We start from the raw sequence: 144,179 nt of genomic DNA, 5'->3' as shown, positions 1-144,179 counted from the left end.
TCTGCAGCTGCCACCACAACCTTTCTGATCCCCAGCCCCATGGGCACCCCTACAATTAACACATTCCACTACTATCCCCAATGCTACACATTTCTTTGTCTCATGGCCTTCTGCACACATCTCACACCTAGGAACCTCCCTCCTACACACTGCTGCCACATGCCCATAAGCTTGACACCTGTAACAACGTAATGTATTCGGCACAAAAGCTCGTACAGGATAACTTATTTATCCTAACATCACTTTGTCAGGCAAAGACTCAACATCAAAACTCAAAAGAACAGACAATTACTTTTCTGTTTCACCACTCTCGCCACCTTGTCTGCATCGCACCAAATGACGAGCATCACAAACACCGGGAATCTTACCCTTCAGTTGGTCAACTTGAACATTTACTGCTACTCCAGTAATCACTCCATTCAATGGCGGCCGTTTCTTGAGAGCGAAACAATTCACATTTCTTGCCCCCATTAGTTTAACGCCGAGCGCCTTCTCCCTCTGACCAGCAGAAACACAAACAATTATCACCAGACTACTTCTGGTTACCCTCACCGATTCCATCGTACCCAACTCTGTTTTCACCCACCCTGAAACCAGAAATGGACCAGCCAAAAGGCAAGGGTCCACTTTTTCCACAGACTCATCTTTATCCTGACACTCGGTGCAATCCTCGTGCTCCGAGAATTTAGCCCTCATTCACTTCCATTTCTCCTCCTGTCTTCAGCTCACTCTGCTTACACTTTCTACCTTTCTTCTTTAACAAACCATCTCCCTTTTTCCTCCATTTTTAACTGACTCAAGCTCACCATCTTCCTCCCTCTCTCTCGTAGACCTCCTCTGTCTCTCTTTTTCCCTTTATTCCTCTTCTGTATTCCAAATATACGTCTCCTTATGATAATCCTGCACTTCTCTTGACACATCTTGTTCTTGATTTCTCAAGGGACGCCATTTAACCGGCTGTCACACTTTCCGTACAATCAGCACGAACCCCTCGGGATGTAGTGCTCAACAGTGCATCCCACTTATAATGCAGCTTATTCGTCTTGATGTTATTCTTTATCAAAAGCTTTTCAATTTCAAACAAGCGCTCAATCCCCTTCCGACCCGTTTCCTGGTGACATCATCAGGCGCTAAGTTAGTTAAAAGACCAATAAGAAAGAGTTCCAAACCTCTCTGCCAATAACAGCTAGTTTAAAGTTGTTCCTTCCCCCTCAGACCACTCGCAGACAGTCCTAGCAAAATTCATGCCTGAGAAATTGCTCTTTGATAAGCTCTTTTTTTAAATATTTTTTTTTTAACCATTTTAATTTAAAACAATCACAGTAAGGTACTTAAAGATGCACTATGCAGAAATCCCTCTGTCATTTCCTGGTTGCAAAAATTCTAATAGTTCACCTAATTTCAGTTTATGTAACAAAATAAGCAAGTATAGTGTAGAGAACCATTGTACTATCTAAACCGCAGTGAAATATATTTTCCATAAACAAAAATATTGTACAAAACTGAAAGTAAAAGACGTAAAAACAAAACTTAAGAACAGGAAGCATCAAAATAGCACACACAAAACAGATCTACCGCTTCTTAGATTTGATTTCAATGAGAATGACATATCTATAAATCAATATTTCAATGTGAATTTATTGGGGTCATCCAAAAAGTTACATATTTCAGATTTAATTGTTACCCAGAAATGATTTGATATTGAGAAAAAAATGACTGCATTGGACCTTTAAGTCCTGGACATTGACCTGGTGTGTATTCATTACGCTGATTCTGTTGCAAAACATTTTGCTCTGTTTGCTCCTGTTTGGCTCTTAAACGGTAGACAGTTTCCATTGCAAGAAGTAATCAATATACCCCTGGTCTGTGTTCAATAGGCACAAAATGGGGGAAAGTGTTGCGAAACCTGGGTTGCATTTAGTATGAAAAAAAACAGTGTGCAACGTTGAATTCAATAGAAACGGTACTGTACTGAACGACCAGTTGAAAAACGTGATTATGGTGGCCCAGACGGTAATTACCATATGGTGTTTTGCCCGAGTTTTGCGATTTCAGATGGTCATACCCATATTGATCCAGACCATGTGTCAGGGGATATTAATATCCAGTGTCAGTATCCTGTTGGTCTCATCACTGTCTGTCTCATCACTCCTCAGGTTGAATTCCTCTATGTCAGCATACCCCGACAAGGAAGAACTGATCTTGTTTGGGGGCGAATTCTTCAACCTCAAAAAGGTAAGATTGATATACCTTGAACATGTTTATATCCTTAAAAAATGTTGGGGGACAAATCCTTGTCGACTTTGGATGAATAGGTTTTTAGTTGACAGTGGGTTTATTTTATTTCTTTTAGACTTACCTTTACAATGACCTGTTCTTCTATAACATAAAGAAGAACACCTGGGTGAAGTCAGACATCCCCAACCCTCCTCCACGACACTGTGCTCATCGGGTAACTATGTACCTCCTATAAACCTCAGTGCTTCCACTACATTCATTAGCCGCGGCGCGCCACCGCTGATAAATCGGTGCCGAATATACAGTGCCTTCGGAAAGTATTCAGACTCCTTGACTTTTTCCACATTTTGTTAGGTTACAGCCTTATTCTAAAATTTATTTTTTTAAATCCCTCATCAATCTACACACAATACCCCATAATGACAAAGCAAAAACAGGTTTGTAGACAGTTTTGAAAATGTATACAAAAAAATAAAAAATGAAATATTACATTTACCTACAGTACCAGTCAAAAGTATGGACACACCTACTCATTCAAGGGTTTTTCTTTATTTTTTATTATTTTCTACATTGTAGAATAATGGCGAAGACAACAAAACTATAAAATAACACATATGGAATCATGTAGTAACCAAAAAAGTGTTAAACAAATCAAAATATATTTTATATTTGAGATTCTTCAAAGTAGCCACCCTTTGCCTTGATGACAGCTTTGCACACTCTTGGAATTCCCTCAACCAGCTTGATGAGGTAGTCACCTGGAATGCATTTCAATTAACAGGTGTGCCTTGTTAAAAGTTAATTTGTGGAATTTTTTCCCTTCTTAATGCATTGAGCCAATTAGTTATGTTGTGACAAGGTAGGGTTATTATACAACAGATAGCCCAATTTGGTTAACCTCTCTAGGGTATGTGGGACACTAGCGTGCTCAGCCATCAAAGCAAGCTATACAGTTACCCGCCAAGTTCTGGAGTCAACGAAACTCAGAAATAGTATTATAAATCTTCACTTACCTTTGCTGATCTTCGTCGGAATGCACTCCCAGGACTCCCACTTCCACAAGAAATGTTTGTTTTGTTCGATAAACTCCATATTTATGTCCAAATACCTCCGTTTTGTTCGCGCGTTCAGATCACTATTCCAAAGGCACAAAGCACGAGCGCAAAACCCTAGACGAAAAGTCAAAAAGTTCCATTACCATTCGTAGGAACATATCAAACGATGTTTACAATCAATCCTTAGGGTCTTTTTATCATAAATATTCGATAATATTCGAACCGGACAATAGCGTATTCATTACAGAGGAAAAAGAAGGAACGGCACGCCTGTGTGACTGCAGAGTAAACAACTCATTGGCCTCAGGCAGTCCACTTGTTGAGTCAGCTCTTATTCTCTCCCCAGTAACAGTAGAAGCATGAAACAAGGTTCTAAAGACTGTTGACATCTAGTGGAAGCCTTAGGAAGTGCAAAATGAACCCTAAGTCACTGTATACTGTATAGGCAATCACTTGAAAAACTACAAACCTCAGATTTCCACACTTCCTGGTTGGATATTTCTCAGGTTTTTGCCTGCCATATTAGTTCTGTTATACTCACAGACATCATTCAAACAGTTTTAGAAACTTCAGAGTGTTTTCTATCCAAATCTACTAATATGCATATCCTACCTTCTGAGCAGGCAGTAGCAGGCAGTTTACTACGGGCACGCCTTTCATCCGGACGTCAAAATACTGCCCCCTACCCTAGAGAAGTTAAAGACCAAGTACATATTATGGCAAGAACAGCTCAAATAAGCAAAGAGAAACAACAGTCCATAATACTTTAAGACATGAAGGTCAGTCAATCCGGAAAATTTCAAGAGATCCAATTTTTTTCAAGTACTTTGTGGCGACAAAGCTCTAGGCACATCTCTCTCCATGCGCACCGACTCCCACACATTTGTGTGCATTCATTGTTTTCATGGTTTTAATTGTTTGCCAATGTTTATGAATTCCCCACTATATAGCAAAAGTATCACCAGTAGTATATGTAGGCTACTGTTAATCATTGCCGTTTCCTCATGAATCTAGAATGTTTGGTTAAGGTAATTTCTGTTCATTAAATGTATTAATACTGCATACCATTCTCATTCTCTTAGTGGACCTTGTTTGGAGAGCTCACAAACGGCGCAATACTTGTGATAATGAAGTTGTGGTTTATTTAATTACCAGTTGTATTTACATTTCTTCATTGTCTTTCGTTTGGAGCACAGGTCTGGTTTCTCTGTCTTGTCACTGGTGTGTGAACGCTTGAGTGCGCAGAAATGTAGGCTGCCTGACCTGCGCACCAGGATTATGCTAAATATGTTCCCTATCACTATTAAGCTCTCCTATCACAGTACATCTAGCTTCTTGACAAATCATATGCTTATCGCAAAGAAACGTTATTGGAATGGAACAAGCAGCAATCTCGCATCACATCTGTTTCAATGAAGGGTTCTCAAATGGATCTTGTTTTTATTGACTGAATATATACTCAGGTGCCAGTTTATAAGGTACACCCATCTAGTACCAGGTCAGACCCCCCTTTGCCTCCAGAACAACCTGAATTCTTTGCTGCATGGATTCTATAAGGTGTGGCGTTCAAACGTTGCTCAATTGGTATCAAGGGACTTAATGTCTGCCATGAAAACATTCCCCACATCATTACACCACCTTCACCAGCCTGTACCGTTTGACACCAGGCCGGATGGGGCCATGGACTCATGCTGCTTACGCCAAATCCTGACTCTGCCTTCAGAATGATGCAACAGCAACCGGGATTCATCTGATCAGGCAACGTTTTTCCACTCCTCAATTGTCCAATGTTGGTGATCGCGTGCCCACTGGAGCCACTTCTTCTTTTTTTTAGCTGGAAGGAGTGGAACCAGGTGTGGTCTTCTGCTGCAATAACCCATGCTTGACAAGGATGGACGAGTTGTGCGTTCCGAGATGCCGTTCTGCACACCACTGTTGTACTGCGCCCTTATTGGTCTGTTTGCAACCCGCCTGTTAGCTTGTGCAATTCTTGCCATTTTCGACCTCTCTCATCAACGAGCTGTTTTTGCCCACAGGTCAGGCCAAAATGAATGAATTGCCAAAATCTCGCACTATCCCTTTAAAATCAGAGTGACAATTTACAATGTATATTTGTAGCATTGTCGCAAACTTGCTCCTCATTTCTCTACAGTGCAGTGGCGCGAATTAGTTGTATTTCAGATTGTGTCAACATAATAACATTTTCATGCATGAAAGAAATGCATCTACAGAGCTCACCATATCCCCCCACCTCCCGCCTTATGCCAGGAGCCTATCTATACCCTCTATAGTTACTTAGACAGCTCAGAACGTTGTTGGGGAGCTCACCATTTTTTCACACCTTTGTTCTACTTTTCTCTATTGTTGTGGACTGTTGGTGCAATGATTCCTCTCACTGCGGGTCTCTGTTGGCAGCCTGCCATTGTTCTGTCATTCTCCCATTTGGACACCAAGGGGCAGACTATGCTCTGATACAACTATGAAGAGATTTGAGAGATAGCCAGGGTAGATGGTATCGATCTGATAACTATCTCGCCCTCTAACTCTGCATTTCTCTCTCTCTCCCTCCTGCAGGCTGTGGTAGTTCCCCAGGCAGGGGCAGCTGTCGGTGTTTGGGAGGGGAGGCTTGCTTCTCTGAAGTGGAGCAGTTCTAAGACCTCTGGGTGCTTCATCTTTCCACAAACACCTGTGAACAGATCAAGTGAGTGGCCAGGTGTCTTTGGGTGCCATGCTGTTACTGTAGTAGTAGACTGGATTTGTGTTTGAGGTGCTACTACAGTAGGTGAACCTTGTCTGTGTCAGTGTGTGTCTGTAACCAAGGGTTCCAGGTGCCCCCTCTGGTAGGAGTGGCCATCGTATGGTCCTGAGTAAGAGACAGCTGCTAGTGTTTGGAGGTGTCCACAAAAGTGCCAGGTAAGGAGAGATGATGGGAGGAGCTATTGTTTCAGGTAATGACAGGTGATAGGAGGACTAATTGTAATTGTAGGAAATAAGAGGAGAGAAAATAGTTCTGGAGAGTTTATGGCTGAGGCAAAAATACCATTTCACAATATTTTTTAGAAGCTTTCGGCCTGCCGCTGTTATTGAAATATGGAAAATGTATGATAATCTGCTGGTATGAAATCTAGATTACTAGATTACACTTCTGTTTGTCAATTTATTTTCCTGCAGGGGTTTTATCTACTACAACGACATGCACAGCTTCCTTCTGGACTCCTTCACCTTTAGTTGCCTCTTCCCCTCTGGCACCCCCCTCTCCCCTCACTCTGCCTGCCAGATTACCTCTGCCCCTGATGGCTCCGGGGTCATCATCTACGGCGGTTACTCCAAAGTGGTGTGTGTGTGTTTGTGCATGTGTGTGTGTGTGTGTGTGTGTGCGCAAGAGGGTCTTAAGTGTTAATTTAAGCAATATGATATTGAGAGATATGCAACGTGTCTTTGAATGGCTTCCGTCTGGACACTACTATAAAGGCCTGATTGGTGGAGTGCTGCAGAGATGGTTGTCCTTCGGGAAGGTTCTCCCATCTCCCAGAGGAACTCTGGAGCTCTGTCAGAGTGACCATCTGACCTCCCTGACCAAAGCCCTTCTCCCATGATGGCTCAGTTTGGCCGGGCAGCCAGCTCTAGGAAGAGTCTTGGTGGTTCCAAACTTCTTCCATTTAAGAATGATGGAGGCCACTGTGTTCTTGGGGACCTTCAATGCTGCAGACATTTTTCAGTACCCTTCCCCAGATCTGTGCCTCGACACAATCCTGTCTCAGAGCTCCACGGACAACTCCTTCGACTTCATTGCTTGGTTTTTGCTCTGACATGCACTGTCACTTGTGGGACCTTATATAGACATGTGTGTGCCTTTCCAAATCATGTCCAATCACTTGAATTTACCACAGGTGGACTCAGCTCAAGTTGTAGAAACATTTCAAGGATGATCAATGGAAACAGGATGCACCTGAGTCAGTGGTGATTATAGCATGTAAATCTTGGTGGGGCAAACTCCCCCAATTTTTTTTTTAGATGCATGCCAGCAAAGCCACTACACAACATAACACTAAACAATACATTAATTGCATATACATTAAACAATGTATATGCACTAAACAATACATTATAACGACGACAAGCGGTGCCCACAAACTGTTAGGGCCTACATAAAGCTGTCCCAACAGCAGAGCTTTCTTTCCAGCACCATGGAGTGAATCCTTACCACCGTACACCTGGCTATCAGCGGATCTTTGTCTGGTAGCGAAACAATTCATTCAGCCTCATTTACTGCCTTTTTAAAAACATAGCTGATGTGGCTGGCATAACATACCATATCTCCCTGGCATATTACATAATTTATGCAACAGCATATAACACATTTTTGGACTCAACTTGTTGTGTGTGGCGGTCCTTCGTTAGCAAATTTTGTCATCAAAGAAAAATATTTACAATTCTGAGTTGGTTGACCTTTCAAAACATATTTTCCCAGTCTGACTTCCCAGTTGCAATGCTAGCGGTTAGTCACTGTCACGATTCTTTCCAAACAACTCATTGTTGAATTTGCGATTTCCAACTTGTGTTTATGTCCAACAGCCGATGAGCACCGATACGTTTTATCTATAATTAATCTTCATTATTTCTCTTCATATGACAAGGATTAAAAAGGATTTACCAGTAGATTGTCTACTTGATTTATGATGATGACTGCTAGCTAAGATTTTGAAAGTAAGTCCAATCAAAGCTACTGTAGATATAACGTGATTTGACGTAATTTTATGTGTGGCCAATGACCTTGAGCCTTATTGGATGGGCACTTCTAATGTAACTCTATGGCAGCACCCAAAGGGCTCAGATTCTTGATGTCTACCCTTACTAAAGGCGAGTGACGTAGTGTACCCATAAGTGACACAACACTGAAACAATCATGGTGCAATGCTGAGCCAATCACGGTGCAATGCTTCTATTTCTGCTGGCCTGCCCCACCACCACAGAAAGCACTGAGCTAGGCTGAAACACCTGCATTTTGGAGCTGCCTGTTTGTATGCGGCTTTATTAACTTAATGACATATTTTTTTTTTTACATTGTTTGCAAACTGATATGTGACACGTATTAATTCCAAAATAACATGCAAAACAGGCAAGCCCCACCTGCCCTGAATGATGGGTCGCCACTGACCTGAGCTCAATTTCCAGTCTCATAGCAAAGGGTCTGAATACTTATGTAAATAAGGTATTTCTGTTTTTTATTTGTAATATATTTCTAAAAACCCTGTTTTCACTTTGTTATGTAACGTAACAAAATGTGGAAAACATCTACAGGTCTGAATACTTTCCAAATGCACTGTATGAGTTAACCCTATACTATTGACTACAGACTAGCTTGGACATATAAAACGCAGGACAGAGAGGCAATGTGAAAATGAGACTCAGGAGGGGGAATTCTTCAACGACCTCTACCAGTATGATAAATGTAATCAAAAATCTAATCAAACACTTCATGAGAGCCCATGAGCTCATGTTGCACACCATTTCTATAGGCTATGCAATTGCGTGAGAAAACAGAGTGATGGCCTCTATTAAAAATATGAGGATCCTATCAGCTTTCTATAGGCTAGGCCTAATATATTTATTTCTCAACTTTCCTAATATTAAGCACATTACTTCTCTTTATAGCAGGAGTTACAACCAGACGGGCTAAATGCCTTTTATGCTCGCTTCGAGGCAAGTAACACTGAAGCATGCATGAGAGCACCAGCTGTTCCGGACAACTGTGTGATCACGCTCTCCATAGTCGATGTGAGCAAGACCTTTAAACAGGTCAACATTCACAAGGCAGATTACCAGGACGTGTACTCAGAGCATGCCCGGACCAACTGGCAAGTGTCTTCACTGACACAGACCTGCAAACATGCACACATTTTGCGTACCAGCTACGCAATGCTCTGTCCATGTACGCAGGTATGAGATCCAAGATAAAAGTATGCAGAAATGATTAGGGGCTGATTTATTTTTTTAAACATTTTAATAAAAATAAATCCACTGAGTTAGTCTAACATCCTGATTCTCAATTGTACATTTTAGTCATTTAGCAGACACTCTTATCCAGAGCGACTTACAGTAGTGAATGCATGTATTTCATAAATGTTTTTCTCCGTACTGTTCCCCGTGGGAATCGAACCCACAACCCTGGCATTGCAAACACCATGCTCTACCAACTGAGCCACACGGGACCTCAAATCAAATGTTATTGGTCACATTCGCATGGTTAGCAAATGTTAATGCGAGTGTAGCCTAATGATTGTGCTTCTAGTTCCAACAGTGCAGTAAAATCTAACAAATAATCTAACAATTCCCAACAACTACCTAATACACATAAATCTAAAGGGGTGAATGAGAATATGTACATATAAATATATGGATGAGCGATGGTCGAGTGGCATAGGCAAGATGCAGTAGATGGTATACAATACAGTATATACATGTGATATGAGTAATGTAAGATATGTAAACATTATTAAAGTGCTATTATTATAAGTGGCATTGTTTAAAGTGACTAGTGATCCATTTATTAAAGTGTCCAGTGATCGGGTCTCAATGTGGGCAGTAGCCTCTCTGAGTTAGTGATTGCTGTTTAGCAGTCTGATGGCCTTGAGATAGAAACTGTTTCTCAATCTCTTGGTCCCTGCTTTGATGCACCTGGACTGACCTCGCCTTCTGGATGGTAGCGGTGTGAACAGGCAGTGGCTCGGGTGGTTGTTGTCCTTGATGATCTTTTTGGCCTTCCTGTGACATTGGGTGCTGTAGGTGTCATGGAGGGCAAGTAGTTTGCCCCCGGTGATGCATTGTGCAGACCGCACCACCCTCTGGAGAGCCTTGCGGTTGAGGGCGGTGCAGTTGCCGTACCAGGCTGTGATACAGCCCGACAGGATGCTCTCGATTGTGCATCTGTAAAGGTTTGTCAGGGTTTTGGGTGACAAGACAAATTTCTTCAGCCTCCTGAGGTTGAAGAGGCGCTGTTGCGCCTTCTTCACCACACTGTCTGTGTGGGTGGACCATTTCAGTTTGTCAGTGATGTGTACGCCCAGGAACTTAAAACTTTCCACCTTCTCCACTGCTGACCCTTCGATGTGGATAGGGGGGTGCTCCCTCTGCTGTTTCCTGAAGTCCACGATCATCTCCTTTGTTTTGTTGACGTTGAGTGAGAGGTTGTTTTCCTGACACCACACTCCGAGTGCCCTTACCTCCTCCCTGTAGGCTGTCTCGTCGTTGTTGGCGATCAAGCCCACTACTGTTGTGTCGTCTGCAAACTTGATGATTGAGTTGGAGGCGTGCATTGCCACACAGCCGTGGGTGAACAGGGAGTACAGGAGAGGGCTGAGCACACACCCTTGTGGGGCTCCAGTGTTGAGGGACAGTGAAGTGGAGATGTTGTTTCCTACCTTCACCACCTGGGGGCGCTTATATTTATGTTTGATTATACTTTTGTAATGGTTTTTGTGACATGGATCATAATTACAGTTGCAGTCTATCAGGTTGCGTGATCCTCTTTGTGTGATCCTCGTCATGCCTGATTTTATTTTTTTTACATTTTAATAAAAAATAAATCCACTAAGTAAATCTAACATCCCGATTCTCGTGCGGGGGAAAGAAAACCCCAATTCATTGCATGCTATGCACGCAAGTTGAATCTCCAATTTTCCTTGTGCGTCTGGTACACTCACGTCGGTAGCCATAAAGTGCTTTGAAAGGCTGGTCATGGCTCACATCAACACCATCATCCCGGAAACCCTAGACCCACTCCAATTTGTATACCACCCCAACAGATCCACAGATGACGCAATCTCAATCGTACTCCACACTGCCCTTTCCCACCTGGGCAATAGGAACACCTATGTGAGAATGCTGTTCATTGACTACAGCTCAGCGTTCAACACCATAGTGCCCACGAAGCTCATCACTAAGCTAAGGACCCTGGGACTAAACACCTCCCTCTGCAACTGGATCCTGGACTTCCTGATGGGCTGCCCTTGGGTGGTCAGGGTAGGCAACAACACATCTGCCATGCTGATCCTCAACATGGGGGCCCCACGGGAGTGCATGCTTAGTCTCCTCCTGTACTCCCTGTTCACCCATGACTGCGTGGCCAAGCACGACTCCAACACCATCATTAAATTTGCTGACGACACAACGGTAGTAGGCCTGATCACCGACAATGATGAGACAGCCTATAGGGAGGAGGTCAGAGACCTGGCAGTGTGGTGCCAGGACATCAACCTCTCCCTCAGTGTGAGCAAGACAAAGGAGATGATCGTGGACTACAGAAAAAGGAGGACCGAACACGCCCCCATTCACATCGACGGGGCTGTAGTGGAGCGGGTCGAAAGTTTCAAGTTCCTTGGTTTCCACATCACCAACAAACTATCACGGTCGAAACACACCAAGAAAGTCATGAAGAGGGCACGAAAATGCCTTTTCCTCTTCAGGAGACGGAAAAGATTTGGCATCCTCAAAAAGTTGTACAGCTGCACCATCAAGAGCATCCTGACCAGTTGCATCACCGCTTGGTATGGCAACTGCTCGGCATCCAACCGTAAGGCGCTACAGAGGGTAGTGCGTACAGCCCAGTACATCACTGGGGCCAAGCTTCCTGCCATCCAGGACCTATATAACTAGGCATGTCAGAGGAAGGCCCAAAACATTGTCAAAAATTCCAGTCACCCAAATCATAGTCTGTTCTCTCTGCTACCGCACGGCAAGTGATACCGGAGCGCCAAGTCTAGGTCCCAAAGCTCCTAAGCCATAAGACTGCTGAATAATTAATCAAATGGCCACCTAGACTATTTGCATTGACAAGCCCTCACCCCTCAATTTTGTTTTTACACGGCTGCTACTCACTGTTTATTATCTATGCATAGTCACTTTACCCCTACCTACAGTTGAAGTTTGAATATACCTTAGCCAAATACATTTAAACTCAGTTTTTTACAACTACTGACATTTGATCCTAGTAAAAATTCCCTGTCTTAGGTCAGTTAGGATCACCAAGTTATTTTAAGAATGTGAAATGATTTATTTCAGCTTTTATTTCTTTCATCACATTCCCAGTGGGTCAGAAGTTTACATACACTCAATTAGTATTTGGTAGCATTGCCTTTAAATTGTTTAACTTGGGTCAAACTTCCACAAGCTTCCCACAATAAGTTGCGTGAATTTTGGCCCATTCCTCCTGACAGAGCTGGTGTAACGGAGTCAGGTTTGCAGGCCTCCTTGCTCGCACACACTTTTTAAATTCTGCCCACAAATGTTCTATAGGATTGAGGTCAGGGCTTTGTGATGGCCACCCCAATACCTTGACTTTGTTGTCCTTAAGCCATTTTGCCACAACTTTGGAAGTATGCTTGGGGTCATTGTCCATTTGGAAGACCCGTTTGCAACCAAGCTTTAACTTCCTGACTGATGTCTTGAGATGTTGCTTCAATATATCCACATAATTTTCCTCCCTCATGATGCCATCTATTTTGTGAAGTGCACCAGTCCCTCCTGCAGCAAAGCACCCCCACAACATGATGCTGCCACCCCTGTGCTTCACGGTTGGGATGGCGTTCTTCGGCTTGCAAGCCTCCCCCTTTTTCCTCCAAACATAACGATGGTGATTATGGCCAAACAGTTCTATTTTTGTTTCATCAGACCAGAGGACATTTCTCCAAAAAGTACAAGCTTTGTCCCTATGTGCAGTTGCAAACCGTAGGCTGGCTTTTTTATGGCGGTTTTGGAGCAGTGGCTTCTTCCTTGCTGAGCGACCTTTCAGGTTATGTCGATATAGGACTTGTTTTACTGTGGAAATAGATAATTTTGTACCTGTTTCCGCCAGCATCTTCATAAGTTCCTTTGCTGTTGTTCTGGGATTGCACTTTTCGCACTAAAGTACGTTCATATCTAGGAGACAGAATGCATCTCCTTCCTGAGCGGTATGTTTGTTGCGTGGTCCCATGGTGTTTATGCTTGCGTACTATTGTTTGTACAGATGAACGGTTACCTTCAGGCATTTTGAAATTTCTCCCAAGGATGAACCAGACTTGTGGAGGTCTACAATTTTTTTTCTGAGGTCTTGGCTGATTTCCTTAGATTTTCCCATGATGTCAAGCAAAGAGGCACTGCGTTTGAAGGTAGGCCTTGAAATACATCCACAGGTACACCTCCAATTGACTCAAATGATGTCAATTAGCCTAACAGAAGCTTCTAAAGCCATGACATCATTTTCTGGAATTTTCCAAGCTGTTTAAAGGCACAGTCAACTTAGTGTATGTAAACTTCTGACCCACTGGAATTGTGATACAGTGAAAGTGAAATAAGTGAAATAATCTGTCTGTAAACAATTGTTGGAAAAATTACTTGTGTCGTGCAGAAAGTAGATGTCCTAACCAACTTGCCAAAACGATAGTTTGTTAACAAGAAATTTGTGGATTGGTTGAAAAACAAGTTTTATTGACTCCAACCTAAGTGTATGTAAACTTTCGACTTCAACTGTACATGTACAAATTACTTTGACTAACCTGTACCCCCGCACATTGACTTGATACCGGTCCCACCTCTATATAGCTTCATTATTTATATTTTATTGTATTACTTTTTTATATATATTTTTTTTACTTTAGTTTATTTAGTAAATATTTTCTTAACTCTATTTTCTTAAAACTGCATTGTTGGTTAACGGCTTGTAAGAAGCATTTCACGGTAAGGTCTACACCTGTTGTTTTCGGCGCATGTGACAAATAAAATTTGATTTGATTTGAGTATAGCCTACCTGGCTGGCAAGAAAATGAACCACGGAAAAAGCATCCTCCTGTAATGGTCGTCGTACATCATGGACCAAGGCGCAGCGGGTTGAGTGCTCATCTTAACTTCAATAGAACACGTAACAAACAAAACAAGCCTATCGCTTGTGAATGAAGCCCAGCGTATGGCAAGAAACAATGCCTTTTTTTGTGACTTGTTTTAATCATAGTCTTACATCTTATGTAGCCTAGCCCATAGGCCAAATGTTTTGATTAGGTTTGTATCACAACTGAAGTGTTTTTTTTTATGCTAGTGGTTGAATTAATTTGAGATCTATCGCATCCCACAACTGTCCCAGACTATGTTTGGAATATTTATTTCTCGCACAGAATAGATTAGGTCGGGCCTCCTGTGTTGCGCAGCGATCTAAGGCACTGCATTGCGGTGTTTGAGGCATCACTACAGATCCAGATTTGATCCCTTGGCTGTGTTGCAGCTGGCCGCAACCGGGAGATCCATGAGGCGGCGCCGTCTGGGTTAGGGGAGGGTTTTGGCCGGCCGGGATGTCCTTGCCCCATCGCGCTCTATTAACTCCTGTGGCGGGCCGGTCACATGCATGCTGACAGGTCACCAGTTGTACAGTGTTTCATCCGACACATTGGTGCGGCTGGCTTTCGGGTTAAGTGAACTGTGTGTCAAGAAGCAGTGCGGCTTGGCAGGGTTGTGTTTCGGAGGACACATGGCTCTCGACCTTCGCTTCTCCCGAGTCAGTACGGGAGTTGCAGCAATGGGACAAGACTGTAACTATCAATTGGGTATCACGAAAAGGGGTAAAAAGCAGTAAAAAAAGAATAGAATAGGTCAACTTTTGTTCTATTGGGGATAGTAGATTGACATAGTCTACACATTCTAGTTATCAGATTCACATGGAATTGTTGTGCAATTTAAATGTTTAAATATGAAACCATTTGTGAAAAGATTAAATTTAATTTTAGCTTCTTAATGAGAGAACGGTTTGTCATAAGAGTAAACTCTTCTCACTCAGAGGCCCCGCCCAAGTGAGCAGACATTGGTTGTAAACTATGAAACACGCCCTTCTTTCACCACTATATAAACCCGTTGATGAAAATGAAACTTTCTGTTCCGAGGACGTGAGGACGACTGTCCTACGTTAAAAGGGCTCAGATAAAAACCTAACGAAATTAGCATCGTGTTCAATGTGAAGGTGACGATCGACACGCCGAAAGGATGAATTTCGACTATACCAGCCAGAATATAGCACGATCTTAAAAGTATGGCAACTTGATATGAACTTTGAACTCTTATTCACTCCAGAAGTGATACCTCCTAGCCGTTGAGTTAGCAGCAGCCACTGTAAACGTGGGCTAGGAAAGGACGGACGGCGTATCCAGTCTAACACACACAACGATACTACAACGTATCCAGTTTACCACCAGAGACATTCTTCAGAGGACAAGAGATCCTTGCTGGGCAACCTGGCCTTCTATCTATGACCAATCTACCGAAGCACAGCTCAGAGTAAATATTTATTGCATTTTCCTTTTCCAAATAGGCGGTTATTTAGAATGCATAAGATACTGTATTTACGATAGCATAGCTGCCTACGGCCCGATACAGACACAAAAACTTTTTGTTCCGCTCTTTCATTCAAAACCCAACCCCCTTTCCTTGTGTAACCAGCAGTCATATCTGTTCCGTCCGCTAGGGACGTTTTCCTTTATGACATCATTTGTAATCAATGTATGATCCATTCTGTGTGATTATTTAGGTATTTTGTAAATAAATAATCAAACCACATTTTGTATTGCTGATTCAACTTGTTAGCCAGGGTTCGTGAAGATAACCAATAATTTACAACTTTCAGATGAGACTGAATAAGGTGACGATTAAATATTGACTGCTATTGAGGTAAAAGATTACCAGGTCTTTAAGAGTTTATTCGGAAGATAACAGCTCTATAAACTTTCTTTCGTGGTGCCTCGACTTTCTAGTTAATTACATTTACATGATTAGTTTCATCAGGTAATATTAACTACAGAGAAATTATTTTATATAATAGCATGTCAAATCACTTAATCCGGCATAGCCAAAGACACGACACTGTGAAAAAGACCCGATCATGTGATGGAGAGCCATGTGAGTGAGAGGTGCTTCGGAGCACACAGCATTCAGGGAGAAGGGTATTATAATTATTAAATGTAGCCCAAGGGCACAACGGCCACTGGCCGCAAAATGCATGGATTTTTTTAGGGTGCATTACGGCCACACAAAGGGAATGCCGCCGGGAAATTCGAGGCATTACCAAGCGCTTGTCAAATTGTGAATGAGAGACTGATGAAGTGTGTACAGCCTGCACAAAAAAACGAAGCAGAGCTCATGCCTTTCAAGCAACTTTTTTTCAAATCATCATTAGAGTCGCATCATGCAGCCTTACAATGTATTAAAAATCACAACTATAGCCCAACATTTGGAGAACAACTAAAGTTACATTAATAACTTAGGGGCCTCCCGATTTGTGCAGCGGTCTAAGGCGCTACATTGCAGTGCTAGAGGTGTCACTACAGACCCAGGTTGTATCACAACGGGCCGTGATATGGAGTCCCATAGGGTGGCGCACAATTAACCCAGTGTCGTCCAGGTTAGGCAAGGGTTTGGCTGAGGGGGCTTTACTTGGCTCATCGCGCTCTAGTGACTCCTTGCGGTGAGCCAGGCGACCTCCAGACTGACCTCGGTCGTCAAGTAAATGGTGTTTCCTCTGACACATTGGTGCGGCTGACTTCCGGGTTAAGCGGGCGAGTGTTAAGAAGCGCGGTTTGGGGGGTTATGTTTCGGAGGATGCATGAGTCAACCTTTGCCTCCAACCCCGATGGGGAGTTGCAGCAATGAGACAAGATCAAATTTGGGGAGAAAAAGGTGCTAAAATACAACAACAAAAATAAATAAATATTATAATAATAATACATTTACATAAATTAAGCATATAGGAGCACCTATTTCTTTGTCAACCACTCAACACAGAATAGCCGCATGTGTACACTCCCTTAAATCGTTTGTAGAAAATATTTTTTCTATTTTATTCAGCTTTGTTCAATTGTATTCTTCATACTATAAAATAATATAAAATAATGCCATGGAATTTTAAGCAAATCTTGTCTGCTAAATGAACTAGGGTAGCCCACAGCCATATGGCATAGCCAGATCAGGACCTAACATAAGGACAACTCAGAGTATGCTATTCTGTTCTTCTGAAATAGACTACATTTTCTTCATATCATGTTTCCTTAGACCTGCCTAAAATAAATAATGAATTTATGTGAAGGTGTCGGCTATATTACATGGATGAATTAGACTTTTTAAAATGTACATGTTCCAAAGGTCTGCATCATTGGTTTGTAGGCTGTATGTGGAAGCCAGGAGATGCTAAACGGGTTTATGTTAATTAACATTCAGTTAACCTGAGACTGGCAGTTATTTGCTTGACAATCACCGGCTGACGAAATTTTCTGGCCGCCACACCCCTAGTCTAAACACAATGTCAGTTGCAGTAGTGTTGGCACCAGCAGGAACACTCTTTTCTCTCATCTGTGTGTGCGTGCATGCATGTTTGTGCGTGCGTGTGTCTGTGTGTTTACAGATGAGGAGGAGCACCCCCCCAGTGCAGCCAGGTGAAGCGCTGGTGTTCCATGAAAACCAGCAGTGAGCCAGGGTGTGTGTGTGCATGTGTATCTGCCTTCTTTAGGTGTGTGTGTGTGTGCGTGTGTGTGTCTGTCCGTCCGTGTCCAGAAAGTAGTGTGTGCCATAGGGAGGGATGAGGGTGCTGTAAACTGAAGACTTGTGAACATTATTTGCCTTCATAACCCCCCTGCATTTGTACAATAAGCCTAACTGCGCAATAAAATACACTTTTGTTTTGTCAGTTGGACTACACTACAGTATGTTTACTGTATTGTATCTGGAATTAGTTTGTAGTTTCCTATCTTCAAAGAAGATAGTAAGAAACTCATTGTCATTGCTCACCCCCTTGGATTATTGTTTTCTAAACCAATTTGACATTAAACATCCAACCATATTACTTCTGTAGTATCTGTAATCTTTTTGATGGTGAAGGCCTCCATGTTAAGTGTTGAAAAGGTTCTTGATAAGAACTGGTTGGTCTTTCCCAGGGTTTGTGTTGTATTGAAGATATAAAGTGAAGTTTTAGCCTTTAAAATAGTCTTGTTGACTCAACTCTTGAAATGTTTCAACCACTCTACCAGTGGTTTCCATAACTGCATGGAGTAGTCAGCCAAATACAAAAAGCCAGCCAGAGAGTTCCAGGTTGGGGTAGTCCAAGGGGAGAAGGGGATGCCCCCCAGAATATTATTTTGCGGAACAAGCTTTATTTTGGTGGCCTCTGGTACATTCTAATGCATTGTTTCCATCCAAAATACACAGCTAAATTATTGAATACTTGAATGACTTAGTTATGTTACTGAGTAGAAAGACATTACTTTACAATGAAAATGACCCAAAAAATAGGAATTCAGTGTGTAAATTGTTTTGGATATCATCTAGGCCTATATGATCAGGACTATTTTCTAAGTAAAATAACATTTTTTTCACATTGAACCTGTCCTTTTCTTGAGATTAAAGTAGTATTTACAGTTTTACTGCAAGATTTGAATTGCCACAATAATGTTTGTTCTTCGAATTATGTATTTTATTGGCTCTGCTGCTGTGGACACTTAGGGTAAGATAACCAATGTAGTTTAAGAAGTCTGTGGATAGTGCTCAAACGATCCATATCTGAATTCCTCCATCTTTATGCACCTTCGCCATTTGGGTGAACTATCTCTTTAACAGTTTTGCCTTTCAATCAATAACACTGTGTGGGATTGTCAGGGGAGGGGGCAGAATGTCTGTGAGTCACAGAGTTGGTAGGGTTTCAGACCTGTCAATCCATCACTGTTGGTGGGACTTTAAGGAAATGTGGTTGATTACTAATCTAGTCAGAACAACTAGTCTAGTTTACTCTTTCAATTTAGTTTATTGTTGCAAAAACCTAAGAAAAAACATTGTGTTCTGTCAAGTAAATATAGATTCCCTATTGAGAAACAATATAGAATTACATGAAAATGGTTTTGAAAATGCAAAGAAATAGACCTATTGAAGAATGAAGCAGGTGTTAAATCCGGGCTTTGCTACACAGAAAACAACAGTTGACTACTCCATTGTCAACACTTTAATCAAATCAGTAGGCCTATATAAATGTATTTAATAATACCATATAAGTATCATGACATTAGCTTTTATAAACGTCAATCTGTTTTCTTTGATCATATTTTGGACCAAAATGAGTCTCTCTCTCCACTACCTATTGTTCCTGGAGTGAGGATTCAAAATCTTCATTGAATGTTTTCATAATTTATCTGCACATAATCCCTAAAAAGCAGTACTAGTCTACCAGTATGACAATTAGGGAGCCAAATCTCACCGATGCGATTCGGTTCAGTTCCGTTCCAAAAGAGCCGTTCGTTCGCGAACAACCCATCACTAGGCCACACTGACGAGTCTCTTTAGCGGTCACTGGCAAGTCTTAACATGGGCTTTGAATCCTAGGAAAATACAAAGAAAATCTTTGGTTGCCTTGTCACGATGCGTTACCATGCACATATAACTATGTTGTATGATTATTATTATTTTATTTGTTGACTTTTTTTATACAGGGTGGGTCACCATTGAGACCAGGGTCTCATTTCCAAATAAGCCCTGTGAACATGAACATACAATAAATAATATCAATACAATAAATACAAAAATATGAATCAAAACAAACAACTCTCACATATCACCTCAATTAAACTCGATATAAACTTTCCAATGGTGACCAGCGAGTCTAATTTTAAAGTGACCTGAAGGCTATTCCATGAGCCAAAGCAACATGCAACAATTTCAAAGATTTTATTGAGTTACAGTTTATATAAGGAAATCAGTCAATTGAAATAAATTCAATAGGCCCTAATCTATGGATTTCACATGACTGGGAATACAGATATACATCTGTTGGTCACAGATACCTTTGAAAAAAAGTTACAGGCGTGGATCATAAAACTAGTCAGTATCTGGTGTGACCACCATTTGCCTTAGGCAGCGTGACAGTTGCTGGATATTTGCGGGAACTGGAACACTCTGACTTACACGTTGAGCCAGAGCATCCCAAACATGCTCAATGGGTGATATGTCTGGTGAGTATGCAGGCCATGGAAGAACTGGGACATTTTCAACTCCCAGGAATTTTGTACAGATCCTTGCGACATGGGGCTGTGCATTATCATGCTGAAGGTGATGGCGGGGGATGAATGGCACGACAATGTGCCTCAGGATCCCGTCACGGTATCTCTGTGCAATCAATTTCCCATCAATAAAATACAATTGTGTTCATTGTGCGTAGCCTATGCCTGCCCCTACCATAACCCCACCGCCACCACAATGCTGACATCAGCAAACCGCTCGCTCACAAAATGATATACACGCTGTCTGCCATCTGCCCATTGCAGTTGAAACTGGGATTCTTCCACGAAGAGCACACTTCTCCAGTGTGCCAGCGGCCATCGAAGGTGAGCATTTTCCCACTGAAGTCAGTTACGACGCCAAACTGCTTTCAGGTCAAGACCCTGGTGAGGACGACAAGCATGCAGATGAGCTTCCCTGAGACGGTTTCTGACAGTTTGTTCAGAAATTCTTCAGTTGTGTAATTCCACAATTTTATCAGCTGTCCGGGTGGCTGGTCTCAGACCATCCCGCAGGGGAAGAAGCCGAATGTGGAGGTCCTGGGCTGACGTGGTTACACATGGTCTGCGGTTGTGAGGCCGGTTGGTTGTACTGCCAAATTCTCTAAAACGATGTTGGAGGCGGCTTATAGTAGAGAAATGAACATTCAATTATCTAGAAACATCTCTGGTGGACATTCCTGCAGTCAGCATGCCAATTGCACACTCATGCAAATCTGTGGAATCTGTGGCATTGTGCTGTGTGACAAAACTGTACATTTTAGAGTGGCCCCTTGTCCCCTAGCACAAGGTGCACCTGTGTAATGATCGTGCTGTTTAGTCAGCTTCTTGATATGCCACACCTGTCAGGTGGTTGGATTATCTTGGCAAAGATCAAAGTTTTTTTGTGCATATGGAACACTTCTGGGATCTTTTATTTCAGCTCAAGTAACATGGGACCAACACTTTACATGTTGCATTTATATAGTATTTTTGTTCATTATACCACCATATTAAATACTGGGAGAAGTGTTGGTTGAACAATCTTCCTTCTATTTTCAAAAGTGAGGCAGGATTTATTTCTAGAAAGTTTTTTGAAAGTTTTTTGTATGTTTTTCAATGTTTGTTTTAAAAGAGAGTGTATCATCAATCCAAATACCCAAGTACTTATAATTGTCTCCCTTCAATGTGCAAATATGCAGGTCCTCAGGGTCAATGTTATGAGAAGGGATGGTTGTTTAGCAACAGAACCGACTTGTGCCCAACTATGGGGCAAAACAGACAGGGTTGGCTTAGTTTCATTAGCATTTAGCACTAGTTTAGGATAAGTATGGAACCCTGACCTGTTCACCGGACGTGCTACCTGTCCCAGACCTGCTGTTTTCAACTCTCTAGAGACAGCAGGAGCGGTAGAGATACTCTCAATGATCGGCTATGAAAAGCCAACTGATATTTACTCCTGAGGTGCTGACCTGTTGCACCCTCGACAACTACTGTGATTATTATTATTTGACCATGCTGGTCATTTATGAACATTTCAACATCTTGGCCATGTTCTGTTATAATCTCCACCCGGCACAGCCAGAAGAGAACTGGCCACCCCTCATAGCCTGGTTCCTCTCTAGGTTTCTTCCTAGGTTTTGGCCTTTCTAGGAAGTTTTTCCTAGCCACCATGCTTCTACACCTGCATTGCTTGCTGTTTGGGGTTTTAGGCTGGATTTCTGTACAGCACTTTGAGATATCAGCTGATGTAAGAAGGGCTATATAAATACATTTGATTTGATAAGTAAACAATTTTGAATTGAGTCAAAACCATGCTGAAGGTCATGAATGGCCTGCTGTTCTGACGGGGCACAGGAGTAAATAACTGTATCATCCGCGTAGAGATGAATGTTACAGGTTTTAACAAATAGAAACATATTATTTATATAAATAGTGAAGAAAATAGGGCCCAAATCGACCCCTGTAGCAAAGGGATAGGAGATTGACTTTATTCATTCAATTCAACACCTTTTATAAACTAGTCAACACTTGCTGCTGTTAGGTCGTATATCAAAGCACCATAAATAGCCCATGTGCCCTGACTATAGTAGGCCTATGAAACAGGCAAAAGAAAATAAATGGATGTGCCACAAAACAATGAAGTGGATTTCAACTCATTGTCACCACTTACATTACACTGGACATCTAAATTCACTCACACGAGACAATGAAGAAGCATCATGCTCTCCCTCCTTGAAAAAAAATGATGTGGAAATAAATTTGACTGCAGCCAACCAGAGCGCACAAAAAGTACAAAGTGGAAAAAGTATCCGGCTGACAATGAGTCTGTTATTGGCTATTGAGACTACGGGTGGCATTTATGGAATACACTGCTCTACCATGGGCCCAGGTTTTCAAAAGTTATCTATCTGGATTTAGCCTATTGGATAGGATTAAATAAATAGCAATAGAATGGGAGTCCCCATTCAAGTCAATCATTCATCTGTTCTATTCATTCTATTTCTATGCATTTAATCCTATCCGATAGGCAAAATCCAGATAGATATTTTATGAAAAACTGGGTGCTACTGATTTATGCCAAAGCTTTGCCTGAATATATGGAGGGGTTGGTTGTTTAGCAACAGAACAGATTTTAGTTTTGGGAACAGAAAACTGAATTGAGATCAAATGGTTAATCGATCCAAAATTTGCAGGATGTCGGCCAAAATCCATCTCGCTCCATCTTCATCCACTGCTGACACTGGGCTTCCTCTCATCATCATACCATATTTGGTGGTGAGTGGAAATGCCAACTGGATGCTTCAGATTTATACACCCAGTGAAACATCTGGCTCATTGTTCAATCTGTATTATAGCTCTGCGTGCTGTGTGTTATGTGCATCACTGTTTTCCGTCCTGGTAGGACACATTTTGTAGAGAGTTGTTGCGCATGCTCGTTTCAAGTGCAAGCTAGTTATCAAGTGTGACCCACAGTCTGCGATTTTTTTGATCAGTATATGTAAGCCTACCTATTTTAGCAAATGTTGTATAAAGAAATACAGTTAAACATCACACACAATGTACTGTATAAACCTATTACAATTGGAGCAGGCCAACCTTACTGTCAGAACCATCTCTGAATTGTAGGAGGGGTGAAGTCAGGCGCAGGAGACAAACTACATGAAAACACACGTTTAACGAATGAGTCCAAATATGCCAACTCAAAAGGACAGGAAAAATCCTAACTGAGTTGGGGCGCAGCCTGGCAGACCCTCATGCCTAAGTACAGCATAGCGGAGTAAAAACTAAAATACCCAACCTACTAAGGATGACACACTAACAATCCCACACAACCCCAAACCAAAAAACAGACAGATTAAATAACTCCACTAATGACAACCCAAAACAGGTGCTAACCTACACAGACATAACCAAACGAAACAGAGAAGGAAATCGGTGGCAGCTAGTAGGCCGGCGACGACGACCGCCGCCCGAACGGGGAGAGGCGCCACCTTCTGTGGACATTGTGACACCTACTGGAGGTCTGCTGGGTATGCAGGGTTCTGTTTCAGCCCAGCAATAACACACCTAACTCAACCTATCAAACCTAATGAGTAGATAATCAAGTGTGCTATTGCTGGGCTGGAATAGAAGTCTGCTCACCCAGTAGGTCAGGTATCAGTGAAGCAAGGTTGGTTAGCTAGTCTCAAATGAACCTCGGTGTGACTGGCTAGTTCTTGTCTCTCATGCTAGCCTTTTCAGCCAAATATAACTTGAGAAACTGTTGTTTGTTTGTCCCATCAATAAATCTATCAGATTTACGCAGAAACAGAGTGCTCCTTTTCTTTTTTTCTGGCTAGTCACCAGTTGAAGTGTCCTGGGCTAAGGAATGTTTTTTGGATCACACCAGAAACGTCAAAATGTAAAACATTGATATGGCCAGCATTGTTGATCATTTCTCCCCTCTTACTGCCGCTTTAGCTTATCTAGAAATAACAGAGAAATTATGTGAAAACCAGCGTGCTGCAAACGTTCCAAAATGTTTTGTCACCAGTGCTTGTTTTGTCGTCCTTTTTAGTCCTCACGCACTGTTGCTCCTATAACACTAATCTAGTGAGCACCTTTGGAGTTCCGCCCAAGCAAGGCATTTGATTGGTTTGAAGTTGTCACTGATCACTCTGGAACTTTCATTACGCATACCTGGCCCCTATTCCCAGTGATTAGTAATTGTATAAGTGTGCCATTGGTTTACAATGTCCTGTCAATTGTTGTTACAATGTCCGTTGGTTTGTGTGAGTACCTGTGCTGTGTGTTTTGGCTTTCGTGCCATTGCGCAGATGATTACTGGTCTCGTCCCGTGTGTTATTCATTGTGCACTTGTGTTATTTATTTGACTTACTCCTCGCTCTTTTATTTGGGTTTCAACGCTGTGTTTTGTGTAGTGTTTGTTTGGTCTTCGTCCCCGTGCCTTTATATGGCACGCTGTAATTTGGGTAAGAAATGTTTAAAAAACTATGCATTCCTGCGCCTGTCTCCCGACCCTTCATACCAATGTGACAGTGTTGTGAGCTTTCACTGATTTACACCAGGTTCCGATCCCTTGTTAGCTGATTTCTGCCAGGGAACTTCCCCAGGCTTCATGTTTTAGGGAAGCCTGGATTGCGACTAGGCTAGGAGGGGGTCTCTGTCGCCTGTCCGGAAGTTAGAGAATTTAGCAGTTCTCATTTTTATGCATAGTTAAGCATACCACTTGAGCTGTCTATCCTCCTGTTTTATTTTGTTTAAAGAAGCTAAATATGCATCTCTGTTAATCTGGGTAAATGATTGAAAGGAATGTGAGTCTTATTCAGTGAATTTAGTAATTCTTGCTTTTCTAAAGTATCAACGTCACCAGCATGCATGCTTGCTAAAATAGTTAGACAAGCTAGCTAATCTAACATCATTGATAGCCTGAAATGGCTTCTTGGTAGCTACTGTAGTTTGAGGTTGAACTTATCTGGGCTAGCTAAAGTGAACTTCATGACGTTGCTACTAGTATTACACAGAAACGACAACAAAATGGACAAATGGGTGTGACCCCTCTGGTCAGGTAGAGAGACGAGAGCCAGGGAGGAAATCAGTGCCTCCAAATGAAACGCAACCTAGTTACACATAACTATCCCAGAGTGACCTATTTTATTCAGATCATTTTGTCACTAAGATTTTGACTAAAATATTGTCTTAGTCACATTTGTGTCCTTTGAATAATGATTTTGTCAAAATAATGAAAACAGTGGGCCATTTTAGTCAACTAAATGCCCTTTCATTTTAGTCACATCACATTATTGCCTCATTACCTTAAAGTAAACAAATGACTCACTTCCATGTGCACAAACATACATAGCCTTGTCCTACCAACATATTTCACTGCATACCATCCTATTCTCTTCCCAACAGCAGAAATATGACAAACATATACTGTATAAGAATTATCTGGCCATATAAATTCCTAAGTCAGCAGTACATTACATACAGAACAGACTCACAATTAGAGAGAGAGTAGCTCAATCACCAGATGGTGCCGCAAAGTATTGGCAAAGTCACTCGGTCGCATCATTGTCATTTATCAAAGTTCCACAGATGCCGCAGCCACATTGATGTCCAAAAGTAGAACGGGGTAATGACTTTGAACAGGCGCTATGACTGTTTTGCCCACCAGTGATGTCGTCGATTCATTAAACCTTGAGTCCGAATCGAGCCATAAGTCCACTGTGCTCATGTCAGAGTCACCAATGGTCGAGTCACAAGTCCCTATGGCTGGTACGAGCCCAGCTAGTGTTCGAGTTCTGGTCCAAGTGCTCAAGTCTGATTCACTGGGTCCACATTAACTCCAAATAAAGTTATTTACACAGTCATGTAGTGGCAAGAGGAATTTAGTCAAATTGTTTGCTATCCATTTTCCTTTCTTTCTGTGCCAACAAATGTTTGCATATAGGCTACCAGGGGGTCGTTTCACCTCAAAAAGCACAAGAAAGAGGATTTTGACACCCACCATCTCAGATGCTCTGAAATTGTTTCTGTAATTAAAAAACATTTTTGTTGAAATGTAATTTGATCTCTGAGAAAGTAAGTTAATTGTTAATCAAGCTGACTTTTTTCAATATTCTATGAATCCGATCAATTCGAATGTCCAATTTGGGTGCAATCAATTAGCTTAGATTCTCGGAGATCAACCTATATTTCAACAAATTACGTTACAGGAATGCTAATCTTATCTGTTTCTAACTACATAAACGATTTTGGAACAATATGAGTGTCATGGCTTGATGAATTGACATGCAACGACGTTCAGCTGGAAAATGTCCTCGAACGTTGCAGATAGAAATTCCATGAATAGAGCCGACATTATTCCTTATTCAACATGTCAGAGGCATGTTTGTTCTACATAGAATATTTCTATCTGAATGTTCCAAAACATTGCTCGCTGAAAGCGCCCCAGGTTGTTTTTTAAGGTAAGGGCTAGAATCAAGCCGTTTTCTCTGAGGAGAACAGGGAGACTTGGCTATGTTGGCTACAGAACCTGGCTATGAAATGCAGTGGGAAACATGGGAGGGTTGAGCGAGACTACAAATTCAAACACAGCCTATTTTTTTATACTCAAGGGAGTGAAAAACATAGCTAGACTGTTGTTCTACTATTCAACTCAATGGTGCTATTGTTTTTCATTTCGTAAAGCACCTTGAGAGTCTTAACCAGGCAAGGGTAGCAAACTAGAAGGCTGGTGGTGACTGGTTAGCTACGGGGAAGCAAGAGAGTCGCCTGTGCAATGTGTATAATCAGATGCAGAGCTGGAGCGGAGCCTGTCTGCCTGTCTGCCCACACTCATCGCTTACTCCCCCACAGCTCACCAGCTGATGTAGACTGTGTGTGCTGGGTGTGGTGCTTCCTTCCTACTGCTGAACAGAACTGCGCTACACATCTGTGCTGCTAATATGAATTGTGCTTGTCACTGAAAAGCTCTCAATCTCTCCAGAAATGCTTGTCCAGTTCACTTAGTAGTCAGATTTAGTCGCAGAGATAATTTTGTCTCATCTCGTTTTATTTAATTGAAATTAAAAATAATTTTCATTTAGTTATAGTTTTTTCTTTAGTCAGCTATAGTCTCATCAATTGCCAGTGAAAAACGTGTTTTACGAATATTTTTGTCACTATTTTTGTTGATGAAGTTAACACTGGGCTCCCGAGTGGCGCAGCGGTCTAAAGCACTGCATCTCAGTGCTAGAGGCGTCACTACAATCCCTGGTTCGAGTCCAGGCTGTATCACAACTGGACGTGATTGGGATACCCACAGGGTGTCCAGTCATTGTAAATAAGAATTTGTTCTTAACTGGCTTGCGTAGTTAAATAAAGATGAAATAAAATCAGACCTGAAAAGAATGAGGGAGGGATGAAGAGAGGAATAATGATGGAGAGATGGATGAGGTTACTGGGATGCTGCAGATGTTTTCCCACTCTTTTTTTCACTCACTCCCTTCCTCATCTGCCTTCAATCCCCTTATTTATATTAAATCCTGTAAAAAAGACTGATATTAGAAATAAAAATACACTTTTTTGGTCTCAGTGCCGCTGACATGTCAGGGCACATGCAGTCAGTGGTCTCGTGAGTCCTGTGTGTGTGAGAAGTGAGACTCACACCCATAGTTTGTCTTTATCAATTAGTTCTATGTTAGTTGTATAATATCATACCCTGTTTTATTGATCTTGTTGGTGTTTCATAATTTACACTTCTCCTCTTTCATAACACCATATTGGGTGCAGACTGACTAGATGATAATCACCATCACTCATTATCAGCCTTTTTCAATGTTGTCCCGCTGAGATTGTTTAGGCCCAGTATTAGTGACTCATGATAACATTATGCTTACACAGTTAAGGCAAATAATCACATTTCGTAGCCATTTGTGTGTGTGTTTTATGAGAGTAGTTGTGATCATACACCAAGCTGTCAGCTGGATAGATATTTGACAGACTGTTACCTCTCTCTCTAACCCCTCTCTACCTCCTCCAATAGATTTAGAGGAATGACCCATAATCCTCTTCTAGTGGTGGGACACGGCTAAACTCCACACAGTGATTTTATTACAGTAATCTCTGGTGAAATTGGCTTAGCTTTCCTTCAGACAGCAAGCAGACAGGGAGGCAATCAGAGACACAACAAGACATACAGAGAGCTACAATAAGAACAAGACAGTGGTTCCAGAGTCTGGCAACAGAGAGAGGGCTTATTGGGAATTGACAGCAGTGCAGGTTGATGTTTATTGTCATGAGTCATGTCCTGGAGACAGAACTGAGTGATTTCCCCTTAGATAGGCTAGCTGCAAAGTCAAAATTGGCTATATTGTAAACATTTATGAAAACCAAAAAAATTGCTTTTTGGTCTTCATTTAGGGTTAGGCATTAAGGTTAGCAGTGTGGTTAAGGTTATGGTTAGGTTTAAAATCAGATTTTATGACTGTGGCTGTTCCAGGCTAGTAACCACTCTGCAGAGCTGCCTCCAGAACAAGATTCATGACCGAAAATGCTAAGCTGCAACAGGGGTACGACACTACTAGCAATAAAAACTAGGCTCTGTTGTTATGTACTTGTGCCATGATTTACCAGTAAAATAAGATAAAGAATATCATTTCTATGTAAGCTGCAGCATGCTGATTTTCATTGTGTGGTCTTGCTGTCTGATGTAGCAACATACAGTATAGGACGCACGCAAACGCATGCACACACACACAGTGTAATGTTATTGACAGGTAGCCAGTATAAACCAAGGTGGAATGTACTATTTAAAATCTATTCAAGGGGAATTTTTGTCTTTGCTTCATCAGCTATTCTTCTCTGCATTATTGAAATCCAGCAGCATAGTACAGAAAGAAGGCTAGAGAAGGGAGTATAGAGGAATAGTTCACATTGAAATGGACCTTCCCTGTGTCTCAGTTGGTAGAGCATGGTGTTTGCAACGCCAGCATGGTGTGTGCAACGCCAGGGTCGTGGGTTCGATTCCCACGGGGGGCCAGTACAAAAAATGTAATGAAATGAAATGTATGCATTCACTACTGTAAGTTGCTCTGGATAAGAGCGTCTGCTAAATGACTAAAATGTATTATTATTTTTTTATTTTTTTATTTTAAATTTAAATGGCATAGAGGGAAGTCTGATTAAAGGGAAATTAAAGTGTGTTGAGCTTGATACAGCATTTTCCTCTGCCTTTTCCCTTTTTTCTCCCTTTTCTCTGCCCTCCCTTTTATTGAGAAGATGGGTCACAGGAGTCTAGCCCCACCCCCATATGTCAGACCACGCCCCTCACGTGACAGAGAGGAATACTAAATCATGGTTGCCATGGTGACCCCCCCTCCAATGGTGCAGTTTGAAGTAGCAGTTTGGTTTACTCCCTCTGCATCTTTATCATACTTTGGTATCTAACATGTTGTATACCTTAACAGTTTAACAACATGCTGTGTATACCTGCATACACACGCATTGCGCATGCGCAAACACACACTCTGGAAAACACACACACGTGGCCCCACACACACACAAAATGCATTTTATTGCTGATATCAGTCAGTACTGTTTCTGTATATGGAAAGAATTGAGTGAATAATACAATATCAAAGTTGGAGAAGATCTGAGCAAAATAAGACTTGAAGAAAGAGGGAGAAGACAAGGATTCAATAACCACAAACAATGAGTTTTCTTTCAAACACTTTCATTATTTTCTCCACATAACTCAAAAACAAACAGACCCCCCAAAAGTTAATAAATAAAAGAGAAGAGGAGAGAAAAAAAGAACTGGGCATGCTTGGGCATGCGATGGGCTCTCAGGGTGATGGGTACTTCCAGTCGGAATGGTAGAAAAACCACAGGAACAGGTAGATCACATCTGTACCTCTCAGCATCAAGACCCTCTGGACCAATATTCATAGTTATTCTTTGAATCAGTGAACCATTTCCCATAATATGCCTTAACCATCTTACAGTATCAGTCCAGTTTCCAACAGTACCTCAGTAAGTCAAGACTGGGGGAGCAAACCACAGGAGGTTGGTGGCACCTTAATTGGGGAGGATGGGCTCGTGGTAATGGCTGGAGCGGAATTAGTGGAATGTTATAAAATACATCATACCCATGGTTTCCATGTGTTTGATGCAATTCCATTTACTCCGTTCTAGCCATTATTATGAGCCGTCCTCCCCTCAGCAGCCTCCACTGGCACAAACGTTCTTGAAAAATATAACTCCAAGCATTTGGCCCCAGCTTTCATTCCTTCACATCGGCAGCTCTGTTTGACTTTGCTGGATAGAGAAACGGAGAGGTATGGGAGGAAGAGAAGAGAGCACACATACTGTAGATTGTGAATGATTACTGACTGGAGGACCATGACAATCAGGAGGGAGTACTAGCCCATTACAGACATGCTATAAATGTCTCAGAGTCTTTGAGTTAGTTAGCCAGCTATAAAAGATAAACAAAGCACTTCTCTCTTAGTTTGTCTGTTTGTTTTTTCTCTCTCTTGTTTAGTTAGGTCTAAGATGTGGGCTTTGTCATGGAGAAGCAGTGGGATGCAGTATACTGTGTCTGACTCCTTTACTGTACCGAACTATAGCTCCAGCCGAGGCTATCCTATGGAAGATTCTGCTTCTCAGAACAGTACTGGACAACACCTGGAAAGGTTCTGCTTGCTCACAACTAAGAGCAACTTGGCAAAGCCTGTAAAAGACAACCTTTCCTCATTGGGATGACATTTTAAAATGTTTTTTATTTTATTTATTTCTTTTTTTTTCAAAAAATGTATACAAATCTAAAACATACGTGACCATGCATTTTAGAATATATTTTTTTTCTTACTTTATAAAACAAGGCAGTTGGCGTTTTTTCAGACGTCTTGCAAATAGCTAAAAATGTTTATGATTTTTTCTGTCTTGGTAAATCATTGTTTTGAAAGCAGCAGTTTGAAACATAACAGTCTCTGAACTTGTACTTGGGCACACCAGTCTCTTACTGTACGGCCAGCCAGTGGCTCCAGACCAGGTGTGGGGTGAGGTTTGGGTAGAAACCTTTAGTCATTATACTGTAAAGAGAAAGAGAGAGAGAGAGAGAGACTCTGTAGGGGCCAAAGGGGCAGTTAGATGACATGCCCTGTAGTCCTCATATGAAGTTCAACCTGTACATTAAAGGCCAGAGAGATATTGATAAAGTTGGTTGGAATGTCAATATTTTATACAAATCTAGCGTATCATCACTCCACTGGACAGACGTGCATGAGTATTGTACCTGTTGTGTACATGGAATTGTACAGTGTGTGTGTTTGAGAGTTATTTCCTTTAGATCACGATTTCCTTTTGTTGTAGACTACAGAGATAATATTTTACATTAGAGACTTTTGTTGTAGACTACAGAGAGAATCTTTTACATTAGAGACTTTTGTTGTAGACTATAGAGAGAATCTTTTACATTAGAGACTTTTGTTGTAGAATATAGAGAGAATCTTTTACATTAGAGACTTTTGTTGTAGACTATAGAGAGAATCTTTTACATTAGAGACTTTTGTTGTAGACTATAGAGAGAATCTTTTACATTAGAGACTTTTGTTGTAGACTATAGAGAGAATCTTTTACATTAGAGACTTGTTGTAGACTACAGAGAGAATCTTTTACATTAGAGACTTTTGTTGTAGACTATAGAGAGAATCTTTTACATTAGAGACTTTTGTTGTAGACTATAGAGAGAATATTTTACATTAGAGACTTTTGTTGTAGACTATAGAGAGAATCTTTTACATTAGACTTTTGTTGTAGACTATAGAGAGAATCTTTTACATTAGAGACTTTTGTTGTAGACTATAGAGATAATCTTTTACATTAGACTTTTGTTGTAGACTATAGAGAGAATATTTTACATTAGAGACTTGTTGTAGACTACAGAGAGAATCTTTTACATTAGAGACCTGGATGAAGTCCTTTCAGACAGAACTATTCCTACTCCGGTTGCAGACGGATTAGAGTTGATAAAGAGTAATTCCTTGCGCATGTTTCAATCTTGGTAACCCGAGTTGCTAAAATTTACTAACATAGATAGGTATGGTGTTATAGTTGTTAGAGGCAATTTTGTATTGGTCATCCTGGTTTTTCAGATTGTAAACATGTCCTGTTGCTGACCAGATTCTGTAGTTGCAAAAGTTTTTTTGCAGCCCTATTTTTATTTAATCATATTTTCATGAAAGAAGGAAACAAAATGAAGTCTTGGTGAAGATGGTTGGTTGTTAGGATTTGGGGAGCACGGTGGGGTATAAAATGAAAGGAGAGTTACATGAAACACGGAAAAGAGGGTAACAGGATATGGTGTGATGTCATGAGTGGACTACCGGGAAGGGGAAGGATGCGGGGTGAGAGGCTGAACTTATAATCGTGAAGGGGAACAACGTGCCAGAAGGGTGATATGTGCAGGGGGAGAGGAGGGGGAGGGTTCGGAGGGCACTGGGTAGGACAGGGGACAGGGGGCCGTTTCCCATCCCTTCGAACCTTGTATTACTGGGTGGACAACACCTGTGTTCAAATTCTACTTGAAATCTTTCAAATACTTTCAGCATTTGCTTTAGCCTGCCTCAATTGTCAGGTAGGCATGGTTTTGCACTTTTGGGACTTTTCTATTGTTTCCATTGCAACAGGTAATCTCAATCAAGCACAGATACAGTATTTTAAAATATTATTAAATAGTATTTGAACCCAGGTCAGGTGGACACAGTCACAACCAGAGTAGATACATTATCTTCTGCCTCATTTGACCCACTACACCATCATACAGGCAGTGCCACCACTCATCTGAGTCTACCACCCCAAACAAACTCAATCAAAAGAACATCAGCAATATCAACAGAGAGAAAAGGCAATTAAGGAATAAAAATAATATATATTAACATGTCAGACGTGAGCAAATGAAACATTTTAATTATACGTTTTTAAACTATGATTTAAGAAGATAAACAGGTACTTTCAGGGAGAGAAAGAATTAAATCCAAAATGTTTTGCAGATAACTGCTTATCTGAAATCTGGGCATTGGGAACCATCTGTATGCCCATATTGTTTATCCTCTTACTGTATTCTTTACAGAAGTGTCAAATGGTCAAGGGCTGGATACTGATAGTCATGATAATACTCATAATAATGTATAATAATAAAATGAATCAATAGGCAATACATTTTTAAATAAAAAAGTGGATAAACAAAATTGCGACTCCAATGTTGAGCAAAATCACCATGACGACCAGAATTGAGCTGGAGCTCTGTGGAGGAGGGAGGGAGAGAATAGAACATGTTCATTCAGACTTTCACTAACGTAAGCACACACACACACACACACACACACACACAGCGCTGCCTTAACACACAAGCAAATACACAGCTAATGTGTACTTTCTTTGATTTTGGTATTTACTCTGTATAATTAGGTTAATTTGAGAGATACAATATTTTCAAGTGAGTCTCTGTGTCATTTAGAGCCAGCATGTCTAAACAGCAGACTATTAGTGAAATCTAACTGATGGGAATATGTACTGTAACACTGTCATGGAAAATGTGCAGGACTGGATCTATTGTACAAGGTAGAGAGCATAACAAATGACCTATGTAATTATCAAAGCAACTGAGTCCATAGTATGATATCTAAAATATTTTGAATAAAGATACATCTTTACACTGTAATTCACACAATCATTGGTAGCCTACAGCAGCTATGTTTACTCCACACCATGTTACTGAATGATTAACCCTAAGGATGTATTGTGTATAATTCATCATGTCTTTTACGTGGTGCATTCTCCATGCCAAACATGTTGTGTAGATGGCTCAGGTCACTGATCCCATTTGTTAGTGAGATACATGGACATTAGCTCTGTGTTGGAGTATCCTCATGGATGGATGTATGTTTGCCTAGGCTGTTAAAATATATGATAGTGGGATCTTTGTCCAAGAGTGTTTTACAATGTGATCACTTGTAGAATCTACGTCTATGTTTCATGTGAACCTGTCTTACACAAGTTCGCTGCATTACTTGCCTCACTGCGGCTGCAAACATCCCCCCCCCCTCCAGTCACCATCACACGCCCACTTATTGGCTACCGCTGAAGCAAGGCATAACCTGTTCCCTAGCAACAGAGCGTGGGGCAGCCAATGCGGGGCTGCTTTGTGGAAGGAGCTACTTTGCCAATCTGCTGTTACTAAGGTGCTGGGAGTACAGTGGGAGATAGCTAGCTGAGGCTGTGGTGCGGTGGAGGGGACTGTGGGAGGTTAGAAGCCCAACCGAGGTGTCTGTGTTGTGTAGAGCACCTGTCTATCAGGAGACTACACCAGGTCCTGGGATGCTCCCACTTGCTACCTTACACAAGAGTTCATTCTGTTATTTTGTCTGTCTACAGTAAAGTTGTATCTGAGAGCTGTGTGAGTGGAAGTGAATACTCATGCATGTGTATTTTTCTGCATGTGTGCACACAATAAACAAATTACATGACTAAATGTGACTATGAATGTGTGGTTCAGAGGAGGACTCCTTACCGAGTTTGCTTTGAGCTGGGTCAGTTTCTTGTCATCGTCGTGTTCTAGTGCAATGGGTGAGGATTTCTGTGGGGGGGAGAGGGTGAGATCCCTGCGCAGAGGCCGAGCCTCCAGCTTGTCCTCCTTGCGCAGACTGTCCATCTTTTGCATTGAGTCTGGGGCCTGTCCCTCCTTGCCCTCTTTTCCCTCTTTACCCTCCTTACCCTCCCGTACCCCTGAAGGCCGTGCCGCCTCCATGTCTCGGCCCTCCCTGGCCTCCCGGCTCTTATTAGGCCGCTGTCTCTGCAGCGTGTGGGAGTGGGCTTCGCCCCCATGACCATGGCCCTCCTCTCCCAGCCCATAGGGCTTCTGGGAGTTGGAGTCCATCGGCTGCAGCGGCCTCATCTCCATCTCGTAGTTGCTCAGCTTCTCCTCGTCCTGCTCCAGCAGCCGTGTGTCACCGCTGTGCGTCCGCTGGGACCTCCACGATGCTGACGGGCAGTCCGACCACCGGTCCCTGGAGGCCTTGTGATTGGATGAACCATGCTCTCGAGACTTATGATTTGAGGAGGCGTGCTTGTGGCCGTGGCCGTTGGTGCGCCCGCTGCCCCTGGCCTCCTCTTGGACAGAGGGGATGGTAGAGCGACTTCTGCCCCAGCTGCCCCCCCTGCTGCCCCCTTTATAAGAGCGCTTGTCCTTGTCCTCGCACCAGCTGTTGGCCCTAAGGTACTCCCCCCCTCCACGCCCCTCCATCAGCACCTGGATCTCCTGCCCACTACTGCCCCCTCCCCCACCGCCACCACCCCCAGCATCGTCCACAGCACTCTGCCGCAGGAAGCGAGCGTTCTTGGTGCAGGGTGGCTTGGTGGTGGCAGGGCTGCAGGGGGGCGAGGAGGGGTGGCTGGCCTCAGGGCTAAGGTCAGGGGTCAAGTTTGGGGGCGTAGTGCCCTTCATGTAGAGTTCAGGACTGTCTGGCCCTGTGCCACTGGAGACCATCTCAATGTCGTTCTCACTGGAGTTCTGATGCTTTGGCCTTTGGACCTCTACTCCTGACCAACAGCACAGAGACAAAGAGAGAGACACAGACAGAGACACAGAGAGAGAGAGAGACACAGACAGAGACACAGAGAGAGAGAGACACAGACAGAGACACAGACAGAGACACGAGAGAGACACAGAGAGAGAGAGACACAGACAGAGACACAGACAGAGACACGAGAGAGACACAGACAGAGAGAGAGAGACACAGACAGAGACACAACAAAGAGACAGAGTCAGGACAGCATGACACACAACGTTGGGATAGTCCCTTTTCAAAGTGAATGATTTAGAGTTATTACATTGGGATAGTCCCTTTTCAAAGTGAATGATTTAGAGTTATTACATTGGGATAGTCCCTTTTCAAAGTGAATGATTTAGAGTTATTACATTGGGATAGTCCCATTTCAAAGTGAATGATTTAGAGTTATTACATTGAGATAGTCCCTTTTCAAAGTGAATGATTTAGAGTTATTACGTTGGGATAGTCCCTTTTCAAAGTGAATGATTTAGAGTTATTACATTGGGATAGTCCCTTTTCAAAGTGAATGATTTAGAGTTATTACATTGGGATAGTCCCTTTTCAAAGTGAATGATTTAGAGTTATTACGTTGGGATAGTCCCTTTTCAAAGTGAATGATTTAGAGTTATTACATTGGGATAGTCCCATTTCAAAGTGAATGATTTAGAGTTATTACATTGGGATAGTCCCTTTTCAAAGTGAATGATTTAGAGTTATTACATTGGGATAGTCCCTTTTCAAAGTGAATGATTTAGAGTTATTACGTTGGGTTAGTCCCTTTTCAAAGTGAATGATTTAGAGTTATTACATTGGGATAGTCCCTTTTCAAAGTGAATGATTTAGAGTTATTACATTGGGTTAGTCCCTTTTCAAAGTGAATGATTTAGAGTTATTACATTGGGATAGTCCCTTTTCAAAGTGAATGATTTAGAGTTATTACGTTGGGATAGTCCCTTTTCAAAGTGAATGATTTAGAGTTATTACGTTGGGTTAGTCCCTTTTCAAAGTGAATGATTTAGAGTTATTACATTGGGATAGTCCCTTTTCAAAGTGAATGATTTAGAGTTATTACGTTGGGATAGTCCCTTTTCAAAGTGAATGATTTAGAGTTATTACATTGGGATAGTCCCTTTTCAAAGTGAATGATTTAGAGTTATTACATTGGGTTAGTCCCTTTTCAAAGTGAATGATTTAGAGTTATTACGTTGGGATAGTCCCTTTTCAAAGTGAATGATTTAGAGTTATTACATTGGGATAGTCCCTTTTCAAAGTGAATGATTTAGAGTTATTACATTGGGATAGTCCCTTTTCAAAGTGAATGATTTAGAGTTATTACGTTGGGATAGTCCCTTTTCAAAGTGAATGATTTAGAGTTATTACGTTGGGATAGTCCCTTTTCAAAGTGAATGATTTAGAGTTATTACATTGGGATAGTCCCTTTTCAAAGTGAATGATTTAGAGTTATTACATTGGGATAGTCCCTTTTCAAAGTGAATGATTTAGAGTTCTCTTTGTTTTGTATTCATGAAGTCCAACCTCTGTCATATGGCCATGGCCAATTTACCCCATGAACGACATGAACAGCTGTACTGCTAACGTCAACCAGATGATGTCAGCATTATGTAAAGGAAATCAAAGGGACGTGCATATGGAAGGAACCATAACCCCATATATTGACCTTAAATGACCTAAATTCCTTTCCTGAGATGTGTGTAGTTGATGTTCCCATTCTATTATGCAATCATGCACACAACACAATAGAATAGAATACCTCTTAGACAGACAGACTATTCCTGACAACTCCTGTCCTGTCTGTAGACTAGACTCTGCCTCTTTTCAAGGTTTTTCAGTCAGCAGCACCAGAGAGAGAGGGGGGGCTGGTTAAGCATTCTACTCAGTTACGCCAGACACTCCTTTCTCTCTCTGCATTGCCTACCCTTACCTCGCTGTCTCCCAGACGTCTGTACTCAGCCAGTCACAGCACTCACACAATCTTTACTCTGCTCAACAGGCAGCATAGCACAGCATGGCAAGGCACAGCACAACACTATCACTCTCACTCTGAGCCTCAACAGTGCTCAAAGGGCTAATTTATTATGTGCAAGTGCACAGATATTGTATGCAAAGGGTTTTGTTGGCGCATAAGAGCTTGGTGAAATGACCCGTTTCAGTTAAGACTAATGCTGTTGTCGTTGCTCTGAGAATAAACTCAGCCTCCTAGGGAATCTGTAACTGTGAGTCTTTATAATGTCATGACATTAAAAACAGCCATCAAGGTATTGTCAGGTACATGGAACAAACAAACAAGCAAGGGACAGTATATGTCAAGAAGTGTGTGTGTATGTGTGTGTGTGTGTGTGTGTGTGTGTGTGTGTGTGTGTGTGTGTGTCAGTCAGCCTGCCTTGCGTGGGCTTGTTGGAAAGTTCATTGTTGACCTCCCTCCAGCTTCCTGTTGCTGCCTCCATCACTCATGACTTGCACTGCACTGTGGGTAACCGGTCCCATGGGGCCCGAGCACATACGGTAGAGCACCCACATGCCTGCCACTGACACCTGATTGACTTGGCCATTCTCTCCTCTCTCTTGCCATTAGTTACATGTTGACTTATTAGGGGTTAGCTGTTGACTTACATGTATGTTTATTCATATATGATGCAGTATGTATTTTCTCTCAGCATTTCAAGTTGATGAAATAAAGTGACACACTGTGAGTGCCAAATAGACTCATGGCATTAGTGTATTGACATTTGTGGTTATAAAAAGACTGTGTGTGACAAAATTGGTGCTTCTGGTGTATTGATGGTTGCTATGGGGATGGTGGCACACTCACCGTTTTTGCGGTGCTGGAAGGAGGGGGAGAACTCTTTGGCGGTGACCCTGGCAAGGCGACACTCTTCCTGGGCCTTCTGGGCTGCTCCCATGGCCGCCTCCGCCTTCCCTCGTGCATGGGCTGTCCTGGTGGTGAGTAAATAATAATTCATTAAAGAATGCAACTGCAGGGAGAAAGTTGCATGACTGACTTTGTGAGTGTACTGTACGTGCATTGGAATGCATAATATAATAGACAGCCAATTCCCATTTCTCCTGTGAGGTCAGACCCTCTAAGTCAGGGCTGCCCAATTCCAATGCTGGAGTATTTTCAAATCATTTCCTATAAATAGCCTACTATTTTAACATATTTTCAAATACTTATTTCAAATACTATTTTAAAATGCCTGGGTTAAATGCATGGGAGTGTATTTGAGTCAGTGTATTTCAAATACTTTCCAAGTGTATTTCTAATAAATTCCAATATTCAACTACTTGTCTTTGAACCCAGAGCACGATACTACGAATCAAGTTTTAGGAGTTACCGAGGTAACTTTGGTCAAATCTTCAACTCGGGATAACCGAGTTCAACTCGGGATAACCGGTACCACGAAAGTTTCTCACCTTTTAGCCAGGTACGTTTCTATTGCAATGAATCCTTCAGAACTAACCTGCTCTGGTGCAGGTGTCTGAGTATCTGAGCCGTGAGTTGAGGACCAATGAAATCAGATTCTCTCCCTCTCGCAAAGATTGCGTCATCATCCACTTCATTTGAGGAAGATGACTGATTAAATATTTTTTTATTAAATGTTTTTGTGTGTGTTAAAAAATAGTAATGTTGAAATACCTATCACATTACACATTTGGTAATGACAGAATGCACTTGAAACTTCACACAGTAAAACCTTTGTATGACAATACAATTATTTTGTTGACAGGAGTGGCAAAAAGGTACTTGTGCATTGATAAGCACACCAAAGACGACCTTAACGATAACTAATAAAATAAATACCTCACATCTAAAAGCTTATTTCACACTATAGCCTGCTGAATTGAAAATATTAATTATAATCCACGTAATAATTCACATTTCCTGTGGCTGCAGGATTATTTCCCTGCTGTATCAAACTGGCTCAAATTAAGATCCTCCATCTGTAGCTTCCTTCGTAGTATACCCCTCTGGTATTTGACAGATAGCCCCATTCTGACATCTGTTTCTGTGTCACACTACTGTGGGCTCATAAAATAATAGAGGCCTGATGATAATGTGCACTTACAATCCCTTCAAATGGATAATTCCGTTTTAGCTCGCATGACATAAAGCCACGTCCAGAGGAAAACATATGGTGCTTACCCAATCGTTTTGCCTTTACCATTCTTTCTAGTCTCTCTCTCTGAACCCTCTATTTTGTCTCTTTCCTTTTCTATTTCCCTCTCTCCTCCTTGTTTGTGCAGGAACTGTCTTGGTGCAGTATTGCATGTCGATGGTTATTGATTTTCTTTGCCTTTGTTTCTTTTTGCTTCTGTCTCTCTTCACCCTGGCACTAGAGCTCACAGCACTGTGTGCGTGCGTGCGTGCGTGCGTGCGTACGTGCGTCTATCCGTCCGTCCGTGTCCAGAAAGTAGTGTGTGAGTAATAGTCTGTAAAAGTCTCTGTTTGTTAATTTTAGATAGCTGTGTGTGGACAGTGTTGGCTGGCCTGGTGTGTTTGGTAGGGACACATTAGTGGGTGTTAGAGAGGGGTGTGGTGAGGAGGTTAGCTGAGGTGAGCTGAGAGGGGGATAGAGCTCCTCATCTTGTTCTACCGGGGACCAGCCCTCTCCTGGACTGTTGTCCTAGCAACTGCAGGAGCAAGGGAGTGAGAAACATAGTGAGAGAGAGAGGGGGATAGGAATCTTCCATTCAGTGTTACTGTGCCCCAGAGCACTGCATGAGTTATTTTACAGCTTCATCATTTACAAAGAATGCAGTGATCACCCCACCCTCCCTCCCTCCCTCCCTACATCACTCCCTCACTCCCTCACTCCCTCACTCACTCACACAGACACACACACACACTAGCACATGTGCTGGCGTGTAAGGCAGATATGGATTTGATTCTCTGCCTATTTATATCACACCAAGCCACAGCAGTAAGAACACCACTTCTGATTTCACGGAGACACCAGACACACACAGGACTTTTTTCCTGCACCCCTCATCCCTCCTAATACACCTTCTTACTCTCATGTGCATGTATGTTTGTGTGTGTGTGTGTGTGTGTGTGTGTGTGTGTGTGTGCACGCATGCACACGCACACACACACACACACACACACACACACACACACACACACACACACACACACACACACACACACACACACACACACACAAACATACATGCACACATGAACAGAAGTTATTTCACCGCTCTCTGACTCTCACAAAGCACAATGTCTCGACCTCTTGAACCATCTTTCTCATGCAAACACAGACACGTTTTTTCACACAACCTGCACTCACCTTGTAACACACAAGTAAAGACAATCTCCCTCCTCACCACCTCCGCTATAGCAGACATTTAGAGAGCTAACTTCCTCTCACACCTTTATCTATCTAACGCATTCATTCACACTGAATATATTTGTCTTGAGAAAAGCTGCCAGCTAAACGTATGTTAATGGGAAAGGGGCCATGCTTATACAATCTTAAGTAACCTAGAATGGCCTGACTAAGGCATGACCAGATCCGTCTGGGGAATAGGGTGCCATTTGGGACACAAGGAGAGTCTCACTAATCCTCAGGATGACACACATAAGGAGCCTCTTTTTAATAAGTTGCATCAAGATGGAGTTGAACAGAGCCGGAGACGATTCATGCTTGTTTCCGGTATCAATGTCTCATCAGCTGCACATGTGTGGACAGGATTCTGTCTAAAACATGACTGACATGACGCAGGGACTCTGATAAATGCAATTACCCTGTTAACATCTCATGAACATCTCTTTCTGTCCTACTGTGGTCTCTTTCTGTCCTACTGTGGTCTCCTACTGTGGTCTCTTTCTGTCCTACTGTAGTCTCTTTCTGTCCTACTGTGGTCTCTTTCTGTCCTACTGTGGTCTCTTTCTGTCCTACTGTGGTCTCTTTCTGTCCTACTGTGGTCTCCTACTGTGGTCTCTTTCTGTCCTACTGTGATCTCTTTCTGTCCTACTGTGGTCTCCTTCTGTCCTACTGTGGTCTCCTTCTGTCCTACTGTGGTCTCTTTCTGTCCTACTGTGGTCTATTTCTGTCCTACTGTGGTCTCCTACTGTGGTCTCTTTCTGTCCTACTGTGATCTCCTACTGTGGTCTCCTTCTGTCCTACTGTGGTCTCTTTCTGTCCTACTGTAGTCTCTTTCTGTCCTACTGTGGTCTCTTTCTGTTCTACTGTGGTCTCTTTCTCTCCTACTGTGGTCTCTTTCTCTCCTACTGTGGTCTCTTTCTGTCCTACTGTGGTCTCTTTCTGTTCTACTGTGGTCTCTTTCTCTCCTACTGTGGTCTCTTTCTCTCCTACTGTGGTCTCTTTCTGTCCTACTGTAGTCTCTTTCTGTCCTACTGTGGTCTCTTTCTGTCCTACTGTGGTCTCTTTCTGTCCTACTGTGGTCTCCTACTGTGGTCTCTTTCTGTCCTACTGTGATCTCTTTCTGTCCTACTGTGGTCTCCTTCTGTCCTACTGTGGTCTCCTTCTGTCCTACTGTGGTCTCCTTCTGTCCTACTGTGGTCTCTTTCTGTCCTACTGTGGTCTCTTTCTGTCCTACTGTGGTCTCCTCTCTCTCTGTGTGTGAGTATGTCTCTATCTCTCTCTCTCTCTGTGTGAGTATGTCTCTATCTCTCTCTCTCTCTGTGTGAGTGTTTGTTGTTGTTTGCCTATATTATTCTGTGACTATGCATTATTTCTTGGTATCTTACCTCTAAGAGAAACTTTTGTCTTGGAGTTCTACAAGGAAAATACCTTTCCTCTCATAATATCTGGGTTAGCCTGAGTACTGTTTGCACCAGAGAACTGCTCTAGAGGCAATTAAAATGTTTAGCATAGAACGGTTGAGGTCAATCTCTTCTCACACGGTGTTCCTCGAAATGTGCTTCCCTGTCCTCACAGACAGAGGTATGTTACCCACATTCTCCTTACTGTATTTTAGCACAGCTTTAAAGTCAAGCAGTGGCTGCTATTGTTCCTGTATACAAAATGATACCCCCATACCCCTGCTCTCATCCTCTCCTCTCTCTGTGCTACAGCAGTGCCACACTGAATCAGCTGACATGGGTTGAGATAAATGTATTATCCTGCTGCATAGAGGTGTAGATGCCTTCATCTATAATGAGTGTCCCTGTGTAGGTAGTTAGCTGTAGCCAGTGTGTCCCTGTGTAGGTAGTTAGCTGTAGCCAGTGTGTCCTGTGTAGGTAGTTAGCTGTAGCCAGTGTGTCCTGTGTAGGTAGTTAGCTGTAGCCAGTGTGTCCCTGTGTAGGTAGTTAGCTGTAGCCAGTGTGTCCTGTGTAGGTAGTTAGCTGTAGCCAGTGTGTCCCTGTGTAGGTAGTTAGCTGTAGCCAGTGTGTCCTGTGTAGGTAGTTAGCTGTAGCCAGTGTGTCCCTGTGTAGGTAGTTAGCTGTAGCCAGTGTGTCCCTGTGTAGGTAGTTAGCTGTAGCCAGTGTGTCCTGTGTAGTTAGTTAGCTGTAGCCAGTGTGTCCTGTGTAGGTAGTTAGCTGTAGCCAGTGTGTCCCTGTGTAGGTAGTTAGCTGTAGCCAGTGTGTCCCTGTGTAGGTAGTTAGCTGTAGCCAGTGTGTCCTGTGTAGGTAGTTAGCTGTAGCCAGTGTGTCCTGTGTAGGTAGTTAGCTGTAGCCAGTGTGTCCTGTGTAGGTAGTTAGCTGTAGCCAGTGTGTCCTGTGTAGGTAGTTAGCTGTAGCCAGTGTGTCCTGTGTAGGTAGTTAGCTGAAGCCAGTGTGTCCTGTGTAGGTAGTTAGCTGTAGCCAGTGTGCCCTGTTATTATACTTAAAAAAAGAAACATTTGCAGAGGCTCTTATCCAGAGCAACTTACAGGAGCGATTAGGGTTAAGTGCCTTTCTCAAGGGCCCATCGTCAGATTTGTCACCTAGTCGTCTCGTGGATTCGAACCACCTTTCGGTAACTGACCAATGCTCTTAACCGCTAGGCTACCTGCTGCCCTGTGTAGGTACTTAGCTGTAGCCAGTGTGCCTGGAAGAGTTTGATGAGCTTACATAGGATTTGAGTTTTAGAACCAAATATAGCAAATGCATACCCTTGCATATACTGTATGTATGTGTAGAAACACAGACACACACATGAAAGTGTACAGATGCCCACAAAACGTAACATAGCTATGTAAAACAAGACTAAAGTCCCTAGTTTTTAGAGTAATAGCCTTTGGGGTTGCGTCCTATGATATAATAATTCATCGATATGCATAGTTAAGACTTTGGAGATCTTGGAAGAGTGTGCTGGGTATGAAGGTTGTAAGCGTGGGTGTTTGAACATTTGTTTGCACGCACATATATTTTTGTGCAAATTGTGTGTGTGTGTGTGTGTGGGCCAGCCTCCAGTTCAGCCTCCCTTGTCTCTCTCCGGCTGTCCGCCAATGCAGATATCACTCCCTCCCTCTGCTCTCTCTCTTTCTCTCTGTATCTCTGTCTCTCTCTCTTTCCCTCTGTCGCTCTCTCTCTTTCTCTCTGTATCTCTGTCTCTCTCTCTCTCTTTCTCTATCTCCCGTCATGCCTTTCTCCCACCTCCCTCCAGGAGAAGGCTTCAACGGCCCAACACAGGAGTGCAGAACTGAGTCAAGAAACAGGCAGATCACACAGATATTCTGTTATCATAGCTTATGGCCTAATTGCGCTTTCTCTTTATCTCTCTCTGTCAACCACAAAAACACATACACACATGCACGGACACACATACACATGTGCATGCCCGCACGCACACACACACACACACACGTCACACACACACACATATGAACAAATGCATACATGCTTTCAAATAATGATGTAATAGTTCATAGCCATGACACCATGACCGTGTATACCCACATCATTGATTGCCTCTACTGCTCACCCATCAATATAGACCCATCAAGGTTCCGGGCAACGTGTTTAAACAATCCATACCAGCCTCATTCAGACCCCAGTCTGGCTTGGTCAGGAAGAGGAACTCAGTATAGTGGGCCATGCAGAGTTCCACATGCATGTGTGATATCCAAGCGCAACCAGCTATGTACAGTGAGGGAAAAAAGTATTTGATCCCCTGCTGATTTTGTACGTTTGCCCACTGACAAAGAAATGATCAGTCTATAATTTTAATGGTAGGTCTATTTGAACATTGAGAGACAGAATAACAACAAAAAAATCCAGAAAAACGCATGTCAAAAATTGTTATAAATTGATTTGCATTTTAATGAGGGAAATAAGTATTTTTTGGATTACAGTAGTCACTGTAAACCAACCCTAGTTTATAACTAAATGAATAGTCACTGGGGACAGTTTGTTAAAATAAATACAATGTGATGTAGCTCAATGTTACCATACATTCTTTCAGTTCCTCAGCCCAGAAGGGGATACACAAACTAACAGTGGGGAACCGTGAGGGTCTTCTACACCTTCAGAGAAGACCTAAGGATTTATAAAATAATTGTTGTCATTTTAAAATATACACTTTGTTTGAATTTCTATTTAATCTTTTCAATAATATTTCATTGGCATTCTGATTATATTATCCTTCTCAATGATATTCTGACTGAAACTCTTCAGGTTGTTTTGGAAAGAAAAGGGTTAACACTGAAGCAAAAACAATGATCCAATCAGGATTTTTCTTTGTTGGTCTCCGGGGAGATAAATCTAGCTAGCTGTGTCAGCCATTGGCTAGGCCCTCAGAAGCTAGATAGAAGGCATCTGCCATTCAACTGTATTAGGGCATAATTTAGGAGTGACAGTGGAATCAACCAATCACGTTTTGACTTGGGTGGGACGGTTCTTACAAAAACGTATGGAAACTTCCAGCTTCTTGAAGGCGGATAGGTCACTGCACAACAGCGAGCAATAGTTTTCCCACGGTTTAGCTAGCTAGCTTTTGTTGTAAGCTAGTTAAAAGTGTGTAGCAGCTGCAGCATGTGTTATCGAAGTGGATGTTGTTGCTAATTTGTTACTGTGGCTTCACCCTTTTCAAGATGAACTTTCAACAAGAAGTTATGTTTCAAATGATCATTGTCTGGTGAATGGAACAGTGTTTTTTAATTGCAGCTCGCTTGCTGTTGTTAGCTGTCTCTTTGAAAAGAACTTACAGTATGTGTGTGAAACATTGTTGCATTTAAACTTTAGATTGATCACTGGTTACTTTGTGTGGTGAACATGATGAAAAGTAATAGTTATACAATTTGACTGAGAAATGCTTAGCCTAATGGTTGTGTTTTTGTATTCTTATGATTGGGACCTACTGGCTTATTATGTCTGAAGGAATGAGCTTCTTATCCTTTAACATCATGCTGTGTGTGACTGCTGTCTCTCTAGTGGTTCTATGTTTTTGGCTAATGGTGTTTCTGTATGCTACTGTACAATGTAGGCCTACAGTGTAGGCTACATGTGATAGCAGAGTTTGCTAAACAAATTACGTCCCGATACAAATCTTCATGATATTATGCAATCACGCGAATGTCGCAAAGGTTGCGTGTTCGAAACTCATCACGGACAACTTTAGCATTTTAGCTAATTAGCATCTTTGCAACTACGTACTACTTTTTAGCTACTTTGCAACTACTTAGCATGTTAGCTAACCTTAACCCTAACTTTAACCCTAACCTTAAACCTAATCTTAACCAAAACCTCAACCAAAAACATAACCCTTAACCTTAACCCCTAGCCTAGCTAATGTTAGCCACCTAGCTAACATTAGTGTTAGCCACCAAGCCATCTAGTTAATGTTAGCCCCAACAAATTGGAATTTGTAACATTCATATGTATTGCAAATTCGTAACATATTATATGAATTGCAATTCATAACATATCATATGAAATGGATGAGGGACATCCACAAATTAATACATATTATATAACATACCAAACGTAACAGATCATACTCCCGAGTGGTGCAGCGGTCTAAGGCACTGCATCTCAGTGCAAGAGGTGTCATTACAGTCCCTGGTTTGAATCCAGGCTGTATCACATCTGGACGTGATTAGGAGTCCCATAGGGCGGCGCACAATTGGCCCGGCATCGTCCGGGTTTGGCCGGGGTAGGCCATCATTGTAAATAAGAATTTGTTCTTAACTGACTTGCCTAGTTAAATAAAGGTTAAAGAAAATAAGAATTATTCTAGATTTTTTTTTAAATACTATTTTCAGTGTCCTGGGTTTAATTTTACTATGTTACGTCTACACCTGAGTACAGGTTGCAGGCAAACAACGAGTTGAGAGCTGCTCTTGAGATGATATTCTGGTGAAACTAAGCTATGTAGCGCTCATGTCAGTATATTTGTACATTGCGATGTCGTAGGCTACTTTGTGCATGATTTTTAGTATACCTCCACTACACTACTTTGATACACATCAATGGCAATTAAAAGTGAGTATACGCATTGCCCACTGAAACAAAAGTTGGTATATGGCATATCTTTTTTATTTTGTATCTGCTGATAGCCCATACTAACACCACTGATCATGAGCGAGTCACAATCGCATCCTTTGATGTGTCATCGTTGTCACTTTTGGTGATAGTAATTTTTGAGTTTGGTACAACGTGTTGGAAGATCATTTTTCGCCACTGAAGGCCTTTGTCCAAAAGTCACAGTTTGCCACTGCAAACTAAACCCTAGTAATTGCTATTCGGAGGTACTATAAGCCCTCTATCCATCAAGCCTGACCCAAAGATGACCCTCTACCAGCCCCCTATATACAGACTACTATCATTAAGCAATAAAGCACGAGGGGGTGTGGTATATGATCAATATACCACGGCTAAGGGCTATTCTTAAGCACGACGCAACGCGGAGTGCCTGCATACAGCCCTTAGCCGTGGTATATTGGCCATATATCACAAACCCCTGAGGTGCCTTATTGCTATTATAAACTGGTTACCAATATAATTAGAGAAATAAAAATAAATGTTTTGTCATACCCATGGTATACAATCTGATATACCACAGCTGTCGGCCAATGAGTATTCAGGGCTTGAACCACCCAGTTTATAATAAGGCCCTACTCCTACTCCTAGTAAGGCCTGCTAGAAAGGCCACATGGGCCCACTGGTAGTAAGGCCTACAAGGAAGGCCACATGGACCCACTGGTAGTAAGGCCTACAAGGAAGGCCACATGGACCTGTTGCTGGGTCTTACCTGGACATGGCAATCTCAGCCTTCTGCTTGGCGATGTCTGCAGCCTTCTCGGCTGCGTCCACAGCCCGGTCCACCTTCTCTCTGATCTTACTGGCTCTGAGGGGGATCAGGTTCTTTCTCTTGCCGCTCACCAGGACATTCTGCTTGTACTTGCCCTCCTCCTTGGTCCCGTCAGGGAAGGTAGTGCAGCCATACCCGTGCCGCTTGTTTCCCACCCACTCCCCCTCATAGTGCAGGCCGTCCGAGCGCCGGCTCACGCCAAAGCCTGTGCGCTTGTCGTTCTTCCACTCACCGCAGTAGGTTTCTGTTGCCGTGGCGTCCACATCGTCCTCGGCAGCAGCCAGTTCGGCCTCGCCTTCTCCCAGGCTGATGGTGGAGTTGACTGAGCTGACCGTGCTCATGCCCGCCTCGCTGCGGAACGAGCTCTGCTTGGAGCGCTGGCTGGCCAGAGAGCTCTTGGACTCGGACTTCCTCAGTTTGAGTCCACTGAGGATGGAGCGGCCTCGGAACAGTCCCTTCTTCTTGCCCTTCAGCAGCTCTGCCTCGCTGTGTGCCGTGAGCACGAAGCCCCCCCGCGACACGGCCGGACTGCCAGTGGAGCTCATCCCACCCACGCACGCCACGCCGGCCCTGTCCGGGAGCAGAGCCATCCCGTTACTGTGCTCCGAGCGCAAGGAGTTTATGGAGGTACGCAGCGGAGAGCGGATGACGGCTGCCATGCCGTACGGCACACTCTGCCGCAGGCCGTATCCCTGTCGCATCCCCCCCAGCCACTGGCCCTGGTACGTACCTGCAAAGAGAGAGAGACAAAGGTCACAATGCATACCAATATGATATAACAGCATATCAATAAATTATTCATTTTTTTATATTTCACAATACAACAACAACACTAGTGATAGAGGTATGTGCCTAAGGGGGCTAATGAACATATTGCAGAGTCTAGCATGTGTAAATCCCTCTTTGTCTGTGTCGGGACTCAGCTAATGACATTATAGCCTACTACAGTAATACTCGCTGCCTGAACACACACTCTTCCCCTCCAGCATCGTCTGCATCTTACCTGAGACACTAAGTTCAAGTACTTCAATTAGGGACTAAACCATGCAGTATTACCATAATAACTACAACCAAACATACCACTACTACTACCACTACTAATACCGCCAGTACCAACACTACTATACTAAGGATATAAAGTAAAAATACTGCATCCCAGGCTGTATCCCAGTCATCAATATATGTACGAGTGAAACTGTGGCGAGATAGTAAGTGAAGAGCACTCATAACATCTATCAACATGTCCATCCCGTTATCTATCACTATGTCCATCCTGTTACCTGTCAGCACTGTTATTTAGGGGTCATATTGTCAACAAAATAATGTCATGTTCTTTCCCCTGAAATGTCCAGTATGGCAGCTGGTCATCATGTCATCTGCCAACCTCCTCTGGTTGATCATGTCTCAGTGTGCTCCTATATAGAGGTAGCAAATGGACATTAGGTGCCTGAACAGCGTAACAAAGGACTGACCCTGACTGGCTAGGGTCAAAGGTCAGGTTCCACTTGGCACTGGATTCCATCATTCAATTCAGTGGTGCTATATTATGTCAAAGGTTTGATGGTAGATTTTCAGCCCGATGCAATATATGACATATCTATAGGGATAGGTAGCATCGTTTCCTATTGTGAACTACACTCTAAGTCTATTTTGTCTGTGAATAGACCCAATACTTGTTCAGTACACTGCCTTAGTAGTTTATATTTTAAAGATGTCGCAGGATTTTTCTCCATTTCCCATTCCAGTATAGGTCCATCTGTTGGATATCTCTGTAGTGCTGAAATCTGGGACAATTCACTGCATCTCTCTCTGTCTCTCTCTCACATGCACGCACGCACGCACACACACACACACACACTATCCTTGTGGGGACCAAACAATTGATTCCCATTCAAAATCATATTTTCCCTAACCCTAATCTTAACAGCTAACCTAACCCTAACCTTAACCCCAAACCTGACCCCAACTCTTAACCCTAACCACTAACCCCTAATCCTAATTGTAACACTAACCCTAATTGTAACCCTAACCCTAAACCTAAACACTAAGCCTAAAATAGCGTTTTTCTTTGTGGGGACTGACAAAATGTTTCCTTGTTTTACTATCCTTGTGAGGACTGCTGAACTAATTGACCGATCTATAGGATCCATCTATGTACAAGTATTCATCTGTCTTATCTATATTCCGTCCTTTCCATGCTGCCAATGACTGAGCAAACCCTCTGATGTAACAGCTCTTCTGCTCGGTGATTCATCGCAGCAAGCTTTCTAGAATTTGCTGCTTAAGTGTGGAATCAGCACACATACAGATGTAGGATCTTAATTTGATCACCCTGTTGCAGGAGAACTGTACCGAAAATGTGTAGTGTATTTGAGGTTTTAAAAGGCTTCTAAAGTTTGTAATTTCCACATTGACATTTCAGACTTGATTTTTCCCTTACGAAAAATTTATCAACCCCTACAAAAATGTCCATTAATTATAATCCTCATAATAATTCATATTACCTGTTGCTGCATGATTATTTTCCTGCTTTGGCAATCTGGCTCAAATGTAGATCCTACATCTGTGTAGGCCCATATAAGGATCCCAACCAATCTCTGTGTCTGTTTTTGTATCACTCCTTCTCCACCCCCCCCCAACCCTATGCATACACGCACACACACACACACACACACACACACACACACGCACACACACACACACACACACACACACACACACACACACACACACACACACACACACACACACACACACACACACACACACACACACACACACACACACACACACACACACATACACTCTCCCCTTTCCTCTCTGCCTTCATTGCTATCTTTGAGCTGGCATGTCAGTGAAATGCACAAGGTTGGATGGCTCAATGAGGCAACAGCAGAGAGAGTGTGGGATATCCCCACCCCACATCAACACACTGCTGCTGCTACTTCTACTGCTGCTACTGCTGCTACTCCTACTGCTGCTACTGCTGCTACACCTACTGCTGCTACTGCTGCTACTCCTACTGCTGCTACTGCTGCTACTCCTACTGCTGCTACTGCTGCTACTCCTACTGCTGCTACTGCTGCTACTCCTACTGCTGCTACTGCTGCTACTGATGCTACTTCTACTGCTGCTACTGATGCTACTTCTACTGCTGCTACTGCTGCTACTTCTACTGCTGCTACTGCTGCTACTCCTACTGCTGCTACTGCTGCTACTTCTACTGCTGATACTGATGCTACTGATGCTACTTCTACTGCTGCTACTGCTGCTACTTCTACTGCTGCTACTGCTGCTACTTCTACTGCTGCTACTGCTGCTACTTCTACTGCTGCTACTGCTGCTACTTCTACTGCTGATACTGCTGCTACTGATGCTACTTCTACTGCTGCTACTTCTACTGCTGATACTGCTGCTACTGATGCTACTTCTACTGCTGCTACCACAGTAGGATGGAAACCTACTGAAACCTACTACTCTTCAAAACTGGCAGTCTGGGTGGGCATTGAATATTTCTGTGCGTTTGAGTGTGTGCGGGAGGAGAGTGAAATAGGTAGACAGAGAAGAGAGAAAGAGGGAGAGAGAGGGCAAGAATAAGACCAAGCTCTAACATAACTCTCATAACTCCCCCCGTTCCACACACGTCTGACCGTCACAGAGACAGCTGGCCGACATCTGGGCACACCCGCCCGATCCTATCAGTCAACAGCTGTGTGCCATATGATGGATCAAACACAGGCCTCAACTGATAGGATTACACTGATATTCCCACAGACAGACAGACAGACAGACAGACAGACAGACAGACAGACAGACAGACAGACAGACAGACAGACAGACAGACAGACAGACAGACAGACAGACAGACAGACAGACAGACAGACAGACAGACAGACAGACAGACAGACAGACAGACAGACAGATTAGCTAGGGCCTTCCAGCATTGCTCTGGCACATCTATCTATCTAGGATCACTTCCTGTTTTCCAGCTCTTGATTTGATTTGATTTAATTGATCCCAGCACAGACACTCCAGAGAGAGAGAGAGCGAGGGAGGAAGTATGAGTGCTTCTTCTGTGTCTGATTTATTAATTTTTTTTAGCTTTTGCGACACAGCTGAAATAAGGTCCAGACTGAAATAACTTGGGTTATGTCTGGTTTCAACAAAGTCCATATACACAGAGAAGTGACTTATCCTCTCTTGACAATTTGATTAGGTCCATTTTGGATCAGACCACAGCATATTAAGTTGTTATTATAGTTTGCAGACACATTAGCTAGAATCAGGTCATAATGAAAGACTTGTGTGTACCCCCCCCCCCCCAAAAAGAAAATGAATAACAATACAAATAAAGACTGGTGTGTCCCCGACCTGCAACAGCAGAACACTTCTCAGTGAAGGAGGTCAAGTTTAAAAAAAAGAAGGGACGTCTCTCTCCCATGAGAGAGCAACGAACGTGACATGGCCACGGGATCATCATCTCACCATTACTTGTATTTCACTACAGCCATTAGTAAAGCATAGCTTGGCTAATGCCTGATGCAAGATTGCACACATGAACATTTATTATGAGGCAAAATAAATCCAATGTCACATCTAGCAGAGAAAAATACAGTAGTCTACTTGAATGTACTTTTAACAAATGTGTGTTAATTGAATTCAAAGTATCAAGTGCTCCTGAAATGTCAGTGACATATTTCTTCTGGCTTAATTTTGACATTGACATAAAAATCCTGTCATTACACATGCCATGAATCATTCCACATCAAGCAAAACATATTATATGCTTACTTGAGTTGTGTCATCCTTGTGTAGCCTTACAGACTTTAGGAATGTTTTAATGAAGCTGCATCGTGACCCGAAGTGTAGGCCTATTGTCATTGGAGCTCTCCAAGGTGCTGAAATGATAGCATTCTCTCTGTGGGGGTGGATGGATGCACGTTCATCATTGGTTTGTCTGAACAGTTTCCCACGCGTGTATGTGCCCTTACAGCTCGACCAGGAAGTCGGAAAGCCTATTTCAATTAAGATTGAAGCTAGTTTCATCAGTTAATTTGGCTGTGGTAGTAATTTGGTTGTGGAGGCATCTCTCAGTCGTGTTAATAATCGGTGAGGCAAGCATATTATTCAATTTCCCCACAGCTATGAAAACATCTAGGATTCTGAAAATGTATTTTAATTCACAACGTGTCACATGCTGCCGGCGTTCAGATTCGACCTAGTATGTGATGCATGTAGCCTGGCTACAATAATCCTCTGTCGTTTATTTGCGTATTGGTTTTCTATGGACTATGCAACTCAGATGTTAAAACGAATTTGGTGGAGGTTTTCCGCCGGAGGGCTGCGAGATGGGTTTTGCAACAGCAGTACAGGGGACTGCATGGAAATGGTTAAACGTGGAAAGATCAAAGAAGCGGAAACATCAGAGAAACCCTGATTAGATCACGCGCCAACCAACCCTCGGTCTGAATTCATAATAGTTATGTGTTCTTCTGTTTCTAGGTTAAACTTGTCTGTTGTATATTCACTCCAACAGAGATGGTGTGGCTTTTTCAAAGTTTAGGCCTACTACACCTGTAATCAAATGATGAATCTCATTTTGATATTATAGGCCGCATTGTGAGTTAAATTCATAACAGAGGAAATTGAGAAGGATGGCAGAAAGTGTGTTTGGATTGTCTCTTTCATGAATTATTCATATTTTACAAAGTCAGCAATTGCACTTCAGACTTGTTTGTGTGTGTGTGTGTGTGTGTGTGTGTGTGTGTGTGTGTGTGTGTGTGTGTGTGTGTGTGTGTGTGTGTGTGAGAGTGAGAGAGACAGACAGACAGAGAAAGTGATACATATATATATATATATATATATATATATAGAGAGAGAGAGAGAGTAATGTGCATTTAAAAAACATGACTCACAACAGTGTTGTAAGATAGGGCTGTATGGTAATTTGTAGCAACTCTCTTTAAGCAAAATGTCTAATTGCTGACACAAAAAAGTTTGGAGTTTGGAGAATTTTATTTTAATCTGATGATGGTTATGCTTAGGCAAACAAACTATGAAGGAAAATGGAAATTGGGCATTTTGCCCATCTATCAGGTACATTTTTTAGTAATTAAGTCTTAAAAACTGAAGTCTAGGTATCTTATTTTAATTAAATGTCTAAAATATTGAAACAAAATGGCATTACACATCTCACTATTAATATCCCCACTATTATGGGGTTTTGATGTAAGGTCCCTCTTTCCATTATTGCGCCAAATCATGTCCAAATCATCCTAACGTATCTTAAAACGGTCTGTTTAACTCAATGAAGTTACTTATAGATGATTTGGAAAATGCTAATTTAGGTACCATTGACTTGCAACACACTCACCTTAAATTTGACGGCTTTATTAAAAACTGATTTCAAATTCTCTCTAAATAAGTGGATTATTTATCTTTAGGCTCTCCCAGTTGTACACTACATAACTAAAAGTATGTGGACACCTGCTTGTCGAACATCTCATTCCAAAATCATGGGCATTAATATGGAGTTGGTCCCCCCTTTGCTGCTATAATGGCCTCCACTCTTCTGGGAAGGCTTTCCACTAGATGTTGGAACATTGCTGCAGGGACTTGCTTCCATTCAGCGACAAGAACATTAGTGAGGTCGGGCACTGATTTTGGGCAATCAGACCCGGCTCGCCGTCTGCGTTCCAGTTGATCCCAAAGGTGTTCGAAGGGGTTGAGGTCAGGGCTCTGTGCAGGCCAGTCAAGTTCTTCCACACTGATCTCGACAAACCATTTCTGTATGGACCTTGCTTTATGCATGGGGGCATTGTCATGCTGAAACAGGAAAGCACCTTCCCCAAACTGTTGCCACAAAGTTGGAAGCACAGAATCATCTAGAATGTAATTGAATACTGTAGCGTTAAGTTTGCCCTTCACTGGAACTATGGTGCATAGGTCGAACCATGAAAAACAGCCCCAGACCATTATTCCTCCTCCACCAAACTTTACAGTTTGCTCCATGTATTGGGGCAGGTAGCGTTCTCCTGGCATCCGCTAAACCCAGATTAGTCTGTTGGACTGCTAGATGGTGAAGCGTGATTTATCACTCCAGAAAACGCGTTTCCACTGCTCCGGAATCTAATGGCGGCAAGCTTTACACCACTGGAAACCCATTTCATGAAGCTCCCGACAAACAGTTCTTGTGCTGACATAGCTTCCAGAGGCAGTTTGGAACTCAGTAGTGAGTGTTGCAACCGAGGACAGGCAATTTTTACGTGCTCTGCGCTTCAGCACTCGGTGGTCCCGTTCTGTGAGATTATGTGGCCTACCACTTCACGGCTGAGCAGTTGTTGCTCCTAGATGTTTCCTCTTCACAATAACAGCACTTACAGTTGACCGGGCAGAAATTTGACGAATTGACTTGTTGGAAAGGTGGCATCCTATAATGGTGCCACTTTTAGCTCTTGAGTAAGGTCATTCTACTGCCTATGTTTGTCTATGGAGAGTGCATGGTTGTGTGCTCGATTTTATACACCTATCAGCAACGGGTGTGGCTGAAATAGCAAATCCACTAATTTGATGGGGTGTCTACATACTTTCGTATATATAGTGTATATATATATATATATATATATATATATATATATATATATATATATATATATATATATATACATATATATATACTGCTCAAAAAAAAAATAAAGGGAACACTTAAACAACACAATGTAACTCCAAGTCAATCACACTTCTGTGAAATCAAACTGACCACTTAGGAAGCAACACTGATTGACAATACATTTCACATGCTGTTGTGCAAATGGAATAGACAACAGGTGGATATTATAGGCAATTAGCAAGACACCCCCAATAAAGGAGTGGTTCTGCAGGTGGGGACCACAGACCACTTCTCAGTTCCTATGCTTCCTGGCTGATGTTTTGGTCACTTTTGAATGCTGGCGGTGCTTTCACTCTAGTGGTAGCATGAGACGGAGTCTACAACCCACACAAGTGGCTCAGGTAGTGCAGCTCATCCCGGATGGCACATCAATGCGAGCTGTGGCAAGAAGGTTTGCTGTGTCTGTCAGCGTAGTGTCCAGAGCATGGAGGCGCTACCAGGAGACAGGCCAGTACATCAGGAGACGTGGAGGAGGTCGTAGGAGGGCAACAACCCAGCAGCAGGACCGCTACCTCCGCCTTTGTGCAAGGAGGAGCAGGAGGAGCACTGCCAGAGCCATGCAAAATGACCTCCAGCAGGCCACAAATGTGCATGTGTCTGCTCAAACGGTCAGAAACAGACTCCATGAGGGTGGTATGAGGGCCCGACGTCCACAGGTGGGGGTTGTGCTTACAGCCCAACACCGTGCAGGACGTTTGGCATTTGCCAGAGAACACCAAGATTGGCAAATTCGCCACTGGCGCCCTGTGCTCTTCACAGATGAAAGCAGGTTCACACTGAGCACAGGTGACAGACGTGGCAGAGTCTGGAGACGCCGTGGAGAACGTTCTGCTGCCTGCAACATCCTCCAGCATGACCGGTTTGGCGGTGGGTCAGTCATGGTGTGGGGTGGCATTTCTTTGGGGGGCCGCACAGCCCTCCATGTGCTTGCCAGAGGTAGCCTGACTGCCATTAGGTACCGAGATGAGATCCTCAGACCCCTTGTGAGACCATATGCTGGTGCGGTTGGCCCTGGGTTCCTCCTAATGCAACACAATGCTAGACCTCATGTGGCTGGGGTGTGTCAGCAGTTCCTGCAAGATGCTATTGACTGGCCCGCCCGTTCCCCAGACCTGAATCCAATTGAGCATATCTGGGACATCATGTCTCGCTCCATCCACCAACGCCACGTTGCACCACAGACTGTCCAGGAGTTGGCGGATGCTTTAGTCCAGGTCTGGGAGGAGATCCCTCAGGAGACCATCCGCCACCTCATCAGGAGCATGCCCAGGCGTTGTAGGGAGGTCATACAGGCACGTGGAGGCCACACACACTACTGAGCCTCATTTTGACTTGTTTTAAGGACATTACATCAAAGTTGGATCAGCCTGTAGTGTGGTTTTCCACTTTAATTTTGAGTGTGACTCCAAATCCAGACCTCCATGGGTTGATAAATTGGATTTCCATTGATTATTTTTGTGTGATTTTGTTGTCAGCACATTCAACTATGTAAAGAAAAAAGTATTTAATACGATTATTTCATTCATTCAGATCTAGGATGTGTTATTTTAGTGTTCTTTTTATTTTTATGAGCAGTGTATATACAAAGTTTATAGATATAACTTTATATCAATTATACATACAACTTTTTCTAAATGACAAAATGTTCGACCAACTTACCTCGTTTTGTTGTTGAAGTCATTTAAAAATTTTAGATCAGACAGATTACAGGTTTAGTTGAGCAAGAGTAGTGGCAGCCAGGGAAAGTGTTGGGAAAAGTTTTTATGACATAAAGTGGTTTCTGGCTAGAACAGACACGGCCAGACTGCAATCCAGGACAGAATACAGCTAGAAAAACTGTTTAAAAAACATCAACATTCAAAATGAGCTGCAGTTAAAAGCTAAATCTCTCAGTAAGCTTAAATCGACTACGGATGTTATCCGGGATTTGGTTTTGAGCTTTTTCTGTCACAGAGAGGTGATGGTGTGCCCCTCTCTTCGATTTTTCCATTTAAGGATTATTAACACATAGAAACATCAGACTATTGATTTATCATTTGAATGCTAATTCCCCCAAAATTGCCCTGTACATCACAAAATTGATTTACATCGTGCTCATAATTTTGAATAACTGAGCATGCTATTTATTTGGCCTCATAACATAATCTGGTTCAACAGCAATAAGATACGTTCTTTAATAACTGCGATAACGCACCATGCAGTATGATATAACAACATAAATCAGCTGATGATCTACAAACTGTAGACCCCTCCACATCTCTACATGGTTCAAACCACTTCTTAATAACAACCATGTTGGTATGTAGGTCAGGGATCACATTATACAGGTTACTGTACTGTAAGGTTGAACAGGTTGACTCATATCCAGATAGACAACTCTCAGGGCAGTTTCCTGTAGCTTTCAGTTTTGTGAGTGTGTTTTACTCCCAATCACATAGTATGTGATAATCAGCAATCACTTTGATCGTTATCACGTGACTGATGGTGTAAAATGGAGCGTCAACAACCATCAGAAACACTTGTAAATTAGCTACATGACAATTATTAACTTCTCTTTTACACAGACTGTTGAAGTGTCCTCCATGGATACCTTGGACGGGTTCCTTATTCCATGGCCATTGGTAGTATAGAATGTCTTGCTCAATCTGAGGGGTAAGACATTGGAAAGACAATGCTACTTTAACCTCTCTGTAGCTTTGTCTCCTCCCTCCTCTCTGTCACTGTCTACTGTGATTGTGATTAAGCAGCCAGATTAGTGCCCAAATAAGTAAACACCATTAGCAAAGTCAACCAGCCAATCAGAGCAAGGAACACTGAGTCCCCTGTGACACGCTGACCTGCTGCGTGTCTGTGTGTTTCCACAGCAACTTACTGTACAGAGGCAGTGAGGCACGAGGGAGACAGAAAAACAACTGCTCAGTGCATAGATCCTTTTCCTCCATTCAGTTGTGGTTTGATAAGGAGGTTATGCAACATGTGTGAGCACAGATCGGGGGTAGAATGCAAGACTATTTCTTATTTACGATGATGGATGTTGTAATCAGCTGATTAACGTTGTTGTTCGGCAAAACATGCTGTAGCTTACAGACACGAGGAGTATACTGATGTCTTTTAAAGACGCTGACTGATTTACGGACACATTGAAGTGTTACATAATGAATGCTGACTGTAGATATCAAGTATCTGAGTGTCTCTCATACGACAATTATCGACTATTCTTATACATCTTTATCTACCAGTTTATCTTCTCCAAATCCATTTCTCTCTATTACATCTCATACTCATTTCATTATAACAAAGCCTCACAGGCCTAGTGCTGTCTTCAGAGTGGATACTGTAACTGTTATCATTGTGGATATAGTACTGTATCATATCTGTTCTGCATATTCTGTCCTCATTAGCCTGCTCTCTCTCCTCGTTCAGCCAGTGTTGGGTGGGCTGCTGGTTGGGTGCATGATTGTGTAAGGTGCTAGAGAGTTATATAAGCTTAACAATGGTGTTGCATCAGGAGATTTCACCAGAATAATTCTAACTATTCTACAGACAGTTATGTCCTTTAACTGTGTGATTGTTTTGTTTTGTGATATGAAATGTTTTGATGAATATATCTGGATGGATCTGGAATCCACCTTAGGAGAGAGTATGTGTGTATGGATGGTCCTGGATGTCAGGAAGCTTGGCCCCAGTGATGTACTGGGCCGTACTACCCTCTGTAGCGCCTTACAGTCAAATGCCGAGCAGTTGCCATACCAGGCGGTGATGCAACCGGTCAGGATGCTCTCGATGGTGCAGCTGTAGAACTTTTTGATGATATGGGTACCCATGCCAAATCTTTTCAGTCTCCTGAGGGGGAAAAGGTGTTGTTGTGTCCACTTCACGACTGTCTTGGTATGTTTGGACCATGAAAGTTTGTCGGTGATATGGACACCAAGGAACTTGAAACTCTCGACCCGCTCCACTTCAGTCCCGTCGATGTTAATGGGGGCCTGTTTGGCTCTCCTTTTCCACCGAGACCAACAAATTAGTATGATATGTTACACTTGGTATGGTTACAAAAAATGAAAGTAGGTTTGTTGGTTGCGGTGGATAGGTGGCGTATAATGCGAAAGTCGAGCAACTCAGATTGCGAGTTCTTTGAGACAACTTTAGCATAGCATTATCATTCGTAACATATCATATGAAATGGGTGATGGACATAAACAAATTAATACATACCATACGAAACGTAACATATCATACTAAATGTAACGTCTCGGATTTACGTACAGAAGGATACAAAATGCTCTGAGACCAGGTTGCCCAGCCAGGTTTACCATGAGTTTCTCTGTCTGGTTATGGGAACTTCACCCTGACTGCTTATTTCCTATTCATGGCTGTACAGGTTATCTGGAATATCTCTTTCTCTCTCTCCGACTGCATGCAGAGTCCGGATGGCCTTAATTTGGGCCTCTAAATGTATCTCCTATTGCAGCTCGAGCAGCGGAACTGCTTACTTAAATGACAGATGGACGGAGAAAGAGAGATTAGTTTCTGAGTGACAGGAGAATAATGAAGCAGGAGACAGTTCAATTTTGTGTGTGTGTGTGTGTGTGTGTGTAAGGCATCCATATGTTGATGCCTTACACAGAGGGTACTACTCAGCCATAACATGACTCAGTCTGAGTCTGGGTCTTACCTCCATCAGAGTAGGTCTCTGTACCGTATCCGTCCTGAAGACCGTTGTTCCAGGTCCCCTCGTACTTCCCGCTGGTGCCGGTACTCTCCCTGAGGCCGTAGCGTCCCTTAAATCCACTTGTCCACTCCCCCTTGTACACCCACTTGCCCTTGTTCTCAATCCCAATCCCGTGGCGCTTGCCCTGCGCCCAGGTGCCCTGGTAGGTGTTCCCACTGGGCCAGGTGTACACCCCCACCACCTCAAAACCATGGCTCCAGGACCCCGAGTACTCGCCTTGGCCCTTCGGCCCAGTGCAGATGCCATGGCCATGGGCTTTGCCTTCCTCCCACCCGCCACAGTATGACCCCCCATCATCAAAGTTGAACCTGCCCCCAGTGGACATGCATGAAATAGGTTTTGGCAAATCCCCCAAATCTCAAAAAAATAAAAAACACAGTTGGGGGCGGAGTTGGTGATGATGAGGTGTGAGGGGGAGGAAGACACACATACAAATCCCCTGGGTTGACAAAGAAGAAAAATAAAAATAGCCCCCAGAGTGTAGGGTCCCTCCTGGCCGGAGCAGCTGGGAGCCTCTTCAGACCATTCTCCTATAGCTGTGCTTCACTGTCACTCCCAGTCCAATCTCCTACAGCCGCAGCTCACAAATGGGAAAAGGCCTATGCCAGCCATGTGTCTTCCCTGCTGACACAAATGCAGAAAACCCTCCTTCTCCGGGTTTTGGGTTCTGGCCCCCTCCCTCCACGCAGGGCCCCACTGCCGGCACTCTCCCAGCCGCTCTTTAGCGCTCCCTGGCAGCTGAGCACCACCAGGCTCCACCTAGAAACCCCAGGTAACACAGCTAACAGTCAGCCGCTGGCCAGATCTGACACCATTTACAGCTTTACAGATCCATCTCTTTTGGCTGGCTCAGCTTGTCGTCTGTACCCAACCCACCCAACATGCTCCTGCCGCACAGTGCAATACAGAAACAGAGAGAGAGAGAAAGAAAAAAGAGGGATTCAGCTTGTTTCTCTCCTGATGCCTCTGCTAGTGAACAGCAATGCAGTCTCTTCCCATATGCACACACACATACGTACACTCTCACCAACAGCAAGTGCGCACACGGACCATGAAAAAAAACAAGTGATCTGATTATCTTCCTTCTCTCTTTTCCCTTTCCCTCTCTCTTTTTTCATCCACGTCCTTAAGTGGTTGAGCGATGCTGATGCTTTTATTCTTGTTCCCTTCCTGGTGAGAAATCCAGATTTATCTCTGCTTTTCCTCCTCTTAATGCGCCATGCTCTTAATTTTTATGTATCACTATCTCCCTTTTCGGTTGTTGTCTTATTCCCCCCTTCTCTCCTTATGGTTGGTTCTCTCTCTCTCTCTCTCTTTCTCTCTCTCTCTCTCTGGTGTCTCTCAAATCTGCTCATTAGAGGAGGACTGTTCCAATGCAGCCAACACCCCCTCCCCCTCACATGCATGCTCCTGTTTTTAAAGAGACAGAGGCAGCATAACATCCAAGCCTCTCTCCTCTCTCTTTTGCAGCCCTGAAGAGCAGAGATTGCTTTTCTATTTGCATGCTCTGCTCTATTTGCATGCCTTAGCCATTTCACCTCTCCATCACTGGTCTATGCATAAAAACATATTTAATCATTATGTAAGATAATTATATGGTAATAGATAGAGACTGGAAAATCTGTTTATTAGATCGTATTTACCAGAATTCTGTTGAATCATTATGTTAGGTAATCTTCCATAAACACTCTTAATACTGTAATAATAATAATGTAATGCACATTAGTTTGACATGATATCAGAGGAATAACATTGACATACCAAACTTAAATGATTTACATTTTAACATCCAAAGTTAAGACATTATTGAAAGATACAGATGAAGAGGATGCTGAGTTAAACATCTCTATGTTATGACAAGGTGAAGGTGACAAGGTCATAGGCTTACACGTTGTTCTCCTTTTCAAAATGCCGCTGCAAAGGATAGCAGCCGTTTTACGGGCTCCTGACCAATTCTGCTATTTTGTGTGCTTTTTTGCGCTGATCTAATTTTTTTTAAACATAGTGTTTCTGCCATTGTTTCCTATGACCAAAAATAGCTTTTGGACATCAGAACAGCGATCACTAACCTCGATTTGGATGAAGAAAGGCACAGGGTGAACCCAAAGTGCAAAATATAAAGTACTCAGGAAATAGTAGGAAAAATTCCTCTCAGGAAAACAAGTAACATTTGCAATGACCAACAAAGACAAATGGCAGAGGGAGTATATATACACTGTGATAGAGTGGGGATTGGTACCAGGAGTGTGTAATGATGACGAGAAAAGTCCGGGGATGATGAGTGAAGGGCGTTTACCAGCAGTTGGTTCGGCAGCAGCTAGATGGCCCGGCGACGCTGAACGCCTGAGCTGGACAGGAGGGGGAGCCAAGTGAAGGCTGGTGTGACATATGTCACCTGTGCAACTAGAGGTGAAAAAACTCTAGATCACCTTTACTCCACACACAGAAATGCATACAAAGATCGCCCTCCATTTGGCAAATCTGACCATAACACTATCCTCATGATTCCTGCATACAAGCAAAAACTCAAACAGGATGTACCAGTGGAAGTGGCTCGAAGAAGCGGATGCTAAGCTACAGGACTGTATCGCTAGCACAGACTGGAATATGTTCTGGGATTCATCCTTGAGAAGTTTACCACATCAGTCACTAGCTTCATTAAAAAGTGCATCAATGATGTTGTCCCCACAGTGACAGTACGTACATATCCCAACCAGAAGCCATGGATTACAGGCAACATCCGCACTGAACTAAAGACTAGAACTGCCGCTTTCAAGGAGCAGGACACAAATCCGGACGCTTATAAGAAATCCCACTATGTCCTCTGATGAACCATCAAACAGGCAAAGCGTCAATACAAGGCTAAGATCGAATCCTACTACACTGGCTCTGACACTCGTCGAATGTGGCAGGGCTTGAAAACCATTACAGATTACAAAGGGAAACACAGCCGCGAGCTTCCCAGTGACGCGAGTCTACCAGATGAGCTAAATGCCGTCTATGCTCGCTTTGAGGTAAGCAACACTGAACCATGCATGAGAGCACCAGCTGTTCCAGATGACTGTGTGCAAGACCTTTCAACAGGTTGACATTCACAAGGCCGCAGGGCCAGACGGATTACCAGGAGGCGTACTCAGAGCATATGCTGACCAGCTGGCAAGTGTCTTCACTCACATTTTCAATCTCTCCCTGACCCAGTGTGTAATACCTACATGTTTCAAGTAGACCCCCATAGTCCCTGTGCCAAAGAACGCCAAGGTAACCTGTCTAAATTACTATCGCCCCATAGGACTCACGTCGGTAGCCATTAAATGCTTTGAAAAGCTGGTTATGGCTCACATCAACACCATTTTCCCAGATACCCTGATCCCACTCCAATTCACATACCGCCCCAACAGATCCACAGGTGACGCAATCGCTATTGCACTCCACACTGCCTTTTCCCACCTGGACAAGAGGAACACCTACAGTGGGGGAAAAAAGTATTTGATCCCCTGCTGATTTTATATACGTTTGCCCACTTACAAAGAAATGATCAGTCTATAATTTTAATGGTAGGTTTATTTGAACAGTGAGAGACAGAATAACAACAAAAATATCCAGAAAAACACATGTCAAAAATGTTATAAATTGATTTGCATTTTAATGAGGGAAATAAGTATTTGACCCCCTCTCAATCAGAAAGATGTCTGGCTCCCAGGTGTCTTTTATACAGGTAACGAGCTGAGATTAGGAGCACACTCTTAAAGGGAGTGCTCCTAACTGGAGCATGTTACCTGTAAAAAAGACACCTGTCCACAGAAGCAATCAATCAATCAGATTCCAAACTCACCACCATGGCCAAGACCAAAGAGCTCTCCAATGATGTCAGGGACAAGATTGTAGACCTACACAAGGCTGGAATGGGCTACAAGACCATCGCCAAGCAGCTTGGTGAGAAGGTGACAACATTTGGTGCGATTATTCGCAAATGGAAGAAACACAAAAGAACTGTCAATATCCCTCACACATATACATGCCCGTCTGAAGTTTGCCAATGAACATCTGAATGATTCAGAGGAAAACTGGTGAAAGTGTTGTGGTCAGATGAGACCAAAATGGAGCTCTTTGGCATCAACTCAACTCACCGTGTTTGGAGGAGGAGGAATGCTGCCTATGACCCCAAGAACACCATCTCCACCGTCAAACATGGAGGTGGAAACATTATGCTTTGGGGGTGTTTTTCTGCTAAGGGGACAGGACAACTTCACCGCATCAAAGGGACGATGGACGGGGCCATGTACCGTCAAATCTTGGGTGAGAACATCCTTCCCTCAGCCAGGGCATTGAAAATGGGTCATGGATGGGTATTCCAGCATGACAATGACCCAAAACACACGGCCAAGGCAACAAAGGAGAGGCTCAAGAAGAAGCACATTAAGGTCCTGGAGTGGCCTAGCCAGTCTCCAGACCCTAATCCCATAGGAGATCTGTGGAGGGAGTTGAAGGTTTGAGTTGCCAAACGTCAGCCTTGAAACCTTAATGACTTGGAGAAGATCTGCAAAGAGGAGTGGGACAAAATCCCTCCTGAGATGTGTGCAAACCTGGTGGCCAACTACAAGAAACGTCTGACCTCTGTGATTGCCAACAAGGGTTTTGTAACCAAGAACTAAGTCATGTTTTGCAGAGGGGTCAAATACTTATTTCCCTCATTAAAATGCAAATCATTTTATAACATTTTTGACATGCGTTTTTCTGGATTTTTTTGTTGTTATTCTGTCTCTCACTGTTCAAATAAACCTACCATTAAAATTATAGACTGATCATTTCTTTGTAAGTGGGCAAACGTACAAAATCAGCAGGGGATCAAATACTTTTTTTCGCCCACTCTATGTGAGAACGCTGTTCATTGACTACAGATCAGCGTTCAACACCATAGTGCCCTCCAAGCTTATCGCTAAGCTAAGGACCCTGGAACTGAACGCCTCCCTCTGCAACTGGATCTTGGACTTCCTGACGGGCCGCTTCCAGGTGGTGAGGGTAGGTAACAACACATCCGCCATGCTGACCCTCAACACTGAGGCCCCTCAGGGGTGCATGCATAGTCCCCTCTTGTACTTCCTATTCACCGACATCTGCGTGGCTGCGCACAACTCCAGCACCATCATTAAGTTTGCTGATGACCCGACAGTGGTAGGTCTGATCTGTGACGACGATTAGACACCCTATAGAGAAGAGGTAGAGACCTGGCAGTCTGGTACCAGGACAACAACCTCTTCCTCAATGCCAGCAAGACAAAGGAGCTGATCGTGGAATTCAAGAAACGGAGTGCCGAGCACGCCCCCATTCACATCAACAGGGCTGTAGTGGAACGGGAGCTTCAAGTTCCTTGTTGTCCACATCACTATGGACCTAACATGGTCCCCACACACCCCGCACAGTTGTGAAGAGGGCACGGCAGCGCCTCTTCCCCCTCAGGAGGCAGAAAATATTTGGCATGGGCCCTCGGATCCTCAAAAAGTTCTACAGCTGCACCATCAAGAGCATCTTGACTGGCTGCATCATCGCTTGGTATGGCAAATGCACCACCCTTGACTGCAAAGTGCTACAGAGGGTTGGTGTGGACAGCCCAGTACATCGCTGGGACCGAGCTCCCTGCCATCCAGGACCTCTATATCAGGCGGTATCAGAGGAAGGCCCGAAAAATTGCCAAAGACTCCAGCCACCCAAGCCATAAACTGTTCACTCTGCTACTGTCTGGCAAACGGTACCAGAGCATCGGCTCTCGGACCAACAGGCTCCAAGACCGCTTTAACCCCCAAGCCATTAGACTGCTAAATAGCCAGACTGCTCAATAGTAAATTAATGGTACCCAAACTATCTGCACTGACCCTACGCACACTCACTAGACTATATATACAAACCATATACACACTCACTCATATACACTACATTGACACTCCCAAACAAAACCCACCCACATTCACATACACTACATATGCACACATTCATTCACAACACACACACGCAGACCGACACAACACATTAATCTGGTACTGGTATTCCCTATATACTGGATACTGTAGCTCCATTCTTGTGTATTTTATTTTATTCCTCATGTTACTATTTTATTTTTATTTTTATACTCTGCATTGTTGGGAAGGGCTCGTAACGGTAAAGTCTACTCCAATTGTATTTGACGCATGTGCCAAATAAAATTTGATTTGATTTTGACATATCTACCGCAATTATCTCGTACCCCTGAATATCGAATCGGTAATGGTACCATGTGTATATAGCCAAGTTATCGTTACTCATTGTGCATTTATTATTATTTATTTTATTATTACTTGTTTTACTTTTCTATTATTTCTCTATTTTCTTTCTCTCTATATTGTTGAGAAGGGCCCGTAAGTAAGCATTTCACTGTTAGTCTACACCTGTTATTTACGAAGCATATGACAAATACAAATTTGAATTAATTCTAGTCTCTCTTCAGGTGCTCTCCCTATCACACGCTCAGCTGGCATGTTGTCGATGTGTTTATCCTGTCAATTACCTGGGATGAGATCAGACTGAGCTGAGTATAAATAGAATGAGAGGACTGACACGCTAACCTCACCTCTCTCAGTGTTGGTGGTTGTGCGGTTCCTCTAGTCCAGTGGTTCTCAACCTTTTTTGGTTACTGTACCAATCACATTTTGCTCTGCCTGGAGTACTCCAGAAGTACCCTCTCATTCTTTCTACCAGTAGACCTACGGTTGTATGAGTTTTTTCAAGTACCCCGAGGATAGCCCAAATACCCTGAGGGGTACACGTACCCCTGGTTCCGAACCAATGATCTAGTCTATACTCTGGACCCAGATAGGCAGTGTAGGCGGTATGGGACTCATTATTGGTCCCTCCCTGGAATAAGAGTGTTTTTGTACAGTAGGCCTCTTATCAAATCAATTGTGTGCCCTCTAGCTCACCTATTTACATTTACGTAATTTAGCAGACGCTCTTATCCAGAGCAACTTACAAATTGGTGCATTCACCTTATGATATCCAGTGGAACAACCACTTTACAATAGTACATCTATATCTTTTTTTTTGGGGGGGGGGTTAGAAGGATTACTTTATCCTATCCCAGGTATTCCTTAAAGAGGTGGGGTTTCAGGTGTCTTCGGAAGGTGGTGATTGACTCCGCTGTCCTGGAGTCGTGAGGGAGCTTGTTCCACCATTGGGGTGCCAGAGCAGCGAACAGTTTTGACTGGGCTGAGCGGGAACTGTGCTTCCGCAGAGGTAGGGAGGCGAGCAGGGCAGAGGTGGATGAACGCAGTGCCCTTCTTTGGGTGTAGGGACTGATCAGAGCCTGAAGGTACGGAGGTGCCATTCCCCTCACAGCTCTGTAGGCAAGCACCATGGTCTTGTAGCAGATGCGAGCTTCAACTGGAAGCCAGTGGAGTGTGCGGAGAAGCAGGGGGACGTGCGAGAACTTGGGAAGGTTGAACACCAGACGGGCTGCGGCGTTCTGGATGAGTTGTAAGGGTTTAATGGCACAGGCAGGGAGCCCCGCCAGCAGCGAGTTGCAGTAATCCAGACGGGAGATGACAAGTGCCTGGATTAGGACCTGCGCCGCTTCCTGTGTAAGGCAGGGTCGTACTCTGCGAATGTTGTAGGTTCTCGCCTTTATTGGGTGAGTCACAGCAGATATTATCTCACAATGGCTTCCAGGGCCCATAGAAGCAATTATGTCCCGACACCTATGTCCCGACACCTTCCCGACACCTTTGTCCTTAGAGCTCCAAAACACACACATACTCAAGCTACAACCCAGCAGCCAAAGTTATTGTCACACCTCCAGTACATCAAATCAGACACAATATCCAATAGGTTAACAGATGCCATTAGCAAAATGTGTGTGTGGGGGCCTGCTGTGGGGCTGTGAGGGAATTTGAGCAATTGGTCAAAGGCATGGAGCGCCTGTGGGTCGGCTGAAGCCACACAGCTGATAGCTACTCTCAATGACCGAATGACAGTCACCACCTCCATAGGGAAACACACCATGCTGATTCATACTCATCCTCATCACCATCACCGAACATCCTCTCTGAAACATATCCGTGTACCTTTACAAAAACATTCAACAGCAAAGAAAGGGTTCCCTATGTTGTTGTCAAGTGAAATAACAGCAAGGAGATGTAGACCAGAATTGAACAGAAACCTACTCTCTTCACCTGCCATCTGTTTAAAAGGATCATCAAGTGCACATCTTAGTTGTTTATTTTATTTAACCTTTATTTAATTAGGCAAGCCAGTTAAGAACAAATTCTTATTTACAATGACGCCCTACCTAAAGGCAAAAGGCCTCCTGCGGGGACAGGGGCTGGTATTAAAAATAAAAATATAGGACAAAACACACATCACGACAAGAGAGACAACACAACACTACATAAAGAGAGACCTACGACAACAACACAGCATGGTAGCAACACCACATGACAACAACATGGTAGCAACACAACATGACAACAACATGGTAGCAACACAACATGGCAGCAGCATAACATAGCAGCAGCACAAAACAGGGAAAAAACCTTATTGGGCACAGACAACCGCATAAAGGGCAAGAAGGGAGAGACAAATAAAATAAAATAAAATTGTATTGGTCACATACACATGGTTAGCAGATGTTAATGCGGTGTAGCTAAATGCTTGTGCTTCTAGTTCCGACAATGGAGTAATATCTAACAAGTAATCTAAAAAATTCACAACAACTACCTTATACACACAAATGTAAAGGGATGAATAAGAATATGTACATATAAATATATGGATGAGCGATGGCCGTGCGGCATAGGCAAGATGCAGTAGATGGTATAGAACAGTATATACATATGAGATGAGTAATGTAGGATATGTAAACATTATTTTAAAGTGCCATTATTTAAAGTGACTAGTAAAACCTTTACTTAGTCCATTTATTTAAATGGCCCGAGAGTTGAGTCTGTATGTTGGCAGCAGCCTCTCTATGTTAGTGATGGCTGTTTAACAGTCTGATGGCTTTGAGATAGAAGCTGTTTTTCAGTCTCTTGGTCCCAGCTTTGATGCACCTGTACTGACCTCGCCTTCTGGATGATAGCGGGGTGAACAGGCAGTGGCTCGGGTGGTTGTTGTCCTTGATGATATTTTTTGCCTTCCTGTGACATTGGGTGCTGTAGGTGTCCTGGAGGGAAGGTAGTTTGTCTCCGGTGATGCGTTGTGCAGACCGCACAACCCTCTGGAGAGCCTTGCGGTTGAGGGCGGTACAGTTGAGTGAGTGTTTTAGGTGACAAGCCAAATTTCTTCAGCCTCCTGAGGTTGAAGAGGTGCTGTTACACCTTCTTCACCACGCTGTCTGTGTGGGTGGACCATTTCAGTTTGTCCATGATGTGTACGCAGAGGAACTTAAAACTTTCCACCTTCTCCACTACTGTCCCGTCGATGTGGATGGGAGGGTGCTCCCTCTGCTGTTTCCTGAAGTCCACGATCATCTCCTTTGTTTTGTTGACGTTGAGTGAGAGGTTATTTTCCTGACACCACACTCCGAGGACCCTCACCTCCTTCCTGTAGGCCATCTCATTGTCATTGGTAATCAAGCCTACCACTGTAGTGTCGTCTGCAAACTTGATGATTGAGTTGGAAGCATGCATGGCCATGCAGTCATGGGTGAACAGGGCTGAGAATGCACCCTTGTGGGGCCCCAGTGTTGAGGGTATCAGGCAGGGTGGAGGTGATATTTACATTTTAGTCATTTAGCAGACGCTCTTATCCAGAGCGACTTACAGTAGTGAATGCATACATTTCATACTTTTTTTCCCCTGTGCTGGCCCCCCGTGGGAATCAAACCCACAACCCTGGTGTTGCAAACACCATGCTCTACCAACTGAGCTACAGGGAAGGCTTGACTAGTCTCTCAAAGCACTTCATGATGACAGAAGTGAGTGCAACGGGGCGGTAGTCATTTAGTTCAGTTACCTTAGCTTTCTTGGGAACAGGAACAATGGTGGCTATCTTGAAGCATGCGGGGACAACAGACTTGGATAGGGATTGATTGAATATGTCCGTAAACACACCAGCCAGCTGGTCTGCACATGCTCTGAGGACGCGGCTAGGGATGCCGTTTGGGCTGCGAGGGTTAACACATTTAAATGTTTTACTCACGTTGGCCACAGAGAAGGAGAACCCACAGGCTTTGGTAGTGGGCCGTGTCAGTGGCAATGTATTGTCCGCAAAATGAGCAAAGAAGTTGTTTAATTTGTCTGGGAGCAAGACGCCGATGTCTTTCTTTTTGTAATCCGTGATTGACTGTAGACCCTGCCACATACGTCTCGTGTTTGAGCCATTGAATTGCGACTCTACTTTGTCTCTATACTGACGCTTTGCTTGTTTGATTGCCTTGCGGAGGGTATAGCTGCACTGTTTGTATTTGGTCATGTTTCCAGTCACCTTGTCATGATTAAAAGCGGTGGTTCGCTCTCTCAGTTTTGTGCGAATCAAATCAAATTGATTTATATAGCCCTTCTTACATCAGCTGATATCTCAAAGTGCTGTACAGACACCCAGCCTAAAACCTCAAACAGCAAGTAATGCAGGTGTACAAGCACGGTGGCTAGGAAAAACTCCCTAGAAATGCCAAAACCTAGGAAGAAACCTAGAGAGGAACCAGGCTATGAGGGGTGGCCAGTCCTCTTCTGGCTGTGCCGGGTGGAGATTATAACAGAACATGGCCAAGATGTTCAAATGTTCATAAATGACCAGCATGTTTAAATAATAATAATCACAGTAGTTGTCGAGGGTGCAACAAGTCAGCTCCTCAAGAGTAAATGTCAGTTGGCTTTTCATAGCCGATCATTGAGAGTATCTCTACCGCTCCTGCTGTCTCTAGAGAGTTGAAAACAGCAGGTTTGGGACAGGTAGCACGTCCGGTGAACAGGTCAGGGTTCCATAGCCGCAGGCAGAACAGTTGAAACTGGAGCAGCAGCACGGCCAGGTGGACTGGGGACAGCAAGGAGTCATCATGTCAGGTAGTCCTGAGGCATGGTCCTAGGGCTCAGGTCCTCCGAAAGAGAGAAAGAAAGAGAGAAAGAGAGAATTAGAGAGAGCATACTTAAATTCACACAGGACACCGGATAAGACAGGAGAAATACTCCAGATATAACAGACTGACCCTAGCCCCCCGACACATAAACTACTGCAGCATAAATACTGGAGGCTGAGACAGGAGGGGTCAGGAGACACTGTGGCCCCATCCGATGATACCCCCGGACAGGGCCAAACAGGCAGGATATAACCCCACCCCCTTTGCCAAAGCACAGCCCCACACCACTAGAAGGAAATCTTCAAACACCAACTTACCATCCTGGGATAAGGCCAAGTATAGCCCACAAAGATCTCCGCCACGGCACAACCCAAGGGGGGCACCAACCCAGACAGGAAGACCACGTCAGTGACTCAACCCACTCAAGTGATGCACCCCTCCTAAGGATGGCATGGAAGAACACCAGTAAGCCAGGGACTCAGCCCCTGTAATAGGGTTAGAGGCAGAGAATCCCAGTGGAGAGAGGGGAACCGGCCAGGCAGAGACAGCAAGGGTGGTTCGTTGCTCCAGAGCCTTTCCGTTCACCTTCACACTCCTGGGCCAGACTACACTCAATCATAGGACCTACTGAAGAGATGAGTCTTCAGTAAAGACTTAAAGGTTGAGACCGAGTCTGCGTCTCTCACATAGGCAGACCATTCCATAAAAATGGAGCTCTATAGGAGAAAGTCCTGCCTCCAGCTGTTTGCTTAGAAATTCTAGGGACAATTAGGAGGCCTGCGTCTTGTGACCGTAGCGTACGTGTAGGTATGCACGGAAGGACCAAAATCGGAAAGATAGGTAGGAGCAAGCCCATGTAATGCTTTGTAGGTTAGCAGTAAAACCTTGAAATCAGCCCTTGCCTTAACAGGAAGCCAGTGTAGGGAGGCTAGCACTGGAGTAATATGATAAAAATGTTTGGTTCTAGTCAGGATTCTTGCAGCCGTATTTAGCACTAACTGAAGTTTATTTAGTGCTTTATCTGGGTAGCCAGAAAGTAGAGCATTGCAGTAGTCCAACCTAGAAGTAACAAAACATTGGATAAATTTTTATGCATCATTTTTGGACAGAAAGTTTCTGATTTTTGCAATGTTACGTAGATGGAAAAAAGCTGTCCTTGAAACAGTCTTGATATGTTCTTCAAAAGAGAGATCAGGGTCCAGAGTAACGCCGAGGTACTTCACAGTTTTATTTGAGACGACTGTACAACCATCAAGATTAATTGTCAGATTCAACAGAAGATCTCTTTGTTTCTTGGGACCTAGAACAAGCATCTCTGTTTTGTCCAAGTTTAAAAGTAGAAAGTTTGCAGCCATCCACTTCCTTATGTCTGAAACACAGGCTTCTAGCGAGGGCAATTTTGGGGCTTCACCATGTTTCATTGAAATGTACAGCTGTGTGTCATCCGCATAGCAGTGAAATTTAACATTATGTTTTCGAATGACATCACCAAGAGGTAAAATATATAGTGAAAACAATAGTGGTCCTAAAACGGAACCTTGAGGAACACTGACATTTACAGTTGATTTGTCAGAGGACAAACCATTCACAGAGACAAACTGATATCTTTCCGACAGATAAGATCTAAACCAGGCCAGAACTTGTCCGTGTAGACCAATTTGGGTTTCCAATCTCTCCAAAAGAATGTGGTGATCGATGGTATCAAAAGCAGCACTAAGATCTAGGAGCACGAGGACAGATGCAGAGCCTCGGTCTGATGCCATTAAAAGGTCATTTACCACCTTCACAAGTGCAGTCTCAGTGCTATGATGGGGTCTAAAACCAGACTGAAGCGTTTCGTATACATTGTTTGTCTTTACGAAGGCAGTGAGTTGCTGCGCAACAGCTTTTTCAAAATCTTTTGAGAGGAATGGAAGATTCGATATGGGCCGATAGTTTTTTATATTTTCTGGGTCAAGATTTGGCTTATTCAAGAGAGGCTTTATTACTGCCACTTTTAGTGAGTTTGGTACACATCCAGTGGATAGAGAGCCGTTGTCACGCTCTGACCTAGGAGAGCTGTGTTTTCTCTGTTTAGCTAGGCCAGGGTGTGATAGGTGGGTGGGCATTCTATGTTTTGGTTTTCTATGAATTGGCCGGGTATGGTTTCCAATCAGAGGCAGGTGTCTATCATTGACTCTGATTGGAAGCCATACTTAGGCAGCCTGTTTTTCCTTTGTTTTTTGTGGGTAATTGTTTTCCATTTAGTTGTGAGTACCTGACGGAACTGTCTGCTGTCATTTTTGTTTATTTGTAAAGTGTTCATTTTCTCATTAAATTACAAGATGAACATATTCCACGCTGCACCTTGGTCTACTCATTTTGACACCTGTGACAGAACTACCCACCACAAGAAGACCAAGCAGCGTGCACTCTCCAGGAGGAGGAGCGGGACCAAGCAGTATGGCTCGGAGGAGTGGACCTGGGAGGAGATCCTAGATGGGGCAGGACCCTGGACAAGGCCTGGGGAGTATCGCCGTCCGCAATGGGAGATAGAGGCAGCGAAGGCGGAACGGCGATACTGGGAGGAACGGCTAGGCAAGCAACAGGAGGCCGAGAGGCAGCGGCCAAAATGTTTTGGGGGGGCACACGGGTAGATTGGTGAAGGCGAGGTTAAGACCTGAGCCAACTCCCCGTGTTTACCGTGGGGAGCGAGTGACCGAGCAAGCACCGTGTTATGCGGTGATACGCACTGTGATACTCACAGCCCGGTGCGCTCGGTGCAAGCTCCTCACCGTTGCTCTGCTAGAGTTGGCCGGCAGCCAGGGAGAAGTGCACCGGCTCAACGTATCTGGTCTCCAGTGCGTCTCTTTGGCCCAGGTTATCCTGCACCTGCTCTACGCATGGTACCCCTCATTCACCAGCACAGCCCAGTTCGTCTTGTACCAGCGCTCCGCACTTGCTGGGCTATAGTCAACATCGAGCCAGGACGGGTTGTGCCAGCCCTCAGCGCCAGACCTCCAGTAAGCCTCCAAGGCCCAGTATACCCTGTGCCTGCTCCGCACACTCTCCCTCCAGTGCACCACCATAGCCCAGTACGGCCGGTGCCTGCTTTGAGCAAGTGGTCCTCAGTGCGTCTCCCCAGTCTGGTGAGACCGGTTCCAGCTCCCCGTAGGAAGCCTCCAGTGATAATCAATGGTCCGAAGCCTCCACTGATAATCCATGGCATGAAGCCTCCAGTGATAATCCATGGCACGAAGCCTCCAGTGATGATCCATGGCCCGGAGCCTGTAGTGATAATCCATGGCACGAAGCCTCCAGTGATAATCCATGGCCCGGAGCCTCCAGTGATGATCCATGGCACAAAGCCTCCAGTGATGATCCATGGCACGGAACCAGTAGTGATGATCCATGGCACGGAGCCTGCAGCGAAGGTTCCCAGTCCGGAACCTACAGAGACGCTCCTCAGCCCGGAGCCTCCAGCGACGCTCCTCAGCCCGGAGCCTCCAGCGACGCTCCGCAGCCCCGAGTCTTCAGCGATGGTCTGCAGCCCAGAGTCTTAAGCGGCGGTTGGCAGTTCAAAGCCTCCGGCGCTGATCCACGGTCTGGTTCCTCCGGCGACACAGAAGTGGGGGGATCAGCGGGCGGTGTGGGGGCTACGCCCCGAATCAGAGCCGCCGCCAATTACAGATGCCCACCCGGACCCTCCCCAATAGGTTCAGGTTTGCGGCCGAGAGTCCGCACCTTTGGGGGGGGGGGGGGGGGGGGGGGTACTGTCACGCTCTGACCTAGGAGAGCTGTGTTTTCTCTGTTTAGCTAGGCCAGGGTGTGATAGGTGGGTGGGCATTCTATGTTTTTGTGTTCTATGATTTGGCCGGGTATGGTTTCCAATCAGAGGCAGGTGTCTATCGTTGTCTCTGATTGGAAGCCATACTTAGGCAGCCTGTTTTTCCTTTGTTTTTTTGTGGGTAGGTGTTTTCCATTTAGTTGTGAGTACCTGACGGAACTGTCTGCTGTCAGTTTTGTTTATTTGTAAAGTGTTCATTTTCTCATTTAATTACAAGATGAACATATTCCACACTGCACCTTGGTCTACTCATTTTGACGCCTGTGACAGCTGTTTATTATGTTCAACATAGGAGGGCCAAGCCCAGGAAGCAGCTCTTTCAGTAGTTTAGTTGGAATAGGGTCCAGTATGCAGCTTGAAGGTTTAGAGGCCATGATTATTTTCATCATTGTGTCAAGAGATATAGTACTAAAACACTTTAGTGTCTCCCTTGACCCTAAGTCCTGGCAGAGTTGTGCAGACTCAGGACAACGGAGCTTGGAGGAATGCGCAGATTTAAAGAGGAGTCCGTAATTTGCTTTCTAATGATCATGATCTTTTCCTCAAAGAAGTTAATGAATTTATTACTGCTGAAGTGAAAGCCATCCTCTCTTGGGGAATGCTGCTTTTTAGTTAGCTTTGCAACAGTATCAAAAAGAAATTTCGGATTGTTCTTATTTTCCTCAATTAAGTTGGAAAAATAGGATGATCGAGCAGCAGTGAGGGCTCTTCGATACTGCACGGTACTGTCTTTCCAAGCTAGTCGGAAGACTTCCAGTTTGGTGTGGCGCCATTTCCGTTCCAATTTTCTGGAAGCTTGCTTCAGAGCTTGTGTATTTTCTGTGTACCAGGGAGCTAGTTTCTTATGACAAATGTTTTTAGTTTTTAGGGGTGCAACTGCATCTAGGGTATTGTGCAAGGTTAAATTGAGTTCCTCAGTTAGGTGGTTAACTGATTTTTGTCCTCTGTCGTCCTTGGGTAGGCAGAGAGTGTCTGGAAGGGCATCAAGGAATCTTTGGGTTGTCTGAGAATTTATAGTATGACTTTTGATGCTCCTTGGTTGGGGTCTGAGCAGATTATTTGTTGCGATTGCAAACGTAATAAAATGGTGGTCCGATAGTTCAGGATTATGAGGAAAAACATTAAGATCCACAACATTTATTCCACGGGACAAAACTAGGTCCAGAGTATGACTGTGGCAGTGAGTAGGTCCAGAGACATGTTGGACAAAACCCACTGAGTCGATGATGGCTCCGAAAACCTTTTGGAGTGGGTCTGTGGACTTTTCCATGTGAATATTAAAGTCACCAAAAATTCTAATATTATCTGCTATGACTACAATGTCAGGGAACTCAGTGAGGAACGCTGTATATTGCCCAGGAGGCCTGTAAACAGTAGCTATAAAAAGTGATTGAGTAGGCTGCATAGATTTCATGACTAGAATCTCAAAAGACGAAAACGTCATTGTTATTTTTTTTGTAAATTGAAATTTGCTATCGTAAATGTTAGCAACACCTCCGCCTTTCCGGGATGCACGGGGGATATGATCACTAGTGTAACCAGGAGGTGAGGCCTCATTTAACACAGTAAATTCATCAGGCTTAAGCCGTTTCAGTCAGGCCAATCACATCAAGATTATGATCAGTGATTAGTTAATTGACTATAACTGCCTTTGAAGTGAGGGATCTAACATTAAGTAGCCCTATTTTGAGATGTGAGGTATCCCAATGTCTTTCAATAATGTCAGGAATGGAGGAGGTCTTTATTCCAGTGAGATTGCTAAAGCGAACACCCCCATGTTTAGTTTTGCCCAACCTAGGTCAAGGCACAGACCCGCTCTCAATGGGGATAGCTGAGCTGACTACACTGACTGTGCTAGTGGCAGACACCACTAAGCTGGCAGGCTGGCTAACAGCCTGCTGCCTGGCCTGCACCCTATTTCATTGTGGAGCTAGGGAAATTAGAGCCCTGTCGATGTTCGTAGATAAGATGAGAGCACCCCTCCAGCTAGGATGGAGTCCGTCACTCCTCAACAGGCCAGGCTTGGTCCTGTTTGTGGGTGAGTCCCAGAAAGAGGGCCAATTATCTACAAATTCTATATTTTGGGAGGGGCAGAAAACAGTTTTCAACCAGCGATTGAGTTGTGAGACTCTGCTGTAGAGCTCATCACTCCCCCTAACTGGGAGGGGGCCAGAGACAATTACTTGATGCCGACACATCTTTCTAGCTGATTTACACGCTGAAGCTATGTTGGCGCTTGGTGACCTCTGACTGTTTCATCCTAACATCGTTGGTGCTGACGTGGATAACACTATCTCTATACTCTCTACACTCACCAGTTTTAGCTTTAGCCAGTACCATCTTCAGATTGGCCTTAACGTCGGTAGCCCTGCCCGCTGGTAAACAGTGTATGATCGCTGGATGATTCGTTTTAAGTCTAATACTGCGGGTAATGGAGTCGCCAATGACTAGGGTTTTCAATTTGTCAATGCTGCCATTAATGCTGCCATCAATCCACGGTTTCTGGTAAGGAAAGGTTTTAATAGTCACAGTGGGTACGACATCTCCGATGCACTTGCTAATAAACTTTGTTATCTCGAGATTGGACATTGGTGAGTAATATGTTCGGAAACAGTGGATGGTGTGCTCGACCTTCTGAGTCTGACCAGAAGGCTGCTCAGTCTGCCTCTCCTGCGGTTGTCACGTGGTTTTGGGTCGGCCTCTGAGTGGGATAAGATCCCATGTCCAGGGTGTAGGTCCGAACAAAGGATCCGCTTCGGGAAAGACGTATTCCTGGTCGTAATGATGGTAAGTTGACATCGCTTTCATATCCAATAGTTCTTCCCGGCTGTATGTAATAACACTTGAGATTTTCTGGGCAAACAATGTAAGAAATAACACATTAAAAAAACAAATAACTGCATAGTTTTCTAAGGACCTGAAGCGAGGCGACCATCTCTGTCAGCCCCATCTTACAATACATCACGTAAAGCAGCTACAACTGTCAGTAAGAGTGTCCATGATTGAGTCTTTGAATGAAGAGATTGAGATAAAACTGTCCAGTATGAGTGTTTGTTGCAGCTCGTTCCAGTCGCCAGCTGCAGCGAACTGAAAAGACGAGCGACCCAGGGATGTGTGTGCTTTGGGAACCTTTAACAGAATGTGACTGGCAGAACGGGTGTTGTTTGTGCAGAATGAAGGCTGCAGTAGATATCTCAGATAGTGAGGAGTGAGGGCTGAGTGTTTTATAAAAAAGCATCAACCAGTGGGTCTTGCGGCGGGTATACAGAGGTGACCAGTTTACAGAAGAGTATAGAGTGCAGTGATGTGTCCTTTAAGGAGCATTGGTGACAAATCTGATGGTAAAGAACATCTAGCCACTCGAGAGCACCCTTACCTGCCGATCTATAAATTCCGTCTCCGTAATCTAGCATGGGTAGGATGGTCATCTGAATCAGGGTTAGTTTGGCAGTGAGGGGTGAAAGAGGAACGATTGCGATAGAGGAAACCAAATCTAGATTTAACTTTAGTCTGCAGCTTTGATATGTGCTGAGAGAAGGACAGTGTACCGCCTAGCTATACTCCCATGTACTTGTATGAGGTGACTACCTCAAGCTCTAAACCCTCAGAGGTAGTAATCACACCTGTGGGGAGAGGGGCATTCTTCTTACCAAACCACATGACCTTTGTTTTGGAAGTGTTCATAACAAGGCTAAGGGCAGAGAAAGCTTGTTGGACACTAAGAAAGCTTTGTTGTAGAGCGTTTAACACAAAATCCGGGGAGGGGCCAGCTGAGTATAAGACTAAACCATCGGCATATAAATGGATGAGAGAGCTTCCTACTGCCTGAGCTATGTTGTTGATGTAAATTGAGAAGAGTGTAGGGCCTAGGATCAAGCCTTGGGGTACACCCTTGGTGACAGGCATTGGCTGACAAAGCAGATGTTCTGATTTTATACATTGCACTCTTTGAGAGAGGTAGTTAGCAAACCAGCCCAAAGACCCCCCAGAGACACCAATACTCCTTAGCCGGTCCACAAGAATAGAATGGTCTACCGTATAAAAAGCTTTGGCCAAGCCAATAAAAATAGCAGTACAACATTGCTTAGAATCAAGAGCAATGGTGACATCATTGAGGACCTTTAAGGTTTCAGTGACAGATCCATAACCTGAGTGAAAACCAGATTGCATACCAGAGAGGATACTATAGACATCAAGAAAGCCAGTCAATTAATTATTGACACGTTTATCCAACACTTTTGATAAACAGGGCAAAATAGAAAAAGGCCTATAACATTTAGGATCAGCTTGATCTCCCCCTTTAAATTAAGGACGAACCGTGGCTGCCTTCCAAGCAATGGGAACCTCCCCAGAGAGGAGAGACAGGTTAAAAAGGTCAGAGATAGGCTTGGCGATTATAGGGGCAGCAACCTTAAAGAAGAAAGGGTCTAAACCATCTGAACCAGATGTTTTTTTGGGGTCAAGTTTAAGGAGCTCTTTTAGTACCTCGGACTCAGTGACCGCCTGCAGGGAGAAACTTTGTAGTGTGGCAGGGGAAAAAGAGGGAGGAGCATCATGGCTAGTCGCATTAGAAGGGGTGGGAGATGAGGAAATGTTGGACGGGCAAGGAGGCAAACAAATAAATCTAGATCTGTGAATTGTTAACCCCCCTAACAAATAAATCTAGATCTGTGAATGTTTCTGACCTAAGTGAATGTGTGTTGGGATTTGGATACTAACAGGGATGGCAGCAGAACAGAATCAGCATGATCGATCAGGGGAGATGGGCTATGCTGCTCTATCTGCTGAACCGAGTGCACTGACATGTGCCCTCTGGTAATGTTAACACAGTCGCAATTTACACTTCCCACATATCATCACAGTTATATCATCACAGTTAGGCAAACCTCATACTTTTGTAGGCCTTCTTTTGAACTTCATCCATAGTTTTATTCAATGTGATATTCAGTCTGATCCAGAGGGGTTGGGTTAAATGCGGAAGACACATTTCGGTTGAATGCATTCAGTTGAGCATCTGACTCGGTATCCCCTTTCCCTTCCCAGTCCATTAACTTTAATATACAGTGCTTTCATATGATAACATTTGGAATTTGGCATATAATGGAGTTGGAATATCTTTGTGCACTGTGTTCAGCATTTTGAAAATGCTATATTTGAGAATACATTTTTATTAGAGAGTGTGTGTGTGTGTGTGTGCTGACCCATCAGGTTTTTGGTACTGTAATGCAAAAAAGCATTAACTAATGGTGACATCTACTGGCCTTTTATGGAAAGTGCAAAGCCATATTTTAGAGGGGAAAAGGCCCCACAACAAGCTCAGAAAACTAGAAATTCTCATTAGGTGAAATTCAAGATTACCATATGCAAATAGCCGTTAATGTTTATGCTTACCAGTTGTATGAGGTCAAGGAAAGAAATGCCATTAGATAATACTCAAACATCAAACAAGTGCATATTTATCAATATATGAATGCAGAGATTCGAAATATGTGTGCATAATATATTTCTAAAGACGTCAGTAGGTTAGTAGGTTTTTTAGGCCATAGTCCGAACAAGCTACTGTACATAAAGGCCATGTTCATGGACCAAACGCACACAGAGTGACGCAATGAAAATGGCAATTCTTGAAATTCCCAAACTTCACTCTTCTGCTGCTCCTCGTACACTAATATCAGTTTGCAAAGACATTTGAAGACAAAGGATGACATATGTGGCTGTCTTAAAAACAATCAACTTCTTCAACTCCTACACTTTAGAGGTTGACTTGCGCTTTACAAAGTACATACTCGTTTACCAAATCGGAGACGTGTATATTATGAGCGCATGTGAAAAAGATGTGTAGGCTAGTGCAGATACTTTTCTGACCAATCACACCGGCAGCGGGGGTTACTGACAAACTGTAGTACACCCAATCGAAGTGTATGTTTTTAGCTGATGGGTTTAGCTGGCAGTTTGGAATAATGTCACGTTCAAAACAACTGGGAACTCGGAAATGTCAAATTTCCGACTTCAGAGCGTTCAAGACAACTGGGAAATCGGAACAAACGGGCTTCGACTGGGATAAATATTTTGAACGGTCATCCAACTCGGAATTGCAAGTCGGATACTCTGGCATCTTGCTAGATCTCAGACTTTACGACCTGAAGATCACTGACATCATGATTTGACCTCGTTTTCCCCTAAGTTCACACTTGTCTTGAAAGCACCAAAGGTACCACACAGCTGTTTTTCACGATTTCAGGGATATGACAGGATGTCAGGGGGAGGGAGGTATTACTTGAATTGCATTTCAAAACAGCTACGGGCTCTTTATAAAAAGGATAGCTCTAAACATTTGTCTTGTTCAAAACCACTGGGAACTCAGAACTCGAAAATCTCCGACTTCAGTGCGTTCAAGACACCAGGGAAATCTCCGACTGGGAAAAATAGTTTTGAACTGTCAACCAACTCGGAATTCGCTGTCGGAAACTTGGGCATATTTCAAGAGCTCCGATTTTCCGACCTGAAGATCTCTGACGTCATGATTTGACCTCGTTTTTTCCGAGTTCCCAGTTGTTTTGAAAGCACCAATTGTTGTTATTCGTCTGGAACAAATCTGTTCGCGTCCCTGGTTAAGTTTACGACCAATAGGATTTAACTAAATCGTTTGCGTTTAAACTTTAACCCCTAGGTTACTGGCTATAGTTTATAGGCTACATGCAGTTTATGGTCTTCTTTATTGGCAGACACTCAGAAGTTAAACGAATACTATGCGGATTCCCATCGAAAATGGTTTTCTTACAGGGAATAAACGGAAAGTAGTGACTTTGGCACTGGAAGTAAATGATCTATGTGTGTAATACTCATATGGTGTTTTTTATTTCAATCTACTTCATGTAGTACTTGTTCCATAATCGACTGACGTGGGGACCTCGGAGGGCTGGTCGAGAAAGCCTGGATGACTGGGTACTACGCCGAGTCTCGCAGTACAGTAACCCGACTCATGCTTTTGTTTATAGACTTTCAAGTGATTATCGCTTTGGTTACATATTTCAACAATGTCGCAACTGGCCTGTAAACAAAGAAAGGCGACGTGCTGTCATTTATTTTCCCGAAAACTCGTGGTCTTGGATAGTCTACATTGAATACGATTATTGTCAACCAAATAACCAGCGTCATTGACCCAGGTGGACGTTTACTAACTGTTCAGGCACTCGAGTTCCTGCACGCTCTCTGTTTAAAGGTTAGGCTACTTGTACAGTAAATGGAGGTTTGTCTTGACTAATTTTTGTCTTGCCATTTTATTATTGTTAGGCCTAATCGCAATCAACAAAATAATCCATGTTTAAACGTGTGAGTCGATTTTAAAATGGTTGAAAATCGATGCTCCGTTCAAAGGGAAGGGGTCTACCGCTGGTTTTCGATATTGAACTCGGCCCAGAGAGCTGAGTTCATTTGTGGGCTTTTGGACCTCTGTGTTCCCATCGAACTACGCTTCCTCGGGTCGTGCTTGGAAGATTTGGCCCGCAAGGACTATCACTCCCTCAGGGATGCCGAGATCAAAGCCAACAACCCCGCTGACCTCTCGAACCTTACCAACATCACGGACGAGGTCGTGAGGAGCAAGCTGCTTATCTCCCTTGCACTTCTCAGCTCCGACAATCGAGAGGCGGCGAGTGTTCTCTTCCGAACGCTCACGCACATCGATAGCATCATAAACAACTACGGCCTGCAGCTCAACGATGGACAAACGGAGGAGCAGTTCCTTCTCCTCTTCACCATGGCATCCAATCACCCAGCTTTCAGCTTTCACCAGAAGCAGGTGCTAAGACAGGAGCTGACCCAGATCCAGGAGATCCTGCAGGTCACCTGTGGAGAGCAGCAGCCCGGGACTGGCGGCTGCGGCGGGACTGGAGCCCTGGCCGCCCTGTCTCCCGCCACTAGCATCCCAACCTACATCACTGCGCCCACCCTCGACTCCTGTCAGGTCGGGTGTCCATGTTCTCATAAGGTAGGTAATATATTGTCCTCCCTGTTGTCACTTGATGGCCAAATATATGAATGGTATTGTGCCATTGACAAGTTTGAGCAACCATCCAAAAAACAAAGTTCTAGGATAGCCTACACTTGTAGAAAATAGGTGCTATCTAGAACTTAAAAGGGTTCCCATATGAGAACCCTCTGAATAACCCTTGTTGGTTCCAGGTAGAACCCCTTTGGTACCAAGTAGAACCGTTTTGGGTTCCATGTAGAACCCAACATGGATCCCAAAATGGTTTTACCTGGAACCAAAAATGTTTTTACCTGTAACTAAAAAGCGTTCCCCCATAGGGACAGCCGAATAACCTTTTTTTTCTAAGAGTGTACCTAACAAGCCAAAAAGTTAGTGAGTGTCAGTGCTAGGAGGCTAACCAGAATCATTCAACAGCTCCCTACACTGTTCAGGTTCTGGGAGTGATGCATCTTGCGGGACAGGCAGCTCTTGTACCCTCTTTTGGATGAAATGATCATACGAGGGGACATTTTTTGTACATACACTGTTGGCCTACATTATTTATAACCGATTGACAATAGGTTGTTGTTACACTGTAACTACGCTAATACGCCTACACCTTTTACTTGTGTGGGTTTTTCCAAAAGTAGGAAGAGAATGATAACATTCTAGCCCTTCCCCCATTTCTAGGTCATGTTGAGACATACTAGGGCAATTTCACGATAACAGAAATGATGCCGAGACTCAGATAGTTGACTTTAAAATGTATGTCAAACAAAAACCACTGATTGAAAAGTTAAACAAACCATACAACTCAATGCACAAGGACAACTTAATAATTTCCACAGTAAATTTTAGAAAAACACATTTACTATTTTTTTGTCATTTAGCAGACACTCTTTTCCAGAGCAACTTACATGAGCAATTCTTTCACCTAGTCAGCTCGGTGAATCGAACCATCTACCTTTCAGTTACTGGCCCAACACTCTTAACCACAAGGCTACCTGCAGAACAGTGCAGATGCAAAGTTTGGTAACACAATGACTGCACAAACAGCACAAACCGACATTCTTTTATCAAAATGTGCATCTGCGCTTTTCTTCAAGTGTGTTTTTGTTAAATCTTCATGGACATTTTTTGAAGTGGTCCTGGTGCATATAGTTGTATGGTTTGTTTAACTTTGCAATTATTGGTTTTGGTTTGACATAAATTTCGACGTGAACTATCTGAGTCTGAGCGTCATTCTGTTATCGTGGAATTGCCCACTACTAACAAATGTGACCTAAAAGGAATGAATTGAACTAAACAAACATGTATTTTTTTTCTGGTCCCCCAGGGGCATGTCTGTCTGTTGTCCTCAACCGTTGGTGTCCTGAACATTCACTCATACACTCTGTCTGTAGATTCAGCATGACTTTTTACCTCTCTGGACAACCAGATGTTAACACAGCAATGTGGGATTATGAAACCTTGTTAACAAAATATACAGCTTTCTTTGCTTTTAGGATTGTGACATTTATTGCAAAAAGTTATAAATGATGTTATGCCATTTTAAGGGGCTTTTGTCGAGCATCAGGAATATTATTGTTGACAAAAAAACACCTCAAGAAACATCTGGAAATGTCATTACCCTTCTATTTACAATATTACAGTGTGTGGTTTGTGTGTGTGTATATGTATGTGTGTTTGTTTGAGAGTGAAGAACACATAAAAGGCCAAATGTAATGCTTCAAAAGAAAAATTAACCTTACGGCTTCAATTAGATTTGAATACATTGGCACACAGACACAGGTTAACTGTTTTCTATTCTTAAACAAAGGCAGGATCATTACAAGTGCCTGTTTGTCAATGTGTTGTATCAGAGACACCCAGCAAACACACAGGGCTGTTCAAACATGTGTTTGAGGGGAAAGTACCCTGGCTGCTCAAAGGAAAGCGCTTGGTTGTATTTAGTGTTTTGTTGGTCTTGGCCTCCGTTAAGTGCAGGTCAGCACATTTCTCAATGCTGAAATCAATCCTGTGTGAGAGAGACTCAACTCTCCAGTGAATCACCAGGAAGTTCTAGTCTAACTGCTGCTCTCTCTGACTGTTTGGAGAAGCCTTTACGTTAACCCTAACCCGATCAGACATGAAACATAGCTAAACCACACACACTCCGTAGTGGTGTTTCATTCATTTATCTGCCATGACCTGTGCTACTGCCATGTCCATTTCAGTTCTAAACCTAGCGCAGGCAGCTAGCATCTCTCCTAGCAGCAGGACCTTCCCTTTCCCCTGAGAAAAAGAGCAGTTTGGCAGGAATGGATGCGGATGTGGCAGTAGCACACTGTAAAGAACGCTTAATTGGTTTCAGAGCTCGTCTGTGTGTTGCTGTTGCTGCTTGGTTGAGCACGTGTGCTGTTTTACCTCTGCTCTTATACACATCAGCCTCACCACTTACAGGGCTTCAAAGAGGAAAGACACAAAATACATCAAAAACATTTGGTTGGAATTAAGATATTTGGACTGCACAACTCTAGCTAAGACATTTTGCCGGTACTTGCAAATAATTACAGAAGCAATAAGATTACTGGGCATATGAAAGTAAACACAAGCAGGACGACAGTCTCTTTCAACAGACCTTTTAAAACGTCTCTCCTTTCCAGGAAACTAGTTAGTTATAGGTAAAGCCCTGTGTTTTGGATTATCATGTCACATGATGTAGATTTGATCATTTTACAGAAATTAGAATTGAACCAACAATGAAAGCAATTATCTGAGGATGGTGCTGGACCATCTGAAAGAAAAAGAAAATAGGACAGTATGTTGGAAAACCTTTAATAAAGGGTCATATCCAGGTCATGTGACACGATTAACCAAAATACAGGGCCCTAGTTCAGAGTGCAGTGACCATTACTCTCCCCTAGCTGTCTTGACAGCCTTTCAAGATACCTAATCACAGAGCAAGCAGCACAGACACCTGCTCAGTGTGTCACAATACATTGTCTATGGTCATAACGTATAAATCAATAAAGACAATATAAGATACTGCAAAAGAGCTATAATATTCTGAGAAACAGCTGCCATATTTGTGGTAACCTTTTACTAATGACAGCTTTTCTTCACTTAAAGATGCACTCTCAAACTTTTGTATAATTTCAGCCACTAGTTTTGAAAGTGGTGCTTAGAAGCCAAAATGGCCCCAGTATTTTTTGTACTAAGTCATCCACTTGTGTACTACACAGGGCTCAAAAGTGTGACCAAAATGTTGCTGTGCGAACAGGACTTTTATTTTGTGAGCAAAAAAACTATCCAATAAAAGAGCCATGCCTAAAAATATTTCATTGCAACACTCTTCTCTTCACTGCTCAAACAAGACAGACTGAGACATTGTTTACAAATCATAACCAATCATATTGCTACAGATGTTTAAATGTAGCTAATTAAACCAATCAAACGCCAGGCACAACCCTTTTCGCAGAATTCTTCCCCCAGATCTGTGCCGCCCTTTTCTGTCAGCTAAATAATGGCATTAGCTAGCAAGCTAGCTAGCCAGAACAATGCGTGGAATTGTACCTTTATTTAACTAGGCAAGTCAGTTAAGAACACTTTAAGCTTTATTTAACAAATTATGAAATTATCATCCACAACCAGAAGAATATGATGATGAGGACAATGTCGCAGATGCTGCTACTGAACCACCTCCTCAGAAAAAGAAAGATATCGACATGTTTCTAGAGGGGTTGTTTCACAATGTTCTGTGAGCACAATGTTCTGTGAGCACAATGTTCTGTGAGCACAATGTTCTGTGAGCACAATGTTCTGTGAGCACAATGTTCTGTGAGCACAATGTTCTGTGAGCACAATGTTCTGTGAGTACTGTTGAACATGTGGAGTAATAGCAGCAGGGAAGACATAATTGCCACAACCTAAATCACAAGTTTTTGCTAAAATATAACTTAAGCCAAAAGCACATCAAGTGCCGGGACAAGTACATCGGTGCAGGGCTGGAGCAACATAACTATGTCTACTAGCTACCAGCCGTATTTGACAGCCAAGCCGGTCAACAGGCAGAACTAACTGACCTAGAGATGAAATGTATCACCGCTTACCACATTGCCAAAGAGGAGATGGCTTTTACCAAATTCAGACTGATGTTACTCACCCAGAAAAATAATGGATTTCAAATCAACCCGACATATGGAACAAGGTTTATTGGCACCATCCTTGGGACGTCCCTAAACTCTCACCCTAAAATAAAGTTGTTTTATAAGGTAGATTCTAGATGAAATAAATTGATTTGTTTATGTGACTGGAGACTGGAACATGTATTTCGTTATCCAAGTATCAGTTCATAGTCAGCATGTTGCCTTGTTACATTACTGTTATTAGCAACATAGTTTTGTATAATTTTTTATTTTTCTATCTGTTAGCTGAATGCAGTATATCATAACAGTTATCAGTTTGTGGTTGGACTTTTAAATACAATAAAGGTTATGTTTTAATCACCTGTAAAAATATGTTTGTTGTTGCACTTTTGCATACAATCAATGTTCTGTTTTGTATATTACATTTGTTTGTCCAAAACGAATCATCTATGTAAATATGTTTGCAGTTGCACTTTTGAATACAATTTTTAAAATATGTTTTTATTCGAATGTCTTGCCCACTCTCTAGTGATGCGTTCTACATCATCAAAGTAACAACTGATGACAATTAAGAATGATAGGACGGACAGTCATTTGCAGTAAAAAAAAAAGTTTCACATTTTCTGGTGCGCCAAACTACCAATGAATTTATTTAGAGCCCTGGTACTACGTCATCTATTTCATGTGATATGTTTCGAATTTTGAAATTTGTATGATATTACACAATTTTTGCAATTTGTGTGATATGTTACGAATCCAAGTTGTGCAATATGTCTCAAATTGTTTGTGCATTCGATCCCTGAGTGCAATGGGAATTTAACCACTTTATTATTCAGTAGGTCCAGCACCATACCAGTGTCTATATACAGTGCCTTCAGAAAGTATTCACACCCCTTGACCTTTACCAAAACATTTTGTGTTACAAAGTGGGATTAAAATTGATTTAATTGTCATTTTTTTTGTCAACGATCTACACAAAATACTCATGTCAAAGTGGAAGAAAAATTCTAACATTTATTTAAAAAAATCATAAAACAATAATATATGTTGATTATATAATTATATATAACACTTTTTTGGTTACAACATGATTCCATATGTGTTATTTCATAGTTTTGATGTCTTCACTATTATTCTACAATGTAGAAAATAGTAAAAGTAAAGAAAAACCCTTGAGTAGGTGTGTCCAAATTTTTTACTGGTACTTTAAGTAGTCACACCCCTGAGTCAGTACTTTGTAGAAGCACCTTTGGCAGTGATTACTGCTTTGAGTCATCTTGGGTGTGTGTGTATAAGTTTTGCACATCTGGATTTGGGGATTTTCTCACATTTTTCCTTGCAGATTTTCTCAAGCTCTGTTAAGTTAGATGGAGATTGGCGGTGAACAGCAATCTTCAAGGCTTTCCACTGATTTTCAACAGGATTCAAGTATGGGCTTTGATTGGGCCACTCAAGGACTTTCATGTTCTTGTTCTGAAGCCATTCCAGTGTTGCGTTGGCTGTATGCTTGGGTAAATCTCCCCCCCCCCAGTTTAAGGTTGTTTGCACTCTGAAGCATGTTCTCATCAAGGATGTACCTACCTGTAAAGTGCATTCGGAATGTATTCGCTTGTTCCACATTTTGCAGGGACTGGAAGACTAGTCAGGATCAAGGGATAGATGAACTGAGCAAAGTACAGAGAGATCCTTGATGGAAACCTGCTCCAGAGCACTCAGGACCTCAGACTGGGGCAAAGGTTTACCTTACAACAGGACATCGACCCTAAGCACACAGTCAAGACAATGCAGGAGTGGCTTTGGGACAAGTCTCTGATTTTCCTTGAGTGGTCCAGCCAGAGCCCAGACTTGAACCCGATCGAACATCTCCGGAGAGACCAGAAAATAACTGTGCAGGGACTCTCCCCATCCAACCTGACAGAGCTTGAGAGGATCTGTGGAGAATAATAGGAGAAACTCCCCAAATACAGGTGTGCCAAGCATGTAGCGTCATACCCAAGAAGACTCGAGGCTGTAATCGCTGCCAAAGGTACTTCAAGAAAGTACTGAGTAAAGGGTCTAAATCTTTATGTAAATGGGATTTTTAATACATTTGCAAACATTTCTAAAAATCAGTTTTTGCTTTGTCTTTATGGGGTATTAAGTGTACATTGATGAGGGGGAAAAACGAAGGCTGTAACGTAACAACATTTGGAAAAAGTCAAGGGGTCTGAATACTTTCTGACTGCACTGTATTATGTGATTTGTTAAGCACATTTTTACTCCTGAATTTATTTAGGGTTGCCATTGCAAAGGGGTTGAATACATACTGACTCAAGACATTCTCTTTTATTTTTTTTTATTTATTTCTAAAATGTTCTTCAAACAAAATTCCACTTTGATATTATGGGGTATTGTGTGTAGATCAGTGACACACAATCTCAATTTAATACATTTTAAATTCAGGCTGTAACACAACAAAATGATATGGGAAAAGTAAAGGGGTGTGAATACTTTCTGAAGGCACTGTATTCCTCATAACAATTCTATCTCTGAGATCTTCAGACTGTCCTTGGACTGTTCCTTGGACTGTTCCTTGGACTGATCCTTGGACTGATCCTTGGTCTGTCCCTTGGACTGTCCCTTGGACTGTTCCTTGGACTGTTCCTTGGACTGATCCTTGGACTGTCCCTTGGACTGTCCCTTGGACTGTTCCTTGGACTGATCCTTGGACTGTTCCTTGGACTGTTCCTTGGACTGATCCTTGGACTGATCCTTGGACTGTCCCTTGGACTGTTCCTTGGACTGTTCCTTGGACTGTTCCTTGGACTGTCCCTTGGACTGTTCCTTGGACTGTTCCTTGGACTGATCCTTGGACTGTTCCTTGGACTGTTCCTTGGACTGTCCCTTGGACTGTTCCTTGGACTGTTCCTTGGACTGTTCCTTGGACTGTTCCTTGGACTGTTCCTTGGAATTACAGATAATTGTATTTCTGGGGTGCAGAGATAAAGTAGTCGTGTAATAATTATGTTAAACACTATTATTGCACACCGAGTGAGTCTATGCAACTTATTATGTGACTTGTTTAGCACATTTTTACTTGCCATAACAAACGTTGAATACTTATTGACTCAAGACATTTCAGCCTTTCTTTTTTTAATTAATTTGAAAACGTAAAAAAAAACATAATTCCACTTTGACAGTACGGGGTATTGTGTGTAGACGAGTGACAAAAAAATCTAACTTTAATCAATTTTTAATTCAGGCTGTAACACAACAATATGTGGAAAAAGTCAAAGGGTATGAATACTTTCAGAAGGCACTGTATGTGGTGATAATGATTTTCTATATTTTGTATTGAAAAATATAGTGTCCTAAGAAAATGACCCCATAGAATGTCATCAGAGGTAATGTTCAAATAAATTCAGGGATTTCCAAAAGTCCGTGAGTGTGATCCTGTCTCTTACCTCTTTAAGGCATAATACATGAGGGAGATGATTATATGACAGTGAGTGAGTAGGGCAGTCTGAATGACAGTCAAGGTGCTGAAGGTTTAGTAATCCCTAACCCTCTGACCATGATATTAACCTACTTGACATGACCTTTGACCCATGTTTCACAGACACTGCACCAAGAGGTCGGGGTTGTCCCAGAATCCATGCCTCACATGCCATCTCTCTCATGCCAGGAGCTGCCAGTCAAGGTGCATGTTGGGAAACCCAGCAAAGGTGAGAAACATAACTTTTCTCTGTCACGCTTATCCACAGAACTCTCTCACACTAATTTACTCTATATACGAACGACACAAGGACAGGACATTCCAGAGACAATAAGGGTCAAGGTTCACTCCAACAACGTCACACATGGGAATATGTAGTACTATGGGAATCTTGAGATCACAGGTGTTCCGTTGTCGCTCATACAGTACGTGTCTTTGGAGGAAGCAGTTCAGTTTACAGATGTAGGATCTTAATTTGATCACTCATTTGTTGCTTAGAATTTTCCTGCACAGCTGGAAATGCAAACTTGTAGTGTATTCAAGGTTTTAAAAGTATTCTAAAGTTTGTAGTTTCCACTTTAAAATGCCAGACTTGCTTTGCCCTAATGAAAAATGTATCAACACCTGCAAAAAAATCCATTAATTATAATCCACATAATAATTTCCATTTCCTTTTGCTGCAGGATTATTTTCCTTTTGTAGCAAACTGGCTGAAATTAAGATCCTACATCGGTAGTTGTCAGACAGATTATGCTTTTTAGTTGTGTCAGACACTCACACATGCACCCAGAACAAGAAACCACATGCTGAAATACCGATATCGACCAACCAGGCTCCTTGAGGAATGTGGAGGCATGATTGCCCTATAGCCCTCCACCAATCATAAGGAGAGAGAGAAGGTTGCTCATTAATCTAGTTCTCAACCTGAGGGAGTGCTGGCTGTGTGCCATGAAGGGCATCAGTGTTATGTTTTACACACTGCTACGCTGCTCCAGTCTGGAGGGAGCAGCTGCTGCAGGAATCTCCCATCATCCTCTGTTTCACACTTCTCATTCTCCCATTCACTCCTTCACACTCTACATACTACTGAACAGTTCCACTGCTATGTGGAATGATGTTTAAAACTTTTACTTTACTAGTGTCACTTAGGTATTGAGGTATTTGTTATGAGGGGGAATACTGCTATTCAATGAGAGTGTAATAGATTGTTCTTCTTCTCCTTAGTACAATATTTGTAAATATTTGCTGCCATAGGCTCTGAATAGACCTGAATAGACAACTTGTACGCATGCACAGACAGAAAGAAACAAACTCACAAAGGGCCACGCTTGTTTGGATTTGGATGATACTGAATCTTGGGATTGTTTTAGGGCCACATACACTACAGCTATAAATATTGTATGTTTCTTAGTTGTCTGCATGTTTTTTTTGTCTTTTCTCTCTTTATTCTTGTTGACTAGACCGAAACCCAGATGTTCACTCCAAGCGTGGTCACATGTTATGTAATTCACAAGCCACATTTTCTCCCCCAGTTTTGGAAAGTTTTACCTGGAGGTGGGAGGGGCTTGGTGGACAATGATGACCTCAGCAATGTCATTTTTCTCTGAAATCCTGACAATAGTAGGCAGTAGATGTTACTACAGTAGAAGAGATCTAAATCTGTTTTAGATTCTCGTTCTTTGATACACTGTGTCTCATCTTGAGGTCCTTCTTTCTATACTATAGGCACCACTTGACTGGTCAGTGGATTGTACAGTAACATTTGTAGCGACGTGTTGTTTTAATGTCATATAAGAAAACAATGTTGAACATCCTTTTACTGTCTGTCTATAAGTTTTTCCAAGCTCTCTCGTTCTCTAAGACAAATGGTCATAAAAGTGACCCTTCACACCTAGGTATGATACATTGTTACGTCACAGGACTACAAAAGGACTCTGCTGTCTCCCACCTCACTCTCTTATCCTGCTGGACCTCTCAAGTTGGACCTCTCTCGAGGAGGGAGATGAACCTCCATCTTCAGTAGGCTGACCACAGGGCCTGGACCTTAGCCTTTAATGGCAAGAACTGGTGAATTTAGCTTAGTGAAAGTAAATTTTAGGGAATAGTACCTTTACTCCAGTACAGACATTGGTACGGAAGAGCCCATGCACTAAACAGTCTCAGAAGGAGACAGTCTTTAAAGAGCTAGTGTAGCCTGAACAGTACATTTAAGCTAACCTTCAAGGAAAGAAGGAGAATATGATTTAGAGCACAGCCTCTGCAACTCAAAGGAAGAACCAGCAGACAGAGCCAACAGGGACACAACCCAGAGGAGCAGCCCACGAGGGACCTTCCAAACTCAGAGGAAAGGAACGAGAAACCACCACCAAGGAACCCCTCAACTCAGGACACACCGCCATCTTTCCTTTGTTCACTTCCATGCGGCCTAACCAGAGCCAAGGACAACAGACTTTGTTCACAGACTGAGTATCACATCTTTAATATTCAGATATCTTGATGTCTCTTTCTTGTCTTTCGTTTTATTTCCTACCTTTTCATGATCCCTCTCATTATGTTTGTAAAGTTTTTGATTAGCGTTATTAACTGTTGATTGTATAAAGAACTTGTATTTGTCTAGTTATTCTGGGAAAGAACTCCAATTGATTCTCAAAGAATTCATATCTTCATATTCATCAATTTATTAATTTATTACTATTATTCAAATGTTAGTCTTATAGAGTTATTGTAAATAACTCACAAGTCAGGCCTACTTAGGTGACCAATTTTGTCCAAGAAAGGACTGGTGCCCCGTTAATAATTTAGACACTACCTTACACATGTAATATTTTGAACTCATGTTACACAAACTGTATAATGGTATAATGAGTCAGTGTGTAGGAATGTCTTCTATCTGAGGGTAGTTTAAGAATGGGTTGATAGTTAAGGGTGTTAGAGGATTAAGGAGTTGATAGTTAGAGGAGCAGATTAAGCTGAGGGCTGATATTGCTTTGAAAGGAGCAGGTCTCTCCGTTACTCAGTAGGATCGGCCTCTCCCCTCTCTGGTAACCCAATGCTGAGCTAGCTACACTACCTCATGGCTAGGGCTGCATGCCTGTCATCACACAGCACAAAGCAGGACGAACATACCTCCACACACACAGAGCAGCGAGGGTGCACTTGTTATTGAAACATGTAGATAGTGAGTGACTTACTTTGTAATGCCATCTTGGTTTTGGTGTCATTATCATACTACACACACCACACGAAATGTGCTGATAATGTAAAAAAGACAAACACTGTCACTGTTGATTAGTCACTTTGTGTGTCTCTGTCTGCCAGTGTATTGCAAAGGGTATAATATGTAACCAGATCTGTTAGAATGGTAGTATGCCCTGGATTAATGAGCCTGGCACCAGGCATATGGAGCCTCCAGCACCTACTACCTACTGAGAACGGGCAGGGTGCTGAGGGAGAGGCTGGGTGGCATGGCAGAGGGTACAGGTCACCTGGGTGGCAGGGGGCTGATGGAGTGGGACCACCTGATGGGGCAGGGTGGCAGAGCAGGGGACTGAGGGAGAGGGACAACCTGACAGGGGGCAGGGTGGCAGAGCAGGGGACTAAGGGAGAGGGACAACCTGACAGGGGGCAGGGTGGCAGAGCGGGGGACTGAGGGAGAGGGACAACCTGACAGGGGGCAGGGTGGCAGAGCAGGGGACTGAGGGAGAGGGACAACCTGACGGGGGGCAGGGTGGCAGAGCAGGGGACTGAGGGAGAGGGACAGGGGGCAGGGTGGCAGAGCAGGGGACTGAGGGAGAGGGACAGGGGGCAGGGTGGCAGAGCAGGGGACTGAGGGAGAGGGACAACCTGACAGGGGGCAGGGTGGCAGAGCAGGGGACTGAGGGAGAGGGACAACCTGACAGGGGGCAGGGTGGCAGAGCGGGGGACTGAGGGAGAGGGACAACCTGACGGGGGGCAGGGTGGCAGAGCAGGGGACTGAGGGAGAGGGACAACCTGACAGGGGGCAGGGTGGCAGAGCAGGGGACTGAGGGAGAGGGACAACCTGACAGGGGGCAGGGTGGCAGAGCAGGGGACTGAGGGAGAGGGACAACCTGACAGGGGGCAGGGGGGCAGAGCAGGGGACTGAGGGAGAGGGACAACCTGACAGGGGGCAGGGTGGCAGAGCAGGGGACTGAGGGAGAGGGACAACCTGACGGGGGGCAGGGTGGCAGAGCAGGGGACTGAGGGAGAGGGACAACCTGACAGGGGGCAGGGTGGCAGAGCAGGGGATTGAGGGAGAGGGACAGGGGGCAGGGTGGCAGAGCAGGGGACTGAGGGAGAGGGACAACCTGACAGGGGGCAGGGTGGCAGAGCGGGGGACTGAGGGAGAGAGACAACCTGACAGGGGGCAGGGTGGCAGAGCAGGGGACTGAGGGAGAGGGACAACCTGACAGGGGGCAGGGTGGCAGAGCAGGGGACTGAGGGAGAAGGACAACCTGACAGGGGGCAGGGTGGCAGAGCAGGGGACTGAGGGAGAGGGACAAACTCACAGGGGGCAGGGTGGCAGAGCAGGGGACTGAGGGAGAGGGGCAGGGTGGCAGAGCAGGGGACTGAGGGAGAGGGACAGGGGGCAGGGTGGCAGAGCAGGGGACTGAGGGAGAGGGGCAGGGTGGCAGAGCAGGGGACTGAGGGAGAGGGACAACCTGACAGGGGGCAGGGTGGCAGAGCAGGGGACTGAGGGAGAGGGACAGGGGGCAGGGTGGCAGAGCAGGGGACTGAGGCAGAGGGAAGACCTGGTGCAGGGTGGCTTGGTATGCAACAGGGTGCTGAGGGAGATAGACTGCCTGGGTGGGTGAGAAGGACCGGGACATGGCTAGGTTACATGTGAGCACATAGCTTGGGTTACTACTGTGTAGTACAGGATGTGGTTGAGAGGACATGAACTCTGTCCCTTTGGTTGAGGATGTGTGTGTTGGAGGAGGTTGGAGATCTGTGGGCTCAGCTTTGGCTGAGTGGTGGGTGGAGGGAGGAGTTAGTGTGTGGTAGATAAACTGAGTTTGCACATTAAGAGGTATGATTTTTGGGTGAAGATGGTGTATTTTGAAAGACTAGCGCTGTGAGAAAGGGCAGAAAGGTGCATAATGTTTAAATCTTACAAGCTGTCCCCAGATCTGTTCCTGGACTGATGTCAGTTGGCCTTCCTTGTTTTCCTCAGTGCTTGTAATATGTTTAATTTCACCGTAGTGGGTTTTTAGGCTACAGACTTAGGAAATCCCTAGAAACATTGTATCACAGTTCAATTCAAATAGGAAATCTGGCCCATTATCAGTACTGGAAGAAGTTTTTGGGTGAAGTTGGTCCTACACATGAGTTTGGACCAGAGAGGATCTCTTTTGGCTGAAGTGGTTGTTGTTGGTTTAGGAGTTAACTCACATACTTGTCCTCAGGGGGCTATTAGGTTATTTTAGCTATGAGATATGAATAGCAGTCAATGTCTTTTTCTTTCTCATCACTACGCCTTCACTCTGTTTTCGGAGAGTGATGCTTTAACACAGATAATAATACACACTGCCCTCCTGTCTACACCAGACAGTCATGGGAAAAATGACTAACATATTTTGGAAACCTCGAATAAATCCATATAACTAAGCAATTAAACAGTGAAGAAGAGGAATTCTTGCCAGTAGGTCACCTGTAGTGCAATGCTCTGAATCTGGAAAGATACTAAGATAGCAGCACTCAGTTTGTCTGTGAGAATTTAGGCCTAACTGATAACAGGTGAATGTGCATGGTCAATGCTCCACAGGCAGGCTTTGGCTATGTATGATCAGACTATACCAAATCATCTCAATTAAGTCAACTAACCATTTGTTTACAGGATGTAGATGAATATTCAGTTGCCGTACAGTAACATGGGTGATATGCTAAACTAAGGAGGGGATTGTGTCTGAGTAAACTCTGCTGTGAGAGTGATATTAGGTCAGTGCTATTGTCTTTGGCTACTGTCTGGTTCTGTATGGTCTGAATATGGGCAGGGAAGGAGCTCAAACAGGAGAGAGGGTTCAGTACAGACAGCACAGACAGCACATACAGCACAGACAGTACTGTAGTTCCTCCTCTGTTCACACTCCAGAAGCACACACGTCACATTCACTTTCCTACACACTGTTCCTACTCTCTCGTTTACTTACTCACCTTTCTTTCCTACACACTGTTCCTACTCTCTTTTACTTACTCACCTTTCTTTTCTACACACTGTTCCTACTCTCTCTTTCACTTACTCACCTTTCTTTTCTACACACTGTTCCTACTCTCTCGTTTACTTACTCACCTTTCTTTCCTACACACTGTTCCTACTCTCTCTTTCACTTACTCACCTTTCTTTTCTACACACTGTTCCTACTCTCTCTTTCACTTACTCACCTTTCTTTTCTACACACTGTTCCTACTCTCTCGTTTACTTACTCACCTTTCTTTCCTACACACTGTTCCTACTCTCTCTTTCACTTACTCACCTTTCTTTTCTACACACTGTTCCTACTCTCTCTTTCACTTACTCACCTTTCTTTTCTACACACTGTTCATACTCTCTTTCACTTACTCACCTTTCTTTTCTACACACTGTTCCTACTCTCTCGTTTACTTACTCACCTTTCTTTTCTACACACTGTTCCTACTCTCTCTTTCACTTACTCACCTTTCTTTTCTACACACTGTTCCTACTCTCTCGTTTACTTACTCACCTTTCTTTCCTACACACTGTTCCTACTCTCTCTTTCACTTACTCACCTTTCTTTTCTACACACTGTTCCTACTCTCTCGTTTACTTACTCACCTTTCTTTTCTACACACTGTTCCTACTCTCTCGTTTACTTACTCACCTTTCTTTTCTACACACTGTTCCTACTCTCTCTTTCACTTACTCATCTTTCTTTTCTACACACTGTTCCTACTCTCTCTTTCACTTACTCACCTTTCTTTTCTACACACTGTTCCTACTCTCTCTTTCACTTACTCACCTTTCTTTTCTACACACTGTTCCTACTCTCTCGTTTACTTACTCACCTTTCTTTTCTACACACTGTTCCTACTCTCTCGTTTACTTACTCACCTTTCTTTCCTACACACTGTTTCTACTCTCTTTCACTTACTCACCTTTCTTTCCTACACACTGTTCCTACTCTCTTTCACTTACTCACCTTTCTTTTCTACACACTGTTCCTACTCTCTCGTTTACTTACTCACCTTTCTTTCCTACACACTGTTCCTACTCTCTCTTTCACTTACTCACCTTTCTTTTCTACACACTGTTCCTACTCTCTCGTTTACTTACTCACCTTTCTTTCCTACACACTGTTCCTACTCTCTCTTTCACTTACTCACCTTTCTTTCCTACACACTGTTCCTACTCTCTCTTTCACTTACTCACCTTTCTTTTCTACACACTGTTCATACTCTCTTTTACTTACTCACCTTTCTTTTCTACACACTGTTCCTACTCTCTCTTTCACTTACTCACCTTTCTTTTCTACACACTGTTCCTACTCTCTCTTTCACTTACTCACCTTTCTTTCCTACACACTGTTCCTACTCTCTCTTTCACTTACTCACCTTTCTTTTCTACACACTGTTCCTACTCTCTCGTTTACTTACTCACCTTTCTTTTCTACACACTGTTCCTACTCTCTCGTTTACTTACTCACCTTTCTTTCCTACACACTGTTCCTACTCTCTCGTTTACTTACTCACCTTTCTTTTCTACACACTGTTCCTACTCTCTCTTTCACTTACTCACCTTTCTTTTCTACACACTGTTCATACTCTCTTTCACTTACACACTCACGTGTACATGTGTACACACACACACAATGGGTTCGATCCTGCTGCTTCTGTATTGATCTTGATGGAAGTTCTCGAGAGTAATGGAGGTTTGAGTGGGTGGTTAGGTAGGAGCAGGCAGGCAAGCAGTCTTACAATGAGGAGGCCTATAGACTTTCTGCGCTGCTCCTCAAAACATTCCAGATAGGTTCACACTCGCCCGCCAGGGGAGAGGCCCTTTCCTGGCCTGACTGAGACCCAACCCTCTGGGGAAGTAGTGACAGGGGAGTTTTTTCACAATATTTAGTCATTTCTGATCCCGTCAGATAAGAGGCTTTCAGCACAGAGCTTCATTCAGCTAGCTAGCGCCTCTCCCAATGCTAATACACAACAGAGGAAGTGCTGAGTCTGCAGGGTATATTTAACACACAGACCTGTGTGTGTGTGTGTAATCTACTGTGTGTGTGTTTATGAGTGTTGTGTATGTGATTTCAGAGGGTGTGTGTGTTCTCTGAATCTCTGCGGAGCTCAGCCAAAATGTCACTGGCAGGATCCCTGAAATGTGCCGTTAATCCAACCATAAATCTAGATTATCCTCCTGTCACTGTTTCTCTCCATTGCTCTCTCTTTCTTTCTACCTAGTTTCTCTATCTGTATGCTCCCTCTAGTCTTTTTTGTTCTTTCTCACTGTCCTCCTCTGAACTCTTTCCAATTTTCCTGTGGTTCTATGAGATTGCCAGTTTAAAGTGTTTAATGTGTTTAAATGAACACCAGGTGACATCGTTCCCTGTGATTTTCCCTCTCTGAACTCAGACATTTGATTTAATTACATATATTTGGTGCCAAAACAACATGTGTCTGTGGCTGAATCAGCCTTGAAGGCACAACCTACAGCAGAGCTAATAGTACCACTAATCACTCAATTTCATCTAGCATGTGCTAGCATACTCTAGCATGGTATAATGTAGGACTCTGAAGCACATGATGCTCTTAGTTTGTTAGACGATGTTATCAGATAATTAGAATGATCAATTGTTTGTATTTCAGTGAACATAGAGAGGATAGAGCTGAGGGGAGTAACCAACAAGGGGGGGAAACCAAGTGAATATATGCTAGAGGTGAGCACACACACACACACACACACACACACACACACACACACACACACACACACACACACACACAGTTAAGTATGTACTGTATGTTCGTTGTCATATCCTGTTGCCCTCTCTACTCGCTCTCTCCTCATCCCGCAGGTCAAATGGTCAGACTCCTCTGTGTCCACTGTGAGCAGGACTCACCAGGAGGTGCTGGACTTTCTCTCCCAGGTAAGAGAGTGGCCGAAGCAGAGAGAGGGGACTGAACGCTTGTGTCTCTTGTTGACTGTTCCGCTAACTAGCAGCTACCTATTTTCAGGTTAGGACTTACAGTATTTGAAGTGGAGGAAAAAAACTGTACCCATCTGCTGTCTGTTGGATATTTGTATTTGTATGTATTATGGATCCCCATTAGCTGCTACCAAGGCAACTGCTACTCTTCCTGGGGTCCAGCAAAATTAAGGCAGTTTATGCAATTTAAAAAACATTACAATACATTCACAGATTTCACAACACACTGTGTGCCCTCAGGCGCCTTCTCCACCTCATATCTACACTACTAAATCCATGTGTATGTGTATGTTATTGTGTGTGGGTGTGTGTATGCATGTGTCTGCTCCTATGTTTGTATTGCTTCACAGTCCCTGCTGTTCCATAAGGTGTTTTTTAATCAGTTTTTTTTAATCTAATTTTACTGCTTGCATCAGTTACTTGATGTGGAATAAGTTCCATGTAGTCATGGCTCTATGTAGTACTGTGTGCCTCCCATAGTCTGTTCTGGACTTGGGGACTGTGAAGAGACCTCTTGTGGCATGTCTTGTGGGGTATGCATAGGTGTCGGAGTTGTGTGCCAGTAGTTTAGACAGACCGCTCGGTGCATTCAACATGTCAATACCTCTCATAAATACAAGTAGTGATGAAATCAATCTCTCCTCCACTTTCAGCCAGGAGAGATTGACATGCATATTATTAATATTAGCTCTCTGTGTACATCTAAGGGCCAGCCGTGCTGCCCTGTTCTGAGCAAATTGCAATTTTCCTAAGTCCTTTTTTGTGGCACCTGACCACATGACTGAACAGTAGTCCAGGTGCGACAAAACTAGGGCCTGTAGAACCTGCCTTGTTGATAGTGTTGTTAAGAAGGCAGAGCAGCGCTTTATTATGGACATACTTCTCCCCATCTTAGCTACTATTGTATCAATATGTTTTGACCATGACAGTTTACAATCCAGGGTTACTCCAAGCAGTTAAGTCATCTCCACCTGCTCAATTTCCACATTATTTATTACAATATTTAGTTGAGGTTTAGGGTTTAGTGAATGTTTTGTCCCAAATACAATGCTTTTAGTTTTAGAAATATTTAGGGCTAACTTATTCCTTGCCACCCACTCTGAAACTAACTGCAACTATTTGTTAAGGGTTGCAGTCATTTCAATCGCTGTAGTAGTTGACGTGTATAGTGTTGAGTCATTCGCATACATAGACACTCTGGCTTTACTAAAAGTCAGTGGTATGTCATTAGTAAAAATGGAAAAAAGCAAGGGGCCTTAACAGCTACCCTGTGGAATTCCTGATTCTACCTGAATTATGTTTGAGAGGCTTCCATTAAACAACACCCTCAGTGTTCTGTTAGACAAGTAACTCTTTATCCACATTAGCAAGGGGTGTAAAGCCATAACACATACGTTTTTCCAGCAGCAGACTATGATCGATAATGTCAAAAGCTGCATTTAAGTCTAACAAGACAGCCCCTTACAATCATTTTATCATCAATTTCTCTCAGCCAATCATCAGTCATTTGTTTAAGTGCTGTGCTTGTTGAGTGTCCTTCCCTATAAGCGTTCTGAAAGTCTGTTGTCAATTTGTTGACAATTTGTCTGAAATAGCATTGTATCTGGTCAAACACATTTTTTTCCAGAAGTTGGTAACAGGCTGATTGGTCAGCTATTTGAGCCAGTAAAGGGGGCTTTACTATTCTTGGGTAGCGGAATGACTTAAGCTTCCCTCCAGGCTTGAGGGCACACACTTTCTAGTAGGCTTAAATTGAAGATTTGGCAAATGGGAGTGGCAGTATCATCTACTATTATCCTCAGTAATTTTCCATCCAGATTGTCAGACCTCGGTGGCTTGACATTGTTGATAGACAACAATAATTTTGTTCACCTCTTCCACACCTCTTCCACACTGAATTCAAAAGTACAATTATTGTCTTTCATAATTTGGTCCGATATACTTGGATGTGTAGTGTCAGCATTTGTTGCTGGCATGTCATCCCTAAGTTTGCTTATCTTGCCAATGAAAAAGTCATTAAAGTAGTTGGCAATATCAGTGGGCGTTGTGATGAATGAGCCATCTGATTCAATGAATGGGGCACCTTAAATGAAATTTAAGGTGCCCCAAAGCTTTTTACTATAATTTTTTAAATAATTGATCTTTGTTTCATAGTGTAGTTTATTTTATTTAGTTTAGTCACATAATTTCCTAATTTGCACTATGTTGGCCAATCAGTTGGACTGCCAAACTTATTTGCCTTACATTGTGCCTCATCCCTCTCAACCATACAATTTTAAAATTCCTCATCAATCCAAGGGAATTTAACCGTTTTTACAGTTATTTTCTTAATGGGTGCTTGCTAATTAGTAACTGGAATAAGCAATTTCATAAATGTGTCAAGTGCAGTGTCTGGTTGCTCCTCATTACACACCATAGACCAGCAAATATTCTTTACATCATCAACATATGAAACGTTACAAAACGTATTTTCTGACCTCCAGCCTTTGGAACTTTGGTTTTACTAGATATGGCTATTTTATTGTGATCACAACATCCAATGGATCTGGATACTGCTTTAAAGCAAATTTCTGCAGCATTAGTAAAGATGTGATCAATACATGTTGATGATTTAATTCCTGTGCTGTTTGTAACTACCTTGGTAGGTTGACTGACAACCTGAACCAGCTTGCAGGCACTGGTTACAGTTTGACGTTTTTTTCTTGAGTGGGCAGCTTGATGATTGCCAGTCAATATTTAAATCACCCAGAAAATATACTTCTCTGTTGATATCACATACATTATCAAGCATTTCACACATATTACTCAGATACTGACTGTTAGCACTTGGTGGTCTATAGCAGCTTCCCACAAGAATGGGCTTTAGGTGAGGCAGATGAACCTGGAGCCATATTACTTCAACAGTATTTAACATTAGATAATCTCTAAGCTTTACAGGAATATGGTTCTGAATATAGACCACAACACCGCCTCCGTTGGCATTTCTGTCTTTTCGGTAGATGTTATAACCATGTATTGCTACCACTGTATCATCAAAGGTATTATCTAAGTGAGTTTCAGAGATAGTCAGAATATGAATGTCATCTGTTACAAGCAAGTTATTGACTTCATGGACCTTGTTTCTTAGGCTACATATGTTAATATGGGATATTTTTAGCACTTTTCTGAGTTGCTTGATTGTTTTTAATGCTTTACTGGGAAGCTTATCATAAGTACACTTAGTCATGTTATTTATATTGGAGCTGATAGTGCAAGGTGAGCTGCACAAAGTAGTCTTCCTACTAGGGCACACCACCTCAGTGCTAACAGTGAAACTCTGGTTTATAGGCTCATGATTACTGCATACAATAGCTGTATGATAAACAGAAGCATAAAGTGCAATTAGGGGCACATAAATTAAGTTACTTACATTGTGTTTGCCAATGCCCCTAAGATCATGTACATTTGATGCAGCATTATAACGACTCATTGTCACAACGGTAGGGATTAACTGAGCTGGTCTTGGATCATTGATGTGAAGGTCACTATCTATCTTGTGTTTCTCCTAGGTCTCCCAGCTTTTCTCTGATGAAGGTTTAGAGAAATTCCTGCCTCAGTCCCCTGGCCTTGATCAGACCTCTGAGCTGGACCCAAGGTAAGGTCCATCAGCATTGTGTCACTGACCAAGGTAGCCCACCTAAATATGTTCACTTGATAACAGTGGTGCATAGTTAATACTGTATGTGTTGTGATATATAATACGTTCACTTGATAACTGTGGTACATAGTTAAAACTGTATATGTTGTGATATATAATATGTTCAGTTGATAACTGTGGTACATAAGACTGTATGTGTTGTGATATATAATATGTTCACTTGATAACTGTGGTACATAGTTAATACTGTATGTGTTGTGATATATAATATGTTCAGTTGATAACTGTGGTACATAATTAATACTGTATGTGTTGTGATATATAATATGTTCACTTGATAACTGTGGTACATAGTTAATACTGTATGTGTTGTGATATATAATATGTTCAGTTGATAACTGTGGTACATAGTTAGTACTGTATGTGTTGTGATATATAATATGTTCAGTTGATAACTGTGGTACATAGTTAATACTGTATGTGTTGTGATATATAATATGTTCAGTTGATAACTGTGGTACATAGTTAGTACTGTATGTGTTGTGATATATAATATGTTCATACTGTATATGTATGATAAGGAGTAACAACCAAGGAGTTACTGTAAATGAGAAAACAAGCCATGCTGTTGTAATGTTGTTGTTGACCTAGTTCTTGGTGTTACTGGCTCTGAGTCAAAGACAACAGATAAGGAAATTTAATGTTGTCTCATATGTTCACACTTTAACCCTCTCCCTGTGCAGGTGCCTGACAACGCTTCCAGCTCACATTCTCAAACACTACCGGGCCAGACTCTTCTTCAGCACTACTGCCCCCACTGCCACCGTCCCCTCCTTTCCCCCCACTGCAAGTAAGACTCCTGTCCTAACCCTAATCAGAGTTCATGGGACGTATGTGTCCCCCTCTCTGATTGGGGTAAAGTAGGGGGTTTGAGGGGTGTTGGGATTTCTATTTTAGTGTTGTGTGTGAATTTGGGCTGGCATGTTTGGCGACTGCTACTCCCTGTATATAGCTTCATTCTTAAATATTTTAATTTCTTGTGTTATTTAATTTTTTGTTGGGAAAGGGCTCATAAGTAAGCATTTCACAGTAAAGTCTACACCTGTGGTATTCAGCAAATGTGACAAATAAAATTTGATATGATTCGATTTGGTGACCTCATCCTAGAGTATATTTATAGTTCTGTCCCCCAGGCAGGCAGGGAGGTGGGAGACCTGGATGAGTGTCTGGAGCAGCCAGCTATTCCCCCCTTGGCAGATATTAAGAGACCCTTGGGATGCAGTGAAATAAAAATGTCTCTTACTCTGCTGTAATGTGGTACCACCGGCCCCCATGGCTGTACAGACACTGCTGCAATGTCATACTGCTCTCAAATTAACCTGGACAAACTGGCGACACTCAACTGATATTTAGCTTGTTGCAACTTGCAAAGAGGTCAAGAAGTCAAGAGATTATTCAATTCATTTTGTAAACAGTATCTAGCTATTTATAGCGTGCTAATTTAGAAGTTGTTCAATATGTGAATGACTGTGGATCTATGTTTCTTTTTTGTGCTACAGATCTTGGGTGCTTGCTTCAATACAGAGGAGCCAACAGGTGGTCTCTCCTCTCTAATACGCAACATACTCTTTCACTATGCCTCATATAGACTGTTGCTACCTATCCAAATCTGCAAATGATGATGTATAATGATCTAAATATCGGAATTACAATCTTTCCATCCTTTGCAATATGTGTCTCTCCACTGTCCATTTTCTGTCATTAACTTTTCCTTATTTTCCCTCCATGTTTCCATTCGTCTTTCATCCCTTCTCCCTTTCTCCCTAATTTGTCTCAGAGCTGTGTGTGGTGTGGCCAGTATCCAGCCAGTCATGAGCATTCACAACTCCATTCAGCCTTGCTCTCCAACCCAGCTGCTGCCCCAGGGCACAGTGCCCACCCTTCCCCCCGGCAGGGTGGGGGTATCAGGGGGGGACAACGCACCCTCTCCCGGGCACCTCCAGAACCCTGGCCCTCCACAAATGAGCAGCCCAGAACAGAATGGCATCCTGGACTGGCTGAGGAAACTCCGCCTGCACAAGTACTACCCAGTCTTCAAACAGCTGACCATGGAGGAGGTGGGTGGGCTCTGGGGAAGGGGAGAGTCTCTTATTGGTGGGTTTAGGTTACAGTGGATGAGTGGCATTTAAGACACCTATGGAGCTGTAGACATGAGGGTATAAGGAAAAGTGTGTTTGTTTTGGCTTCTCAAAGAGGCGATTCATTTTGCAGCAATCACAATACAGATTAAATCACATATTAACAAACAACAACATCAAAACAACAAAGGATATTTAGAAGCAAGTAGGTGGGACAGGTGCAATATCAATAATACAATTTCATAATAAGGCTACATGTCAAAGGCTACGTCTAATGTTAGAAAGCCCCAACAGTAAGACATTAGAGTAGATCAAACAACAGCTGCTGTTTTTCCCTATCAGACTCATTCTCCCTCTCTTCAACCTGCTCTCCTTTCCCACAGTTCCTTGGACTCACAGAGGAGGATCTGAACAGGTATGACCTCACCCAGGGAGCCAAGAAAAAGCTGAAGACGCAGCTGGAACTGCAGAAGTGAGTCTGAACCTTGAACCCTGAACCCCCACTCCCTCATCAAGCCCTCTGTCCCCCAGCTCAATAAAAACAGTGACAATCCCAACATATTCCTGTATAGAAACAGGTAGTTCAGAGGGTAATGACATAGATAGATACACAAAAAGGTGCTATCTAAAACCTAAAAGGGTTATTTGGCTGTCCCAATAGGAGAACTCTTTGAAGGACCCTTTTTGGTTCTACATGGAACCCAAAATAGTTCTACCTGGAACCAAAAATGGTTCAACCTGGAACCTTATTTTCTAAGAGTATAGATAGGTAGATAGATAGATAGACAGATAGATAGATAGATAGATAGATAGATAGATAGATCAAATTAGGCCATTGTTATAGAACGGTGCAAAATCCACAGAATTAGGCCAACATTACCTACTATTTCCATTTACAACTAATGTTTAATATTTTTTTATTTAGATAGTCATACTTTATCATTTGTGTAGCATGTGTAAAAGGTTAATCTGTTGATCTATTTTATTAAACATTAACAAAGGAGATTGATCAATGATGTTTTTGTGTGAGGGAATATAGAGTAATAATGGCCATTTGGTTATCAATGGTTAACTAGCATGCCAGTGGGCAGATTGGTTAGCCCAGATAAGTTTACCTAAAGGGGAGATAGAAAGAATCACTCCCCTGGAAAAAAACAGTCACCTTTTGTAGCATAGGAGTGGTACTGAGAGAAAACGTTATCACTAAGCCTGTTTCCACTGCTAATATCAACACGTTTCCACTAGCCAGGTTTAACCAGGTACGACCATGTGCGTTGATTACATGAAGCGGAAAGTTCCTCAGGTGCATTTCAATAGGTGTGTCTGACAGTGAGCTAAATGGGAGCGTATTCAGGATCACTCTTTCCACTGTCAAGTCTGATTTTCCTTCACCTGGTGATGCAGCTAAATTAACATTATTTTCCCTCTGTAGGCCTATATGGTTGTCCAAAAAACACTCATATGTCATGTCTTCCTCCATGTGTACCATATTTAGAAGACACACGGACTGCTAACAAAAGTGCTTTTCTATATCAATTCTCTATTGCACCAGGGACAGCAGAAATTAATCTCAGATAACTATTTATCACACGAGTGTCTCCATCTCTCTCCCTGATCATACCATGTATATAACCAAATATGAAATATGTCCCAAGGTTGATATGGTATACAGTGCATTCGGAAAGTATTCAGACCCCTTGACTATTTCCACATTTTGTTATGTTACACCCTTATTCTAAAATAGATTAAATAGTTTTTTCCCTCATCAATCTACACACAATGCCCCATAATGACAAAGCAAAAACAGGTTGCTGGAATTTTTTGCAAATGTATGACAAATAAAAAAAACTATCACATTTACAGTATTCAGACCCTTTACTAAGTACTTTGTTGAAGCACCTATGACAAAGATTACAGCCTCGAGTCATCTTGGGTATGACGCTCCAAGCTTAGCACACCTGTATTTAGGGAGTTTTTCCCATTTTTCACTGCAGATCCTCTCAAGCTCTGTCAGATTGGATCAGGTCTCTCCACAGATGTTCGATCGGGTTTAAGTCCGAGCTCTGGCTGGGCCACTCAAGAACATTCAGAGACTTGTCCCGAAACCATTCCTGCGTTGTCTTGACTGTGTGCTTAGGGTCGTGGTTCTGTTGGAAGGTGACCCTTCGCCCCAGTCTGAGGTCCTGAGTGTTCTGGAGCAGGTTTTCATCAAGTATCTCTCTGTACTTTCCTCAGTTCATCTTTCCCTTGATCCTGACTAGTCTCATAGTCCCTGCCGCTGAAAAACATCCCCACAGTATGATGCTGCCACCACCATGCTTCACCATAACGATGGTGCCAGGTTTCCGCCAGACGTGACACCTGGCATTCAGGCCAAAGAGTTAAATCTTGGTTCTATCAGACCAGAGAACTCCAAGCGGGCTGTCATGTGCCTTTTACTGAGGAGTGGCTTCCGTCTGGCCACTCTACCATAAAGGCCTGATTGGTGGAATGCTGCGGAGATGGTTGTCCAGAACTAATGCCACATAACTTTTTTGGTACCTTTCCCCAGATCTGTGCCTCGACACAATCCTGTCTAAGTACAATTCCTTCCACCTCATGGCCTGGTTTTTGCTCTGACATGCACTGTTAACTGTGGGACCCTATATAGACAGGTGTGTGCCTTTCCAAGTCATGTCCAGTCAATTTAATTTATGACAGGTGGATTCCAATCAAGTTGTAGAAAAATCTTAAGGATGATCAATGGAAACAGGATGCACCAGAGCTCAATTTCGAGTCTCATATCAAAGGGTCTGAATACTTATGTAAATAAGGTATTTCTGTTTGTTTTTTTTATATCCATGTGCAAAAATTTCTACAAACCTGTTTTCACTTTGTCATTATGGGGTATTGTGTGTAGATTGATGAGGAACATTTTTTATTTAATCAATTTTAGAATAAGGCTGTAAGTACCAAAATGTGGAAAAAGGGAAGGGGTCTGAATACTTTCCAAATGCACTGTATGTACTTTATAGTTCAATTAGTGTGACGTGAAGACTGGGTAGACATATATTACTGCATGTCAGACCCTGGTGTGCTTGTGAAATGTTGACTAGACTAGAGAACCCTCCAGGGTTTCAGTAGTGCTAGTGAAAGACCATCTCAAAGATCTCTCCAACTTATTTCTTCACCTTATATAGTAGCTGTCTGGCACCTGCTTGTGTACTTTATAATTATTTTGATTGCCTGTGATGATATTCCCCTCAGTTATGCTGTTTTGTGTCTGTGTGATGACTGACTGTGTGTGTTGTCAGTAGGGAGAAGATGGAGAAGAGGTATATGATGTCCCAGTTCCCTGTGTCCTGTAGTGGCATCGCCAGGGTTACTCCATCCAGCCACATTGGTCCAGTGGCACAAGTCCACTCCAGCAACAACACAGGTAACTCTTCTAACATGCTGACTACACCGGCATCGTGAGCATGTTGATTTTGTCTGTCCCCACCAGATGCGATCATGACACGCAGGTTAGGTTAAAATGCCAAAATCAGCTTTGAATCAATTATATTCATTTCAGGGCAGGTCAATGCGCATATGAAACATTCATGGATATTTGTCCTGGGAGATGAACATTGGGTTATTTTACTTGATATGCATGTGGTCTTCTTTTTAGCTGGTTCATTGTAGAATTTTGACCCGGAGTCATACAAAATTGTGTGTTTCTTTACTCCGATGATAAAACCACAGATAAAAAGGGAAACCTAGTTAGTTTTTAATTAGTTATCTTGAATGAATCTCTCCTCGTTAGTCTTTCAAGCGTCCATGTGGGATTGTATCTTCCTGATATCCAATAAGAAGGGGACTTGCAGCGGGTGTCGCCTCTCCAATAGAGCCAAGTTATATCACTTGACTACGCAGACGGCAGACGGTGTGAGCGGTGTGGGTGAAATGATTGAATAGCATTAATGTGTAAATGTATTTTGCAACGCTCGCACATGCAACGTGGCTGATGTGGTTTGTATGTAACTCCTCTGGCATTGTACACTTTCAATACAAGTAAACTAGACACTTGATGCAGGTCATTCAAAGTCTTCTGTTTTGAACTGTGCTCCATGAACACAAAAACTTAAATAAAGGTTCATTACAAAGGTAATCCTTCAAAGTACACCTTCTCAACATTATCTATAGAACGTGATACTGCAGGTAACCTGTACGGCAGGGTTCCCCAGCTGATTTTATTTGCCGCCCCACAAAAAAAAAAGAAGAGAAATGTCATATTTGTTTTTTATTGTTGGACAGCTCCAAGTGATTTTAATTTGGGAAATCTATTCCAAAGTATTCCCACGCATAATAGAGAGATATACAGCTCATTCAGAAAGTATTCAGACCCCTTGACTTTTTCCATATTTTGTTACCTTACAGCCTTATTCTAAAATGGATTCAATAGTTTTTTTCCCTCATCAATCCACACACAATACCCCATAATGACAAAGTAAAAACAGCTTTTTTAAAACTGAAATATCACATTTAAATAAGTATTCAGACCCTTTACTCAGTGCTTTGTTGAAGCACCTTTGGCAACGATTACAGCCTCGAGTCTTCTTGGGTATGACGCTACAAGCTTGGCATACCTGTATTTGGGGAGTTTATCCCATGCTTCTCTGCAGATCCTCTCAAGCTCTGTCAGGTTGGATGGGGAGTGTCGCTGCACAGCTATTTTCAGGTCTCTCCAGAGATGTTTGATCGGGTTCAAGTCCGGGCTCTGGCTGGACCACTCAAGGACATTCACAGTCCCTGCCACTGAAAACATCCCCACAGCATGATGCTGCCACCACCATGCTTCACCGTAGGGATGGTGTCAGGTTTTCTCAAGACATGACGCTTGGCATTCAGGCCAAATAGTTCAATTTTGGTTTCATCAGACCAAATCATATTTTTTCTCATGAGCTGAGAGTCCTTTAGGTGCCTTTTGGCAAACTCCAAGCGGGCTGTCAGGTGCCTTTTACTGAGGAGGGGCTTCTGTCCGGCCACTCTACCATAAAGGCCATATTGGTGGAGTGCTGCGGAGATGGTTGTCCTTCTGGAATGTTCTCCCATCTCCACAGAGGAACTCTGGAGCTCTGTCAGAGCGACCATCGGGTTCTTGGTCACCTCCCTGACCAAGGCTCTTCTCCCCCGATTACTCAGTTTGGGCGGGCAGCCAGCTCTGGGAAGAGTCTTGGTGGTTCCAAACTTGTTCCATTTAAGAATGATGGAGGCCACTGTGTTCTTGGGGACCTTCAATGCTGCAGAAATGTTTTGTTACCCTTCCCCAGATCGGAGCTCGGAGCTCTACAGACAGTTCCTTCTACCTAAATTGTAAAAATGCCTACAAACCTGTTTTCTCTTCATCAGTATGGGGTATTGTGTGTAGATTGATGAGGGAACATTTTTATTTGATCAATTTTAGAATAAGGCTGTAACATAACAAAATGTGGAAAAAGTCAAAAGTTTCCGGATGCACTATATGTGATCGTATAGAAATATAAGCATGGTTTGAAATTATTATGGTTTTGTCAAATATTACATCTGCTCGTGGTCAATTTGCAGTCTACAAATTATTTGTAATTATGTTCCGGTCCCCTGACCATCCGCTGAAGAAGAAATCAGCCCACATGTGAATCTAGTTGATGATCCCTGCTGTACGCTTCAGCTTCATTTAGCCTACATGCGTTTCTGTGTTCAGAGCTGCGTGTGGAGGTAGAGACGGGCATGCACCCTCTCCCTCGGGACAGCAGCTCCTCCTCAGGTTATTCCAGCTCTTCCTCCAGCCCCATTACCCCTCTGTCTCTGTCCCGGGAAGGGGCCTTCGACAGGGCCAAGGAGCCACACAGACGTGAGTCCCCCTCCCTCTTTCAGCAGTCAGGCTACCGTAATTTCCGGACAATTAAGCGCACCTGAATATAAGCCGCACACACTGAATTAAAAAAAATATATGATTTTGAACATAAATAACCCGCACATGTCTATAAGCAGCAGGTGCCTACCGGTACATTGAAACAAATGAACTTTACACAGGCTTTAACGAAACACGGCTTGTAACAAAAATAAATAGGCTTTAACAAAACACGGCTTGTAACAAAAACAAATAGGCTTTAACGAAACACGGCTTGTAACAACAACAACAAAAAATTAGCAGTAAGCTTTAGTTGTCTTTTTGCACCGAGTTAATTCCTCACGCTGCTGTTTCCAATGTCTTATCGACTCATTAAGACCAAGCTCCCGTGCAGCAGCTCTATTTCCTTTTCCAACAGCCAGATCAATCGCCTTCAACTTGAAAGCTGCATCAGATGCATTTCTCCGTGTCTTTGCCATGATGAGGGTGACAAAATGACAACCGTAATCAGAATGATGGGAAGTTTGAGAGCGCTCGATTTAATCTAAACAGTAAACAAAAAAGTTGTTTGACCTTAACCCGTTGGGCAATTTCATTGATCTAATGAAAGCTTCATGCCGCCAAAAAACTGAGCACATCACAGAATGTGTTTTTTTGGAGAAAAAAAAATTGAAAGCGGGAAAAATCCATATATTAGCCGCGTCATTGTTTAAGCCGCGAGGTTCAAAGCGTGGGAAAAAAAGTTACGGCTTATAGTCCGGAATTTACGGTAATTTAAAAGCAGGGTATATCATTAATAACAGTTTATCTCTGATAACAGTTTGTTCTGTCTCCCATCCAGGTATGGGGTCAGGACTAGACCTCGGAGAGAAGGACAGGACATGTGTTCTCCTGAACCCCACCGTTACAACAGGTCCTAGTCGGCCCACTGCTCAGGTTCTTCCCGTGCAGAATGATCCTACTCCCTGCCCCTCCCACATTGGCCTTCCTCCACCCTCCTTGCCCCTATTGTCACCAAGACGCATCCTGGGTTCCCCCCGTAAGTCCCGGCCCCCTCCCCTTTGCCCTAATGAGCGGGCCAAACCCCTGGGTTCAGGCGTAGCTGTTGGGGTGCGGCTGGAGAGCCTATTCCCTGGCCTGAGTGTGGACAGTGTGGGGTTCCCTCCCCTCCACCAGGATTCTGCTGGGCCCCGGGGGCCCTCTGGGGTCACTATGCTGCGCTCCCTTCCAGGCCTGATGGTGGAGACTAGCACCGCCCTCACCACCACCTCCAACACCCTGCACCACGTCTCACACCCCCCTCTACACCTACAGGTGTCCCCCTCCTTACCCCGTGCTGGACACTACCCTTACCCCTCTTCCTCCGCCTCCTCTTCCTCATTATCTCCCTCCTTTAAGTCAGCCTTCCCATCTGTGAGTGGCATTCCCATGGGAACCGCGAGCAGCGTTCCCATAGCAGCGGTGCCAGGCAACACCTATTGTGTCAACAGTAGCGCTGCTGTCCTGCCAAGCTCCAGTCCCACTTCCACAGAGAAAAGTGGCTACGCCGTCGCCTCTGGCTCCACCCCAAGCCCCTCTGTGTGCGTGTGCAGCTCCTGTGGTTGCAGTGGGAACTGTGGTTCCTACGGGGCCCCCCCGGCCAGCTACGCAGGGTACTTCCAGCACCCCTTCTCAGGGACGTCAGTGTTCACCCTGGGTCCCCTGCTTCACCTCAGTCCCCTGCTGGCTGGGAGCAGTACTGCCTTCCCCTACCCCCTGGTGGCACCGCCCCTCTACAACAGCAGCATGTCTCACAGCCATGACACACAGGGGCAGCAGGGGCTGGTCCTGCCCCCCATGCAGGGCTTTCTGGGGGCCGGGGCCAACATGTACCAGCCTCATGGAGTGGTGGGGAACGGAGGGCACAAGAAGCCAGGGAGCCTGTCCTGCTACAACTGTGGGGTCATCGGCCATCGGGCACAGGAATGCAAGCAGCCACCCATGGACGCTGCTCAGCAAGGTATAAAGTAGAAACCGTACAGCTACTGCAAGAAATATTGTAATTCTATGATTAAAAATACGTACAGTAGCAGTCAAAAGTTTGGACACACCTACTCATTCAAGGGTTTTTCTTTACTTTTACTATTTCCTACATTGTATAATAATAGTGAAGACATCACAACTATGAAATAAACATATGGAATCTTGTAGTAACCAAAAAAGTGTTAAACAAATAAAAATATATTATATATTTGACATTCTTCAAAGTAGCAACCCTTTGCCTTGATGGCAGCTTTGCACACTCTTGGCATTCTCTCAACCAGCTTCATGTGGAATGCTTTTCCAACAGTCTTGAAGGATTTCCACATATGCTGGGCACTTGTTGGCTGCTTTTCCTTCGCTCTGCGGTCCAACTCATCCCAAACCATCGCAATTGGATTTAGGTCGGGTGATTGTGGAGGCCAGGTCATCTGATGCAGCACTCCATCACTCTCCTCACTCAGCACTCCATCACTCTCCTTCTTGGTCAAATAGCCCTTACACAACCTTGAGGTGTGTTTTGGGTCACTGTCCTGTTGAAAAACAAATGATAGTCCCACTAAGCGCAAACCAGATGGGATGGCGTATCGCTGCAGAATGCTGTGGTAGCCATGCTGGTTAAGTGTGCCTTGAATTCTAAATAAATCACAGGCAGTGTCACCAGCAAAGCACCCCCACACCATCACACCTCCTCCATGCTTCACGGTGGGAACCACACATGCAGAGATCATCCGTTCACCTACTCTGCGTCTCACAAAGACACGGTGGTTAGAACCAAAAATCTCAAATTTGGACTCATCAGATGAAATAACATATTTCCACCAGTCTAATGTCCATTGCGTGTGTTTCTTGGCCCAAGCAAGTCTCTTCTTATTATTGCTGTCATTTAGTAGTGGTTTCTTTGCAGCAATTCAACCATGAAGGCTTGATTCACACAGTCTCCTCTGAACAGTTGATGTTGAGATGTGTCTGTTACTTGAACTCTGTGAAACATTTATTTGGACTGCAATCTGAGGCTGGTAACTCTAATGAAAGTATCCTCTGCAGCAGAGGTAACTCTGGGTCTTCCTTTCCTGTGGCTGTCCTCATGAGAGCCAGTTTCATCATAGCACTTGATGGTTTTTGCGACTGCACTTGAAGAAACTTTCAAAGTTCTTGAAATTTCCAGATTGACACCTTCATTTCTTAAAATAATGATGGACTGTCACTTCTCTTTGCTTATTTGAGCTGTTCTTGCCATAATATGGACTTGGTCTTTTACCAAACAGGGCTGTCTTCTGTATACCACCCCTACCTTGTCACAACACAACTGATTGGGTCAAACACATTAAGAAGGAATGAAATTCCACAAATTAACTTTTAACAAGGCACACCTGTTAATTGAAATGAATTCCAGGTGACTATCTCATAAAGCTGGTTGAGAGATTGCCAGCGCTGTCATCTAGGCAAAGGGTGGTGCTTTGAAGAATCTCAAATATAAAATATATTTTGATTTGTTTAACACTTTTTTGGTTACTACATGATTCCATATGTGTTATTTAATCGTTTTGACGTCTTCACTATTATTCTACAATGTAGAAAATAGTAAAAATAAAGAAAAACCCTTGAATGAGTAGGTGTGTCCAAATGTTTGACTGGTACTGTATATTTTTTATATCTACAGAAACCTCTTAGGGGACTTGACATATTGACCGTAATTGGTATTTTGTTTTTCAGGCACATTTCGGCTGAAGTATGCTCCTAAATCAGACAGCCAGGACTCAGGGGACTAAGGAAAACTCCTGTGGTCTCACTCCTGCGCACATCAGCACCTTATGTTCCTCAGATTGGAGGAGCTCCTTTCATTGACGTGACTCTTTGAACACCAGTCACAGTTTTGATGGTCGGCTGGTGAATGGTGGCTACTCAACTCAACTTAGATTCTTGCTTGAGACCATGAAGAAAGTGACATTTTAGAGTCAATTTGGAGTGTGCTATTTTTTTAAATATATTTTTTTACCTTTATTTAACTAGGCAAGTCAGTTAAGAACAAATTCTTATTTTCAATGACGGCCTAGGAATAGTGGGTTAACTGCCTTGTTCAGGGGCAGAACGACAGATTTTTATTCGTTCCAGTCCATCTATAACAGATGATTTTGGTCAAAGGAAAAAATACAAATATGACAACTCCTCACGCTACTCAGGTCACACCTCAGTGTCACTCAGTTCTGTAGCCAGACCCAACCCTTTCAAAACAAGTAATGTACTGTTCTAAGACAAGATGGCCTTTTAGTTGCTCTGGAGAAGAAAGTTGGATGTATATCTGAGAGGATGATGAAGTGTGAATGTAAAGACATAAGATGACTGCCGAATAATGCACACTGACTGACTGTCTTTCACATCCTCCTCCTCTGAAACAAAGCATGTCTCTGAGGAAACCAGGAAGTAAACAAGGAAGTACTTCTGTAATTTCCCTTTGTGTTGCCAGACAGCACAGGGGAAGAGGAAGAGAAACAAACAAGTGCTTTATTCAACAAATCATTCACTGTGGGTACTTAGCCCTGTACAGTGCAGGTATTAATGATGAAAAGAAACAGATGGTGCCAGCGTTACAAAGATGTGCCATTGATATTGTTTTGTGCCAAACTGCCTGGAAATTATTCCAAACTTGTTTAATCATTTAGAAGTTTAGAAGTTGGAGCAGTCTAATTGTTATAATCACTGCCCAAAATGGGTGGTGGTGAAATGTAAGAGGATCCTTTTTGAGAAAGATTTGATATTGAATGTGTCAGTGAATGTCTCCTTAAGTTGCCACCATGGTGTGGCATGTGAAGCACTTTTATGAGACTGGCTGGTCCCAGGCCATTGGATGTGAGTGTGACATGAGGACAGTGGTCCTCAAGGATGGACAAGTTATTATAGGTTTGTTGTGTTGCACTGGAGCGTCCCTAGCCAGGAATGGAGGACACAATTCAGTCATAAGGGACATTTCTTTGATAATGATCATATGTACCAATAAACACTTGCACCGATTGCTTCCAATAGATAGTCAAGACTTCGACAAAATCAGGATCCACTTGGAGTTCCATTCTGGTGGATGTGATATTTGTAGGTAAGGATCAGGAAGTGGTCACTTAAGATCAAGGAATTGTAGGACAATCCAGGATTGTATCTTGACTAGTACAGTATTGCATGTCAGGGACTGTTGTCAAAATGTTTTGACCACATCCATGCTGTTTCTGGTCTAGGTCTCATGGGAGTAAGAGAGTTTACAGTTGGCACATTACAGCTGCAGAGCAAACATGATTCTCTGGTGGTTCATTTGTTTTTACACTGTTCTGTAACATTGTGCTTAGTTAATACACCCTGGTTCATGCTGCAAACATTGTGTAAACCAATTTGATTTATAATCATTTATATCATTAAAATGAAATAGTGAAATTATTGACCATGGGAAATCACGTTTGTGCACTAAGCTGTGCATCCTGGATGCCTTAGCAACCCTGCATGGTACAATCATTTACTAAAGAAAATGTATGGCCATAATAAAATGATACAGCATTTTTGCTTCTGTAACTGTTTCAGCTTACTTGGTTCCAATGAGATTCTTGTCAAACATATTTGACTGTAACGTAGCCATTTTCTTAGTCAATAGCTATGCATGTTGTTTGATTTAAAAGGTATTTTAAAACATTTGGTATTATTGTGAAGCAGATTTGAACTTGAAGGGCAGATCCTGTATTATTTTTTTATGTCAGATTTTTGTATCATATGGTGTGTGTTTTAAGATTTGCTTGTTTTATATACTGCATGAAAAACATTGTAAAAAGCATTTTGTTTTTTGATTTCATAATTTCATTGGCAACACAGTGTAATACCAGCATATGCGTTCTAGATGGGGAACACACCAAACTTTTACATATTTTTTTTATTCATAAAATACCAACATAAATACAAGAAAAGGTTGTGTAATACTGCTGTAAATATGAAGAATGAGAGTGGCAAACACAGGAGAATGCAGAGGAACATTGGGTTGATAACTGTACCATTCCTCTGTTATTAAACCTTCAATCAAACTGATCATAGAATCATTCTTATTCATTATGCACAAGTATAGCATATGGACATTTGTACAACGAAGCAAAATCACATTGAATGAAAACAAAATAAAGATTAACTGCCAAAAATGCTGACAAAAAGGCATCTAACATTTAAAACAGTTGAGAGGACAGCGAGAGGGAAGAGGACAGCAAAAGGGAAGAGCACACAAGTCAGCACACATTGTAAAGGCGTAAATAACCCTCTATTAAACAAATTGAATATTCTAAAAGTGTGATGCCACCCAGAGATGAGCTCTGTCCAGAACCCTAGGGCAGGTCTAGGTGGGGGAGAGATGGACAGACCCAGCCCATGATGCCCGCCCAGTCCTAACTGGCCACCAACCCCACATCAGTGACCCTTTCAACACACGTGCAATTCCATCATCATGTCTTATCCTATCATAGTGTTCAAGGTCAGTTTTATTATTCCTTTCATTTGTCCAATATCTGTACACAGAGGCACATTTCTTATTACAATCATCATAGCAGGTTTTCGGTAGCATAGCATGTTTTTCTTTTTAACCAAGAGTCCCTCACATCTCTTCTATGTGGAGACATTTACGACAAAGGCAGGGAAATAAAAACATATTTGAAAAAGGACCTTCGTTTTCATTAAGGAGAAAATTGTACTCGTCTCTGAACCCATAACCATTATAAAGACAGGGGGAGATGAATGCTAAACTGAACACACATTAACATGTAAGCCTTAAACTATAGTTTGCCTAGAATTGGCCGAAGTAAAGACTAAAAAGGAAATAGAAACAGTAATTTTGTCACAGCGGTTAAGACTATTGGCCTAAGTCACCCATCACAGGAGACTTTACCACATGATGACACATGTTGTTGTGGCAGTAATGTCCCATGTCAGTCAAACTGGATTCAACTAAACTGTTACAAAATTCCTCAGCAGCTGTTGTGACTGAAGCTTCATCCAAAAGACTGAGCTCATTCAAGTTTAGCAAACCCAACCAGTGGAAAAGAAAAGATGGGGTTTGCTGTATCTGAACTCAACCGTGATGGACTCAAGCAGGGATTTAACATGTCAAATGTTTGAAACTTGTGCGAGCGAACTCAAGCTGAACTGGCAATCATCTCTGCTATACTAATCCATCCTATACAACAAAACCCAAACATAACTATTTAATCCCTTTCCCTAAACACATGGCTGAATGTATGGGTAAGGGGCAGAGTATGAGAAGGTGCAGGATAGGGCTTTTAATATCTATAAGGGGCCCTTTAGCGCATGGGAGAAGAGGTCGGCTGGTTCCTATGGTCTTGGCTAACGTTGTAAAGCAAGCATGGGTTGGAGGGAAGGCAGGGGGATAGGTCTGTATTTAGGAACGAAGGATCAGGGAGGGAGGGTGGTAGATAGTATCAATGTCCGAGTGCTGGCGTGGTGGTGGGATGCTGTTACTGGGGGGCCATGGTTCCGAAGGTCTCCTGTGAGGCATACACCATGTAGAGGAAGCCATCGTCGTCCTTCTCGCGCTCGTACACCTCAGCGATGGCTGCCGACACGGACACCATGCTGTGGCCGTTCACCAACAGGAAGAAGGCCTGGTTGGAGTTCAGCTGGAGGCGCCTCCTGGTGGGACAAAGATACATGGACAAAGAGTTCAGCACATCAGATCCACACATTGGTAGAAGTACATTTGCTGTAGTGAGTGCCTGATCAATTGATGTAAGTAAATACAGAGAAGGTAGAGGATAACGTAACATCATGAAAGAGCACCTGATTATTTTGATCAGTTCACTCATGTTGACATGGTCAGGAACCAGGAACTTGGTTTTATCCAGGATGGGCAGCTGCTTCTCTCCCTTGTATCTCTCAATGATGACCTGAAAGGAAGCAGAGGAAACATCTTATTATAGAGCTCACTGTCCCAACAGCACACCATGCTAGGAGGAGTCACATTACCAAGACCATAGAAATAGAATGGGCTCCGGAACCTCTAACCCTGGTGATTTGACTGGTAAACTCATGTGTACACCCGCAATTGTGTAATTTCCATGGTAATGTAGAACGTTAATTCAAATGATGTTACTGATGTGACTCACACAATGGAATGTATTTTTTATAATGTCAGTTGAACCAACAAATCACAGCACAGCACATTGATGGGTACACTTCCTGCTTTAATTTCCAGGTTTGCGCCTCGCAATGGCCGCCATCATTGACTTGAATGGGGACGCCCGTTCTATTTATTCTATTTCTATGACCAAGACACAGCTAGTGTCAGTCAGAGGGGGAGGAGCCATTACCAAGACACAGCAAGTGTCAATCAGAGGGGGAGGAGCCATTACCAAGATACAGCTAGTGTCAATCAGAGGGGGAGGGTCATTACTTAGAATTTTGAGGCCCCTGGACAGACAAAGGTAAGGATCAGGAAGTGGTCATGTACTGTAACTGAGGCCCTTTCAGTCAGTCAGAGTGTGTGTGTGGAGGAGAGAGGCAGCAGATGGAAGGTTTAAGAGATATTCAATCTGATATGTGGTCTGTTTGGGTCCTGACACATGGCTTACACCGAGACGGTTCCATACCCTTCTACCTTATCTTCATGATAATATCTGTTAGGAAGGATAACCTCTGTTGAGGAAAGCATTGGATGGGTCTGTATTTAGGAATTCTCTCTATTCCAATGTATAAACTGGGTGGTTCGAGCCCTGAATCCTGATTGGTTGACAACCGTGGTATATCAGACCGTATACCACGACAAAACATGTATTTTTACTGCTCTAATTAAGTTGGTAACCAGTTTATAATAGCAATAAGGCACCTCTGGGGTTTGTGGTAATAGCTCTTTCCAGGCACTCCGCGTTGCGTCGTACGTAAGAACAGCCCTTAGCCGTGGTATATTGGCCGTATACCACATCCGCTGGTGCCTTATTGCTTAAGTATATTATATCTTTGCATGGTTGTGGTGGTAATAGATCTGATACTAACCGGGATCTTGTTGGGGTGCTGCTCTCGGATCAGTCGTACATCATCTACTCTCTGCTCTGTGGACATAAGGAAGAGAGAACAGGTGAGATGACAAAACAACTATCTGTTCTATATCCCATCTGCCTTTCACACAGGTAACTCAAAGGAAAAATATATGTTGCCCATTGCCTCAAACCCCTATGGTTATAGACAATACAATCAGTGCAGCAAACCAGGTGATGAATCAACTCAGACCATAAATGAAACAGCAAGTGAACATAATATTTTCTAAACTAATCCCATCCTGCTGAACTTTGCAACTCGGTGGCCATTTGTAACAAGGCCAAAACAACGGTTTCCATGGCACCAGATAAGGCCTTGGGCCCCTTTGTTTACATACAAACCCTGGGTCAGTTTTGACTGATGGACAGAAGAAACAACACCACAAGTGCCTGGAAGGATGGACCTCTTGAGCCCAATTGCTCCACTAAAATGTTCATATTTAGGCAATTCTATCCAGAAATACACGAGACAGATTTTTACAGGAATAATAATTCACTTTGCTCTTTAGTAAATACAATAGACTTAAAGAGACAGTTCAAACAAATTGTTTTCTCAGAGGAGTCTTTTATAGTCGAATATTGTATATAAATTCATTCATATGATTATATGAAGGCTGAAGGCTAAAAACAGCCTTTACTATATCTAGGCCTACACTGAGTGTACAAACATTAGGAACACCTTCATAATATTGAGTTACACCCCCTTTTACCCTGAGAACAGCCTCAATTCTTCAGGGCATAGACTCTACAAGATGTTGAAAGTGCTCCACAGAAATGCTTGCCCATTGTTGACTCCAATGCTTCCCATAGTTGTGTCACGTTAGCTGGATGTCCTTTGGGTGATGGACCATTCTTGATGCACACTTGAGTGTGAAAAACCCAGCAGCGTTGCAGTTCTTGACACACTCAAACCGGTTCACCTGGCACCTACTACCATACCCGGTTCAAAGGCACTGAAATAGTTTGTCTTGCCCATTCACCCTCTGAATGGCACATACACAATTCATGTCTCAATTGTCTCAAGGCTTAAAAATCTTTCTTAAACCTGTCTTCTCCCCTTCATCTACACTGATTGAAGTGGATTTTACCAGTTAAATGTAATTAAATGTAATCGAAAATGTAATCTACGTAATCCCCAAAAGTAATTATTTATCATGTGAGGGTCATAAACAATAATTAGTAATGCTGCATACTCAAAGAAAGGTTAAAATCTCACCTTTCTGGCAAAAATAGTTATAAATTGCTGAGATGTACTCACTTTTGAGGACACAAGCTCAAGTACACAGTACAAATAGGAGTAAAAAAAATCCTGAAATTAAATATTTTATGATGTATTTCCTATTCAACAAAACTGTATGAATAAGGCTTATAAGGATGGTGAAATCTTATAGTTAGTCGATTTATAATTTGATTATGCTATATTTAGAAAGTATATAAGTCATTTCCACTGTTAAATACATATTTGTATGTTTAGTGTTAGAGAAAATGTACATATTTCCTAAAGGTCTCTCTTGATCAAAACGTCTGCCAGCATCGCTGTGAAGCCAAGCTAGAACGAGTTCTAGCTTGGCTTCCTGAACTCGTTAGGAACTCGCTTTTCATCTCATATTAATGTGTCTAGGACAAACGTGTTTTTTTTTTGTTTAAAATCTATGAAATATGTTAGATTAATGGCTATAAATCGATCATTGAATGTACTACTGTAGGGCTGGGCAGTATACTATATACCGGTATTTATGCACGGACTGGGTTTTTACTATACGTTCTATAACGTTATTTTAAATGTTTGATTTGTTAAATGTGATATGCCGTGTGTAATGTCCATTTTTATAGTTTACTCAGCTACTTGTGTCATCCCTCTCCTTTCTCTCCCCATGCCGCTTTCCACACAGACCTAGTCCCAGCCAGTCACTCAAGGGGTGCATTTGTTGTTGCTTGACCACGAGACACTTTCGTTCAGTCTGCGTGGTCAATGCAGCACATGCAACAATGTTGATGACAACGATATTGTTTCCACTTTGATCTTAATATAAATCCACAAGCGTTCTATAATTACAATATCAGTTTGTTTCTTACATCTGCAAACAGCTAGTTTATTTTCTTAGCAAGTTAAGCTAAATCGTGTTAGCCACTAATGCTAATCACTAGTCAGCTGGCTAGCTAATAAAAGTACTGAGTCAGAGGAAACGTAGCTAGCTAATACAGCCTTATAACAGTACTGGTGGAGGCTTAAATCAGCAGGTTGTTTGTGCAACAGTATCTTCTAAATCAAAGAGGAATAAGCGAAGCATGAATATGTTGGCAATATGAATAAAGATTTAATGTAACCAAAGATTATAGGGTCCCCAAGGAAACACTAAACATCACTTTGGTTCCTACCCTGCCCCAATAACTCGTCCATGGCATTTTCATTCGTCGTCATGCCAAACAACACTGTATACAAAGTGCCCACTGTTATTTATATTCAAACTATAGAATTATAATAAACATTCTATTTCCATGATTCCAAAAGTTCACCCAGGTGTTTTGATCTAAATCGCAATTGCAACATTTGGTGAAAAATAAGGCCTAGTATTTTTGCCATATCGTGGCAGTTTGGAAATGATCTCAAATGAGTACAGGAAATGCAGAAATTGATGGAAATGCAGGATATTATTTTAGGTTGAAGTTGAATTAAACAGTATAAAACAATCAGAATGGAGAAATAATTTAGAATATATATGTGCTGCCACCCTAGGGTCACGCACTACTCAAAGCAAATGTAGAATTTGTATTAATCAAAAACATAAAATATTGTCAAATACAGTCATTACGTAAAAAATTAGAAAAATACAATTTAATATATTTTCGCCATATCGCCCAGACCTATGCTACAGTGGTAAAACCACTCCCTACAGCTGCGCTACAATGTAACGATTTCAGGCATGTGCTTTGTCAGTGGTTGCGAGGTAGGAGTTGACGGACAGTCGTAAGAGCAAATTAGATATTATGAAGGACATCCCAGATTCATGTGGTTTCAGATGTCACATTCTACTTCACACAGGCACAGAAGAAATGCTACGGTGTCCGTGGGAACCATGGCTTTCGCTCAATGCAAGCCATTTTGATCTACGGTGTACACAGATCGATTTATAAGCGAAAATGTCGGTCGGAACCAGTACCAAAACCATGCATATCTAAGAGGTTTTAAAAAGTGACATCTCTAACGGATCAAAGACAGGGTATCAAACCTACGTATTTTTTTTTCTTTGCATTGTTTGAAACTCATTTTGTACATAATGTTGCTGCTACCATCTCTTATGACCAAAAATAGCTTCTGGACATCAGAACAGCGATTACCCACCTCGAAATGTACAACAAAAAAAAATGTAATGAGTCAGATGCAAAGGATATACTGCTTTGTCGAGACAAGGCCCAAATCCCTGTCATCCGCATGAGCCGACGAGTAGGTAAACCACCACCACCCTCCGTATTATTGGCCAACGTGCAACCACTGGAAAACAAACTGGATAATCTACGATTAAGACTATCCTACCAACGGGACATTAAAAACTAATATCTTATGTTTCACCAAGACGTGGTTAAACGACGACAAAGATAATATAGAGCTGGCTGGCTTCTTCTTCATGCATAATCTTCTTCATGCATGCAAGATGAGGGGCGGGAGTGTGTGTCTATTTGTCAATAACTGCTGGTGTGCAATGTCTAATATTAAAAGAAGTCTTGAGGTATTGCTAGCTTAAGGTAGAATATCTCATGATATGCTGTAGACCACACTATCTACCAAGAGAGTTATCATCTATATTACTCATAGCCGTCTATTTACCGCCACAAACTGATGCTGGCACTAAGACCGCACTCAACGAACTTAAATCCGTTTTACCTCATTTCTACCAGCATGTCACATGTGCAACCAGAGGGAGAAAAAACAACAACTCTAGACCACCTTTACACCACACACAGTGACCGTACATACATATCCCAACCAGAAGCCATGGAATACAGGCAACATCCGCACCAAGCTAAAGGCTAGAGCTGCCGCTTTCAACGAGTGAGACACTAATCCGGACGCTTATAAGAAATGCCGCCATGCCCTCAGACAAATCAAACAGGCAAAGTGTCAATACAGGACTCATTTTGAATCCTACCACACCGGCTCTAGCAGGGCTTGAAAAAAAACGACTACAAAGGGAAACCCAGCCGCGAGCTGCCCAGTGACACGAGCCTACTAGACAAGCTAAATGCCTTTTATGCTCACTTCGAGGCAAGCAACACTGAAGCATGCATGAGAGTACCAGCTGTTCTGGACGACTGTGTGATCACGCTCTCCGTAGCCAATGTGAGCAAGACCTTTAAACAGGTCAACATTCACAAAGCCGCGGGGCCAGACGGATTACCACGACGTGTATTCAAAGCATGCGCGGACCAACTAGCAAGTGTCTTCACTGACATTTTCAACCTCTCCCTGATTGAGTCTGTAATACCTACATGTTTCAAACAGACCACCATAGTCCCTGTGCCCAGGAAAGCAAAGGTAACCTGCCTAAATGATTACCACCCCATAGCACTCACGTCAGTAGCCATGAAGTGCTTTGAAAGGCTGGGCATGGCTCACATCAACACCATCATGCCGGAAACACTAGACCCACCACAATTCGCATACCACCCCAACAGATCCACAGATGACACAATCTCAAATTGAACTCCACACTGCCCTTTCCCACCTGGATAAAAGGAACACCTATGTGAGAATGCTGTTCATTGACTACAGCTCAGTATTCAACACCATAGTGCCCACAAAGCTCATCACTAAACTAAGAACCCTGGGACTAAACACCTCCCTCTGCAACTGGATCCTGGACTTCCTGACGGGCTGCCCCCAGGTGGTAAGGGAGGCAACAACACATCTGCCACGCTGATTCTCAACACTGGGGCCACTCAGGAGTGCATGCTTAGTCCACTCCTGTACTCTCTCGACTTCTTGGCCAAGCACGACTCCAACACCATCATTAAGTTTGCTGATGACACAACGGTGGTAGGCCTGATCACCGACAACAATGAGACAGCCTATAGGGAGGTGGTCAGAGAACTGGCAGTGTAGTGCCAGGACAACAACCTCTCCCTCAATGTGAGCAAGACAAAGGAGCTGATCGTGGACTATGGGAAAAGGAGGGCCGAACAGGCCCACATTAATATTGATGGGCTGAAGTGGAGCGGGTCGAGAGTTTCAAGTTTCTTGGTGTCCACATCACCAACGAATTATCATGGTTCAAACACACCAAGACAGTTGTGAAGAGGGCACGACAACACCTTTTCCCCCTCAGGAGAGTGAGAAGATTTTACATGGGTCCCCAGATCCTCAAAATCTTCTACAGCTGCACCATCGAGAGTATCCTGACCGGTTGCATCACCGCCTGGTATGGCAACTGCTTGGTATCTGACCGTAAGGCGCTACAGAGGGTAGTGCATATGGCCCAGTACATCCCTGGGGCAAAGCTTCCTGACATCCAGGACACAGGAAGGCCCAAAAAATTGTCAAAGACTCCAGTCTCCCAAGTCATAGACTGTTCTCTCTGCTACCGCACGGCAAGCAGTACCGGGTGCCATGTCTTGGACCAAAAGGCTGCTTAATAGTTTCTACCCTCAAGCCATAAGACTGCTGAATAATTAATCAAATGGCCACTCGGACTATTTACATTGACACCCCCCCTCTTTGTTTTTACACTGCTGCTACTCACCGTTTATTTTCTATGAATAGTCACTTTACAAATTACCTCGACTAACCTGTATCCCTGCACATTGACTCGGTACCGGTACCACATGTATATAGCCTCGCTATTGTTATGTAATTTTCTTGTGTTACTTTTTTTATTATTATTATTATTTTTTAAACTTGAGTTTATTTATAAAATACTTTCTTAACTCCATTTCTTGAACTGCATTGTTGGATAAGGGCTTGTAAGTAATCATTTCATGGTAAGGTCTACACCTGCTGTATTCAAATACAATTTGATTAAAATACTGTCAAAAGTACTGTCAGACTGATTTGTAATAGACTGTCATAGCCGCAATTAAAAAAGTAAACATTGGCCGTTGATTACATCACTTTTTTCCCCACATAGGGTACCGCCCATTTTCTCAGATAACACATGAACTAGAATGATGCTGTGAAGTCAGCATGTTCCTAGGGTGGAGGACGACCTCCCTGCAACAAAAATGTTATCCACCAAGCTATCAATAAAATGTGGTTTTGAGCGATGTAAGTAAAGAAAACTGACCCAGAAGTGTTTTTCTGTTGTAGAGTTGTGTATAGTTGTTTAAGGTTCCAAACAAATGTAATTTTCTTATTAATCCATCTAGTGACTAAATGACAGCATAGGTTTCAAGTATTATGCTAGCTAGTCTTGTTAGCCTGGGAGAAGTTACAGGAGAGATGGGTGGGACGAAAGCAACAACGTAAACTGATGACCTGGAATAAAATAAAAACACATTTAACAACAGGCCATTGTCTCTAATTCATATTGCTTTTATAATGTTAGCAAAATATCAACAAGGGACTGAATGTTTGAAAATGAGAAATGACATTATGCCTTATAATTATGCCTTAATGGATCAGCTTCTCACATAAGCTTTTGTCGACAGGTTAGCAGTTAAAAATATCTCCCATTAAATTCCCATTAAAGTGAGATGAGAATATGATAGTTAATATAGCTATTATTTGATCCATTTTAGTCTGATTAATATTGTAAAGGCAAAATATTGTGGTTGCTCAACATTGCAATGTTGACGCACGGTTCATTTTCTTAAAATGTGAAACCTAGAGAATTCATTATTAAAATGTACAAAAACATGAAATTATGGCTGATAGTACAGCTAAGACAGATATTGTGCACTTATCGCCCAGCCTGTTCTCAGATTAGACATAACATAGTTACCGTAAATCCGGGACACACAAATTAGTATGATATGTTTGGAATGGTTAGGCTGCTATTTAGGTAATATTCTGAATGTTGTTATTTTTAACTGTAGGATGAGAGGATGAGGATGCACTGCAGCCTCAATTAGCCTAGCTAGATAACGTTAGCTAGCTTAACTAGCTTCTCCCGGTTTGAAGCAGTCAAGACAGGTACTACTTAATCATTTTTGATAAATAACCTAGCTATGGCAGCTATTAGTCTACTATAGCTATGAGTAGGCCCCACTTGCTAGAGCGGCACCTCTCTGCCCCCTCTCGCGCATTATCAGCTCCGCTTAATAAAGTAGCTTTAAAAATTACTTTTCTGCTGCTTTCCTCACTCAGATTGGATCCAGACACGGTCCAATCAGGTCCATACGGAATGAGTCTAGTTGTCCTCGGGTCCGTTTGGAACGAGTCTCTATATTTAGAAAATGTATTTATGCATATCAGGTCTAGGTAGGAAAGCCCCAGGTCCAAAAGACCTCTACCACTTACTTTAACCCTTTTAGCTAACCCTTTCCTTAACCATTTTAGCTAACCCTTCCCCTAACCCTTTAACTTAACTCCTTAACACTAACCCAGCCAACGTCAGCCAGCTAGCCAACGCCAGCAGGTAGCCTAGTGGGGCGGCAGGTAGCCTAGTGGTTAGAGCGTTGGGTTAGTTAAATAAGAATTTGTTCTTAACTGACTTGCCTAGTTAAATAAAGGTTAAATATTTGTTTTACTGTTTTCTTTTAATTAACGCCACCTAGCCAACGTTAGCCACATATCATAATGTTACGAATTCTAGCTAGGTGGCTAACGCTGGCTAAGTGGCGTTAATTAAAAGAAAACAATAAAACAAATATTTAACCTTTACTTATCAGTTAAGAACAAATTCTTATTTAACTGACGGCCTAGGAACAGTTTGTTAACTGCCTTGTTCAGGGGCAGAACAACAGATTTTTACCTTGTCAGCTCGGGGATTCGATCTAGCAACCTTTCGGTTACTGGCCCAACGCTCTAACCACTGGGCTCCCAAGTGGCGCAGTGGTCTAAGACTTTACATTTTTGCTGATTAATTTAGTTATTTTTCCTTTATTTAACTAGACAAGCCAGTTAAGAAGAAATTCTTATTTACAATGACAGCCTACCCAGGCCAAACCCAGCGACGCTGAGCCAATTATGAACCGCCCTATGGGACTCCCAATCACGGCCGGATGTGATGCAACATGGATTCGAACCGAAAGATGCAGTGACACCTCTTGCACTGAAAGGCAGTGTCTTAGACCACTGCGCCACTTGGGAGCCCAGTGGTTAGAGCGTTGGGCCAGTAACCGAAAGGTAGCTAGATCGAATCCCCGAGCTGACAAGGTAAAAATCTGTCGTTCTGCCCACAAATCATATAATACAAATCACAACATATCATACTGAATGCAAAACATAACATATCATACTGAATGCACCCCCCCCCCGCAGGTACAAAAGTAACATTGCAGTAGTTCAGTTCTAGGTCTATTTAATTTTAACTCATTTGCCCTAGAAATGAAATTACAGGTAGAGGACACAAACTGTCAGAGTATTGTGTCCGAGTAAAAAACTAAAAGTGTTACTTTCGTCCAGGTTCTCCCTACTGTGGCAAAAAAAAATAATAATATCAAAATGGGGTCGCGGGCCAAAACAGTTTGGGAATCCCTGGGTTAGGATAATTAGGTTAAGATTAAGAAAGGGGTTAGGGTTCGCTGAAAAGCTCCCCTAAACTGCTACGAAAACTAACGTCCGGTCGTAGCTGTACTCCATCAAACAAGGGACCTTATCTCAGACGCAAAACTGTATTGAACATAAAGGCCTATTGACAGAGTGAAATTAACACGACAATCCATATTTGGTTTGTTATCTAGGTCTACATGATATAATGTTAGTTAGCCTACAGACGTTTGTTTTTGGCCCCTTCCCCCAAGGCCCTCTTTTCACCTCCGCAATCCGTCCCATCCCCCAATTCTGCAGCGCACGTCCCTGCATTTCGAGTAGAGCAATAGGCCTATGTAGCCTACTTGTTTTTTTGTTTTTTAAACATCCCTTTCACAAACAAATTGAGCTCAACAGAATCCGATGATCGTTTCGCTGTCATTGACATACATTTTACAGAGACAGACATTGTAGACTAAAGCCTACCAACTAAACAACACCAATATTTGCTCAGTCTATTCGGATTGCATAACTGTTGAGGACATAACCTTTTTTATTAGCCTAGATACAGCCACCACCTTTAATTATCACGAATTATCACGAATTTGTCGCTTTGAAAAGCCAAGTGTAGGCATATATTATATCAAATTAATGATATTCCAAATTTGTACCTAGACTGTTTATTGCCTTTGGCGTCTGGTCGAAATTGAACTGATGAACTATTCAGACACTAGGGGAAATTGGGAAACCATCTGTTTTCCACATAAAAGCTGACATTACGAAATAAGGATCCACCAAATGTGAACAGTTACTAATTGAAATAACGATATAATCTATAAAATCAGATTCCAATGTTAAAATTTGCTGTGTTAGTACATACCAAATGTCCTCCTTTGTTTGAATGTCTTCTCTGAAGGCATATTTCACGCAGGTCAAAATGTTTCGTAAATGAGGCAAAAGATGCCTGTAAGAATGGTAAATATATTTCAACCGTAGGCGATTTAAACTGTCGGGCGATTCAAGACCAATTTCTTGTAAGAATAACAAATGATTTTACTCCTTGATGTTGTTCGACTCCTTCCTTGCTATCTGCTGCGGAGTCTACAGCAAAACAAACCAGTCAGCTGATACTTGACGTCATTGAGAGAGAGATTACCCTGGTTCAAGCCTGGAGTGAATAATCTGACAACCTGGCTAACGAACAATTCCACTCAAATTTGGCCTACTGATATAGTTAGATAAAGCTTACTGTACTTCAGGCCAACAGATTTGATAAACTAATGCGTTATTAGTTGTTATGAACATGTAGGAGCCCTTATAATGTCTTATTGAAATATGTAAAAGGTCTGTAATATGTTAAACATGTCCATCCACATTTTTCAAAGGACAGAAAATAGTTGTTATTTAGACTGGGCTGTTATGAAAGTAGTAAATAAGTAAATAAGCTTCAGCAGTGAGTGAGTCACTACAATATATTTTTTTGCTCACAGATAGACAAACCCATTGTCCAAAATAGACAAACCTATTGTCTCAGTCTCAAACAACATAATTATTATTTGTTGTTTCAATAGAGTGAAAGCTTAAATGTGTTACACAGGATTTAAAAAATAATTGTAGCATTGTAATTTCAAAAAAGTGTCCATAATATATCTGCAGTAATCGTGGAATGTTTCACAGTATTAGTTACCTGCCAGTGTTGTGATTGCCCTGTGATATTCACATATTAATTTCTCCCACGGGAGCACAGCATCTGTTGTCAAAATGGGAAGGCTGTTTTTACTTTGTGGCTGTTTTATCTAGTGGAAATCGGGTTAAGTGGTCAATGTAGAAATCGCTGTTTGCTCAATTTAAATGTATGTGTGAAAACAAGCACTGACTAGGTAAGGGAATCATTGTACCATCTAAATCACTGTGAAATATATTTTCAATAACAAAAAATATAGTTTTACAGCTCTTTGAAGCTGGTGGAAAGTAAAAGGGAGACATGAGTTCCTATGACAGGGCTTAGCTGGTGGAGGGTTGTTGGTAGCATTTGCTGTAACAAAGCAAGTACGAGAACATGGATAAAGTAGACATAAATACATCCCAAGATGTATTCCCATAGGTTGAGAGAGAGGAAGGTAATAATTGCAAAAAGTTTGCCCATAGCTTAATCAGCAAGCATGGGGAATGTATATTATTGTGCCGTGCTCATAGGCCATAAAATAATAGGTGAATGACATTCTGCACCTTGCTATTAGAAAAGAGGAGGAAAGACATGAAAGACATATGTTGATGATGATAATGTTTGCAAACACTTACATATACATTATTGCTATGCCCATAGAATAGGAAGCAATGTGAATTATAAACTGGGTGGTTCGAGCCCTGAATGCTGATTGGCTGACAGCCGTGGTATATCAGACAATATACCACAGGTATGACAAAACATTTATTTTTACTGCTCTAATTACGTTGGTAACCAGTTTATAATAGCAATAAGGCACCTTGGGGGTTTGTTATATATGGCCAATATACCATGGCTAAGGGCTGTGTACAGGCACTCCGTGTTGCGTGGTGCATAAAATAGCCCTGAGCCGTTGTATATTGGACATATACCACACCTTCTCAGGCCTTATTGCTTAATTATATTATGCTTACTGTATGACGTTAAAGCAAGCTAGTCATTTAGACAAGCCAAACTAAGTTTGAGACAGAGACTACGGGTCCCACAGAGAGACAACCCTACCAGCCCGTACACACCTGAGTGAACTGGATAGTTATAAACAATATTTTGAAACTTCCCAGGGGCCCTAGGAAGTCCCTAGGAGGTAGGGATTATTTCTGGACATAATCAAACTTATTTCCCCTCATGGATTTGTGTAGGATAAGCACTTCTGCCATTTTCTTACTGTAGTCTATTACTTTTAAATCCAGAAGGGGGAGTGAATGAGCCGTGGCACATTGGGTTGAATGGCTGAAGACCAAACCACAGCCTGAATGGCTGAAGACCAAACCACAGCCTGAATGGTTGAAGACCAAACCACAGCCTGAATGGTTGAAGACCAAACCACAGCCTGAATGGTTGAAGACCAAACCACAGCCTGAATGGCTGAAGACCAAACCACAGCCTGAATGGTTGAAGACCAAACCACAGCCTGAATGGTTGAAGACCAAACCACAGCCTGAATGGTTGAAGACCAAACCACAGCCTGAATGGTTGAAGACCAAACCACAGCCTGAATGGTTGAAGACCAAACCACAGCCTGAATGGCTGAAGACCAAACCACAGCCTCAATGGCTGAAGACCAAACCACAGCCTGAATGGTTGAAGACCAAACCACAGCCTGAATGGCTGAAGACCAAACCACAGCCTGAATGGTTGAAGACCAAACCACAGCCTGAATGGTTGAAGACCAAACCACAGCCTGAATGGCTGAAGACCAAACCACAGCCTGAATGGCTGAAGACCAAACCACAGCCTGAATGGCTGAAGACCAAACCACAGCCTGAATGGTTGAAGACCAAACCACAGCCTGAATGGTTGAAGACCAAACCACAGCCTGAATGGCTGAAGACCAAACCACAGCCTGAATGGCTGAAGACCAAACCACAGCCTGAATGGCTGAAGACCAAACCACAGCCTGAATGGCTGAAGACCAAACCACAGCCTGAATGGTTGAAGACCAAATCACAGCCTGAATGGTTGAAGACCAAACCACAGCCTGAATGGCTGAAGACCAAACCACAGCCTGAATGGCTGAAGACCAAACCACAGCCTGAATGGCTGAAGACCAAACCACAGCCTGAATGGCTGAAGACCAAACCACAGCCTGAATGGCTGAAGACCAAACCACAGCCTGAATGGCTGAAGACCAAACCACAGCCTGAATGGCTGAAGACCAAACCACAGCCTGAATGGCTGAAGACCAAACCACAGCCTGAATGGCTGAAGACCAAACCACAGCCTGAATGGCTGAAGACCAAACCACAGCCTGAATGGCTGAAGACCAAACCACAGCCTGAATGGCTGAAGACCAAACCACAGCCTGAATGGTTGAAGACCAAACCACAGCCTGAATGGCTGAAGACCAAACCACAGCCTGAATGGCTGAAGACCAAACCACAGCCTGAATGGCTGAAGACCAAACCACAGCCTGAATGGCTGAAGACCAAACCACAGCCTGAATGGCTGAAGACCAAACCACAGCCTGAATGGCTGAAGACCAAACCACAGCCTGAATGGCTGAAGACCAAACCACAGCCTGAATGGCTGAAGACCAAACCACAGCCTGAATGGCTGAAGACCAAACCACAGCCTGAATGGCTGAAGACCAAACCACAGCCTGAATGGTTGAAGACCAAACCACAGTCTGAATGGCTGAAGACCAAACCACAGCCTCAATGGCTGAAGACCAAACCACAGCCTCAATGGCTGAAGACCAAACCACAGCCTCAATGGCTGAAGACCAAACCACAGCCTGAATGGCTGAAGACCAAACCACAGCCTGAATGGCTGAAGACCAAACCACAGCCTGAATGGCTGAAGACCAAACCACAGCCTGAATGGTTGAAGACCAAACCACAGCCTGAATGGTTGAAGACCAAACCACAGCCTGAATGGCTGAAGACCAAACCACAGCCTGAATGGCTGAAGACCAAACCACAGCCTGAATGGCTGAAGACCAAACCACAGCCTGAATGGTTGAAGACCAAACCACAGCCTGAATGGCTGAAGACCAAACCACAGCCTGAATGGCTGAAGACCAAACCACAGCCTGAATGGCTGAAGACCAAACCACAGCCTGAATGGCATTAGCGGCATAAAGTTATTAGCTGTCAGAAAAGACAGGGATCTCTCGTTCCAGCTCTCATCTTCAAACCTTTAATTCCATTTTACCATATTTGTCTTGCACCACGCTCCACCGTCTTCACTCATTTTGAAGCGATCAGCTGTGGTTACAATGTGCCAGAAAAGAACATGCTGCACCCTGAAATTCAAGAGACTTGTGGTGCATTTCCACTGAGGATTTACCCCAGTGTTTTACCAAAAAGCCTCAGACTTTTGTGTTTCCACCTTCACACCCTGCTCCTGGGACTCATCGGGCCATGGCCTCAGTGAACATGCCCTGACTTGTGGCCAAGGTAAGGCCGCTGGGACTATTCTGGCTGGATTTACATATTAGGGGCTAACTGTGAACATGGGTTAACGGTAATTGCCATAATCTTGTTTGGACCCCTGGAGGAGTAGCTGCAGCTAATGGGAATGCTTAATAAAAACAAATACAAACACCTTCTCACAAAGGAACTGTTTTGATTATGCAGAGGTTGTTGATTCTGCTCTTTACAAGTCTTCAGTATCAGCCCTAGCTATGGAAACACAATTAACCTAATATAACACAAGAGTGTAGCCTATACACTAGAGTAACACTTTTGGTTCAGTCTCTTAGCAACGCTCAGCATCAATAAAGTCAGTCAGGAAGCAGTGTAGATCATATCCACAGGCTCAGCTTGCCTCCACGCTCTTGTCCTTTTCTTTAGCCGTAGCAGGTTAACAAACATTGTGTAGCAGATGATGGAACCTAAAAAGCCTTCCTCTTCTTTCGTCCATCTTCTGTCCATCAGCTTTTGCACAAACATGGTCAGAAGGGGTAGCTCCCGTTTTTGAGCAGCAGGTGGCGCTCTCTGATAACCCCTGCCAATAATCCTGCAGATTTAGACATTTTGTTATTTTGTGACAGATTCAGACATTTTAAAAGACTACAGTGTCTAAGATATACACCGGAAAAAAAAACATGTCTTGTGATTTATACATTTGACCTTTAATTCACCAGGTGAGGTTGATTGGCTTGGCCTACAACCTAGGTTATCAGAAAGATACTGTCACTCCCCTTCAATATTCCCCATTAAGGGTTTCTCAAACTCGGTCCTGGGACTTCCCAGGGGAGCACGTTTTGGTTTTTGCCCTAGCACTACACAGCTGATTAAAGTAATCAACTCATCATCAAGCTTTGATTATTTGAATCAGCTATGTAGTGCTAGGGCAAAAACCAAAGCGTGCACCCCTGGGAGGCCCCAGAACCGAGTTTGGGAAACAATGATGGGGAATATTGCAGGGAAGAGGTGAGACAGAGGTAATGACTAGGCCTACCTACTGTTGATTATTAGGAGCAGAATCTTTTTGTTTGACCTTTTTTACTCTGTAAAGTTGATTGAGAACACATTTATAATTATGACCTGGGGAGTATTGAAGGAGAGTGACAGTATCTTTCTCAACAGTAGCCTAGGTTGTAGTAGGCCTAGTACCTACTTTTGATTACTGCAGACTGCAGCCTGATCTGAGATTAAAATCAAAATAAGTATCAATATATGTATCAATAAATGATTTATATAAAATAGTAAATTCTTAAAATAATAACATGACACCTACTAATCATGTTACTTCTCAAGATTGAAATAATGTCATTTGAATTTTTGTATAGACATGAATGTTCAAGAAAGGAAAAGGTTCTTTGCGCGTTGGTGCTGTGCCTGCTATCACACAATGACACTATGTTAGTATATATTTGCAAACAGCAAACCCCTGTTTCAAAATAAAATAGGCCTACCTTTAATTAAATCCATCATTATAAGCCTTTCTCTGTTCTTGCTCACCAGATGTTGCTCTTTCTATATGCAGCAGCCTGAAGCTTGTTGCTGGATATGAATGGGGATCAGCTTGCCTGCCACTATCTCCCTCTAGGTCACAGTAACAACATAAATTATGCTAATCTAAGGGCTCTATTCAATCTGTATCACTGAAGCGTTACAGATTGCATGATAGAAATGTAAAGATAATTTTAGATCGGGCCGACATATGCAGTGTTTACCATGAATGCAGTTTCCGCTAACGTGGGAACATTGCCTTTAAATTTCAATCATGCTGTAGCCATGAACTTCCGTGATACGGATTGAATAGATCCCTAAATGGCCATCCATTCAATATCTAATAAACCCACTGCTCGTTGAGGTAATGAGTTTTTAAACAATCTTTAGGGATCTAGTGTTTGAATGATAAAGGGGATGCCAAGTGTCTTCAACAATGACCCTCGAGGCCTCTAAAATCACCCAGCCCATTCTGTGCTGCTGGGAAGCTTCAGGCCAAGGCTAGTCATTCAGTATGGGTTGCTGTGGCAGTATCCATGGAAACATCCTACACTTCACTGAGAGTTGAAGGTAACACCCACTCTCATTGTCCAATCTCTGTAATGCATATTTATACCCTCAGACAAGCTATTATGAAATGTTTGTATTAGTATACCAATCTATATATTCATTCATCCATCTACCCTTTTACTACATGGAGCAATTACTATGGCAATAGTTCACAAATGCACTCTCCATCCTTTCAACAAATGTTAATAAATTCATAACCTTGCTTGATTGAATTGATTACCACAGTTAAAGCAGAATAAGATGTACAATATTGTGGAATTCATTTATATTATCAGAATCTGTGCATGGCATATCAAAGGTGCTTTATTTCAGCATACATTATTTACAGATTGCAAGAGAATAGTGTTGAGGTCTTAATAGTGATGTTGATTTATATTGTGCTGAAATCTAGGCCAAATCAATACACACAATACAAAGTAAAAGCATACAAACCATACCGTATTGAGTAATACTTTAATTGCAAACATGCACATGGAATAAAGTATAACTATGTACTGTACACTTGTATACCTCATATGTCTTTCCAGGGTAGTTGGTGCTCAGTTAAATAAGGAAATGAGTTAGTATACTTTTATGTACACTTTCATGAGTGATAGAGATGAGTGTAGAATTGTTCACACTGGCTGAACTTACCGTTTTAGACAGTGTTAGGATCTCACTGACTGGATTGCAAAATGCAGTGACATCTTCAGAGTTAGATGAACATATTATGACATGAACCACAATAGCTCTTGCTAGCATTTATTTTTTATATTTTGTTCACATTTTGTTTTGCTGCAACACAAACAAAACTGATTGAAATTACAGACAATAAACAATGATTCAAAGGTGTGTTGCCGCCTGCAAACAACAAACTATGAGTGCACTCTATATTCTGAACTGAAGGATCATAGGACTGCTTTCTGATGAATAGGAAACTAGAAATGTTGTGGGTGAACTAAAATACCATCTTGTGGAGTGACTAAACTAAAAGCTGTTGAAATAATGGTGTGATGGACCTGGTCACTGAGGTAGACTGTGACTTGTTGTCAGTGAGCTAAATTTACAACAACAAAATCACTAGTCTTCCACAGCATCCAGGACCAAAGTGCACATTCTCCTGCAAGCATAGAAAAGGATAATGACAAGTTATACATGTATCATTATTCACCTGAACATTCGTTTTTTTCATTGACAATCATAAAGGCAGGCTACTCAACTACATATTTCTCATCAATATTCCATTTATATTTTACAATGAATCAAATAATTGAGATCCCATGCATGACCATATGCATGCTAAAGCTAACCAGAATTATTGGATTTTATATATTGATGTTATAAATAGATATGTATTTGTACATAAACATGTTGACAAATGTATAAAACAAATAAACAAAGAAAAACAGTAAATGCAAATAGCTGTTGTGTACATACGAATCCCCCTCTGAAGTTGTTAATAATGTGGCAATACCTGAAGCCTACCTGCCCTTTCCACAGAGATCCCATATCACACACAAATCCACCCCCTTTCATTTCTAAAGGCTATCACCTGTCCCCATATCATCAGCCATATCCCCAGCCTTTCTGAGTTCACTAAAATGAAAGACAAAGTTGAGTTATGGGACAAGCAACATTTATAAAAGTAACATTGTATCTACTGGTTTCCTAAAGCTCAGGCAATAAAGGGAGGTATATTTAGACTCAGATGAGGGGGAGAAAAGAGAACGTAATTGTGAATAAAGGACAACATTAGAGAGGTCTGTATTTATGAGGCATTTGTCATTCAAGCCAAAGGCGAATATGATACATTCTGGGCGGTGATATGTTATGAATCACAAATCTCCTGTTAAAATGTAAGGAAATAGCAGCTTATGTCTTACCATTCACACTCTTGAATCATTTTTATATTAGTGTGTTCTGCGTTAGCATAATCTCATGAATGTGTTAATTTATTTTGGTGGTGTGTGTACCCACAGCACAAGGCGTTCAGACAATGTCTCACTTCTCCTTGTGGCTGATGGAAAAGAAAAAGGAAAGAAATGCCTCATTTCCCACAATTGTACTTGTAGGATACTTAACACTGTTGATTCTAGCATTCTTGTTTTAAAGCCAGTTATTCAGTTACATCTAAGTGGTGTAATGTCTAACAATGTGACAGAAGGTGTCATAAAAGAGGAGCACAGGCCTGGCCTTCCATCAGGCAGCTAATGAATTGATGAGTACATGGAAATTAGTGATTATGGAGATAGCAGAACAGAGACCTCAGCAAGCTGTTGATCACTGTCTGTCCCTGTCTGTCTGTCTGTCCCTGGCTGGCTCCTCTACTTATCCTCATATGTAAAAGGTGAACTAGACTGGAATAGCAGCAACACAGGGTCTGATTATGATTCATTACGAGCACAGAAGGAGAGTGGTACTGTGTCCTGGGTACGTTCCCATAGGGCAGGTACAATTACGTATAATGGATGAAGACCGCCATGAAAATAAAATAACTGTCATAACCAGTTTGCCTGTCTGTGTGTGTGGAACACACAGCTGACTGAAGACGGGACATCCGGACATTCACACGGTTGAGTCAGTTTCCGCGGTAACATGGACTCTTTACAACGTGATGAAACTTTATTGCTCCTTGCTAAAACAAGCAAGGGGTGCGTTCAGTTCGATTAAACGTTTGCTACACTGCGTAACAGCTTGTACTGAACTACACGCTCGTCAATGTTCTTGAAAAGACTGAGGTACGTTTGCTCTGTTTGGTGGGTGTGGCGGGTTGTGGCTTGAAGCAATGAGTGACGTATTTAAAGGGCAGTGGTGCATTTTGAACCCACAATCCAACCCCTCCCGTGTTTCAACTGGCCTTTCAGAACAGCACTGTTTCCATTTAATTGAACATTGCGTTGTTTTTCCGTATTGAACGCAGGCAAAGTGTTGTAGCTAACGAGTCCTTGGTTGCCTAGGCAATACCCCCTCCCTACAGCAGTAGAAGCACATGCAGTCAGGGGCGAAGGAGAGAAGAAAAGGTGCGTCTTTTATTTATATATTTATTTTTGCTATTCAAACGATTATAACGGTGAACGCGGTCATTTGACCAATAACTGTCGTCCAAAATTCCATGACCGCCACAGCCCTTTGCACGCACGCACGCACGCACACACACACTAATCCCCCCCCCCCCCCCCCCCCCCCACACACACACACACAGACACATGATCACACATGGACACACACACACTCCGAGACCATTTAGTGAGCTCAACAAAGGCTGTTGAAATTTGAAGAGGATGAAATAACCCAGTGGATGCTTTGCTTTTCTTACTGGAGAGGCCTCATGGACCTCAATGCATCTCACTCACACTGGAAGGCTTTGGGACTTTCAGATTTGTTCTAGGTGCATGGGGTCCAGAACCCTATCAAATCTTAACAAAACCAAACAGGTTCAATCTCATGCTAGTTTTTTATGGAGAACCTCTGTCTGTCCATATTCATTCTGCACATGCCTACAACTTCTCACTACTTACCACTCTCTTCTCAGTCTCCAATAACTTTTTATTCACCACTGAGTCTTTAAAACGGAAGACAGTAAAGCCAATGCCTTGTTTCCTTCTTAAAACTAAAAAACAATGAAATGTTTTTGAAATTGATAAAGACTCTTTTTAAGAACAATATAGACGACTTTTATAACAAACTATTTTTTATTTCTCACTTACAATAACCCTATAAAAACCACCTGCCTGCTGTAACAATGACAAGATTGACAGGCTGTTTGAGGTGGTGGAACCTTCGCAGTTAAAGTTACATTGCCCATAAATTTTATATAAGGCACTGCTTGGCTTAACACGCACAAAAAGAAGGCAACAATTGGGCAGCATTGAACTGGGTATGGCATTGAAGAGAGAGTGACAGGCCGATGCTAGGCTCAGAAGGAGAGCTTTATTAGTGGCTTTAGCTGCTCACTGCTACCGAGTTACAGAACAGAACAGAGGTTATGCATTACTTTAAGACACTGAACGAGGGAAATTAGCTCGCATTAACTATGGTTTTCCCCATTAAAAACTATCTTGGATATAATGGGCATCGCTGTTTCGCATGAATAACGTTACTACCGACTCTTTCTCTAAGTGGCAGAACCTGTCTCTGCATGCACTTATACATTTACTCAAGGTTCCCGGGAAAAAGGGGAGGTGAAAATGCAGTTCTTTTATATCTCCACTCAGGAGTCCTGGCTGAGAATAATAGGCTCTGTATTGAATAGTAATGTATTATTAAAGCAAGTTAAATTATGCTCTCCAGTTGAGGATGGACGCCTTTCATTCTTTACAATTAGAATGATGAGACAGTGTGCAGAAAGGAGCTCTATGGCCAGCCAACTGGAGTGGAGCAGCATTACATTCTGCTCCTGTGCTTGTTGAATTAGGACTAACGTTCAATTACGGTGTCCCTGCCAGTCTGCTAAATATAATTCAGTGAAAAAAAACTTTTACAGACTATACATCCCAATATAGGACTAATGCCCAAATGTATAAGATATTATAATACCGTACATGTATTATCGAATAATTCAATCATTGGCTTGACATAATTTTTCATTTGATAAAGATCTGATTGGGATTCTACAGCTACAGTTAAATGTAGATTTTGCTTCCTACGTTGAGCAAATAAATCTTTCAGACTCTATAACTGTGAGCACAGACATGTAGTAGCAGACCATGCTGGGCAGCAGTACACAGATCATTTGTTTAATTGGCTTCTCAATCGGCTAATCTGTTATCATGTTCATCTGTCTGAGCAGAGGGAAAAGCAATGGATGTAAAGGGCTTTTCTCTGGAGGCCAAGTGGCAAACAAATAGATAGAGCCTGAGGACAAGACTCAAAACCCAACAAAGATGTGCCTTTGGCCTTAAAACCCCTACTGGTTTGATAAGCCTGCTACAGGTGTAGTACAACTGAGGATAAACATGTAAACATTTGGTGCAAATCCTGAGTCAAGAAAAAATAAAAAATAAGGGGGAAAAAATGAAGACAATAACCACGTTTCCATCCACAGTTTTATGCGAGTAAAGTCATACCGTATATAACAAAAAATCACTACAGCTGTGATGGAAACAGGATGTTTCAGTACAATTGTATAACTGCAGACAGAAGATTTGTTCTTTCGACATGGTGTGATCTTTTGGTGTTGATAAAATGTATTGATAATCGATAATTAACCATCATGTCGAAGTAAACTTGGTGTCACGTGATGACATGGTGTGTGCTTCTCCCACTACAACTTGGGAAACCATGCAGTTTATTAGGCTACAGATGAAATAAGTTATGATGAACTTCACATGGTAGTGAAAGTGCACAGTATGAATCTCATCATGTATTGTAGACTAATTTACCCGCAGAGCCTACTCGCACTGTATCTGCAAGCTTTTGGCTAAAGCGCACAGGCCAAGACCCAGATTAGTCACATTTGCTATTTAACGCAACAGTTTTTGTGGCAAAACTATCCGTAGAGTTGAAAACGCGATGGAAACACATTGATCATAAGATTTTTATTTGGTACATGAAAACTTAAGAGAAAAAATAAATGTTGTGTGCACTGATTTTATCCTCTACAATTCAGTTTGGTGGAAACATGCGGATTTTAGGATATTCTAATGAAAATCTGTCGCCAATTGGATGGAAACCTTGCTAGTGTTATGGTAATAGAGATTGTAAGACTAACATGCAGGTCGAATGTTATACACTGATCCTTACAGTACATTTCAGTAAGCACCATGGTTAAAAAAAGGTTAGGGGTACTGTAAAAAAAAAAAAAAAAAAAAAAAAAAACGAATATTCCTGTTCGACACAGTGTGAACAAATGATGATCCATGTAACTCAATAAATCCCCTGAGAGCCCATCCATAAACCTTAAGATGGCTCACACGTCCATGCCCTCAATGTCTAATTCTATTATTTTCTCATCAAATGACCCTGTCCTTTCAGAGAGGATGGCCCATGCACCTTAAATGGCTGTTTATTCACCCCTTAAATGTATTAGTTGAGTCGAACATCTCTCCCAAGGCACTGACTGAACAGAGTTAAGTGTGCTACTTAGAGGCACAGGGGTGACTTCCTCCTATTCTTTCCAGCCCTGCCTCATTGATTCTGTGTTAGCAGGGCTAACTAGGATGGTCACTGGGGGATGTAAGCAGGGCCGGATGGGGTTACTGCACGGCATGGACATCTGGGCCATCCGTTATGGGTTAAGACTATCATATCAACTGCCATGCACTGTACTGCAGACATAGGCTTAGGATGGACATTGTCCATGGCCTGCAATTGACATTAATTAGCTCCAGTGAAACACTTGAATTGTGTGCATCATCATACAAATGGAATCAACCAGGGCAAAATGTAGTATTAAAGAAAGAAATACGGTCACAGTGCAACAGATTTTGGCACAGACAATTCCAAATCCTTTTGGTTACATCTTGATTTTAAATAAATTATTATTGATTTTAAATGAATCAATGTATTTCCCCCTTCTCTTGTAAGACAAATTTGCAGTAAGCCCCAACAAGCAACATCTATTTTGACGACAGAAGTTACATGTAATGGTACATGGCATAATTGCTATTGTTGTCAACATGCTATGGGGAGAATGAGGCGGCCAGGAGAGGCGGACAGACATCTACTGTAATTAGAGCTAGTAAGAGTATATGATTTGTTCTAATTGCCTTGACAAGGGGCTGAGCGTACTCCACTTAATTACCTGAGCATGCTCTTTCCTAGGAGCCCTGTGGGAAATGGGCTTTCATTTTTTCATTGCTGAAATTGGAAGGATGTGGGGGTGGGAAATGTGTTCTGCTCTCCTCTGCATCTGTCAAAGTGACAAAAAAATCTCTCAAATACTGTAAGCATGTGTCTTTACCGAAGCCTAGTGCACCATATTTCATACTCTGACAGGCCATTTGCGTTTTAGATGCTGTACAGATAGATGCACTCTACCTGCTTTCAGCATGGATTCCTCATGAGAAATGTAAAAAGCTATGATCCCAATTCAATCAATCACAGATAAAAGAAAACTGCACTGTGTGTTTACTCCAAATATTTACTCTGTCTTTTAAGGTCAGAGGTGGTTTCAAGTCAATATCCATTGACAATATTGTTTTTTAACCAAAGCAGCAACAAAGTGGCTAAAGTAGAAAAATACAGGCACCCAGGCAAAACCTGAGAAGCATCCCACTGGGCAAAAACTGCATCAATCAACATTGTTTCCATGTAATTTCAACTGTTTTTAATGTTATGACTTTGAATCAACATGGAAAACTGATTGGAGTCATCAACGTAAATCCAATGACATGGTGAATTTTTTCGTTGATTTTAAGTTAAATTCACATTAGTTGACACCTCAACCAAATTGTAATCATCAAAACTAGACGTTGAACTGATGTCTGTCCCCAGTGGTGCCAAATCAATTCATCCAATGTTCTATGCACTGTAAAATGCCACATATAGAGATCATAAGTCCTCCTGG

The 144,179-nt window shown here is 42.8% G+C and overlaps 3 protein-coding genes across 7 annotated transcripts; 1 reads left to right on the top strand and 2 right to left on the bottom strand.

Annotated features, from left to right (window-relative positions):
• Nucleotides 1-30,024: 30,024 nt before the first annotated feature.
• Nucleotides 30,025-61,950, bottom strand: jph3b (junctophilin 3b). 3 transcript variants are annotated; one of them, XM_029696131.1, is made up of 5 exons: nt 60,485-61,950; nt 48,081-48,870; nt 38,750-38,874; nt 34,881-35,908; nt 30,025-33,613 (listed from the first exon to the last, which is right to left on the bottom strand). In XM_029696131.1, the coding sequence occupies exons 1-5, from the start codon at nt 60,864-60,866 to the stop codon at nt 33,533-33,535; spliced, it is 2,406 nt and encodes an 801-aa protein (XP_029551991.1). In that variant the 5' UTR covers nt 60,867-61,950; the 3' UTR covers nt 30,025-33,532. The 3 variants fall into 3 exon arrangements, with proteins under 3 accessions (XP_029551991.1, XP_029551992.1, XP_029551993.1); XM_029696132.1 differs by lacking the exon at nt 30,025-33,613 and having other exon boundaries at nt 35,774-35,908; nt 38,750-38,869; XM_029696133.1 differs by lacking the exon at nt 30,025-33,613 and having other exon boundaries at nt 35,774-35,902; nt 38,750-38,869.
• Nucleotides 61,951-81,765: 19,815 nt separating this feature from the next.
• On the top strand, nt 81,766-117,866 carry LOC115151841 (zinc finger CCHC domain-containing protein 14). 3 transcript variants are annotated; one of them, XM_029696127.1, is made up of 13 exons: nt 81,766-83,398; nt 91,106-91,211; nt 99,824-99,894; nt 100,033-100,104; nt 103,713-103,798; nt 104,545-104,651; nt 105,361-105,397; nt 105,639-105,918; nt 106,323-106,411; nt 109,236-109,357; nt 111,641-111,790; nt 112,632-113,789; nt 115,526-117,866. In XM_029696127.1, the coding sequence occupies exons 1-13, from the start codon at nt 82,757-82,759 to the stop codon at nt 115,579-115,581; spliced, it is 2,976 nt and encodes a 991-aa protein (XP_029551987.1). In that variant the 5' UTR covers nt 81,766-82,756; the 3' UTR covers nt 115,582-117,866. The 3 variants fall into 3 exon arrangements, with proteins under 3 accessions (XP_029551987.1, XP_029551986.1, XP_029551989.1); XM_029696126.1 differs by having other exon boundaries at nt 109,233-109,357; XM_029696129.1 differs by lacking the exon at nt 111,641-111,790 and having other exon boundaries at nt 109,233-109,357.
• Nucleotides 117,707-130,628, bottom strand: LOC115151842 (microtubule-associated proteins 1A/1B light chain 3B). The gene is made up of 4 exons (XM_029696130.1): nt 130,380-130,628; nt 120,833-120,888; nt 119,621-119,727; nt 117,707-119,473 (listed from the first exon to the last, which is right to left on the bottom strand). Exons 1-4 carry the CDS (start codon nt 130,417-130,419, stop codon nt 119,299-119,301), a joined length of 378 nt encoding a protein of 125 aa, XP_029551990.1. The 5' UTR covers nt 130,420-130,628; the 3' UTR covers nt 117,707-119,298.
• Between the last annotated feature and the right edge of the window lie 13,551 nt (nt 130,629-144,179).

Source organism: Salmo trutta, chromosome 17 (genome assembly GCF_901001165.1).
Source record: "Salmo trutta chromosome 17, fSalTru1.1, whole genome shotgun sequence".
Lineage (NCBI taxonomy): Eukaryota > Metazoa > Chordata > Actinopteri > Salmoniformes > Salmonidae > Salmo > Salmo trutta.
This window is presented reverse-complemented; position numbering and strand designations above follow the sequence as displayed.

Bases quoted from the DNA above. Each gene is read 5' to 3' on its own strand.
- LOC115151841 (XM_029696126.1), top strand. From the start codon at position 82,757: ATGGTTGAAAATCGATGCTCCGTTCAAAGGGAAGGGGTCTACCGCTGG. The intron at 99,895-100,032 runs GTGAGCACACAC...CTCATCCCGCAG, and splicing joins CAAGTGAATATATGCTAGAG to GTCAAATGGTCAGACTCCTC. The intron at 111,791-112,631 runs GTGAGTCCCCCT...TCTCCCATCCAG, and splicing joins GGCCAAGGAGCCACACAGAC to GTATGGGGTCAGGACTAGAC.
- jph3b (XM_029696131.1), bottom strand. From the start codon at position 60,866: ATGTCCACTGGGGGCAGGTTCAACTTTGATGATGGGGGGTCATACTGT. The intron at 48,871-60,484 runs GTAAGACCCAGA...CTCTCTTTGCAG, and splicing joins AGAGACCTACTCTGATGGAG to GTACGTACCAGGGCCAGTGG. The intron at 35,909-38,749 runs GTGAGTGTGCCA...GCTGTTGGTCAG, and splicing joins CTTCCAGCACCGCAAAAACG to GAGTAGAGGTCCAAAGGCCA.
- LOC115151842 (XM_029696130.1), bottom strand. From the start codon at position 130,419: ATGCCTTCAGAGAAGACATTCAAACAAAGGAGGACATTTG. The intron at 120,889-130,379 runs GTATGTACTAAC...TTATGTCCACAG, and splicing joins CAAACAAAGGAGGACATTTG to AGCAGAGAGTAGATGATGTA. The intron at 119,728-120,832 runs GTTAGTATCAGA...GCTTCCTTTCAG, and splicing joins AGCACCCCAACAAGATCCCG to GTCATCATTGAGAGATACAA.